The sequence below is a fragment of the Poecile atricapillus genome, chromosome 4, assembly GCF_030490865.1.
Source record: "Poecile atricapillus isolate bPoeAtr1 chromosome 4, bPoeAtr1.hap1, whole genome shotgun sequence".
Lineage (NCBI taxonomy): Eukaryota > Metazoa > Chordata > Aves > Passeriformes > Paridae > Poecile > Poecile atricapillus.
The window spans coordinates 2,984,926-3,125,044 of record NC_081252.1 but is presented as its reverse complement, the minus strand read 5'-3'; the positions used below and the strand labels follow the sequence as shown (position 1 = coordinate 3,125,044).

The 140,119-nt window shown below is 46.1% G+C and overlaps 7 protein-coding genes across 9 annotated transcripts; 3 read left to right on the top strand and 4 right to left on the bottom strand.

Annotated features, from left to right (window-relative positions):
• The first annotated feature begins 39,218 nt into the window (after window positions 1-39,218).
• Window positions 39,219-52,171, top strand: CCDC158 (coiled-coil domain containing 158). The gene is given in 18 exon segments (XM_058837627.1): window positions 39,219-39,259; window positions 39,504-39,816; window positions 40,131-40,204; window positions 41,935-42,055; window positions 42,614-42,633; window positions 42,635-42,773; window positions 42,775-42,810; window positions 43,689-43,801; window positions 44,521-44,601; window positions 44,603-44,695; window positions 45,477-45,550; window positions 45,755-45,810; window positions 46,534-46,555; window positions 46,558-46,688; window positions 49,242-49,381; window positions 50,431-50,435; window positions 51,207-51,308; window positions 52,086-52,171. Coding segments are annotated over 18 exon segments (1,647 nt in total).
• Window positions 52,172-55,291: 3,120 nt separating this feature from the next.
• Window positions 55,292-56,968, bottom strand: STBD1 (starch binding domain 1). The gene is made up of 2 exons (XM_058837769.1): window positions 56,665-56,968; window positions 55,292-56,547 (listed from the first exon to the last, which is right to left on the bottom strand). The coding sequence occupies exons 1-2, from the start codon at window positions 56,906-56,908 to the stop codon at window positions 55,742-55,744; spliced, it is 1,050 nt and encodes a 349-aa protein (XP_058693752.1). The 5' UTR covers window positions 56,909-56,968; the 3' UTR covers window positions 55,292-55,741.
• A 10,793-nt stretch (window positions 56,969-67,761) lies between these two features.
• SCARB2 (scavenger receptor class B member 2) lies at window positions 67,762-84,134 on the top strand. 2 transcript variants are annotated; one of them, XM_058838434.1, is made up of 13 exons: window positions 67,762-67,956; window positions 72,690-72,847; window positions 76,182-76,329; window positions 77,452-77,640; window positions 78,258-78,349; window positions 78,594-78,713; window positions 79,298-79,476; window positions 79,646-79,764; window positions 80,368-80,441; window positions 81,203-81,254; window positions 81,827-81,985; window positions 82,120-82,190; window positions 83,281-84,134. In XM_058838434.1, the coding sequence occupies exons 1-12, from the start codon at window positions 67,840-67,842 to the stop codon at window positions 82,147-82,149; spliced, it is 1,437 nt and encodes a 478-aa protein (XP_058694417.1). In that variant the 5' UTR covers window positions 67,762-67,839; the 3' UTR covers window positions 82,150-82,190; window positions 83,281-84,134. The 2 variants fall into 2 exon arrangements, with proteins under 2 accessions (XP_058694417.1, XP_058694416.1); XM_058838433.1 differs by lacking the exon at window positions 82,120-82,190.
• Window positions 84,135-85,037: 903 nt separating this feature from the next.
• Window positions 85,038-97,240, top strand: NUP54 (nucleoporin 54). Its single transcript, XM_058838669.1, has 12 exons — window positions 85,038-85,218; window positions 89,000-89,083; window positions 89,189-89,338; window positions 89,983-90,212; window positions 92,259-92,446; window positions 92,894-93,090; window positions 93,871-93,925; window positions 94,465-94,558; window positions 95,040-95,147; window positions 95,503-95,622; window positions 95,967-96,077; window positions 96,421-97,240. The coding sequence occupies exons 1-12, from the start codon at window positions 85,167-85,169 to the stop codon at window positions 96,547-96,549; spliced, it is 1,518 nt and encodes a 505-aa protein (XP_058694652.1). The 5' UTR covers window positions 85,038-85,166; the 3' UTR covers window positions 96,550-97,240.
• Window positions 97,241-98,364: 1,124 nt separating this feature from the next.
• PPEF2 (protein phosphatase with EF-hand domain 2) lies at window positions 98,365-112,272 on the bottom strand. The gene is made up of 17 exons (XM_058839070.1): window positions 112,241-112,272; window positions 111,509-111,693; window positions 108,186-108,313; window positions 107,589-107,646; window positions 106,918-107,093; window positions 105,910-106,024; window positions 105,058-105,104; window positions 104,489-104,655; window positions 104,369-104,405; window positions 104,134-104,283; window positions 103,115-103,453; window positions 102,228-102,413; window positions 101,409-101,551; window positions 100,797-100,903; window positions 99,732-99,895; window positions 99,113-99,200; window positions 98,365-98,888 (listed from the first exon to the last, which is right to left on the bottom strand). The coding sequence occupies exons 2-17, from the start codon at window positions 111,567-111,569 to the stop codon at window positions 98,707-98,709; spliced, it is 2,148 nt and encodes a 715-aa protein (XP_058695053.1). The 5' UTR covers window positions 111,570-111,693; window positions 112,241-112,272; the 3' UTR covers window positions 98,365-98,706.
• A 3,849-nt stretch (window positions 112,273-116,121) lies between these two features.
• On the bottom strand, window positions 116,122-126,611 carry NAAA (N-acylethanolamine acid amidase). Of its 2 annotated transcripts, none has more exons than XM_058837952.1 (11): window positions 126,489-126,611; window positions 125,891-126,055; window positions 124,299-124,425; window positions 123,457-123,547; window positions 121,691-121,767; window positions 121,062-121,234; window positions 120,688-120,750; window positions 120,093-120,159; window positions 119,582-119,610; window positions 118,658-118,754; window positions 116,122-117,905 (listed from the first exon to the last, which is right to left on the bottom strand). In XM_058837952.1, exons 2-10 carry the CDS (start codon window positions 125,989-125,991, stop codon window positions 118,679-118,681), a joined length of 804 nt encoding a protein of 267 aa, XP_058693935.1. In that variant the 5' UTR covers window positions 125,992-126,055; window positions 126,489-126,611; the 3' UTR covers window positions 116,122-117,905; window positions 118,658-118,678. The 2 variants fall into 2 exon arrangements, with proteins under 2 accessions (XP_058693935.1, XP_058693934.1); XM_058837951.1 differs by lacking the exon at window positions 126,489-126,611 and adding an exon at window positions 126,186-126,424.
• Window positions 126,612-126,722: 111 nt separating this feature from the next.
• SDAD1 (SDA1 domain containing 1) lies at window positions 126,723-139,220 on the bottom strand. Its single transcript, XM_058837950.1, has 22 exons — window positions 139,039-139,220; window positions 138,847-138,951; window positions 138,586-138,684; window positions 138,364-138,474; window positions 137,803-137,874; window positions 137,613-137,713; window positions 137,278-137,335; window positions 136,699-136,773; window positions 136,217-136,318; window positions 135,853-135,922; window positions 135,350-135,453; window positions 134,625-134,682; window positions 134,158-134,216; window positions 133,742-133,818; window positions 133,335-133,432; window positions 132,863-132,939; window positions 132,375-132,507; window positions 131,395-131,489; window positions 130,723-130,919; window positions 130,141-130,225; window positions 129,608-129,769; window positions 126,723-128,140 (listed from the first exon to the last, which is right to left on the bottom strand). Exons 1-22 carry the CDS (start codon window positions 139,126-139,128, stop codon window positions 128,090-128,092), a joined length of 2,079 nt encoding a protein of 692 aa, XP_058693933.1. The 5' UTR covers window positions 139,129-139,220; the 3' UTR covers window positions 126,723-128,089.
• Window positions 139,221-140,119: the final 899 nt, after the last annotated feature.

Sequence of the window (140,119 nt, the reverse complement as noted above, 5' to 3'; positions counted from 1 at the left end):
CAATAGTTACTCTGACTTCAAAACTTGTCTCCACCAAACCTGCTGTTCAAAGCACCCAGCAGTCCCTGCTCAACAGAGGCTGTGGCCTGTGTTAGCAGGTGTCACAGGACCCACTCTCCTGTGTAGCACCTCCTTGCACAGCAGAAGTATTATTTAATACCTTCCCAGACATCCTGCTGCCACAAAGAGAGGTGTCTGGACTGGATTCCTCCTCGGATCCAGGGAGGAAGGGCAGCTATTTGCAGGGGTGCGATTCTCAGAGCGGTGAAATTGCACGCATACTTCTGGAAGTTGCTTTTATTTCAAGTCAGGCCAAGCAGTGTGTAATTGAGCCGTGCCCCAGACATGTAACTCAGCACATGCAGACACACTGCCCGCATTTTTTACCAGGACATTAGTTTTGGTGTTGAACGGTGATTTCTCACAGGCAAAGGCGGTCTGTTCCTCTAAACCAAGGAATTCCAGCCCAGGTACCTTCTAAAATGTAAAATCTGACTTCCCCAAACATCAGCCAATAAATTCCCCAAACCCCCTACAAAGGGAGGTAAAAATCATTGTCATTCATCTTACCAGGAAGTCATTCCACTGATGAATGAGTTTTTTCTTTTCTTCTTAAGAATGGATAAAACCACAGGAATGAGCCTTCACATAAAGAGCCTTGTATCACAATTACCAGGAAGGGTAAGAGATGAAACATTAGCCCTTGCTGCCAGTATAAATAAATAACAAGTGAAAAATGCAGTATTGCTACAGTTTATTGCTGCTGTAAAGCAGAACAGGTGGGTATCATTTCAATGAAATACAATAGTGGGGTACTAGGGGTTAGATTAACTTGTGATATAGTCAACAGAAAGGATTTTCTGTTTGTTTTTGTTTTATGTTACAGCACATATACTGGAGAAAAGTCCTGCTTGGAAAAATATGTTTTGTAACAAATACCAGCTACTTCAAAGGCTGTGATACTCATCAGAGCATTTGTATTCACTTGTGCCTGGATGAGCCCTACCCTTAAAAAAATCAACAGAATCGTGAGCTGTGATTTATCATCCAACAATTCCAATTGTAATTACATATTTGAGGATTTTCACTTCACAGGAGCACTGTTTTAAGGTTCTCCTTGGGCTACGTGGGCTAGACCTTTCTTTTTCTCCTTTCTCAATGAAAATGGACATTCAGATTCTTCCATATTCACCTTTATAAATAATGTGAAATCAAACACTTTCAGGGAAGACTAAACCCTGCAATACTTCTGATAATGCTGATAACGTTATCACTGCTCTGAAAGAAATCTTTCTTCAAATCCTGATGCATTCCAGCTTCTCCCTACATCAAGGGCTCTTAAACTGCAGCCTGCAAGGCCAAGCAGCCAGCCATGGTATCAGAATAAAGGATGCCTTTAAGAAAAGCTTGTTAGCACGAGTAGAGTCATCTGCAAGATACTGCAGAGGCTGAAAGTGAATTGCTTTGCTCCTGTGCATTTAAACTGTCCATGAGCAAGACCTAAAACCAGACCCACATTCTGCCTTTGGAAGCTTTTGGATGTAAAGACTCACATTGTACTGTTGGCACAGTTCTCTAATCTATTACTAAGCTGTTAGCATTCTCATCTGTCATCTATCCAGCTGGGGTTACCTGCAGACAAATTCCTGAAAGTTCCTGGAAGAAAACGTTCACAACAGGCCTGTGACCTGGTACTATTGCTCAGAGAAGCAAAAAAGGCAAAAAGACTCATAAGGCTCCATCAAAAGTCCAGAAATGAGGCCTTGTCTCCCAAAGCAAAGCTCAGATGCTCCATGTCCATTCTTCCTCTTTGCATGCCTCTGAAAATATTTGTGTTTAAGGAGCGGTGATATTTCATGGGAAGGATTGAGTGATTCAAACAAAACAAGCTGCACTATAAACACCAAGCTCTATCACAGTGAAACAATTATCAACAAAGCAAACAAACTTCAACATGCAGGTAATCCATTTAAATGAACACCTGCTTCACTGCACGAGGGTGCACAGAGTCCGGGATGGGACGTGCCGGAGGCATGGAGTCGAGGATGGGAGATGTGTGCACACCATGCAGGCCACAGCAGCCAAGTAACACCAGGTGGGCACCACTTCTGCCTGTGGTTCCCTGCTCTGTACAGCCTGACTCACCCTGTGCACCAGATCCTGAGTGAGTGGAAATGAGAAGGCGAGTTTTCCGCTCTTCCCTAAATCCCCAGTGCATCCCAGTGCTGTCACTCAGCCAGGGCAGAGCCAGCAATGCACTCTGTTGTTTCCAGCGTGCAAGTGGAGCAGCCACAGCATTGCCAAAATCACTTGTGGCAAAAATGTGATGGCCATAAGCTACAGGACCTAGTGCAAGGGGTCAATCAATAGCCTGCAAGACCTCTTATGGTTTATTTAAGCAGAGAAAAACAAGGTGAAATGCAGCCAGCAAACCTTGTAGCTGTAATGGTTGTCACTCATCCATCAGGAGCAGGAGGAGCCAGAGGGAGCCAGCCAGGGACTGAAGTTGTTTTTCCTTTTGGCTGAATTAGGCCAACTGCTCTGCCAAGTCAAGTTATGAGAGGTGACTCTGGCAAGCATGGGGTGGAAGAATACCTGAAAACCAGTCTGGCTTTGAACCTTTGGGGCCGGATTCAATGGCTGCTCTTACTAGAGGTGCTGTGAACTGAGCCCAGGCAGTGCCAGGAGGGGAGAACAACCCCTTCTCCTTGAAATCAGCAGGAGTATCTGTACAGCAAAACATGTCAACAGCATAAAGACTCTGTTTTCCATGCCTCAGTTTCCCACCTGGAAATGGACACAATTGTTCTACCTTGCTCTGTCCTGTTTAATTAAGCTGTGAGCACTCTGTGATGATCCAGATCTTGGCTCTTATTCCAGATGTCTCTGCAAATGCTTAGCTCCCAGGCCCGGGCCCTGGGGAGAGTCCATGCCAATTAAAAACATGCAACAGCACAGTATCCCTTTCCAGAGGGTGTTCCACCAGCCATGGACAGGGTGGTTCCTACTTCTTGTGAAATCCCATCAAACTTCCGTGATTCCAGCACATCCCACACAGCTCCTTCTTTCTCCTGTTTACCACAAACCCATCTAGCTGAGTCTGTCAGGTTCTTTTGGAAAGAGGGGACAAGGAGCTCCCTGCCAAGCTGGCCTCTCCTAAAACACACCCACTTCAAAAGGCCTCCACAGTCTCCTGGGGCTGACACAAACTCCAGTCCTGCCGTTGTCTTTTCTGCAGTAAAGCCTTCCATGCCCACTGCCCTTTGCTGAGAATTCCAAAGGCCACCCCTGGTCCTGCTTTGCATGAACATTCCAGACCATTTTCTTGCATTAGAGGAGGCTTCTTGTCACTCAATAGATCCTGCAGGAGATTTCAAATCCATGTGTTCCCCCTTTTTTTGGCTTACTGTAAAAGCAAGAAGTTGCTTAAGCAGATCACCAAGGATACATAAGACTTACTACTACTGCCTTTTGTTTGGCTCACTATGGTTACTGTAGGTTTGGAGAACACTGGCTAACTGAGAGCCTTTCTTGATTATTTTAAAGAAGTTTTCTTTATTTATCCCTCTCTTCCCTTTCTTCTAGGAGCTTTTGTAACAACAAATTCTCTGCAGCTCTTAAGATGGATTATTCCATCTTTGTGTCCTTTCTATGATGAATGGTATGTGTGATTCCTAAGCTGCAAACTTTCTGGCTCGAGTTTCTCAGCGAAACAGAGGAGTAATCAGGCAAAGATGTGTGCACGCTGTATGCAGTTGCACAGGTGAGAGCAGAGCCAAGCAGCAGGTCAGGACAATTCCTGGGGGACACCTGGAGATGCCCACGAAAAACCAGCAAGCCAGCGTAGCAGGCTGTTGACAGAAGCAGCAGCAATTGCAGTGACAAACTACTGCCTGTTTCGTGTCAGGTATTATAATGATGCATCACGTATGAGCTGCTGGAGGTGGCTGTTCAGAATACCTGAGCTGCTGAAAAAGATTTTATTGGAGCAAAAACAGGGTGAAAGGGGAAGAAATTTTCCCCTTACGAAGGGATAGAGGGAGCTTTCTCTGATGCAAGGAGTCCCTGACTTTCCCACGAGCAGCATTACAGAAAAACGTTCTCTGCTTTAGACCTCTTGTTTTCAAGTATTTTACTGGAACCATTTCCATTCTTTTCAGTGGAAAGATGAGCTTCTGTTGAATTTGGGGTTCACCTCCTCACAAGGTCACTAGCACCAATGCACTGCGAGGGAAAAGGTTAAACCAGAAAATCTGATTAGATTAATTTCAAATTCATCAGACAAGGTTTTAGTCACTTCTCAGTGCCCAGACTGGAACTTGTAACTGGGAGGACTGGGATGTTTCATTTACCTGTCCACTACAAAGTGTAGCAGAGCCACGGCAGAGCAGTGGTGCATTGCACCCAATGCAGAGCAGGGCACACATATTTTACCTTGCTCAGAAAACTCACTGAGCTGCTGAACTGATGTGGGCTTTGTCTTGGAGGTTTTTAATCCCCTGTGGAAGTTCAGGGATGGTTCTCAAACCTAAAAACAAAGTTGCAGAGATGCTGAATGTCTCCAGAGGATATGCTGCTCCCCTCCTTCAACCTTAATGCCATGTCACAAGTGGGGGAGCAGTGACATGCAGCAGACAGAAATTCCTCCCCATTGTCCCCAGCCTCTGTGTCAGCATGACAGAGCAGTTGAGACAATTCAATCAAGAAACAGTTAAGTCAAAGGTCTCCCCCTGGAGCCATGTCTCTGCTGGATTTCCCCATCCCTGGTGCATGCATGCATCTCGAGAGAATTCAGCTATTGCCATTTACTCCAAGCTATGGAAAGAGTCTCTAAATCAGTTATTGTTTTATGCTGCAGCTAAGCAAGGAAGGATTTTTTTTCTCATGGTGTTCTGCATTGTTCTACAATAACATTTCTGCTCCCAAGTACAAAGCATAGCAGTGTGCAGTCTAATTTATTCCAGGTAATCATACAAGGTTCATATGGAATGAGTTCACCTTGAGAGGCTGAACTTTATTCAGGGGAAGAACAAGTTAAACTCCACAGTTTTGAAGGGTCAGCAGTGCTCTGAAACCTTTCCAATACTTAAAAGTAAATCTGTTCTTTAACACAGGCAAAGGAAGGCATTTTCTCCCACGCTAAGCCTGAACATGTTAATGAACAACTCACAAGGATGTGAGTGCAAGTGGCACAGATGCTACAGGGACTGTGGGCACCAAAGCTGCGATCCAGCTGCAGATATGCCAGTGGGATCCGTGCAGGAGGGATGCGAGGATTCAAGGTCATTTCTGGGACTGCCCTGCAGGCTCTAACACTTCCACACCTTGCCATTTCCTGCGTGATTGTTTCCTGTCCTGGGAGCAAGGTTAATCTCAGCAGCCAGCCCCTCAGCAAAAAGTGGCGAGAAGTGAATGGAAAACAGATTGCTGGCTTCGGCTCCAAGAGATAAGGAGACATGCCTGGATGAGTTTGCATCTGACTCCTCTTGGTCACTAAATTCCTAAGTCAGTGGAGGAAAGAAGGCTTAGCTCTTAAGATAATTTTCCACCTTCTTAAGCACAAAACTGTTAGGCTCCCACAGAGATTTCTACATTTAAAAGAGGAAGGGGCAGGGAAAACCAAGTCTTCTTTCAACTACTGCACTAAGAAAGATGAGCCTGTGATGCAGCTTTGACTCAGGCCTTCAAGAAGCATCCAGGATCTTTTCTGTAACAAGAGGCAAAATTAACAATACATTTTCTCCACCCCTCTTTGTATATACAAAGAACTAATCTCTGTTTGCTGTGGGTAACACCTCGAGCCATATCAGGTCCTGCTTTTAGAGGCTTGGTACAAACACTTCATCATGGACAATTCCTGCCCAAATCCCTCCAGGATCAACGGGCAAGCTTGACAAACAGAGGGATGGAAAACAGATGTGGGAAAGCTGTGACGAGCAAGCAGAGAGGCAGCACCAAAATCGGCTCTCAGCTACACATCGGCAACATATGGACTAACCCTCGGGGCAGGGAGAAGAGCAGCTGCAGGACAGGGCAAAGCCAGCTGGTTCTTAGCCAGCATAAATCCATCACCAGTGCCTCTTCCTGCCTTTCCCTCCTGTCACTTACAGCTCACAGCAACCGGGCAAGGCAAGGGAGGATCAGCTACAGAACAGCGATGCCAGTGCAGGTGCAGAGCAGCGCTTGCCCTTTGAGGGACCACTTTGTCCTGCTCTTCCTCTGCTTCCAATCCCAGCCTGCAGAACACACCCTGCCCGTGCTCCTGGGAATCAGAGAGCCTTACTTCTCTGCTCACTGTTTGGTTTTTGTAAACAATCCATTCCAAGCATGCCACAGAGGGTACAGCACCAGGTGACACAAATACTGGGGCCTGGAGCACGTTAACTTGATCCTGTTTGGTCTGCGGCGATTATCGGCCGATTTCAGCTCAAGGGGCTACAAGAACTCATTCCCTGTTCCTCTGTTGTAGCTGATACAGCTCGCCCCTCTCCAGAGCACACAAAGCCAGTGGCTGCACATGGCTGAGAGTTAATATTTGCTTTGTAAAGGGAGAGTTAAAAATAGCTGTTTGCCAAAGAGTCTGCTGGAAAGGTCTTCTGCTCTGCCCCAAACACACCCAAGGAGTCCTTTTTTTCACCCTGCTTTGCCATCCTGCCTCCAGCCTTACAGTCCTTCCTCACACTCCTCACAAGGTGTCAGTAATTAAAAACCCAGTTCCTACAACATTTTGACAGCGAGCCCATTACAGCCTAGGCAAGGGGCTGTGGCCACCCAGCACAGGAGAGAGCACTGCCTCACAGCTATGGGGTCAGTGGCACTCAGATTCCTCACTCAGTGCCACACATCCCTCAGAAATGGAGATGGGCCTGTGGAAGCAGCTCTAATTACTAAAACTGAGCTAAGCTGCTGTTCAGGGACTGCCTGAACCCCTCAAATCTTAGGATATACAGTCAGTGGCATTAGCTGTTCCTCAGTCCTTCCCACAGGGACTTGTACAGAGCACACACACCATCTCCAAGCAGCCCTTGGTGCTTGCAGTGTATCCCTCAAACCGTGGGATGCTATGGATTACCGTTCCTTCACCAAGAGGTCAAATGTGCAAGAACTGGCCCACCTCAAAAATGCCCCCTTTGGCACTGAGTGCAAATGGATCAGTACAGGAACATGTCATTGCTTTTTGCTGTTGGCAGATTCTTTGGCTGTGCTCTGCACGACCTTCTGTACCTTCCGTCCCCTCCCTCTGGCCACCCTTGCCATCTAGGAAAGCAGATCAGTTGGAGATGTGTCTGCAAAATTGGATTTGTTCCCTACTCCAAGGACAACTTTCCAAGGTTTGGGAAAGCCAGACCCAGAGTCACAGGAACAGCCAAAGAAGGAAATTCAGTCACTGCTTTAATCTCCTGGCTGTTCTAATGTGTCCTTCTCTACAGGATGTTTAACAAGTTTTCCCAGACTTTTGCATTACTTTTTTTATACTTGATTTTATGGCCAATATTGGACCAACTGCCAGGAGACTTTCTTGGGATTGTCTCATTTTGGGGTAACTGGAAAATATTCCCAGGTAAGAAAACATGGCTGAGATCTACACAGCCGGGATCAGTTTGGAGGAGAAAGGAGACAATCAGCAGCTCTCAAAGTACAGCTGGTGAGGGTTTTTATCATCCCATGATTAGGTGGTGAACTTCCTGCCTTGGCATATTGCTCACATGAATTCAAAGCCGAAATGTCAAGAAAATCCACCCTGCAATCAGGTAGCTCCATAAATTAGGTGAATCTAAAGCTATGGGATTTTCTGGCTACTGGAACAGGTAGTATTTATCTTTCCTGTAGACAGATCCTTGGCCCCAGCATGGCCAGTTACTGCTTTTGATGTTTGCCACTTCTCTTTCCCTTATTTCCCTTCCCCAATATTAACACTTCCATTATACCTAGTATAAAGAGCAATAATGATAGTAATGAAAACAGCAGTAATCATCCTCAAAAACTTTCCTTCCATTAGCTAATTTGACCTTTCAACACCATGGGGAGACAGCAGGAAGTATTGTTCCTAAATTAGAGAGGAATAAAATAAAAACAGGAGCCATGTTTATGTAACTTTTCCAGGGTCACAGAAGGCACCACGCAGCAGTTCTGGAGCCGCATTCCCTGCTCTGATTGAGGTTACACTCTGCACTGAGGCCAAACCAGACTCCTCACCTTTAATATTCCATCCACATCCCCAGCACTGGGGCATTTTCTCTCACAGCAATGTTCCCTTTCCTATTACCACGAGGAAGTGCCTTGGATGTCCTTCCATCATTATTCTTGGTCTCACACCTGTCTCCACAGCTTTAATTCTCCTCTGTTTGCTGCAGTTGGCCTCTCCCTCAAGATGCTATCATTTCCCTTTTTAGCTTTTGCCCTTCTTTATCATGCTCTTCTTTCTCCCTGAGCCCAGTAGTACAAAGCATTAACCACTGAACAGTCTGTATCTGAGAGGAAATGAAAACAGATGATGCAGCAGAGTGGTGCTTGATAAACCCACTGGAGCTCTTGCCAGGATTCAATAGCTGAAGGGATTTAGGTGCACTCAGATGCACTTCTCTCTCATTTCAATGAGAATCAGACATCAAAATTTTTAGTCACTCTCTGAAGATCAAAGCTTAGAGCAGCCAACAGCAAATAAAACTCAGTGCAGCATTCAGAGAGGTGTCCTCCAGGGCAGGAGAGTGCCGCTGGCATCCCTAGGGATGAGAAGGAAAAGCTAACGGACTTTCCAGGAGGAGCTGGGCCGGCTCCCCCCAGCATCTTGACTCAGTGCCAGGTCACACACCCTGCACAATGCCACAGCCAGAGCTCCCCTCGGAACACAGAATGGATGGCAACGGCGCGCGGCTCAGAGCGACGGTGCCGGGACAAAAGAGGAATTTCACGGTCCAAGCCATTGTCATCACATCACTCTTGGCAAACCCTTTCTTTATTCCCCCAGCCTTCTGTAATTATTAAAAAGTCTTCTCAAGTGAATTTAGTGCCCATGAAAGATGCCAGACTCACAGCCTGTGAGATTCCTTTTCCTTGCCTACAGATCAGCTCGCCACCCCTCCTCTCCGCCACCTTCTTCCCAGTTCCTTTCGTCTCCAAGGAAAACTCCTCTGAGATTTTCAGGGACGGTCAGCTCCACAAATCCAAGAGCAGCAGCTAGCTTTATAAAATGGGCTTTTTCTGTGTAGCAGGCTATCCAAGTGGAAAAGAGCACGGGAACTGAAGCGCCTGTTCTTGCTCTGGCCGTGTGGATGTTTTGAAGTGTTTCCTGGTCTTCCTCAGGGCAGGAGAGATGAAGCAACACGTAGGATCTCCCCAGGAGGGAGATACCCAGCCCTGCCTGCAGTCACTGTCCCTGTCCTCTGCTGCCACCGTGCGGCTGCTCCACATTCAGGGGACAACTGCTTTTCCATGAAATTCATTTTTCATCAGAAACGATTTTTCAATTTTACTGGTGTTGTGCTGCACTTAAACCACAGAAAATATCTGAAAGGTTCAAAGACAGGTGGTTGGTTACATTTTATTGCGTGGGAAAGCAAGAATAAACTGTTTAAGAAGAAGTGGTATTTACCTTATTCCTCAATTTAAATCCTGAAAACCCAGGCAAGGCTCATGAGGAAATGCTGCAGTTTTCTGTCTACGTACAAAATGAGAGGAAAGGGGTCCTGACCCTTTCAGTTTGGCTGGCTGGTATCTTTTGATGCTTCCTACTCTGCCAGACATGATCTCTGAGGTCTCTTTTTGCTGACAGCACTGTTCACCTTGCGCCTCATTCCCTATGAGTTTGTCCTGAAAGCACCTGATGCTTCAAAAAATTATTTAACATTCACGTTAATAAGCACTGAATTAATTTTGTTCGTGCTCTATGTCAATTCTTTAACTACTGCCCAAAAGCCCCTGTTCACATGTCAGCAAAAATGTGTTTAACCTGCATAGGAGGGGTTTTCAGCAGCTCAAGAGAATACTGGAGCAATTTGGAAACTAAGATGATAAGAGCAGGCTTAGCTAGAGATTAACAAGGCATTTCACAGCATTCCGGGAACTTTCTTGTTAATTTTATGCTGCAGATAGAGATATAATTGTGCAAAAAGTGCCAGGGTGTGAGAAGAAAGACATCTCTTCTCTTCTGTCTTTAAAACAATCCCTTCAGATGTGGGTGACAGGGACAGGCAGCTCCCTTTGCCTGAATCCTCTGAAGCAGCCACATCCTGCTGCTTGGAATTGTCTTAGCCAGACATTTTAGGGAAGTGAATTTATACCTGCATTTCCAAGCTAATTCATTTACCTAGCCAAACACTTTCTGGCACAACTATTTTTAGCTGCAGTAGACACACAGATGAATTCAGCTGCAGTTCAGTTTGAGGCAGGTCCAAGTTTCCAGAGCTGTCAGGTGCCACGGAGATGGATGAGGTAAACAGACCTGTAAAAACAGCAGGCACGCTGCCCACTGTCCTCCTCCTTCCTGTGTGCTTTGGATCTACACCTTGCCCTGCATCTCCAGGATGACATGCAAATGCCTTTCTAGAGGAAGGGTTTCAAATTGTTGTTTTACTGTATTGTGCCAAGGACCAGTCCCACACAAGCACTGCAAACACAAACTGAACACACACGTTCCCTTCCTGCTTTCTCCTCCACTTGGTCCCATTTCCTGGTTTCTCACAGTTCTCTCCTTTTTTAAAAAAAAAATATTAATTTCTTTGCTGCTCTTCTGTTTCCAAAAATGTCACTGAAAATAAACTGATAGGACAAACAGCTCCAAGATTCCCACTATCAAGGGTGATGTGAAATTATGTGTTTGGCTCTCGGCAGCGAAAGGCCCTCGATGTCAGGAAAGAATTGGATTACAAAGATTCCATACTCCAGTTTTCTGTCTGACACAAAATGAGCCCTAACTCCTGCATCACCAGGAGGACATCTGGCTCGCTGGCCTCCTCTCTTCTTGCAGGTAGTGCCAGGTTCTGGAGGTATTGTTACAGACACGTGGTGGTGATGAATCCGGGTACAAGGAGCCCTTCGTACCCAAACAGTGCATGGCCTTTTCCATTTTCACACAGCCTTAAGCATTGAAAAACCATATTCATGCTTTTTACTCAATGCACTGGAAACTTCACCCTTGCATCCCGGGGTGGGAGGAGGAAGGAGAGGAGCAGGAATAACTAGAAAGGAAGGGAATGTGCCTGCTAAAGCCAGCCACTACACAGAGGCTAAACAGCATTTCTTTAATTGCCGTAGCTCCAGGGGATAAGGCAGCAGGCACATGTTTTTATAAGCTGAATTGTACATTAATGAAAATCCCAGGACATTCCTGCAAGAGCAGAGGCATTAGTGGTAGCTGGGACGCTGGCCAAATTCCAGGGAAGGTAACTACACTGTTTCCCTATGCTCTCCCTGCCACTTCAGTGAATGTGGTCAATTGTTTGAGCTCTAAGTGGCTCCACAGCATCCCTGGGATGTACAGCTCTCTGGAATAACATTCCCACTTAAGGAATCTTGGTGGAATTTAAAAATAGGTCCTGTGAATGATGACAAGGTCCTTCCTGGCAAACAATTTTGCAACAACAGCTTTGAGACAAACAAGCTGCAGAAAACTTGAAGACTGCATAAAAGTTCCAAGAGGAAAGAACAAAAAGTACACTGGAAACCTCAAAGCAGAAATACTGAGGCAGACACTGCTCTGTTTGGAATTAGTTTAATTAATATCCTTCCATGAGTTGATGAAAACCAAGCACTGCCTTGTCTGTATCAAAGCAGACTGCACTGAACTTGTGAAAATCTTGGATGAGCTTTGAAGACCAGCTCAAGTTCAAAGGGCCTGGCAGGAGAACAACAAAACCACAGGGAAATGGGACAACAAACCTTAAGGCTCCAAGTGTGAGTTTCCAGCTGTCCCAGCAGAGAATTTGGGGAGCACTAATACTGAACTGCTGCCATTTGCTCTCACCCTTGCCAACGTAGTAATTAAAAATGTACAGCGCTGGTCCTTTGAAAAGCTGCACAGAGCACCAATTCCAGTAAAATCCCAGCATCTGTTCCTCAAGCTGAATTAGGAGCAGAGCCAGCTGACTCTTTTAGTTGAATCTCCCTTTTGCTGACAGGACAGACCCCCAGATTTGCACAAAGCCTGAGCAGTTCGATTCTCTCCTGCATTCTGGCCCTTACTGAGGTCAGGATTAATGCCTTCATTGCATGGAGAGCCAAAATACCGAGTATGAAAACAGCACGGTGATCTTGAACAGCCACTTGACTGTTCCCATTGGATCCTAGAGATCCCCATTAAATTGCAGATGTAACTCTGTGCTGGTGTTTGTCTTCAGAGCTAAACGGTGTGTAAGGCAGGGATGGAGTCCCTGCTCTCTGCTTGCCACGGGCATTTGTCACCATTTGTCACAAGATGTGCCAAGTCTGGATATCCTTCTGTGGGGAAGCTGGTTCCAATCATTGGTAAAACACATAAACCCCAGAAGCCAGCCACGGCTTTCAGAGGAGCCCAGGTGACTGTGGCCAGTGCATGATCTCAGCGATGTTTTCCACCCAGCCATCCCTGTCCTGATTGATTAACTGAGAGGGGACTGAAGGAGCAGCATGCAGTACTTAGCTAATTACACTGCCCGAGGTCTTTTGTCCTGCTGCCGCTGGATCGCCTCAATTGATTCTTTCAGGCCCTAAACAGCTTTGCGGGCTGCATGCCTGGGCAGAATAAGGTCTTTTGTCACACTTTAATGAACGAAAATGTTTTAAATCCTCTCCTTCTCCCTCCACTCCAAGCAGCAGCGAGGGTAACCCTGGTGCAAGGACAGCTGTGCGTGGCTGATGGGTGTCTGTAACCGTGAACGCTCTCCTCCTCCAAGGCTGTGCGAGTTTACAAGCTTCCCAGCATCAACTACCCCATCTATCCAAGGAATCTGTTGCCATCTCCATCCCCCCACGGACTATGGGGATGTAAGTCTTGGAAGATTTCTAGAATACAGCTAAAAACGTGTTAAATGTGTGAACGGTCAGCATGAGAACACAGGTTCGTGAGTAATTAATTCCTGCATAAACCAATCTGAAACTTTTCTTTTTGGGGGGGAAAAATTTAAAAATAAAAATCCCACCTTCAGTTTAACCTTTTCCCTTCAGCTTCCAGCTACTGGTGATGTATTTTTTGTAGTTAAACTGAAAACACTTAATGTTCCATTTAAAACATGGGACTGGCAGCATCCCAGCAAAGATCTCCACAAAATATCTCCTGGCCAGTTAATCTAATAAACTTCTGCATATAATGAACACTTTCTCAGCATTGTCCAGAGTCATTAATCCTGGCACAGCCTCCCAAAGTACAAGCAGTAAAACACGGATGTCATGACCGAGCTATGAGCTGACTGTGTTGTGCTCTACGTGCCCATTCTCCAGAGCTGGTTATTTTTCAGCTGGCTGAGTTTTAGATGTGAATTAAAGTGATTAATAAATGAAAAGGCTCTTATCATCCATTCCTGTGCTCACAGTCCCTGAACAATTTTGCCCTGCCACTTGCCAACGAAGCTGTAATAGCTCACAGCATATGCTTCATCACTTCGTGGTCAAAACTCTTCATCTCAGTAATAAGGGCAAACCCCATGCCTTTTCCCAAAGGAATGGATGTGGGGAAGGAGAGAACACCTTGGGACTAACAAGCAGTCGTTAACCCACCGTGATCAGAAAATAAAGGCGTGCTGCTCTTTTGAGACTGCTGTTTACACTGAATGGGCTCCACGTCAGTTTTGTTCCCTTGGAGTTCAAGTTAAGTTGGTTCCAGTGCCAGCTTGGCGTGTCTGAAACGCTAATTGTCTTGTTTCCATTTCACACATCATCATCACAGTAACATTTCTGGAACTGGGAGACAAATGCCAGTTTGACTGGAAGGCGGACTGAAGCACAGCCAGAGAACCTGCAGGTTTAGTGCAACTCCAAATGTGGCTTCTCCCTAGTCCAATAAAAAACACTGGCAAAACTGCAACCCTATGCTTCGGTTTAAAAATGACTGTTTCAAACAAGGGCTTTAGCTGAAATGCTCACAATATATTTAGGTGTCTGCTTGTACCTCATAGTCCCATAAAAGCATATTTCATTCAGGAAGCACAGAGAAGAAATCAATGTATTGATTTGCCCAGGGCCCCAAATGCACACAGGTGAAATCCATTTGGAGTTAAGTACTGAATCGTGACACGTCAATACAATTCTTTGCAGGTTTTAAAACACTGTTTTTGAAACCAGAATTTGACTACTGGATTGACAATGAATAAATAAATGTATACAGACAACATAATGTGATAGGAAAATAAATTAGAGCATTTAACACAACATTTCCCTTTGTGTCAAAAAACACAGGCCAAGTTATAATATCTAGTGGTCTGGCATTGTCTGGTAACTCCATTACCTCAGCAGAAGGTTTAGAAGCTGGGCACAGGATTCACTAAATGCAGACGGTTCACTGCATGCAGGGAACGAAAGCCATGAAATATTTAGAGTCATGCTCCCCAAAACAACCTTCATTACACAGAATTCCCCTTCATTTTTCTATTGAGGAAACACATCCATAGTGGAGTTGAAGAAACTTTCAGCTTTGAAACCATTTTTCCAACACGGCAACTATCCATCCACCCTGCTGCTTAATCAGACTCTTAAACAGACTCTCCTGTGATCCCTTCCAATCTCACAAGCAAACATGGAAGTGGCTGATCTTGAAGCAAATGTCAGCCAACAGATATTTCTTTCTTCTCTCTCTTTTGGGAGGATGGTGAGAAGTGTTCCTCAGGCTTTCCCAAGGAAAGAGCACGCTCTGAACAAAACCTGTGTGGGCAGCACAGGGACTGAATAATCTGATGCATTTTTAAAAGTTTTTCTGCATTTTTTCCTTGTCTCCTCCTCTTCAAAGGGTCACTTCAGAGGTTGAACATCCTGCTGAAGCAGTGCATGAAATTCTGTTCCAAGATGCTGAACACTGTGCCTGAGCTTTATGCCTACCTGAATTCCTGAGTCTTTTCCTTGGGACAGAGCAATATGCCCAAGTAATTTGTTTTGTACCTTAGGGACACATTATTCACTCCAGTGAAAGAAAAACACAGGGCAATTTCTCAGCTGAGATCCTGGTGTTGTTCCCGTATGACAAACATGTTTATTTACATCAACTAAAGCACTGGCTTCTGGAAATCATTGCTCCATGTGTTATAGCTGGTGATGTTGATGAATCAGGAAGCTTTCTTGGGAACGATAGAGAAAGCAATATTGAACCAGGATCAAAGAAAGAGGTCCCATGGCTCTTCAGCATCATACAAGCTTTTCTTCAGAGCTCCAAGGAAAAAGGCCATCATAATTTACTTCCTAAGGCCTGGCCACTCTGTCCTATGAAAGTTCCCCTCTCCACAGCTCAGGCACAGCACTCACTTCTCTTTCTCCCATCAGTAGCTAATTCCAAGTCCAGTTGTGTCCTGGAAAAAGCAGGGGAGGTGTGAAGCAACGGACTACCAGGGCAGGAGAGAGGTTATTTCCCCTGCTGCTGGGAGAGAAGCAGCCCAGATACAAAATACTGTTCTTTGATGCCATAGAGCAGATTTGGGATATTGGCCAGCTCCCAAGGGCTGTCCTTGGATGACTTTGCCATCGTTTCTCCAGGCAGATAATAATGCTCATCCATCACAGTTAAATAGCCAGAACCAAATTCTGCTTCAGTTATGTCAGGGACCAGCAGAAGAAACACTGCTGACACCTCCCTCACTCTTTCCAGGTTTACCACAAGACAGTTCCAAGAGCAGATTCCCACCCTGACTGTTTATCACGCCCCTCACAGAGGCACTCAGGGGTATTTCTTCAAGGCCCTTGTTGTGCAACACCTGCAAAAGCCCTTTGTGTCCATCTTATTCTCATACCTACAGCTAAGGCTGTGTTATGTGTCTGTTCTTGTCTTGCATCTCCTGTGTGCCAGCAGGAAGACCTCAGACGGCCCCCACACAGAAGTTAGATAAAAGAGGGCACAAGCGAGGGCCCGAGGTATGACTGGATTGTGAGCAGCAGCTCCTTGGTCCTGCTGCAGGGCCACTTCTCTTGAACCTGCTTTCCTCACTGCTCAGGAATTAAACTGCCCAAAGCCACAGCGCAGAAAGGATCAGGCCCTTAAACTGGTTTCACTTTTATTATTTGTCCCTAATCTCCTGTCAGTTCCCACACAGGTTTTGAAGTATCGATCACCCCATAGCAAAAGCTTCCAAAGAACAATGGATCTGTGGTTAATGAGTCCCAGGAAGTCCTCTCACCTCGCTCGAGCCCTCGGGGTGAGAAAGTTAAGTGCCCCTGTGCAAGCTCAAGTGACTGCTCACCATTTCCTTAATATTCCATCTCTTTGTGCTTTGCAGTTTGCCTTCTGCTGAGCTAATGTTTATTCTTCTAGAGAGCAGTTATTGTGGTAAACTGATATCAGACCAGCAGTGTGGGAAATAAGATTTCATCTCCTGTACTTCAACACTTCATCCAGGAAGGCAAAGAGAGCCAGCCTGAGAGCCTTTTTGTCTTTAGCAAGGATGACACCTTGTTGCTAGTGCAGCGGTGATGGCTGTCACTCCTTGCTGCTAACTGGGTTTCTCCCACCAGTGATCTCCCATAATTCAGATTCTGTGTGTTTTTTCTAATGGAGAATATATACCATTTCCCTCATTTCTGTGTGAAAACCCCTCAGGCACATCAGCATCTGCTGCTGTTGTCTGGGTATTGGGACACCAAGACCTCTAGGAACACAATTCTTTCCTGTTTGTTCATCTTAATCACACCATTGAGCGTGTTTTACTTTACCCACACAGGTACTATTAGAGAAAACAATGGGATTTCTGAGCTGAGAATGGACTAGGCCCCATTTGTGTATTTGTAGACCTCTGCTATCCAAAACTGTGGAAGAAAAAAAAATGTCCTTTTACTTTTGCAGTTGTGAAGAGCAGATGATTCTGTATGGAAAATATAACTCTCTAAGAATGTTTTCTATTCTAATCTTGCTGACTAATCTTTCTTCTTCTAAAGTTTTAATCTTGCTGAAGGAATAAATGTGTGATACTGTGTTAGAAAAGCCAATCAACTGCTCAGGCTCTAGCTGGGAAGCAATGCGAGTTCCCCTTTGTACAAGCTCCTCTCAAATGTGATTGTTTCCCCAGTGTCAAATTCCATGGATTTTAGCAGCTGAATGGGTACAGAATTTGACATGGTCAGAAACGTGTGCTTATAAAAACTTATTACCGTTGAATAGGCGGCGCATTCTTGGTGCACTCATGTGCGAAGTGCCCTCGGAGAGGCCGGCCTGGCAGCACCTCTGGGCCTCATTAGCACGCACAGGGAGCCATCCCAGGCTCCCCCCAACACCGTCCCGCCTGTTCCCGAGTGCCGTGGGGCTGTACGGAGCCAGCACCCTCCTGCAGCAGCTGTCCTCAGCTCACCCTGGGGCTGGCCCAGGCGGGGCACGGCCACCACGGCTCCCCGGCCGAGGCAAGCCCCGCGAGCTGCCGTGCTGGGAATTACAGCCAGAGCAAGGCTGAACTCGGAACAGGGCTGGGCACAAACACCCAGCCTTGTGACCTTCCAGCTGATACTGCTGCTCGAGGGCTCTGCTGGGCACCGGCACGCAGGGAGATCCCATCTCCATAGCATCCTCCAGCAGGTCAGTCAAGTACAGCGATGGTTACAGTGACCCCAAACCTATGGCATCCATGCAAATGGAGCCCATGGGGGTGTACCTAACTTAGAAACACCGAGTGATTTGGGTTTGAAAGGACCATAAACCATGTAGTTTCACCCCCCCTGGATGGGCAGGGACATCTTCCACTATCCCAGGTTGCTCCAAGCCCTGTCCAGCCCGGCCTTAGCCACTTCCAGGATGCACAAAGCCGATGGCTCACACTGCACACAAGTACCGGATCGGTGTGCATTCACCAGCTTTAAGAAAAGCTGCTTCACTCTCACAAGTTGCTCCACTGAGGCCTTACACTACCAAAACCTCTTTGCCTGGATTAGTGCTATCCCTAGACTTAGAGACAAATCTTGCAAGTTATTTGGAATAGTTGAAATAACAAGGTTTGGGCAGCTGGGGTTGGGAGAGGAGGTTAAGCAGAGATGCTGAGCACACAGCCTTAGCCAGCTCCACACAAGCTTCTGCTTAGAGCAGAGCTTTTCAGCTGAGGCAGAGGGAACTCCAGCCCCCTGACACCCCTGGGGATGCTGGTCATCACGGGATGGCTTTCCCTGCCTCTCTCTGCACCACAGCATTCACGGGCAAAGGGCCACAGTACCCCCTCTGGGTGGAAAGGCATCACGGGTGAGAGCTCTGGGTGTGAATAAATAAGAGCAGTTGCCAACAGGGAACTTGAGTGAGAAAGACAGATTTTTTTATGAGTGCTCAAATAAGGTCCAGGGAAACTTCCCTGGACACGGAGTCTTCCTGCAAATCCAGTTCTCATCTACTTTGCTTTAAAGACTGCTCAACAACTTTGCTAATGCTTACATGACTTAGGTGATTAAATCCAAGTGGTGTCATGTTCATAGTTAAAACACTTCCCAACACACACTCATTCTGATAAGATATTCATTAAAAAGCAAACAGCCTGAAGGTCACTATTTTTAAAGCAAAAAAGTTACAATTGTTCAATTTAAATTAGCGTGTCATTATTTGATTTGATTTTAGCAGCTGAAGCTATCTCTGGGAATTGTCAAAACAAAAAATGCTATTGAAACAAACCATCTGAAACAACTGCAAATATTTTTTTTTAACATCCAGTGACCTGAAAATCCATTTTGCACTCAGCTCCAGTCACCAATAATAATAAAGCAAGCCAAATATCTTTCTCCATTAGAAATATGACATGCACAGGAATATTATCCAGTGATATCATCACATCCATTCCTTTATGAAAATTCTGTTTCACTACCTAAGTTTCCCTAGGAGCTTAAGATATCAATTGTACTATTAAGAAAAGATCTTAAAGGGGGATTCTCGCAAGGTTCAGCTCCATTTCACCAGAAGACAAAAGGTCAAAATAAGCCCCAAAGGTAATGAGGAATGTCATTCATAGGTGGGATGAGAGCTAAATTACTCCACATTCAAGCAGAGCTTTAGTTTAAAACACAAGAGTGGGGCATCCTTATTTAGCTATAGTGGTTCCAGTGGCAAGAACAAGGCTGCTTCCACATGCAGGTTAAATGCAGTAAGGGGTGTTGATGCCTAAAAGGCATGGAAGAAGGAATAACTTTAAAGGGTTGAAACTTTTAGCTTGGACATTTTTAAAGCAGAATGCTTCAGGTTTGGTCTTGGTGATCATGTTCATTTCAAAGTTCCACTGTATTTATTACACAGGGTCCAACAAAAAAATGTCAGTTCAGCACGAGTCCCTCATTTTTTTCTATTCTTTCCATCCTGCCATGGTTTTCTTTCAGGGTCCACAAGAACCAGTCTCTTTACACCGGCCACTAAACCAAGACTATTAGATAGCTCTATGTTCTTTAAGATTTCCATGTATTAAAAATTAGTATTCATGCCATGCTGTGAGTAAATCCAAGAGAACAACCAAACTCCTGACACTGCCTGCTCCAAATGCACATCTCCTACACTGCCCCCAAGCCAGCAACACACATATATCCAGATACACAGAAAGAGGAAAGGAATTTCATAAGCCCCCAGGCCAAAGAAATTCATCCTCTGTTCTCCTCCTGACCAGGGTCTTTGGGTTTCCAGCATTTTTCTTCCTGGCTGCTGTTAGTTTTGGCAGGAGCAGTAATACCACTAAGGAGTTACAGACCCCCTGTTCCATTCCAAAACCAATTTAGCTAACTTAAACCAGCAAAACCCCCTCCCACACACCTTCTTATCATATAGAACTTCCACTAGTGCCTGAGGGACAGAGGAAATCAGAAAGCACATTACAACCCAGCAGGAAATATTTCTGACCATGATTAATACTTCCTTTAGCAGTGCAACAGAATCTTTGCAGATCTTTGGGGATCCTTGGAAGAATTCCATTTACTACTCTCCAGGCCATATTTTGCTGTGAAAACCTTATTACACAACAGAAGCATTAACGGATTCCGGGAAAAGTAAGAAAAGATGTATTATCCTAAAGATTTGGAGAACAGGGAGAGAAGAAGTTAAGAAAGGCACACAGGGTTTTCCTTTCACTCCATGTGATTATGTTGTGATAATGCCCGCTACAGACCTGTCCATCACTCCCGGACTCAGGTCAGAGAAGCTCTCTGACCCGACCAGCTGGGTGACACAAGCCAAACAATGACAAATTCAGCTTCAGTTGCTCTTGCCAGAGGGATCTCAGGATTGCCTGTTGAGCAGCTATGAGACAACCACACTTTCCTTTTATCCATCTTGGGGGGGATTTTTTTCTCTCTCTCTCTTTTTTTTTTTTAAATTATTATTTTTTAATTTTTATTTTTTTTAGCGAGGGAATTTGCAGGGATAGCTACAGAGCTTGGAAAGGCCCAGTCTCTCATTTCTCCTAAGCAGAAAGGTGTCTGTCTAACTTTGGCTTCCTTATCTAGCTCCCACATTCCCAACTTTAAGCAGAGACAGAGGTAATTGCTTTGAACTACCTTGATAGGAAGTACTTTAAAACCATCCTCTGGCACAATAAACTCACCTTGCACATTTCTAGACATCGCTGTGAGGCTGGCCAGTGGCATCCCACAGGGATTCAGGGAGCTCCAATTGTTGCTGGACTGATTTGCTCCCTCCTAGTTCATTGGGGAATGCCACAGCCACAGGCACCATGGAAGATAATGCTTTTATTGGAAATGGCAGGATACTACCCCCTTTTTCAAGTTACCCTAAAGAGAAGCAGACTCACTGTGGAGTGCTGAAGAGTCAGCAACTAACCAAAGACATTTGACTGAGGATTGTGCTCAGTCTATGACTGGTCACCAAAAGTACAGGGGCAGACTCCAACCCCCTGTGAATGACAAAGAGGGCTTAATGTGACTCAGGAAAAATCAAGATGAAAATGCTGTTGGTGGCATGTGATTTATCCCGACCAGAATTTAGCTTGTGGCATCACATTTTTTCCCTAGTACAATATGCCACCGCCTGAGCTGTAATATCTCATTACCAAAGGCAGAAGGTCTCATGGAGTGGTGCTATCACACCCTCTGCCCCCAAGGGGTCAGCAATTCAGCTCTGACTCAGCAGGGGCAGGACCACAGACTGAGGCACTTGGGGTCATTTCTCTCTGCCTGGCAGTCTCCCATCCAAGGGGTGACACAGCCCAACCTGTTAGGCTAATGAGAGCTGACAAGATCCCAACCTGAGCAGAAAACCTACACAACAAGAGATGCTCACCCTTGTTCTCTTCAGCTCCAACCAGCACAGGAACCTTTTGTTTCAGCAGCTGATGAGATACATAACAAGTTGCAGAGACACTGAGTGACTCAAGTGCACTTACTTTTGTTCCTGCTTACTCCTTCCTCCAAACCTCCAGCATCTCTTGGTGTGTCCAAGGCTCACTCTCCATCAGTCTCCATCAAACATTGATATAAACCAGAAAAGGCCCATGTCCCTGGTGGGCAGGGAAACCTCTAACTGCAGTTCATAATGTCCAACACTTGGTTAAATAACAGCCAGTCTGAAGGAAATCACAGATGAAGGTCGTGCCCAGACATTTTTTTGTACAGCAGCAGTTTCTTAGAAATCTTGGATATTCTCTGGACAGGTTTCTCAGCTCAGACCATACAGAGCAGAGGCTCCCCACTGGCCACAGGAAAAGAAAGACTGAAGCACCTGCACTTCATGTGCCTGAAGTTTACAGGTTGCTATCCCAAAGGACTGGACTACATGGAGGGAAGAGTGATTTTTGGATGTACCCCTTAGTGAAGAGGTGAGGGCACAGCTGCTACTGCAGGTGAACATGTGTTGCTACATTAGAGGCAGACTCAGAAAGAAGCACAAGAACTTTTGTTCCCAAAGCAGAAGGAACTATAAATAAATTAAATAAATTTGAAATAAATTAATAAATTTGAAATCTGGAGTTTTTCCAGGTGTGGAGGTGTATTGCTGAGAGTGGCCCCTGCAGAATGGCACAGAGGAGTGGGGGGACCCCTGGGCCAAAGCCAACTGCCACTGACTAAAGCAGGAGCAGGAGCAGGGCCTCAGGCTGGAAAAAGGGGCTGCTCTGCACCTCTGGGCAAGAAGAAGCAGGGAGTCCCTCCCCTCCCGTGTCTGTGGCTGTGTTTTTGGCCGAGCAGAAAGGGCAAGTTGCCCCCAATGAAGCTGTGATGGAAAACTAATCCTCTCCAACAATAGCCCAGTGCTAAGAAACATCCGTGGTTCTGGGCAGGAAAGAAAGCAAGGACCTCTTCTAAGGGCATTTGTTTCTCCATCAGTCTTTTGTGGTGTCTTTCCCTCACCCACCTCCTCCCCTGCTTGGTTATTCCAGCATTAGTTTGCACGGGCTGTTTGCGGAGACAGAACAACAACAGAGGTCTGCTTGGAAAGCCAGCAGAAACCTCTTAGCTTGAGACCAGAAATGTGCAGAATCCCCAAAGAACAAAAATGTTTGAACTCGCCTCCCCAAAAGTGTTGTATTCATTGACTTGCAAGCAGGGGGAACAGCCATAGTAATTTAACCTAGGGAAGAGTGCCAACAACTTATTTAATTGCAGAGTTTGTGCCAACAACCCCACAATACAACTATTAATACAAGTCTGCAGTACAAGACTAATTCTGCTAACCTTTTGCTGTTGCCTTTTAGTCAGGTCAGCGGCTGCATCCCTTCTGTGCTGACACTATTCAACAAACACTGGCAACTGCTTTTAAGCAAACACCAAACGGAGCAGGGCAGGAGGGAGGGGAGAGGCACCATTGAGAAAATGAAGATTCCCCCCAAGACCCCACCCCTCGCTGTCCAAACATTTTACATTTCTTTCTCTGTTTCAAGCCCCTCTCTTGAAAGTGGGAATGTGTCTTGCCATTTTTTTGCCCCTGGAAAACAGCCAGATCTTTGGTCTGGATTCCATCAGCTCATTTCTCAGTTTCTATGAGACTGCATTTGAAAAAGGTGGGTCTACCTCAGGCCACTGGCAAGATTGGTCATCAATCAATGTAAGAAAACATGAGGTCTGACCCTGGGGACCAATACACTTTTCTAAATGCAGCATTCCTTGAAAGAACACGTATTTTTACAGAAAAGTTTAAAAAGAAAGCAATAATGGATCCGACGCTACTGCAAGTTTTCAAGGGCACAATTATCCCAGCAATTATGCCCCATTGTAAACATCTTAAAATCCAGCATTAAATGATGCATGAATCTCAAGCAACATCATTCTTGTGTGAGGTAGCAAACTCCCTGCTGCATTTGCAGACTCACTCCTGCTTCACTCTTCACCCATCCCCACGCTTGGGGTTTTATACTTACATCTCGTGACTGTATCACAACTGTAAATTCCAACCACCTGTGAGCAGATTTCGTTATTACACTCAAAAAGAGCATTAAAGGGGTTGCAGCTTTTACCTTTATCCTGCTGCCACTACCATAATAGAGAAAATAAATACTGCTCACAAGCTCAGGAGAAAACCGAGGGAGAAACTTCCATACTGCTACAGCGAACGCTCCTTCTCAGGGGGTCAGTAGTTCTCCACAGCTACTGGGGGATTTTCAGACCCTGCTGATCCTACAAACCAATTCCCCGAAGACTCCAGCTCACAAATGGTACCTCTGCACGTCACGTTTGGAAAACGCCCCGCTCCGGAGAGCGGCCGTTAAACCTCAGGATCTGAGGGGCTGGAAATGTGGAAGCGGCGGATGTGGCCAGGCCGGAGCTGCTCACGGCATCACTGCAGAACGTGTGACTGAACCCCGCTACAAGGCCCGGCCACGGCGTCTGGCAGCCAAACTCCTCACCCAGCCGGGCCTCGGCAAATCCCCATTCTTGCCGGAGAATGGGGAATGGCTTTCAGGCTGGCAGATTATCTGGTGAGTCTGTGGGAACTGCAAAACACTGCACCTGCCTGAAAAATGGCACCAGCTCAGCACAAGACGTTTCCAGAGGGGAAAGTTAATATATGGGAGGAATGCACATAAATCCTGTTATTTTCTTAATGGGATTTGGGAGCTTATTTCTCACCCCGTGCTTTGAAATGTATCCCACAGCCTATTCTATTAATGAATTTAAGCACAGTGATTTTCTTATCAGCAGGAATCATTCTTCATTGGGGTTTGATTTTTTTTTTTTTTTTGGTGGGATTTTTTAATGCAAGTGTGAAAAATTAATATTATGCTTGAATACCAGCTAGGATGTTAACAAGCTGTGTCCTGGATAAGCCGCTCCTGTTCTGCTCCTGTTGTTCTTTTCCTAGTTTCAGTTGACCAAGAAACCTGGAACCATTTATTTGTTGGGGGCTTTTTTATGATTTAGGCAGCAGGCCTAAAATAGAAAGATGTGAACTTTATTTCCAGATCAGCTGTGTGAATGAGTGGACACAAACTTTCTCTTACTTAAAACAAGCATTTGGAAAGGCTTTTTCCACCTCTCAGGTGTCCTCAGTTGGTACTGATGGGTACCAACATCTTTCAGGGTTTCCTGGCAATGCCTTGGATGCTCTCTCTGCTGCCGCTGGATCGGGATCCACTCAAGGCTTTGGAAGTACACAAGTGAGTTACAGAAATTTTCTGCCTTAGCAGTCTATGTTCAAAGGTCTCTGGACATTGTTCCTTTGACTACCAGTGTTTGTTGGAAAGCAAATTACAGTTCACCTAATTTTCACTTTCAAAGATCCCTCCCAGTTCTAACTAGTTCAGAGAATATCCTAAGGTGGAAGGGACCCATAAGGATCATCAAATCCAACCCCTGGCTCTGCACAAAACCACCCTAAGAATCCCATCATGTGTCTGAGAGCATCTTCCAAGCACTCCTTGTGCCCTGGCAGGCTTGGGGTCCATGACCACTGCCCTGGGGAGCCTGTTCAGTGCCTGACCACCCTCTGGGGGTGGATCTTTTCCTAATACTCAGCCAAACATCTCCTGACACAGCTCCAGCTGTTCCCTGGGATCCTGTCACTGGTTGAATACTTCCCGTGCAATAGACCTATGCTGGATTCATGCTTCACGGTTTTGAGCTTCCTCAAAAGTTCCTGAAGGTAAACACCAATGAGCTTTGAGATCAGATTAGCTCAGCTCCAGCTCTATTATCAGTGATGGGTTTTCTTCCTCTGCCTTGGGCTCCCAAGTACTGTGGGAAAGGTTCAAAGTAGTGGACCCTTTCACAAGCAAACATCTATTGTGTACAAACACTGAGTTAGAGTGCATTCCCTCGGTCTCATTTTAGGATCAGTTTTTAAACCTCAGCTCTGGCTGTATCTGCTACAGCCAAGGGAATAAGGATATGTGGCATTTTTCTGTCTAATCTTTCATGTAAGCTAAAGCCAGGGCAGGATTTATGAAGGCTTCATTTCTTGACCCTGAGGATTACATGCTACGTTTAATCACATGGGATTTCTCTCTGTCCTGAGAAGAAAATATTTCTTCTCTTATTACTTTTCTGTGACTTTGAAGGACATGACACTCCATAACTCCCGTGGCAGCAGTGAGGAGTGGAGACCTGATCTTTCAGAGCAGCTGTCTCTGGGGATTTAGGCCAAAACTTCACAACTTGGGCTGAGCCCTGCTAAGGAGGAAACTCTAAAGCATGACTGGTCAACGGGACACCAACACCTGGCAGACGCCATCCTCAGCCCTTCTCAGCACAGAGAAATCCTTTTTACATCGTTTCCTTCCCACAGAGTTGTCCATGCCCCTCGGGATCCACAGCTTGGGACAAGCAAGGTATTCCCTGCTCCCTGGGATGGATCACAGCACAGCTGGCACTGTCTCAGCAGTCTGAAAGCTGCCCCTGACCCTGCTGGAGCAGCAGCAGTGCCCACCAGGCCCTGCTCACGTCAGGCACTGGGTTTGCCTGCGGTTGCTAATTCAGCGCTGTGGAAGTGAACAGAAGTCTTTTTGTGCTGGAGAATGCTCAGCAGCCTAATGGAGGGGCTGACAATAGAAGCCTTTTCATGCAGTAGCTCCCTGGCTTTAAGAAAAGGTAGGGATCCTGTCCCTTGTGCTGGCATCAGCAGTCTTTGGAGCGGCCCTAGAGAGAAAGCAGGAAGAGTGGTGAGGAACTGCCTCCTGCTTCCTCGCACAGTTACAGCAGCAGTTGCCAGCCTGCAGCATCCCGAGTTCCTCGGTGTCTGGGATCAGACATCTGCCCTGTGCACTGCCTGCCACAAGAGTCAGATGATTTTGTGATTTTGCACCATGAACCCCTCACCATCACCAGCACACTTGAAGAATATTGCAAGATAAAGGGTGAAAAGGGGTGGGATTTTTTAAAACACTAACACAGGCGCCAAGCTATTCCTCAGCAGCAAGGAGAAAAATAAAATCCATATAGACAGGAACAAGGGGGGAAATGTTCAAAGAAAAAATTAAAATAATTTTTTTTAAAAAAATCACAGAAGATGCTATCATGCCTCTGGCTCAGTTTCATGTCCTAATGCTCAGGCCAACAGGTCTCTCATGACTCTGCCAGCTTCAGAGCAGCCTCCCTAACGTGAGCACGGCTTTTGTGCCTGCAGCCCTACAAAAAGGGTAACAGTTCCTAAACTGCTGCTTGTCACACCCAGGGATACAGGGAACAGATGTAAAGAAACTTTGCCTGTCAGTGCCTAAGATCATTCATTTTGTTTTGTTTATGGGGACTGTGGGCATTCAAGCAGGGAAAGCTATGAGCTTGTGGTACTGTGAGAACACGGATTCCTGGTGTTTGGATCAGAGACAGGGGAAAGTGCCTGTGGACCAGCTGGGTACAGAATGGTGTTTCGAGTTTTGTTTAGTCAAGAATGGCGGAACAAATCTCAGTGCACACCACAAAGTGCTCCGTGAGCTCTCTCAACCAAAAACACCAGAGCAGTAACACAGGCAGGGGAGCCTTGTGAAGGCAGCCGGGTCCAGCTCCTGCATGCACTGACTGATGTTCACTGCATCAGAGTTTGGATCAGGCTCCAGACAAGGTTTAAACACCCTACAAGAATTCCAGATTATTTCTCAGGCTCTGTCCCAAACTATTCCCATTATTATTAAACTTTTATTGCTTCCTACATCCCTGCTGAGAGGTAAACCTCAGAGTTTGTGTCATGCTTTTGGCATGAGGTCCCTGCCCTTTTGAGTGAAGGGAACCCATGAACTCCAGCACAGCATGTGAAAAGTGCTTCCAACACAGCCGGGATCCGAGGGAGAATGCTTTGGATGCTTTAATTCCTAGGCAAGAGAAACAACTCCTTTGTTAGTATCGTCAACACGGAGCTCAAAATAAAAGGGCATTGCAGAGGCCTACAACAGCCAGAACTGTTCCAAAGGTTTGTGTAGCGAGGAGAAACACCACAGAATACCTCTCCTGGCTCCAAAATGGTTGAGTCTGATTAACATTAATTACCTTAGGTTAAGAATTCTTAGAGAAAATTGAGATGGAATGAAACTTTCTGTTACCAGTTGGCCTTTACTGCCTGTAACAGTCAGGGCTTTCATTTTTGCATTTTTGATCTTGCAGCTAAGAGTGAGCCAAAAAAGTAATTTGGAAATAGAAATCTGGGTTTACTTCTGGGTATTATCATGATTTTGAGGCCACAGAATATTGGATTCTAATTAAACACTTGGTATCACCAACAATCACTTTGGCATTTGTCACTGAAGTTCTATTTCCAGATGAAGAAACCACTTGTTTAATGAAATTTCCACCGCAAGCAAATATCCCCAAATCAGGCCAAAATGACAGGGTTCTAAATTACTAACCAGGTAAAATAAGAAATAGAAATTCAACTGTAAGACCCAAGGTCTGGAAACAGAGGAGTGGAGGTCACTTCAGGGAATCTGACTTCTACTCATTTTGAAGCCTTACTGACACACTGAGGACAGTGAGTTACTTTTTAAGCACAAATGTGTTTAAACATTGAAATCAAAACAAGCAACTGTCCTGTTTTTGTTTTTTTTAAAGGGAAGTAATTAAAAACTTGAGAACCTTCTTGCCAAAGGACTATTTGACAACATGTCACTGACTACATGTTTTATACCACAGAATCAATATGAAAGGGAAAATCCACTGTGTTAACTTGCTTCTTCTTGGGCACTGTCCCACTGCTACCCAGAGACAGTTCTGCTGCTCCTTTAGGTACTGGGTTTTGGATATTTCCTTGAGGTGCAGCAGAAAACTCACTACCTTTTACCATCCTTCCTTTCCTTTCCTGCTGGTACAACAAAAACAGATGCAGGGAGGATTCCACAAAGCTTTATTCTGAGGCTTCTCTCAGGGAAAAAAAGTGAGTCAGATGTAGCAAATTTATGGTCTTCTCCCACTTCCAGCAAAATAAATGATGAATAGACCTGCCTGGAGGGCTTGGAATCAGCTGCCATTAATCTGTTTCAGTGTAAGGGCTGTCAGAAATCAGAGCAGCATTAGCATAAAGAATCTGTGTTGCACCATGTGCTGAGCAGCGTGGCTGAGTCAGCAAAGCCTCACTACTGTTTTTAACTGGAAGTTTGCCCATCTGTGCCCATGTGTGCACTCAGCCACCTCCCTCCCTCCCAGTCAGCCTGTCCTGCTGCACAGAGAGCAGCAACAGGTCTGCACAGCAAATAACTTGTTCTTATTTGGAAGGCAATAACTAAAAAAATACACTAAAAACATACCAAAGCTCTGGTAGCTGGGTCTCTAAGCAGGACTTTCTACCACTTGAGAATACAGGCCTGCTTTTTGCACTTTACACTCCCAACTGTTGCTCCCCTCACTTTTGGGTAAATTCTTGGCATCTTACAGGTAGAGAAATGTGTCTTTCCCAAGGGCTGCCCAGGGCTGTGAGAATCAGTTTCTGTGCACGTGGGCCTTTTGTAAATTCACTCCTCTTGGTTTTGAATTTCCATTACAGCCTTTGGTCCGAAGCTGAGACATGTTAGTTCCTGGGGGCCATAAAGTGCTGCTGCATTCACACAGATCTGTTATCTCTCTACTATTCCATAACAATACATCAGTGTTACTTTGTTTTAAGTCATGTTGCAAGCTGTCACAGGCACCAGTTTAGATATTTGCTGAAAAGTCCACTTTTATTTACTCTAAGGCCATTTAACACCACTCTGTCAGTGCAAACAGACAGGTAAGCAGATATAATTATTTGCCAACAGAACAGGGAGCCAAAGCAGAAAATCAAACTTCTTAATTATGAAAAATCAGAAATTAAAACCTGACATCCACATTTTCTGGTATTTATATGTAGTATTATTTAGTACCGTTGTTGGATCACTCCCAGTGCCTGCATCTTTAATGGTCCCTTTCAACCTAAAACTTCCTATGATCCTCCAAGCACTCTTGTACACAATTAAACCTGTAACATAATTCATCATTTCCCCACAGTTCCTCATTACTTCACAGTACACTCAGGCGAGGAATACTGAATTACCTAAATGACTAATATGCAATTAATTCTGAAGAGCACATAGTGAATTGAAGCAGCAGAGGAATTTCTCAGTTGAAACTGGAAACCAGGAAACGGCAGCTGCCTGAATTCCAGAAAGCAGAGCTTTCACATGCAGCCATTCTCCTGCTCTGCATCACCCATGCATGAGCAGAACACTGAAATGCTGACACTGATAGCACAAACCAAGCAGGGACTACAAGGAGAAAAAAGGGAAAACCCAACCGAAAATAAAACCCAGCACATTTTTGCGGTGTTGTTTCAGGAAAGGCAGGCACAAGTCATACAGCTCCCAGTGGCACTATGCACACTCCAGGCGTGTTTGACATTAAGGGGCCTGGTTGTTGTGGAAACCAAATCCCATAGATTAATTAATGTTCAGCAGCCAGAGCCATCTCCCATCCTCTCTGTCTCCCTGCCCCCAATTAAAAAAAAAAAAGGGGGAAAAAGAAAAAAGGGAAAGAAAGGGGGAGTGTGAATTTTACATCACAGAAGAATGTCAGAGCAAAAAGAAACTCTTTCCTCATGACTGCAGAAGACTGCCAGGAACAGTGAACAGCCTGTGTTAGTCCCAAGTGTTTATAAAAGAAAAATTATAACACCATTTCGTGAGGCTACTTTTGCTGTCTGTGCCTATGCCGAACTGCTTCCAAGAAGGTCCTGCAAGAAAGATGATGGTGTGAAATTTCTAAAATCCCTTTATGATGAAAGGACTTCAGTGGGAGCCCCCATTTTTTTTACTTTCATCACATAAATGTAGTAATCACAACTAATTTACTTCAGTGACTGACAGCCTTCATGTGAACATGTTTGCACAGGGAGCTGCAGCGGGATTTGAAAACGCAAAGGGTTTGAACGACGCTGATTCTCAGTATCAGCATTTTGTTTTATCTGCTGCTGGTTCTGATCCATCGAATTCCCCACATACATCCCAGTTTGCAGGAGGGATGCAGACTGGATCTAAGTCCCCCCACGTACTGGTAGCTTGACAGACACACTATAAGCACGGAATGCACCAGATTGATGAGACAGGACAAACATGGCTAGGAACCATTAGATGTGAAATTTCAGAATTACCTATACCCTGTTTTCAGAACGGTTTTAAGGCCATAGGTCAAACATATTTCAGATATCCAAGGATTTAGGGTGATGCTTTTGAAAATCCATGGTCTTCAGCAGCTGCATCTTGAGGTAGCTGGGTAACAGACCAGTTCTGATGAGAACAAGGAATTCCTTCTCCCATTTTTTCCCCCTCAAAATATCCTTGTGAGCTATGCTACTAGCTGCCTGTTGAGGCAATCATTAAATAATAAACATCTTGAAGGCATACCACACTTAACAGACATTTAGAAAGTAGGGTGAGCAAACCACTAGCACTTACCAAACAGGTACAAGTACTTACTGCACTGTTTCACACACACACTCCTAATTAGCCAACATTCCACCTCTCAGTGCGACTGAAAGCACTCAACTCTGTTTTACCTCAGGAGTGGTGGGGATGGCTTACTGACCGTGATCAGATATGCCACGACTTCGTGACACAAGATCACCTCACGAGAGTCCCCTACTCCCTCCCGTTCACAGCAGTGAAAAAAATACAGCCAATTTCGGCCAGCCACGATACTTCCTGTGGGAGCAAACTTGCTCTTGGATAGTTCAACAATGCCGAGAGCTCTCCTGTATTTCTCAGACACGCAGCTCCTGAGCAAACCTGCTGACTCGAACAGGTGCTCAGCACTTAAAACCCAAGCCAAACACAACCTTACTTAGAACATTTCAGTGTTACTTCTACAGCTCTCGCCCTCCGAGTCGGGGACCACTCCCACCTTGCCGGCATGGCATGGAAAAAGAGAAAAGTACCTTTGAGATGATTAATGGCTCTCCGTGCTCCAGCCCGCCCTTCAGCGTGAATCCCCATGGAGCACCTCCGTGCAGCAGCGCCTCCAGGTAGATGTATCTTCCCTTGTGGGTGATGCTGCACTCTGAAGGGGATATGCCGCTGTTAATGTTGTCTAACATCCTCATCTGTCCTAATCACATACTCAGGCAAACACAAAACCCAATCAGGCAGTCACACAGCGACCGGCTTGGAAATCAAAGTCCCCAGGAGCCCGGCACAAGTCATCCCTGAATATGAGAAACAAGAGCTTGAGGTGGAAAGTTCTGCTTCAGAGCCGGAGTCCAAGGTGACGGGTTAAAAACAGCCCCATCAACATTTCACCACGCTGCTTCTCCCGTCAGGATTTTAGTTTCAGCACCGAGCTCTCCCCATTCCCAGCTACTCTGAGCATGAGAGCTTGGAAAAGATTTCTCTTCCTGCCTTCGGCAGACCAAAACCGTGCTTTTAAAGAAGCAAAACAAGGTAAAAAAAAAAATAGAAAAAATGAAAAGTTTATGGATTTAAAAGCCCCTGGCCAGTAAATTGCCAAAATCCGAGCGAATGCTTCATTTGTGATTGATTATCAGTCTTTTCTTCCTTTCTGCATGCGATTTACCATTACAATGGCCTTTTTGCCTCAGCCCACTGCACTAAAAGAATGGAAGCGTCTTCTCCCTCTCAGCTCTCAGTCACTCTCTTCGCTTACTTCACAATTTTCTGACTTGTCAAAAAAAAAAAAAAAAAAAAAGACTGGGGGAGGAGGAGAGAGCAAGTCCATTCCTAAAACCCTTTAGAGGGGTTTAAAATGTGAAATAACTCCGTACTTATTGGATTAAAGAATGAAAAAAAAAAAAAAAAAAGCTATTGGAAAAACTGGAGAAGCAGGTGAAATGAATCCTCTGGGAAAAACGTTAAGGCGATAGCTGAACTCTTTTCATTCTCGGTGCTCTCCCCGATGAGCTGCCAGAGCGGCAGCAGCTACTGCTGCTCTGAGGGAGGGTGAGGAAGTAAGGGGGGAGAGAGAGAGAGAGATGGATTAAGGCAAGTAAGGCAGTGCTGCCCAATTGTGCACATCAAGCACGCAATTATAAAATGCAGTGTGCAAAAGCTGGGGCTCACCCTTTTATTATGCCCCCGGAAACCACCATCTTTCTATTGTCCTTGCCAAGGAATTGTAACAATCCAAACTGCCAGTTGCTGAAAACACAATGGACCTGTTCCAAAACAGCTCAGTGGAGCACTGCTAATAATTCTGCTCTCATAAAGCGCTTTTCCTCTGCATGGAGCCTACCAGCTTCCCTGGACATAGTTCTTTTCCCCATTTACACTGGCAGGAAAGGCCAATGCTTTCCCAATAAATGGAATAAGAAATAACACCAAAAACCCTGGATACTTTTATTAATGTAGGCAGCTGCCTACTGTAGAACATGTGGATGTGGGTGCATCTGCTCTTCCATATGTGCATGCAGACTTAGGGATTTGGCTCATCACTTAACATATATCACAGCAAGCGTCACTGAAGGTGTGCAAAACCTTTCCTGATTTTTAATTGGATCTCCCAAAGGGACAATAGAGAGAGGAGACCAGAGCCCCCTGCCCTTCCTGAGGAAACACACGGTAGTGTCTTTGCCTCTAAGGCACCCTCAGCTTTTGATCTCACCGTGCATGGGTTGTGCATTATTTCTCCTTTGGGTTTTTTGCAAGCTCTCAGAGCCTTGGGTTAACAAAACCTTAATGAATGGTGGGGGAAAAGCTTTGGAGCTCCAAAGCCAGGAATCCTTGCATTTGTCCATGCCACTCCATTCCATTCCCTTTAAGATGTTACAGGTTCCCAGAACCTTCTATTTGCCCTGCATGTCCCAGATCTCATTCCCAACAGCCATGGAGACAAATACAGAAAAGAGGCCCCTTGCTTTATTTTTCATGGTAGATGATTCCTCAATCCTTGCTTATACTGAGCTTTGCCCCCTCAGCTTCCCTCCCAGGGGCTGAGTTTTCATTAGCCTCACATCCTGGCCAGGCTCACGGACTGCTGATATCCAGAATTCACCCTTCAGCCCGATTTCTCAAACCAGATTTCTGAGGTTTTACACTCCTAATGTTTCAGTGTGAAAACCCTCACTCCAAGCCACCACAAAGAGCAATTCATTTCCGTGCCCTGCACAGCCCTTCCCGGGCCAGGGGAAGGCTCTGGGAGCTCTCCTGGGGCCGTGTCTCCTCCCCTGCAGAGCCAGCAGCACTCGGTAAGGCTGTGCAGGAACACACCAGCCTGTTCACAGGCCGAGGCACTGCTCTGCCTTACATCCATTCCCCACACAAAACGTCTGTCACCGCACCTGCCTGCGGACACCAGGTTTCCAGCGAGAGCTCTATTTCCTATGGGGCCTGCTGCATCTGATGAGTAAAAGTTATCAACACATTTCTGAGAGACAGTTTTACTTCTCCTCCTGCACCGTGGTTTGTTTCAAGTGCTGAATCCAACATCACTCTTGCCAAAAAACTCCGTCAGATTTGTCACCAGCACAAGCACAGAATTTTCTCCTCTTACCACCTCCAGATTTGCTATTTTTTCATCCTGTTCACCCAGCTCTAAAAAGGTCACATCCAGGTGCTTCCATGTATCAGGGACTCACAACCAGCTAAGGAAAAAGGGTCAATCAATTACCCAAAATGGGCTCTGCTGAATACTGTGCTACTTCGTCAGCAGACTCTTATTCCACATAGAAGTTCCTCTCAGGACAGAGCTGAGATGCTCCTTGATGGGATGCAACCAAAAGAGACCCGGGCTCAGAAAAGTGCTTTCCACACAGAACAGTATCTTTGAAGTTTTGCACAGTTTCGGTGTAAGGGGAAATAAATTTGGAACAGTCATGTCAGAACCCTTTCCCTCATCGAGCACTACACTGCCACAGCAGGAAAAATTAACACTGATTTCACTTTTCAGAGGTCCCAATCAAACCCTGTATTTATCATCAATCAAGGCAGCCGGCAACTACCCTGTCTTTTCCTAAATTCCTTCAAATATTCCAAGTTTCTCTTGCAAATGAAGTTCACCAGAGCAACAGTGCCCCCGTCTGCTGAAACCAGAAATTGTCACAGTTTAAGCTGACCGATTTACATGCCAACATTTCCTTGGTTAATAGGCGTTTACTACGCTTTTTCCTTTCAAAAATGAAGCAGGATGTGTCCTGAGTGTTCAGAGTGCCTGATATAACCAAAGATAGGAAATTCAGCTCATTTTGTACACACTTGTTACTGCCCTTTTGGCAGGAGAACTAAACACTGGGCTTAGTTTAAATCTACCTGCTGCTTAGTTCTACCCTGTAAGTTCAGAGGAAGGAGATTCACAATTTGCCCCTAAAGAGAAGTTTTGTGAAATAATGTGGGCCCTCCTACCTTTCACAGGGACACAACGGGTGACTTGCTGATGGCCATACAGGAGGCATGAAAAGGCTGAAAAAGAAGCGTCCCTTTTCCTTTGGTCCCCGGTTTTATCACTGAAGAACTTCTCTTTTCCTTCCAGTCAGGGCTCTGTGTAAGCTGAGGAGCGTCAGGAATTTCAAATAATGGACATCCTTCAGGCACCAGTGGGCCCAGCTTCTTCCTCTCCCCAGGAGCCCTGAAGCCATTCACCTAAATCTGCAGTAGGATAGAACAAAACACAAGTGTCAAAAGACACAGCTCTCCTGGATCACCCCAGGAGCCCTTCAGGAAGGAATCATTCCTTCTTGGGGTAGCAATTCCCCTGGAAGTTTATTATATAAAAAAACCAGGAAGAAATAAATCAGAAATATGGCTTTCCTGTACTTACCTCCAATCAGCTGGGGCTGACTGTAACATCTCCTTGGCTCTGGAAAATGTCACTCTGGCATCTAAAAGAAGAAATAACAGGAGGGAAAGCATGTTGAGGCTCTGGATGGTATCAAAGGGATTGCAATCATCAACCAATGTTCAGTGTTTCCAGAGAAAAAATTCCTAGGGCTACACAGGGAACCTCCACTCAGATTCCCAGTTGGATTTGTGTTCATCTTCCTTCCAAACCACAGAACATCCTCATTTGTCTGGATAGGCCTGAGGTAAAAATGTGAAAAATCAGACAGAGAAAGGGGAAAACAGAGACCTGAGAGAGCGAGAAAGGAAAGAACAAAGCTGAGAAACAGAAGTAACCTGTGAAATCAATGAATGCACATCTTTCTGGTGTTGGAAAAGGCACTTGTCTTTGAAGTCTGAAAAGGAAAGAATTTTCTCTGGAGAACAGGAAAGACATTCTCCATTTAATACTGCCTCTGGCACAGAACTGCCGTGGGTCACTCAGTTCCTCAAAGCAAACTGAAAAGCAACAAGCCAAGGTGAGGAATGGATCCATCTCTCTAAGGAGAGCACAAATGCTGTCACAACTGAAGGATGTGAATCTGGGGCATTTGACCTCAGAACTGTAGGTTTTGCCTCTGCATCTGAATTTTCATCTCTCTGATGTCACCACTCTGCTGAAAAGAGAGTTCAAACCAGGATCCAGGAATCAAACCAGAGTCATCCCAGTGCAACATTACAACCCTGCAACATTCCCACCCCAAATAAGATGGTGACTGAACAATTCAAGCCACTGTTAGAACCTTTAACCAACCCTGAAGTGGCTGGTGGCAATGGCCCAGGTATTTGAGTAGTCTCTGCTGGCACAAATCGCTCAGATACCTTCCCTCTGAAGCTCTAGCTCCTCTGCACAGCTCCCCGTCCTCTCTGTGGGAGGAATGGATTGTTTTAAACACAAGCAGTTTATATTTGCATCTTGATACCTCTGCAGAGGTATTCCGAAATAGGAGAAAAGTTACACAGCAATTTGATCCTAAGAGAGTTATTGTGTTTCAGGAATGACAGGGGTTGCTGGGGGCTCCAGACCCAGATTCCCAGGAAACAAGGGATAAAAAAAAGGCACCTGCAGTCATGACAGGTGGTGTTCTGCAAAAAAAAAAAAAAAAAAGCACCTTGCCAGGATCCCGATGGGGAAAACAGATCAAGTTTCCCGCTGAAGCCAGGCTTTGAATGACACTTGTGGGAGAAATCAAATCCTGGATACGGCGTTTATTTGCTCTCCCTTGTGCACATGATAGGCTCCTGAGGGAGAAGCTTGTTCCCAAGGCTACCGAGTCAGGCAGAGGGGCTGGAGTGGGGAGCAGGTGGCTCCCAGCAGGGCTTAGGAAATTAGTTGGATTGCCAGCCCGCAGCAGGGAAAAACCAGGAGCAAAGTGGGGAGTGATGAGTGCCCCCCTTCTTTCCTTCAGTGCCTTCTCCAAAATCCCAGAGAAACAAAGCCCAGAATTGCCTGCCAGAGGTGGGTGCTGGCCCCCTCCCAGCTAAGTTTTCATGCTTTATTAACACCTGCGACTGTTAGAGGATTAAAATCTCGCTTGAGAATATCATAGAGCTTCAGGATATTGCAGGGTATTGTGTTTGCCTGAGTACTCATTTGCTTCTTATCCCTGTGGATAAGAAAAATCATTTTGCTGCTGCCTTTTCTGGGTGGTGCAATAAAAATCGTTTTCCTCGAGCTGTTTTCCACATGGGATTGCAGTGCAGCAAAGAGAATGGAGACTGGAGGTCTGTTTTCAGCTGGTTAATTCTTACTTTTCTGTAGTAGTCCACATAAAACCACTTTTCCCCTTTTGTCTGTCTTTCAGCACTAAGTGGATGGTTTTTTCTCTTGTAAATGAAAATGATGTGGTACCCTTGAGGAAGGGTTATGTGTGTTTTCATCTTAGTCAGATATTTAAATAGATCAACGTACCTGTCTGTCTCTGGAGTTTTCTCAGACTTAATCTCTCCAGCTGAGGATTTTGTTTTGTGCCCAGTACATATACCTGTTCCTGGAAACTTGTATCAAGGTGATCTTTTAAATAACCTGAAAGGATGGACGGCCTACTACGACCTCTGTGTTCTTTCCTGAAATCGAGATCCAAAATGCCACAGTCAAACATGTAATTTCTTTTGATGTGAAATAATCTCCTCTTGACTCTACAGCCTATCCCTCACTTTGAAAATACCACAGAAAACAGAAACTTTTCCTCTCTGACAAGATTGGTGTAAAAATAAAAATATTCCAGTTTTTATTACTGAATTGGATTTAGGGACTGCTGCCTTTGGATCTTTTGCTTTTGACCCTGTGGGCTTTTCTTTGGTGGGAGAAAATCCCCTCACCCCGACTTCTGCCTTCAGTCAGCTCACGGTCACCTCTCCAAAACGTGCCACCTTACTGGCCAAATAACATATGACAAATGATCCAGACCCTTATTTATGCTCGTGAAATGATTTTTTTACCTCCAGCCTCAAGCACGGCATCGCTAAACCACTTGGGCCCCCCGGCCACAAAATGGCGCCCACGCCCTGAGGGGGCAGCGGCTATGTTGGGACCGAGGGGTTCGACGCCTCAATTCCCGATGGAGTCAGCGGGTTTTGCAAGAGGAGCAGGCGGCTCAGAATGGCTCCTTCTCGCGGGGGAGCAGCCGAGAGGAGCTCGGCTTGGTAGGTGGGCAGCAGCGCCCTGCGGAGCTGGGAGCGCGGTGTCATGGAGCGCTGAGGGGACGGAGCTGCGCGGGCCCCGTCCCCTCACGGCCCGCGGCGGGAATGGCGGGAAAGCAACGGGACCCGTCCCGCCTGAGGGAAGGCGGCTCCAGTGCCCGCCATAGAAAGACTGAGGGGGTTTCCCCCTTTGCTCGACTTTCTGGCCCCTCAGGGTTGGGCTCTGGGACGAAGGGCTCCGCTTCTCTGCCCAGTATGCCCACAAGAAGCACAGGGAAGTGTCAGGCAGAGGGGGTTGTTGAAGGTGTTGAATCAGGCAGGTACGGCAAATGCTGCTGGAGCTGCCTCTGGGCTTGCGGTGTGCTCACAAGGGCTCCCGAGGCCGAGTCACACAGGAAAATCCGCGTAAACTGAACAAAGAACCCGTCAATACCATCTGATTTCAAAACTGCAACCGAGTAACAGGTTTTTCTCCTTTCCTCCTCCTTTTTGTGTATCTTTTCTCCTCCTTTTTGTGTCTCTCTTCTTTTTGTGTCTCTTCTCCTCCCTTTTGTCTCTCTTCTCCTTTTTGTGTCTCTCTTCTCCTCCTTTTTGTGTCTTTCCTCCTCCTTTTTGTGTCTCTTTCTTTTCTCCTCTTTTTTTTTTTTCTTCTTTTCTTTTCCTATTTTTTTTCTCTTCTTTTTCTCTTCTGTCTGCATCTGGGTTTGTCCTGATGAAACAAACCAGAAGATTTGGCAAAAGAGGGAGACTTACCTCCCCTTAAGTATCTTTAAGTCCTCCTGCAGTTTTAAAATTCAATGGGCAGAATTAATTTTGTTACAGTAAGTTGACTTGTAATGGATTAAAAAGTAAATATGCATATTTTTTCTTCACAGCTGCTGTTCCAATGAATGAGCATGTCCAGGAATTAAGGTAGTACACAGGATTTGTTTGCTATTAGAAAATCCCTGTCCCTACTATGTGTCTTTCTTCTTTTTTTTTTTTTTTTCCGCAGAACTTAGTGCTTGAATTTACTGATTTTTCTACACAGTCGTATATCCAGTATTTGAAAGTTTCTCCCACAGAAAGGTCATTAACGAGTTTGAAAATTGATGGCAAACTGAGATTTGATTTATTGATTCCCTCAGACTAGTGATTCAAGACACCACCCCCTCAGGAATGGAGCAAATGATCCATTGCCTGATCAATTCCAATAAAAAAAGGCAATGTGAATTGACTCAGGTTTCCTTCCTTTTGTGCTCAAGGTTTTATATAAACAAACTCTGCTGTTCTTCTGCAACAACAGGAAATCTATTTCAGTCTGATTGGCAGAGCAAACGGATGGAAATGCAGTTGGAAAGAGATGCACTTCAGGACAGCAGGTATGAAGAGATTTATCATGGAGAGTGTCTGTATGGGCTTTGAGAGGCACAGCAGGCTTCCTCAGAGAGAAGCTTCCTTCTAAGAATAACACTCTAGCACTCCTGGGTTAGAAAACAACCCATTATTTAGTTGTAAAAACCAGCAGTTAACCAACTGAAGTACTACACCTTGAGGTACACGTGAGGATAGAACTCCAGGTGAATCCTGTTTTCTGAATTACTTTATTTTTGTTTCCAGATTCAGACAGAAGGAATTGCAGAGCCAAGAGAATCTACAAACACAGTTAAAAAATAGTCCTGGAGAGCTGGAAGCTGCCGGCCAGCAGCAGGATGGGGTGCTGAGGGAGGCTGACAGCCAAAATGAGTGTCTGACAAAGGTGGTGCACAGCCTGGAGGAATCACTTCTGGAATGATGTGGCATCCTAATGGACTGCAGAGACAGCAGGGGCAGGAAGCTCAGTGAGCATAGGGACATGACCAACCTGAGCACAGCATTTCGTGGTGTCCTGCAGGACCTGGACTCACAGGTGTCACACCTCAAAGGAAAGCTGGTCCTGGTATGTGAGCCAAGTCCAAATTCTCCTTCCAGTGCTCTGTGTTCTGGCTTTTAGGAAATATATTTGGAGACTCCCTGAGCTCCCTTCTAGTCTGGCCTAGGGAAGGGGTTATGGCATAAAGAGGTGTAAATGCCACCTTGCAGTGAAGGTGGCAGCCTTTTACTCTGGTCACAGTTCGAGGCTGGGTTTAGTGCTGGGTTTTGCCACGTTTCCACAGCTCAAGGTGGAACCAAAAGGGAGGAAATCACACCTCAGAATCGTCTGTTCAGACTGCCTTTTCTTCAGAGGTTTGCTGTGTCCTCTGTTCACAGTAGGCAGAGGTAGAACTTCAGTTGCTGGCAAAAGATTCACAGACCCAAAGATAACTTCTGCTTCAGCAACATCAAATGCATTCTTTTTTTCTTCTTTTTTTTAAATTCATAAGGCATAATTTTTCACGTGCTCCACAGAGAATTCCTTTGTGATGATGATGGTATTTGGCGACTAGCGAGTATCAAGCAATGTTTTTGAGGACTTCAGTAGTTGTTCCATCAAGGTGTTTATTTGCTCATGGCTTTCTGCTGCTTTTTCCTTCCATGCTGATGATCTCTTGGTTTATTTACTGCCACGAAATTTCTATTTTGGAAGAATCTCTGCACCTTACTTTTCTAAGTGTCACTGAAGTGGACAAGTGGAATTTGTTGGGACACCAGTTCCACCATTAAAAGAAAAGACTGAAAGTGATTTTGGTGGTTGAATCAGGTTTTTATTGCTGGTTTCACTGAGAGTTTTGTCCTTTATGGTTTGAGATGTCCTAATTTTTGCCCCGTCATCCACTTGAGTTACACAGTAACCCCTTCAAAGTAAAACTATGCATAGCTTGATACTTAATAACAGAACATCGAAATGTCTCCATTTCTGACAAGTGAAAGAGCTCGGTATTCGCCAAGATGGAATTGTAGCCAGTGTTTTGTTTTGGGAAGGGGATCGAGCAGCTCAGGAACGAGCACGAGGTGGCAGCACTGCCTCGCAAAGCAGACGGTGCCTGCAGCTTGCAAGTAGCATCCAAAGCCGGGTGGAGACAGCTCATTAAGTCTGGGTTTTGATTATAGTGTAGGAAATGTTAAGAGTAACCTGAATTTGAGAGAAAGCTTATGCTGCTCCTACACTCCACTCTCTGCCCTATTTTTTTTTGTTTGTTTCTTGGTGCTTTTGTTGAAGTGGAGCACTGGTTGCACAGACTGTGAACTGAAAAGTGGAAAAAAATCCAGAAACCCCACAAAACCACGCCATACAGAGGAGAGACAAAACATCCATGCAGGCTGAGAATGAGGAGGCCAGGGCTACTTCTCCTTTGCTGGTTCTTACTGTTTCTAATTTCTCCACCTCAAACTTCACATAGAGAACAAGCAAGAACCCCAAATTTGGTGCATCCACATCAAGTCTGTCACCTGGAATCCACAGTTTGTCAGCTCCATTCCCGGTTAGGAGGAGTAAAGAGTATGAGACCAAGGTGTGTATGGATTTGCCTGTTAGCTTTGGTGCCAGTGAAATTCAGTGTGTGGAGATCTGAAACGTTCCTGAGACAGGAGGAAAGCCTTTTAATAAGGGATTGCTTAAAAAAAAACTGTCTGGATAATATTGGATAAATTACATTATCTTAAGTTTTGCATATAAGAAGAACTTTATTAAATAGCCTTGTAGACTGGCTCACCATCTCATAGGCTGGCAGAAGTTGCCTCCTTTCAGAGACAGGTACAAAACATGTTTGAGTGGAGATTTCTGAATACAGCCATGGTGAAGGAGTAGTTCTCTCTGAAAAAAGGTCTTTTTTTTTTTCCCAAAGTGTTGTTTCACCATTCCAATCAGCATTTATAGTGTAGATAGGGGACTTCTGAAGAGGTCTGGATCAGGGTGGAAGCCAAATTACTCTCCAGAACTTCAATTAATTCTGAAATTAAACTGAGCTTAATCACTAAAAGAAGACAACACAATTATGAGCACACTCAGGGAATAACTCTGCTGGGCCAAAAGATAATATTTGTGCTTCTTTTAATGAAGAACCCCATAAGAAATCCAATGTGCTGTTTAAATAGAATGCTTTAAGGCAATTCTTCAGGAGCTTTTGCCTTTTTCTAGGTCAAAAGACCTTGAGAAGCAGTCGCATGTAGCTCATCTTGAGGCAGCAGAAGCTCAGACAGACCAGACACAACGTGGCCAGGAACCTGCAAACCCGAATGACTGGATTCATCAGTTGTTGGTAAAAAACAAGTGATAGTATTGAAAAAACATTTGCTTTCTGAAAGCCTCTCCTTACTTCTGGTGTTCAGATTTGCACCTTGCTTGTTTCCCCTTTTAATTAACTTTGAGGATTATTTATATCTAGAAATTTGAATTAGCTGTGAAAGGCCCAAGGGCATTTGCCATTAGCAGTAAGGGGCATTCAGAATTAAGACTGAACTTATTTTGTCATAAATTCAAAGCCACAGAAACCTATGCAAATCATGTAAAGATGCTGAGCTATCTCCACTTGAACCTCACAGTTTAGATCCCTCTGTTAGGGAACCTTTGTTCCTTAACACATATTTAGCAAGATTAATCTAATATTCAAGCAGTAAACAGCAGCAGAAGTTATGATTATCAGAAATGCCCATTGGTGATTCTGTTTGGGCCACACTTTAAATTCATATTGTTGAAATGAGTAGCTCTGAAATGTTCATGTTAGTGTTTTTAACATTATTTGCATTTTAAAGTATCATTAAGAGAACCAAAAAATCCTAAATTTATTTAGGAGGGAGATGACTTTAATTTCTCATAGACTGAACTCCATAAAAAAGAGAGAACTAAGCCTAGAAAAAGAGCAGAACAAGCGTTTTTGGGATCAGAACACAGAGAACAGCATCACCTTGGAGCAGCTCAGGAGGCAGCTGGACAACAGAAAGATGCAGCTGCAGAGCCTGGGAAAGGCACTGAAGGGAAATGAGGAAGGAGTGTCGCAGACAAATGGAGTGCCAGGTTGGTGCTTTTGACTCTAAAGCTCCAAAGTGACTTTTTGTACATTTCTAGAAAGTTCAGTGCTACCAGATCTACCAAACCAATTGTTGGAAGTGGTATTTTCAGCTGTGAGCATGTCTGTAAGAGTAGTGAGTAAATTAAAGGCTCTCATAATGCCTTACTTTATTCAGTATTTAATGAAAATGTAATGAAGTTTATGTATAAACCAGAATTTATATTCATGTAGTATTTATAAACCAGTGAGAGCTGTGTCAGAATTCCTTCTGACCAAGTAGACACTGCCTTTACATTCCCCTTTTTTCTCAACTTCAGCCCCTCAAAAGTGAGCTGTAATTAGATAACCTTCTATGCATTATGAATAAAGATCCACTTCATTCCTTCATTTTCTAATAAACTAGAAGCTTCACTCACACATAATTCTACATTTTCTCAGTCTGTTATTTTTTTTGTTGAAAATCTCCCACCAGGAAGTTCACTCTTTTCTTCTGTTTATAATTTTCAATATTACCAGTTTCTGAATCACAGCACTTGGTACTTTAAATGGTGCATATTGCTGCTTGCAGGAATTAAATCAGTAATAAATTATTCATGTAATTGTTTTTTTCCCCAACTTCACAGAGCAACCAGTCGAGTTTTATCACTTCAAGTTATTTAGCCTTAAGTGCTCTGAATTTTGTATTAACATTGCCAGTTGATTTCTTTTTTTTAAGATCAGTTGAACATTTTTCATTTCCTGTGTTTAAAAAAAACAATATTCTATTCAGTTATTAAAATGGAGAGAGGAGCCCAGAGCATCCTGACCTAATTTTTCTGTACAACTCTGGTGTTGAAGATGTGCTACAGAAAACCAGAAAGATGCCAGGACATTCAAAAGGTAGAAACAAACAAATATTTTGCTTGACCTGAACTGCAATGGAGCAACGGAAGTGGAGAAATCCCAGCTGGAAAAAGAAATAAATGACTGGAAACTCAAAGCAGAAGAGTTTAAGGTGTGCAAACAATGCTGTATTTGTCTTTTTATGATGGTAAATGTTTTATGGTTTTTAATCTCTGCCTTAATGTGCTGATACTGTGGTTTGGAAGGAGGTCAGGCAATAATGCCCCTGGAATTGTAACAGCACTCAGTTAGTGGGCAGAGCAGGATAATATTATAACATTACCACTTAAAATGAATAATTCTGTGGTGAAAAGCAGCTGCCAAAAGGCTGGTGCAAGCTGGAATGACCTCAGTGAGATGAGTGTCCACACCAGAAGAGAACCAGAAATACCAAGTGTTACTGAGAAGCAGCAGACAGGCAGCAGTCAGAATTCCAAACTGAGGACACTGGTTATTTCTCAGACAAGAAATACAGGATGTGGTAGTCCCATGCAGGTCAGCATCTTCAGAAGAAAAATCACTCCAGACAGGGAATTTCATCCTTTTTTGTGAGAAGGCATTTGAGTGCACATGGGGGAGCTGCTACAAGAGAATGGAAACCATGTTCATATGCTACACCTGGTGAGGTTCATTATTCTTTAAAGCTGTCAGATGCAATTCTGCTGCACCCTCTTTGCCTGGATTAGCTATTTTCACACAAATAATTGGTCTCTTTCACTCCAGTTTTCTTTCTTGCCCCAGACTGGGATTTGTAGTAGTGTTGTCCACACATCTTTGTTGTTATTTTATGTAATTATGTATATTGAACATAATTGTTTCTTATGTATGCAGAGTGCAAAGGATGAGAAAGAAGCCAGAATACGTGAAATGGAGGCCAGGCTGAGCGAGTTGGAGCTGGAAAAAGTTCAGCTGGTTACTGAATGACACAAAACTGGAAAAGGATGAGCTCTTTCAGGAGCTCCAGGCTGGCCAGAGGGAGCTAGCTGGCCTTGCAGGTAGGGAGTCTGAGCTCAGCTCCCACAGCTGCTAATTTGGGCTCATGTTAAAAATAAAAGAGCAGCCTGCTGGCTGAATCCAAATAGGGCTGCTGGTACAGTGTGAGGTTCCTGCCAGCACAGGATGGTCAGATTGTTCCAGGGAGCTGTGTCATGGCGTGGGATTCTGGCACCCCAGCGGGGGTGGAATACAATCTTTATGGCCCATCTCACTAGGAGCAAAAATATTTAAAAATGCCCAAGTCAGGAGAGGAAAAAAGCAAATCCAGTAAATCACAGAACAGCAACCTGACCCTTTTTTTCAGGAGTGGTGTGTAGGAGTTTAACCCATTAACCATCTGTGGTCAAATTATAGTGAAACCTTGCTTGGTTGCAGGTTTGCTACAACAACATTATTAAAAGCTGATGCTTTAACATCAATGCTTTCACAATTAATGTGTGGGAAACCCCATCAAGATAGATGATTAAAATATATATACAGATGTGTAAAATTTTTAAAATACTAATACTTCTGAGATATGTAAATATGAATATATTATTTAAAATTCATAAAAAGCGGGATCTGGACTCAAAGCAACCACCAAAATGGAAGGATATTCTCAGTTAAATCTGCATGGCAGCAGGCTGGATGCTGCTGGTGACATGCTTTGCTCTCTGCATATCCCTGTACCCTCAGGAAGTACCCCTGGGGAGCACTACCTTTATCACAAGTTGGCAGCAGAACAGTAATCTTAGTCTAGAAGAATGAAATTTTTTGTCACTCCAATTTCAATCTTTGCTTTCTCTCCCCAGAGGCATTTGAAGAGGAATTATTAGGGTGAAATCAAGGAAATGGAAAATACTGCAAACAGACTGAAAATGCAGAGCAGTCCAGACTGCTCTAATGACTATTGAAGGATTTGTTTGCAATGGTAACTGTGGATTGAACTTGCCAAAAATCACACACATTTGTCTTATCAACCAGAGAATTTTTCTAAGTATTGTAATCATAATCCTCATTGTTCACTGAGAATTAACCTTGTGTTTTCCAGCTCTGGAAGCTGCAGCGAGAGTGCAGAAGCAGATTAGACAGATGCACTGCAGAGCAAGATTAAATTCTTGGAAGAGGCAATGGCAAACACAGCTAAGGTCACTGGAGCTCCTTTTAGAAGTATTTCACTGCATTTAGAGAGATTTGTCTTGGGAGAAATGCATGGGCAAAAGCACAGTCAGCCCATGAAGGACCAAAAATAGTTTTACTTGGTAGAACTTGGTGTCCATGGAAACCAGCCTTCTACACAGAGACAGGCCTTAATTTATATTTGTTCTTGGAAGGGAGTGATTGCAATGAAAATCAGGCTCTTACATATCAGTTCTTCCTAAAAATGCCAGCTTAGGCATTCTGTGTCCTTCTGACCCTGGTCCTCATTGCTTCCCCTCTGGATCCTGAGGCAGTTCTGGATGTGAACGCTCTCTGTCAGGGTCTGTCCATCACCATGAGTCGTTTTCCCCTTTCTGTGACAAATCACTTAGTTACCAAGAGCTATAGTTCACTGAATGATCACTTATATCTGTTCACTGTAACCTGTCCTGTTTTCTTCACTGGCTTGGGATCCTGTGGATCCTGAAGCTTAAAATTCCAGTTTTGAAATGGATCAAAAATCTGGGATGCTGTCTGAAAGCAGTGCAGTTGCAGTTTTCCTTGTAAGGCCTTTCTTGTTACAGAGCCTCATCTTTGTGTAAGATGCAATATCTAAGCTTCTCAAAGGGCTAGTTCAGATATTTCAAAGATTTAAAAAAAAACCCTGCAGAAGATAAATGTCTATAATTTATAAATTTTTGACTCATACTATGTCCTCCTTTTTAAATCAGGAGAAGCATTACCTCAGAAAAGAGTAAAACTAAGTCAAAAATTGAGCTGTATAAGAGCAGAGAATACCAGTATTGCTGGGGACCTGGAGATCCTGAGATCACAAGACAAACAGCTGAAAGAAAAACTATCAAAAATGGAGACAGCCCTTGATAAGGTAATGTCAGGAAACTTTCAGTTCAGGGAGACTTCTGGATGTTTTCCTCTACAGTCTCCTGGGAAGAGTAGGGTTGGATTTAATATGTTGTTTTCACATGTACTCTAAGATCCTCACCTGAAGAATTTTTTAATAATAAAAGGCTTCAGTTTTCATTAAGAGATTTCTTGTTTTACTCCTTATTAGCTCAGAGAAACCTAAACTGCAGGGAATTTAAAGTAAAAGTGTTGTGCAGGTTGTAGGACCTTCCACTGACTCTGGTCACAGCTGCTTTCTCTGATCTTCCATGTGAGGGAATTCTTACAGAGCATGGTGTTTCATTTGCCTTTTACATTTTTTTAGGTGAGATTTCTGTTGCTGGCATACATACCCTAAGGTTAAGTCTGGTTTGACTGGCACAGAAACCCCAGGTGCTTCTCTTCCAGAAGGAAGTGTCCTTTTAACTTTTTTGGATGAGCATTTCTATGCAAGGAGTTATTCTCAAACTCCTTTAAAAAAAAAAAAAAATCACTACAGAATTGTGATACCTTCTCCCAGGTGTAATATTTCTTATTTTAAATGCTTGTCACTGGAAGCTTACCTTTCTTGTAGGATATGGATATTCTTGGCACTTTCCAGAGTAAAATTTTTTAGGCGGAAAAGGTATAGTTCTGCTTCATTAGCACAGTTGAATTTTCTAGTCCCAGAGGTGTTTCAGGGGGTCTGGGTCTGGCCCTGAAGGATATTGTCCCCTTCTGGGACATTCTGGTGTGTAGGTTATGGCTGCCAGGCTTGTGTAACCAGCTGCTAGCCAAGGCATCCTGCAGAGCATTTCTGTGCTGACAGCAGCAGAAACACAGCATCCCTGTGTGCACCTTGTTTCTTTGTCGGAGAGAGAACAGCAGAGAGAGTGTAGTCCCCAGAAAGTTAGCCCAGCTCATTCTGTGCTGTGTTGTTGCAGGATGTTTTTTACTTTTGCCTTATTTCTAGCCATGGACTCTTGAGGCTGCAGTGGGGCTGCTGCTCTAAATGAAGGGTACCTTGGGAGCAGCAGTTTTATCAGAAGAAATTATCATTAATTTTAGTGACCTACCCCAGAATATGGCTTTGAAAGATGAACAAAGTGGAACAAAATTCAAAATACACCTCTGCATAAGCAGCACAAAAAGCGCTTTAGGGGGTGAATGACCCAAGGTATTTTGCTTCTTCCACAAGTAACGTTTATGAACTATTAAATTTGAAGATACTGATCTGTAACTGGTTTGGTTTTCACTTTTTTTTGTTGTTGTTGTTGTCAATCACATTTGATAGTGAAAATAGATTTGTACCTAGTTCTTGATACATTTAATCATCTGCTTGATATTTGAATCTTCCTCCAAGCTGGCTTTCATTGGTTTTGATCAGTTTTATCCATATCATTGTTCTTCCTTTTGGTTTTGCACATCTATTTTTAGACTTAAATGAAATCCTGGTGTTGCTCTGTTTTTTCATTACAGAAAGCATCAACTCTAATCTCTCATAAAAAAAGAATTCTTCAGCTATTTTCTGTATAGATTTTGTGACCTGATGTATCTCCCAGGTATTTTCATTCATTTCAGCCTCAACATCTGTAGGAGACCATGAGTTAGTGCAGGCATTTTTCAGGAATATTTTCTGGTTTACTTCCTGATGTGGTGGCAAACATTTACATTAAGGAACAAAGGACAGTTCCTTCTGTGAAATCCCTGCAGCATCAGGCACTCCCATTCCCTTTTCCCTGAATTAATCAATTTATACTTCTGAAGATAAAGTAGGAAAAAGGACTGATTTTTAATTTAGTACCACAGCAAGGACCCAACAGGTTGCAGAAGCACTTGAATCAAAGTCTACTTTAATCTTCTTGGTTCCTGCATCATTAGTTATTGTACAAAATGAAGTAGCTCCAGCACTTGAGACAGACTCTACCTGGGTGATAGTGATAGTCTGGTTTCCTAGCTGGAATGTGGGAAAGGAGGATTTGGTCTGGCTCAGTGTCACTTGGACCCATTATGAAGCTGAGGATTTGTTCCCCATAGAAGCCCTGCTGAAACCAGTGTATTCACATTAAAAATTACTTTTTTTTTTTTAAATGAAAATGGGGTAGCCAAGTGTTTCCAACCATTTCCATCCTCAAATGGAGCAAAGGTCAGTGGGAGCAGTGCTTTGAACATGTGAAATGCTGACAAATCCAGTTCTCAGCAGTGAAAAATCCAGTTTTCACTGAAAGAAAGAGTTCTTTGAACCAGGCCTTTGCCTCAGGTCCTGAGCAGTAAAATGAGAATAATATTGCACTTGATTTCCAAGATGGCTGTGGCAACAAAGAATAAAATATCTGCAGGCAGCTCAGCTGCTGCAGGAATGAGAGCCTGGCAAACAGCCCCAGGTGCTCGTCCTGTGCCTGCCTGTGTCTGTGCCCTGTACAGCAATACCTGGGGCCACACATTAAAAAGGACAAAACAAGAGGCAAGGGGAAAAAAAAACCTGTATTTGGGTGAGTTAAGAATTGACAACAGAGTGCCATTTAAAATACTTTTTAACTGAGCTATATTATTTCAGAAGCCTTCCAAGCTGGATGGTTTGAAGGATCTAAAGAGGATTCTTCAAGAATTAACAAGTTCAGACAGTGACATTCCCTCCATGGATCTGAGCAGCCATGGTGGGAGAAAATCCCCTTTAACAGCCATGAGGAATGCAGTGTAAGAATAAGAGATTTATTTCTGTTGTGTGCTCTGTACTTACAGTCCCCTCTGAAACTGGGATCTGGCTCTTGATGTGCCTCAGGAACAATGTGGGATGTGTTTTTGCAAGAAGGTCAGGTTTAGACACAAGCTTGAGATGATCTGGAAGCTTCCAAAGCTTCTGTTGTTTGCCAGGTCACTGGGGTGCTTTGGGTGGTAGGGAAATAGAAGGTGACCACACCATTTGCCTTTGGTATTTTTGTTCAGAATTTCTTCTTTTCTTGCCATATGTAAATATCCAAATGCAGAACTTTTTTTTTTTTTTTTTTAACAAACACATGATAATGACAGCGGTGCATGAAGTTGAAAAATCAATACAGCACAAATTCTGATCTTTCTAATCCAGAACATAAGGATACTTCATAAAAGAAAATGTAATTCCTGAGTTTTGATTAGGATCAAAGCAAAACTGCAGCTGGAGAGGCTGCTACTGCAAGCGTAGTGGGAAAGCACATTTTAGGACAGTGAAAAGTGCTTTGACCTAGCTGAGTAACCTGCTTCTTACAGTACTCATTTGAGGTTCAGTTTCTAAGGCTTTTTTAATGCAGCCCAAATCCTGATCCTGTTTGTGTTGTTTTATTCAGTCCCAGGATGTTCCCTTGCTCCTTGCATCCCTTGGGAAGTTCTCACTGGCAGCATTGATGTCAAACTTGGAACATTACAGAATATTATAAAGAATATAGTCCCAATAGAGTATTTTTTCCTAGGAATTAACTCAAATACCTCTTAGCAGTTGCTGTTACAAGTCTTTGTGGCACTTGCTGCAAAATCTGCATCTTATTGGAAAGCAGCACACCCAAAATTGGTAACTTCCCTGTTACTTGTGTAATTAGCATCAATAGCATTGTCACATTTTTGGAGCCTGAATTTAAGTCCTTGAGTTCTTTATTTGGATATTTAGATATGGATGGGCTTTCTGGAGGAATCAAAAAATGCCGCTGGTTTCCTTCTGAGTACTGGATGGTCAGTACCTTTTAAATTGTGATGACATGAGTTTTGTTATCTAGAGGGAGTATGAGGATGTGGCTTTGAGCAGCAGGGTTTGAAGATGGTAATCTTTACTACCTTTTCTTGCCCATAGATTATCCCTTCTGTGAAAATTACCTGTAGACACTGTTACTGTTTTCTGTTCAGAATTTAAGCCACTGTGTTTCAGAGATAGGGTCTGTTCATTGTGAGGGGTAGATGCTTTGGGTGTTCTTTTTGTACTTCTGAGTATGAAACAAAATTGCCTGGTAGTTACTGTCTGCCTTCTGGCAAACCAACTGCTACATCCAGGGATTTTCCTGGTATCCAAAACAGCTGCAAATAGGGTTTTTTATGTAGAAGACTTGAGAAGGAGTGGAGTTTGTCATGCTCAAGGAGGCATGGTTTGTGAGCAGCCATGATATTCCCTGTTTGGGAAGTAAACAAGGAATAGAGAGCAGAACAAATGCCATTTTGGCATGCTTTTGATGATTTCAACAGAAGCAAGCATGTTTTGTAAGGAGACTTCAGCCTCCTACTTGCATGGGGATCTCTGCTCAGGTCTGTGCTCACTGCTCTTTGCTTGGATATCTCCTAGGAAATGCATCCCTCTGCTCTGCAGCACCTCGGTACACATCCTCCCCCAGTATTTGTAATAGCTGCCTGGTTCCTGTAAGACATGTAGTAAAATTCTGGGGGTTACTGAAAAGTTGGTGTAGATTTTATTTCTTAAGAACTTCAGTTTAAAGGGAATGTTTAGATAATTTATAATGGCCTTTTTTATTATTGTTTATAATATTATTGCTATTTTCCCTAGCTTCTCAGCCCATGGAAACTAGTGAGCCCACACCAAAGAGGCTACAGAACAAGATGGAAAGCCTGCAAAACCTGGTGGAATCATTACAGATCAGAAAACAAGGTGCCAGTGTTTACCAAAAAAATCCCTGTTTCATTGAAAAAACACACACTCTCCAGAAACTGTTCTTGGTACCTGCCTAAGCACTGCCTGTGCTTTTACTAGCTTACACTGGTTTTGCTAGCAGTACCCATTTGTGCATTATCCTGCTCCTGGGAGAGTAATTAGATTAACTCCCCAATGCCCCTTAATGCTAATGAGCTTCAGCATCCTTAACATGTCAAACATGGCAGCTGCTCATGGGTGTCCTCATGTGCTGTCAGGGCAAATTACAGGGAATTTTTGACAAGCTGATGACGCTTTCATGGAAACTGCAGCCTTTCCAAAACTTAGTTGCATGAGCTCCCAGGATGGCAGGATGCCAAATGAGATGGGGTCAATTTTCTCTGCATTTTTTCTTGCTGTGTATTCCAGTCTCTTCTCATTTTCTCACACTAAGTTTCGTTGCATAGTTTTTGGAAATCATTTCCACTCACCAGTGCATTTGTGTCAGGGACATAAAAGTGATCTGATGTAGGTAAAACTACTTAAGTTATTTATATAAATAAGCCAAAGGTAAGTGTTCTCATTTTCGTTCTTTGCCATCCATTACTATCCTCAGTGGTTTTTCTAGATTCACATGAAGAATTGCAAACTGAAGCTGTATTTTTTAAGGGCTTGGTAGGTAGAGCATAACTTGTTAAGGGATGACTTCATGAACTTTCAGGTGGCTGCACCTGAAAGTTCAGCCTTTGGAACATAAGGTGGTGTTCAGCTAATCTGGTCTTCTGCTATTTTCAGCCATATCTCCAATGGTCAGAACTCAGGAGGTGAAGACAAAGAAATCCAAGGAAAAGGAGAGACAGCTCTCCAAGCAAAGGCACTGAATGAATTAGTGATTGCTTTCATGTAGGTACATGGTATTTAAAATAAGTTATGTTTTTAAAGACTAATAATAAAAGCCCTTAGAATTTTTTGACTCGTTTATAGCTCATATTTCAGATGAGCAGAACGTACAGAGTAGAAAGGGATGTTAAAGATAATCTCATTCCAGCCCCTTGCCACGGGCAGGGACACCTTCCACTAGCCCAGGTTGCTCCAGGCCCTGTCCAACCTGGCCTTGGACACCTCCAGGGATCCAGGGGCAGCCACAGCTTCTCTGTGCCAGGGCCTGCCCACCCTCACAGGGAAGAATTCCTCCCTATGGCTAAGCTAAATTCTTCCTCTTGGAGTTTGAATTCCATACTGTACCGTGATTCATTTAAGCAGAATGGACTCATCAAACTTTAGTTTGAGTCTTGCATGGGGAATAAGAAATTACTGAGTTGTTCCTAAACTGTCCTCAGTTATTGCTAACAGTCTTTTAATTTGAGGAATTTTTTTTAGATTTCCTAATAATTTTTTTACACTGTTTCTGATAGGTTTTGCAACCATGTTGCAAGCTCAGTTGAAACATTAGTAAAAGCATCTCCCCTTTCCTAGGAATCAGTTGCACTGAATATGACAGGATTGGTTTAGGTGGTGCATGTATCCCAGTTTGGACTTGCCACACATATTGGACAAATCTACCAATTTTTTCTTAAGAGGAGAGTCAGGTGTAGAGAATAAGAACCCCTGGGAAAAGTCACTGGTGAGTGCACTCCCAGTTGTTTTCAAGGAGCCAAGTTAAAAAGAGTTTCAGAAGCTGCAGCTGTGTGCCAAGGGCAGGGAGCAGCTGGAGGGGTCAGAGAACCAGAGGGAAGGGAGGGACATCTGCCAGTCCAAAACAGCAGCTTAATTTTTAATTAATTAAATAATACATTTTATATTAGTATAATTGAATTAAACCTAATCTGTCATATCATTAAATCATTAATTTAATTAATTCCTTTTGCTGGGATCCAGCAGAGCTGGGGACAGGTCTGGGTTTCCCCCCTGCCACCAGCAGCAGGCAAGGAGCAGGCTGGTAGACAGATGAGCCTTAGAGCAGCTGTCAGGGTATGGAGCAGGTGAACTTTGAAGGTAGCTGTGTGGTTGCAGGCTCTGCCAAACTGTGAGAGAGACAGTTTATTGTTTGCTTGGAGATCTCCTGAGCTTGCTGGCTGTTGGATCCCTGCAGGAATGTCAACAATAAGTTGTTTCTCACAGGCACTACATTGTATTAGGCAGCCATCAGCCATTCCAGCAACACCTTTTTTATGTAGTAAAGCAGCTTTGTTTACATCTACTCTCACCTTTGAGCAAATAGATTGTTCAATAATGAGAACTTGGAGGAAATACTAATAGGTTCCTCCAGAAAAACTGAAATCCAGATTGCTTTCTTTCACCATACCCAAACCATTTATTTTACCTAGCAAGCTGGGGAAGCAGTGATGGGAATGGCATAATAATTTAGCAAAAGCTCAGTGTGGGTCTTTGTAGAAACCGCAGCCGATGATTCAGAAAGGTGATACAATCGTGAAGACTGCAAGTTGTCTGTGGGATCAAAGCACAGGGTGTTTAATTAAAAAAAAATCCATTGTTCTCAATTTGAAAGACTTCTCAGGGTTGGTCTGTTTGACATGTTCACCACTGCATTAGAGAATCTATTCTAGCATAGGTTAAGTAGCTTTCTAGTGAATAACTTAATCTAATAGCACAGTTAATCTCCTCAGACAAGCCTCAAGCGTGTGTATAAATACGCTCAGGCGGCAGCAACAATTGCTTTTTAAGCTGAGAGTGTCTCATTGTTTGAAGAGCCTGCATTAGGGGGAAGAGATTGGTAATCACCTTGAAATGAAATGTTTTGCTTTGACTTGAGGGATTTCTGAAGATCACCTTCTATTGCCGCTGTGTATTAGGTATAGTACCCACTTCAGTTTCTTGTTAGAACAGCCAAGTGCAAAGAGTGCAACTGAGGTTGTTTCACTGGGTAAAAATCACAATTCCAACTTGGCAGTGGACTTGTGCTTTGGCCTTAGTCTATTCTCTCCCTCCTCACCCTCCCCTCAGTGCCCTCCCAGGAGTTCCTGGAGCTATTTTGTGGCCAGGTCTGCAGGAGCAGGCAGCCCAGCCTACTCTCATTGAACAGCTGGTATCAAAGTCCCAGTAAGAACATTTCCAACACATCTTCCTCCCAGCAGCTCTAGCATTGTCCCACCAGCTGGATGCCCATTAACCCACCAGATGCAGGAGGTCAGCCTCTGAACTTCATCTTCCAGTCTTTCACCAAAGCCATTCTATTTCCCACATCCAGACTGCTCCACCACACCGAGCAGGAAGGAATTAGCAGAGGCATTTAGATCAGTGATACACTTTTTGAAGTACATCTCCCAAAGCAAAGTGCTAATTTATATACTTGCAGGTCTCCTACAAAACTCTGCTCTCCCAGACCAAGCTCACTCAAGGGGAAGGGGCTGTTTGCAGGCCAGAGCTTGGTTCAGCATTGTGGGAAGAGAAGCTTGCTCAAGTGGCAGCATTTTTTTTGTACCTAAAAAAAAAAAAAGGCAGGGAAGCAGAGAAGCTTTCTGCATCTATCACATAGATACCAACTAGCTGAAGCTGGAAGTATTGTGCTTCATCTGGCTTACTAGAAGGCCAAAACTTAAAATAAATTCAAGCCGAAAAGCTTAGTCTTAAAAAAACATGTACAAGTTTAAGCCAAGTATTTGCTATCAATAGTGTGGTTTTGTTCCTCAGTATGCCACCTGACTGTTCCAGCCAGAACCCTATTCCCTAGCCATCACAGCATTCCAGGCTTTTTTTTAAAAGCCTGCTCCCACCCTGACAAAGTAACTCATTAAGCCCAGACAGTCCTTTCTGACCTTTGCTCTCCCCTCAGCAGGAGTGGAGCTGCCTGCCAAGCCTTTCATTTGAGCCGAGGTGATTACTGGACAGTAGGGGGGTAGAGAATGAACTATTTTGGGGTTCAGTCTTTTGTTACTTAAACGAGGGAGGGACACTTCTCAGCAATTCCTTAAGATTTCAGGTCAAGTGGCTCCTTTGGATCAAAGTTACCAAAAAGAGTGAGGTCACCGGTCAACTGGTCATGAACTGTCAATCTGAAAATGTTTATTGTTTCCTTAGTACATTACATGAACTAAAACACTTAAGTTGCTGTTACAGTGTTGGTAACCACACCTCCCAGTACTCTTCCCAAGCCCAAGCAGCGGGTACCAAGATGCAGCCCATATCCCCACTCAAAGCAACACTAACTCAAGTCCAGGGTCCAGGTCCACCTGGACAGGCAGGTGCTTGAAATGCTGCTCATGCCTTCTTAGCCTACTCTGTGTCTCTTCAGCACATACTCAAAGTTGATTTTTCAGCTTGCCAAAAGATTTCCTAAGGAGATCTGCTGCTTACGTGGTTCGATACGGGATTTCCAGAGCTCTGCGCTTGAGAGGGTCTCCTAGAGAAGAAGGGGAGCCCCCCTAAGGTTTAGGGGCTCGGTGATTCACCTAGGCAGGTCTGCCATTAGGTCAGCAGCTTCCACCTTCCCATTAATGGTACCCCCACCACTGGTGAACAATTTGATCCTCGTGTTCAGTCACTAGGGTCCTGTTACCGCATTCTTCCCAGCGTCTGACCTTCCCATTCTCCACCAAGATAAATTTCCACTCTATTCTGGTGTCTACGGGCAGGCTGATGGATTCGGACCAGAAGCCATCCTTGTCGCACTTGAGGGGGACGTAGCTGTGCCACTGTCCCAGACACTCGTGGTCCCCCGTGACACCGATGAGCTGCGCCTCGGAGTGGGTGATGTAGTGCACGCGGAAAGCCACGTGGATGTTCTGGAACATGGGGGGCACGGCTGCCACTCTCTTTGCTTTCGAGTCCCCATCGCAGCAATCTCCTTGTTCCCATTCCTTGCTGTCTGAGTCTTCCACGCTGCCGTCCTTGCCCTCCTCCCCTTCGACCAGGTGCTCAGAAACAACTTCCCATTCTTCGTGGTCCAAGTCCCTCCTCTCGGCTGGCTCACACGGCCGCTCCTCACTTCTGTCCTTACAGTCATCGTCAGAGGCTCCTGCCAAGTTCATCACGAACCATCCGTCACTTGCCTGTCCCACCTGGGCTCCCAGTTCCCCTGCCTGGCTGCCGGCCACATCAGCTGGATGCTCCCCCGGCTCCGTGACACCGTGCTTCGGGATCAGCTGCTCCAGCTCCACAGGTTCGCCCGAAACTGCCCCGCTCGGGACGTGGTTAAGCTCTTCCCTCGAAGCAGCCGCCAGATCCTCTCCTGGCTTGGCAGGGCCGCCCGGGGCCGCGGCCTCCCGCCGCAGCGGCTCCCCTCCCGCCGCAGCATCCTCTGCAAAGTGACAGGGAGGGAGAAGGGCAGCGGGTTAAGCCGAGCGCCGGCCATCCCACGCCCTCGCAGGCTCGGCCAGCCCGACGCACCCCGAGCATCGCCTCCCCATCCCGGTACCTGTGGCCGCCGCCCCCGCGCTCGCCCGTCGGGGCCCCTCTCTGCCGCCCTCCGCCTCTTCGCCGCCCGCCTCGGCTCGCCCGTCGCTGTCGCCGTACCAGAGCCAGGCGACGATGGCGGCCAACAGCCCCACGAGCAGCGCCGGCCAGAGCCCCGTGGCCAGCCAGCCCCAGCCGCGGGGCTCGGCGGGCAGCGCGGCGGCGCCGGGCGGCCGCAGCACGGGCGGGCCGCGGTCGCGGGCCATGGCCGGGCGCTGCAGCAGCGGGACCCCGCCGGGGCCGCCCCCCCGGCGCCGCTTTAAGCCGGGCTCCTGCCCCGGGGAGGAGCCGAGCCGGGCCGGGCGGGGCTGGGCTGAGCCGCGCCGCGGAGGCGGTGGAAATGCGTAAACTCCCCCAAAGTCAGGGCGGAGAAAGTTTCCTCTCTTCGCGTGTCCGCAGCTCTTTTCTGCTTCCTTTGAGAATCGTTAGGGTTGCAAGGGATTTCTGGAGATCACCTGAGCCCAAGCGCCCTGCCACGGCATGGTCACCCAGGACAAGTTTAATTCTGGCAGTGTTGGTAGGCTTAGGTGCCCCAACAGGGGTGTGCTGAGGGGGACCGATTTGCTGGTAATTTTAATGTTTGTGCTGGTCAGAATCCTGTCCTGCTCTGGTATCTCTGAGAAGTGAAGTGATTTCGCTACTGCTTTTGTAACCTCTTCATCATACTCTAATGACTACAGCTGGATTCCTAAACATAGCCCTGCTCTCCTGGCTTCTGCATTATGCTCAGGAATCTTATCGGACTACCCAGAGTTCAGAGTCTGTAAATACAAAGGATATTTGATGTTTACTTACTTTTACTTTCATTTTACTACTCTTGAAGTGATGATGTCAAACCTTATTTCAAAATAGAGATGTTTCTTACGAGAAACCTGAGAAATTTCGTGAATGCGCCTTGTATTTTGAATTGGCAGTTCTGGAGTGACAAAGTGTGAAAATGTTTGTAACACCGAAGATTGACACGGGAGGCAGTTCCACTCAGTTCTTTTTGCTGCCTTTTTTTAATCCGTTCTCTTTATCTGACCAAAGGTGTGGTCATGACTGGATCTCTAAAGCCCACTGATGAGATTTTGCCCACTATCTCATTAGACAAGAGAATGGCTAAGTGGATGTCCCAGTAAGTCTATTTCCAGTGTGTGAACTTCATAATCTTTCAGTGTCAGTTCGAGCAGCACTCCCTCAGCTTAGCGGGACAGTAAATGTCAATCGAATTTATAGAAGCACAAGTGTGCAGCCTCCGTGGGGCAGCTCCTTGGCTGACATGGAGGAGGGTGGCTGTGCAGAGATACAGAATTCATGTTCTAAATATCTTCCCTTTCTTTGCTTACCACAGTAGCTGAGGAACCATCTCTTCCAGCAAAGCGCTGAGCTGGTGCTTAAGTCAAAATATCTATTTTGGTACTTGGCTGGGCTGTGTCCTGGCATGGGCTGAAAGTGCACTGCTCACAACTCCCGCTCTGTGACACAGAGGAAGGAAAGAGCTGTGGAGCTAGGATGTGCCTGGGCACCTTCTCAGTGACTGAGGTCTTGGGTGCACTCTCTTTTACCACTGTCGGTGCTTCGAGGTGCACCTCAGGCTTGCTGCTTAAAACAGACCCTTGGCTGTAATGGGCTGTGCTAGCTACTGAAACTTAGTGGAACAGGTGATATTTTTGCAGTTCCCTTACCTTCCTTTTTTCCTAGCATTCAAAACAGCCAGTTCCCTGCTCTGTGTCTGGGCACCACCTCACTGAGCTGGGATTGCCAGTTGGGGCACCTACTGTTCTGTAAGTACCATGTGTGCACTGCAATTTAGGCTTCCCAGTCACCTCCCTGCAGCCAAGGAGACACAACCCATTAATTATTGCAGCATGACACAGAAAGAGCATCCTCCTGCCAGCCCTCAGTGGTGTTTGGGGCTGCTAACCTCACATTTTTTTTTTTTTTTTCTTTAAGCACATTTGATAAAACAGCGTAGCAAAGAAGAGACATCCAGCAAGCCTAGAAAAGACTACTGCAGGAATCCTTAGGGAAAGGTTTATTTTGAAGAAATTCACAGGATGAAAGGCAGGGTGCTGCTTTAATGAGTAGACCAGAGGTCTCCTCTGCTTGTATTCATCTCCTCGCTCATTCAGGCCTCTTCTGGTGCCAGACTTTCTCACCCAGTACCTGCAGAAGAAACTAAAGCAAAGCACCCCGACCTCTTTGAGTACTCAGGGTAATTGCTGATAGCACAGATCCATTTGGAGGGAGTCACCAAGCTCGGGACAAAGAGACAAGCTTGCTGCACAGCCAGGCAGGGCAGGCAACTCCCATTCAGGAACTCCCGTTCCCAGCATGATCTCCAGAGGACCTTTCCCTTTGAGGGGCAGCATGGATTTATGTGGATGGAACAGGTTTTCCTCCTGCCTGTAACAGTGACCGCCCGCACGGGCAGCTGCTGAGTTGTTTGCATTGCACCTCCTCTTAGGGTGCCTACAATTCATTTGCTGTCTCCTGGGTTTTTTTTAAACAAGGATCTCTGCCAATGCTAAGGGTGGAACTCCTGAACTGCTGATCAGTTATGGAGTTATGGACAGGGGAGACCTGAGAAGGTTCACTGAGGTTCCTCTTCTGAAGCAACTTGCATGGACCATAGCAGACAGTAACTTATCCTTTTGAAGCCTTTGGTCCCTTCCCCTCTAGGAATTCTTGAAGTGCTCATATCCTGTAGAACTTGCAGACTTCTGTCTCCTTAGAGGATTTCCAAAGCAGATAAACAGAAATTCTCCAAAATGCAAGTGAGATTTTTTTAAAAAAAAAAAGTTTTCCTCAGAACTGAATGTGGTGTCTGTACAACAGAGGAACAAGGAAACAAATTCTTCAAGTCTCAGCAATGTAATTCTGTTTCTAACTAATTCAAGACAGTCATTCCTGATGTAGCATTACTTTGGAGAGCAGTGTTCTGTGAACGAGGCTCCGTTGCATCACTGTTTGCTCAGTAAGTGAGAGAGCACTGGGAAAGCAGGAGAGTATTTGGAAAAGCCACACGTGACTTTGTGGAATTCCCAGCTGGCTGGCCCGAGATCAGGAGCCTCAAGCCTGACGCCTTCCCACAGTTTGAGAGCCAAAACCAAAACAGGAGGGCAGATATTTCCTCCCCCAGCTCTGTGACCAAGGCAGCAGCCAGAGGTGTTGTTAGGAAGGGCTGGCCCACGGGCGGTGTCACAGGAACTGTTATTCTGTCAGCTCTGCCACCTAGTGTGGTGACAGGGAATCTCCCGTGAGAAACGAGCCGTGTGCTCAGCACCTCTGATTCCTTCAGTGTGAAGAATTCCTCTTCGAGTTTAACTGGGAACAGTCAGGTGTTAAAAGGAGATGGGAAAAAGAGCAGTGTCACATCTCCTTTTCCCATCTTAACCATAACCCGCAGAGCTTAGGGGGAGCCTAAGGTTAAAATCCTGGGAGCCAGGTTAAAATCTAAAAATCAAGACTGGTGCCATGGAGGGTTTCCAGGCATTTGCTTGACACTTTCTGTGTTGGATCCCCACCTGAGCAGGTATAAAAATGGGGAGGGCCAAGTGTTCATGCACTTTGGAGGAAACCATGACCCTGACTGGCTTTTCTGCCCCATCCCTTTCCCATACTGTTTGGAGTAGCTCAGCTGTGAGCACCGGACACTCTTGTGCAGCACTGCCCAGCAGTCAGCAGGTGGCACAGGAGGAGTGTGGCTGACAGAAAAGCTCTTCCCACCCAAACAGAGAGGAGATGCTTTCTCTCAGTTGCTGTTAACTTCTCGAAGAGTGGTTGGTTAGTAATGAGGACACCGCAGATCCAGACCTGCTTTCCCTTATGAGCCGTGAAAATCTGGAAGACAGCTAAAAGGGACCTCAGGAGTCCACTTTAGGCTTGGTGTCCTTCTTCTTTAAGTACAGTGACCCAACCTGGACACAGATGTCTCCCACATAGGTCTTACCCAGGCTGAGAAGCACGGAGCACACAGGTTTTCCATCTACTTTTAAGGACACAGGTTGTGATTCTGAGTTTGCTCTGCTGTTTTTCCATGTTGGAATGCACTTCATCCTTCCTTAGCTGACTCAAAACATCTAAGAGGTCTAATACCATTCTTTCCTACTTACCCATGGTAAATCTGACTTGGAATTCCTTCTTGGGTTTGAGGTAGAGCTTACTGCTTGCCCTGCCAGTCTCTTACTGCATTTCCTGTGCTTTCTCTGTACTGTGACAGTAGTGTCACTGACAGCTTTCTCTACATCCCTTTTCCTCTGAGGTTTGTTTCCCATGAGCCGTTTTTTGCCAGCTTTTTCAGTTTATTAGTCACTCTGTGCAAGTCACACTTGTGCTGTTTTTCATTCTCCATTTCCCCAGCTTGTGCAGCTGCATTCCAGGTGCCCTTTCACAGTTGGTGCCTGTTGCTTTTACCTCCTCCTAGGCATAGACAAATATATTTGGCTAAATTATTTCAAGTTCATCTCAGACTTCACTGAAGTTGTGGCACTCAGCAGCTCTTAGAAACTGAATCACAAGTGAGATTTCCCAGTGAAACCTGCTGACAGCCTCTCATGGTTGTCTCACATCCTGGAGACTTCAGGCTTTGACTTCCATGCGGATTCTTTACCTTGTCACGACCATAGGAAAATGCAGCTTGAAAGAGGGGTGAGGTGTGGTATTATTTCACATTCTTTCTTTGACTTAGGCCAAACGTTTTCAGAAATTCTGAATGCGGATGTTGAAACTCCCATATTTTAACTGCTGCTTTCCTGAAAGCTGCAAGAAAGTTGTATTGTTTTATAAATCACACAATTTCATTCAAAATGAGGGATTCTTTTTGTTGCTTTCCAGTGTTGCCTGGCTGCTTACCACATGGGGATCCTTGGGAAAGGATTTTACCAAACACCCTGATGGTAATGCTTATCTTCATGACCTGAGTAAGTTTGATTCCAGCTCTGGCCTCACAGAATTGCAGGGATGTGCCTTCACTGGTGGTACATATTTTTCCTCCCTGAAATAAAAAAAAACCAAAAAACTATATAATGGGATATAAAGTAAGGCAGCAGCAAGGATCTTTGGTGTGCCTTGAAGCGCCGTCATCGAGTCCACGTGTCCTGTTCTGGATTCCTCCCTGCAAGTTCCTCTTGGCCGGGTTCAGTGTGTGAAGGGGGATGTCACAGCTCGCTGAGTCATGTGCTGCTTGGGTCTGGTGACAGGGAGAAGCAACAAGTCCTTTCCCACACAGTCTTGTCAGAGGGCAGGGTGGGCTCTGAGCTAGCACCTGATGCAGTGGCGCCGTGTCACATGCTAGAACCATGGCAGGGGCGCTTTTTTGCTTCCCCAAAGTGGTCCCTTTGGTGCCAAGGGACACAGCTGACCTAGACGAGGTATGGCAGCCTCTGCTGAAGCCTAGTGGCTTCCATCCTAGGGCCCAGCTCTGCTTTTGGCTCATATTTAAGGTATTAAATACTCAGAATTGAGGCTGGCAGGCACCCAAGTGCAACAGGGCACCGGGGCTGGAGCCTGGGATCTGACAAGGAATGGGGACAGAGGAGCTGGCTTCTGGAAGAGGCACAGACCTAGAAATAGCCCAAGGGTGCTGGTTTCTTGGCTTTGCTCTCAAGGCACTGTTTGCCTTCCCCTTCCCCCTCAGTGTTTCTTCCTCAGCACCTCTTGTGTGTTGAGCAGATGATACAAACAGTTGAAGGCAGCATTGCTGGCAGCAGCTGTGAGCAGTTGTCCTGCAGGGAGCCTGGCATCCTGCCCATCCAGCAGTCCTGGGATCTTGTTTACTGCACTGGGGTAAAGCCCTGCTCCACACTGGGGCCGGCACATCCTGGGGCCAGAGCTGTGCCTTTGAAAGGGATTCAGAGCCCAGCTCTGCACTGCCCTCAGGGAAAACAGATCCTAAGTAAGAGATTGCCTAGCCTCCCTAGCAGGATTAGCCCCCTACGATGCCCTTGTTCCTTTAACCCTTTGCACAACATTTCCCTCATCCTCCTCCTGACCTGTCACTTGTCCACCTCTGGCCCATTTCCAGGGAAGCTGGTGGCTGTCATGCCCTCGGGCAGTGCTGCCCTGGGCCGGGATGGGAGCTGAGGGCTGTCCCACACACAGCCCCGTTGTCTGAGCTGGCAGACAGGAGCTGTTTGTATCCAGGCTGACATACAAAGCATTTGTTTTCCAGTGGCTGCCAGCGGCCAGCCCCAGCCGGGGATAAGGGATGACTCATTCCAGGCTTACCAAGTGTGCATTTAATTGCAGTGGACACTGGGAATCAGGGAGAGACTTCTAACGTGAGTTTTTGGGTTTTCCTCATCTGTGGCAGCGAGTTTGGTGCATTTTGAGGACAGACATCCCAGGTTTTGTGTGTGGGAAAGCTCCAGAGAGCTCGGCTGTGCTGCTCTGGAGCCACTGGTGCTGCCTGCTAGAAGATACTTAGACTGCAGAATTTTAATTAGTTAGTTGATCGTCCTAGTAAATCACAATGTGATGCAGGCTGGCAAGATCATCTAATTGCAGCCTTCAATCCCTGTGTTTACTTCAGGACCTGGGGAAGATCTCAGGCTGTGATATGAGACAGGCTCTAAACAAAGCAGACTCTGATTGTAGGTTTGCAGCCTCTCTCAAATGCAGTCAGCAGAGACCGTGAAAATCCCTGGCTCTCTGTGCAAGACCTCCATTTTTCCTCAGTAAAATTGTGTGGGGAGGTGGTGTGCATCCAGGCTGTAATGCAGCAGCAGATGTTCCAAGGGCCAGAGTCTGCTCTTGAACTCTTTCAAATCCAGAAGCAGTTGAGAATAGCCTACAAAAAAAGATGAAAATGAGACTCCTAGAGTTTCTGCTATGGAGCATCCCTCGCTTTTGTATGCCTGAGTGGCATTTATGTGGGACAGGACTCTCAGGTGAGGGAACCTTTGGTTTGCTCATTGTAAATGTGGCCTCCCCAGTGCAGTCTGTTGTCTGCAAATAAATGTCCCAAATGGAGCAAATAAATGGAACAGGTCTGTCTCTCTGCCCCCTCCCTTCAGAAAGGTCTGGGCCAGGGGCTGGAGTGTTCATCCACTGCTGTGGGATTTGGGCCCTGAAGTCCCACTGGGAGTTGTAGACTGTAATCCTCCCCTTTTTAGGAGGCATGCATGCCATACTATAGGAGGAAAAGTGTACAATCGCCATGGATTCTGTTTGAATGAGAGATTCTATATAACATCTCTCATGTCCAGGGTTACCAGGAGAGCTTTTCAAGGCTGGAGGGTAAAGTCTCTGCTCTGCAGCGTCAGATGTTGATGAGGAAGTGTGTGACTGATAAAGTACCTGGCCTGCATGACTAACCTGACTCTGTCAGCCACGAGCCAGAAACCTTGCCCACTCCTTATAGCTCTCCCTAGAATAAAAACAGAGACACATTTTTATGGTGATTCGGGCTTTGTTGTCTGCTTGTTTGTAAGGCGAGAGTGAACACAATCCTGGTCTGGTTTTGCATTTCTCCAGACTTTTTTTGCCAGGTCCTCCTTTGCTCTGCTGCTGGGAACAGCATGGGCTCATATCAGCTGTGGTTTTGGTTCCTCCCTGTGCTTCCACACCTAATGTGCTTATCCCTCAGTGTGCAGGGGATGTTCCCAGTAGTCCAGGGCAGTTTGCAGCGCTCAGCAGCAGCAGAACAAGTAAACCTGGTTCATCCTGGAGCTGCCTCAAGGGCTGGATAGAAAACTGAGGGCTTGGAAAACTGTGTCAGTCTCTGTGGGCAATGCTCAAGAGTATCAGATCAAGCACTTGAGAAGACAGCGTCCTTCCTGTTGCAATCTGCATTGCAGAAGCTAAAATCTGAATTAAGGTAGGAAAACTCTGACAGGAAGAGATGGGCTTGGCAACTGCAAGCCAGGCCCTCAGCAAACCTGGGTGAGTTACCCAGACTGTGCCACTTGCCAGAGCCTCCCGTCCATCCCAGTGCACCCCAGAGTCACCAGGCTCTTGCTGCACAAGTCAGGGGAGCAGCAAACCCAGCCAGAAGGATCTGATGGGTGTGAGTGGCTGCACTTGCTGGTTTTGGTATGGCTGAGGTTACGAGGAATGTGTCTGTGTGTGTGTGTGTGATGATAGAATATACCACACGGCCCACATCACAATTACAGCGCATGTGTGAGGGGCTTGCAATCCACGAGGGCTGCAGGTGTGTCAAAAATACGTATAAATAAAATAAATAAAAATGTATGTGCTGGGAAGTGTCAAAAAGATAAGGGTTAGGCCCAAATTTCAGAAGGAAAACTGGTTTTGCTGCTAATCTCGTAACAGTTAAAAGAAATAATTTCCTCAGAAGCAAAATTAAGTGCTTTTGCTGGCAAATGTGTCATTTCCTGGGATGTCACTGTCCCAAATCTGGAAGTCCAGCAATGTTCTAACCCAAGAGCAAAGGCTGCTCTTACAAAAGCACCAGTTTTACTCCCAGCCTTTTCCAAGGACCCAGTAATTGCAGCATAGTTCTGCCCTACAGTGAACTGCTTTCCTGCCAGCAATTAATTTGCCTCTGTGGGATGAATAAATTGAAGCTTGAGCCAGTGAAATGTGATCACTACCCACTTACAAACCTTTCAGAAATGTCTCAACTCTCAGCTGAAATCAGGATGTCATAATTAGGTTATTATTTTATTAATTAAGCCTAGAGTACGAGGTACCCACAGTGTGTGTGAGTTCTCTGGTGGCAAGGACAGGTGTGAGCTATGCAGGGAAAGCAGAAGGGCAAAGCCTCTGGAAAAATTTTCCTTGTGTGTTACTGATTCATTTTGGTGTTTCCCAAGAGCTGCTCCTCCAGGAAACTGGGAGTGGGAAGGAGCTGCAGGTTCCCTGTAATGTGTTTTATGTCATGTGGGTGAGCTGGTGCCACAGATCCATAGAGGGAAGCAGACTGCAAACATCATGCAGCAGCAGGAGACAAGTGGTCGAGACTGGCCAGAGTGGAGATAAGAGAGATGCTGGTGGAGCGTTTATTAGATCAAGCAGTTTTCTAGTTCCAGCTGCATTTTCAGCGTTGGGATGAAGCTACACTTGGTCCTGGAGAGGCTGTTTGATGTGTCTGCGTGCCCTGAGGCCACAGCTCCTGAAGGAAGCAGTGCAGGGCCTGGGTCCGGTCAGACCCTGTGGTGTGAGCAGGTCTGTCAGCAGTGGCAGATGGTTGAGTAAGGGCAGGCACCATTCCTGTCTCAGGTGTCCAGAGATCCATGAGGTGCTGTGGGTGCACACAAAGAGACAGGGAACAGAACCCCACCCTCCTGTGTGCTGTTCCAGCCCTGCTGTGGGTGGCATTAAACATCCACGGGAGAAATGGCTGATAGTTACTAAACCACAGGGGTAGGATTGAGGATTTCTGTTCTGATCTGGTTGATGCTGTGCTGTGGGATTTCCTAATTCCTTCCCTTACAAGCTTTTCCTGCCTTGCATAGACTCCAAGGAGCCGAGCACCTGGTGTTGCACAAACTGAGGGAGCCACATCACAACCTCAGTAAGTCTGGCTTTTTATGTTTATTAAAGATATTCCCAGTGCATGGGACAGGACAATTTAACCATGTCCATGCTTTCCAGAGTGTGGGCCTTGTCTGTCTCCTCTCAGACACATCATCATGGTGCTGGAAAGGGAAGATGTGCCTCTGCTTGTTTCAGGGATCTGTAATTTTGGCACACAATTGTGCCTTGAGCCAGCAGCGCACCCACTGCATTCCCAGGCTGCACCCTGGAGGTGGAGCCACTCCTCAGGGGAGTGTGTGCAGTTTATCATGGCTGGTGAGCACTTCATTGGCTTCCAAAGGTAAAATAATTTGCCAAAATAAAGAAAAGCATTCACTGAGAATCTGGAAAATCTGTATGGAGAAATGATGTGGTTCCCTGCATGGCACGGGTAGATTTTAATGGAAAAATAAACAAAAAAAGCTGAATTTACCAGTCCCAAAAGTCTGGAGGAATCTTTGCTTGTTCTATAAATATTTGTGCCAGGGTTCAGCAGCTAAAATATTTTACAGTGGAAGGAAAGGTTGATGGTTTCAGAGAAAGAATTCCCATGGAAGAGTCTTTCTAAGGGGAGGGTTTTATTGCTGTAGTTAAATTAGCCTTCAAAACCAGATTCTAATTATGTACTCTGGTTCTTGGTTTTTGGAGAAATGGTGATGAAACAGGGCTAAGAGCACCACTCTGGAATGAAAATCTAAATTAAAGAAAGCTGCCAGAACAACCTTTTTTCCCCCTTTTAATTTTTTTTATTACTCTTTCTTTAACTGCAGCGGCTGGAACCACGAAACTTCTGTTTTTCCAAACAACTGTGACACGTGACCTCAGAACCCTTCATAAGCAAAAATATCCGAAAGGGCACATAACAACATAACACAGTTGCTGCAATCACAATTACAGGAAGAAGTATTTATAAAGGAAGACGCTTCAGTCCATCTCAGCAGGAAATCCACCTGATGGGCCACTTGCCCTCTTGCTCAGGAAGGCATTACATGGATCAGGCTGCAGCCGGCAAGCTGCCAGCCTCGTGGTTTGGAGAGGGAACTGACTCGGGAAACGCTGCTGCTGCTGGGATGTAGGATGGGAGCACAGGGCTTTCCTTCCTTCCTTTTGTGCCACGGGGCAGGCCGTGGGGGAAAGGGGCTGGCATGGGCCCCTGTGGCAGGTGTTTTTCCCTGCTGCTGGCAGTGATGGGTGGGAAAGTGGAGCGGCACATCCCACTGGCTTCTGAAAAAGCAGGTGCATTGATTTGACTTTTTTTTTTTTCTGTGTTAGTGGCAGCTAAACTGCATTGAACTGGGGCAGAATCCACTCCCTGCGATGTTTAATTCATTCTTAGAGGCGCTTCACACTCCCTGCAAGTTTTCCCCCCAATAATCCAGCTGTAGAATTCCCCAGCTTGTTGGAGCGAGGGCCAGGAGGCTTCGGGCTGCGCCGGCCATCCTTTCGGGCAGGAACCACCCTCCGCTACTTTGGGATACCTTGTCCCGGCTGGGGTGAGCCGGGAGAGCATCCATCCCTCCATCCATCCGTCCCTCCATCCCTCCCTCCCCCGGGGGAGCGGCGGCTCCTCCCGGCGCTGGCGGGCGGGGCCCGGGGAGCGCCCGCCCCCGGAGCCCGAGCCCGGCGGAGCCTCGGCGGTCCCTGCTCGGCGGCAGCAGCAGCAGCCATAGCCATGAAGTCTCTGTGTCTCGTCACCGTGGGCGTCCTGGCCATGACGCTGCTCATCGCCAGCATCTCCTTGCTGGTGGCGCACGTCTTCCAGACGGTGGTGGATCTGCAGGTGAAGCAGGTAAAAGCGTTACCGCCTTCCCGTCTCGCTCCGTGTTTACAGGTTTATTCCTTCTGAAAATAGCCGAGGGAGGGAGGGAGGCGGCTGGCTCACTCCTTGTGGCAGCTGTGGGTGAGTGGGAAGGAGCATCCCTGGGCCGTGAACCCCCCCCGCCCAGCACCGCCCGGCTCAGAATGCAGCTCAGGCTGTGGTGGTCCCTGGGCTGGGTAAAAATTGGGTGAGGGTGGGTAAAAATGCCTCTGCTTGAGGCAGCTCTGCTGGCTGTGGGGCAGCAGCTGTAGCGAGGAGCCCTCTCCAGGGCAGCAGCACCTGAGGGGAGCAGGGGGCACCTTTTTGTCATCTCTGCCATCAATTGCTTGCAGCTTTCATACTTGTTCTGCTGCTCCATTTACTGGTGCCTCTGGAGCGGGGCCAGAGGTGCTGTGGGCTGGAACACGTGGTGTCTCCCAGTTCCCTGGGCTGGGTGATGGCAGCCAGGCATTTCACCGTGCTGTTCCACACCTGGGGACACCCATCATGGCACTGCTGTGGATGCAGAGGCCTGCACTGTTCCTGCTCTGCCCAAGCTTTTGTTTCTCTGCCAGAGTGCCTCTGTGCATTTATCCAGTGGTCCAGTGAGAAGGACCAGCTGTGTTAGTAATTCTCTTGGAATCCTTTTGTAAATAAACAATTATTTATCTATCTGAGGAATGTCATCTTAATTCCTTTTCTGACAGAGAAACCAGGAATGCTGACCAGTGAAGGGATTTGACCAGTGCTGTTGTCTAACTGGTGACCAGATCATCTGTGATCTCCTAACCTGCTGTTCTTTCCTCTGGGCTGTTGACAGGGAGCATTTCCTACCGTGGAAACTGCATTGTCTAAACTTAAATCAGTTTGGTTTAACAAGAGTAATTTAAAGTTGGCAGTGAGCTTACAGCAGGTTGTGGCAGCGCCGTCCCCCAGATCTTGGCTCTCCTTGGGAAGGAGTCTGCCCTCCTTCCCTTCTGCATCCCAGAAGTTCTACTTGCAAGTATTCTCCATGCTGTTATTGGCAGAGCAGTGGGGTGAAAGCAGTGGTTTGGAGCAGGGCTGTCAGGAATTAGGCGTGATCCTCCTTACGAGTATTATCTCCTGGCTGCCTGCTCCTTCCCTGGAACGGAGCCTTACGTAAGAGCAAGTTGGTATTCACTCAGCAGGGCTTGCAGTAATGCAGGATAAAGTTTCCAGAGCTCAGTCTTTTCCTGCCTGCTGCTCTCCAGCTCGTGCTGGCACACATCTGGATTGCAGGGAATGAGGTGTCCGGCTCCCTGCCAGAGCTGCCAGCTCTCCAAAGGCCTTCTTCAGGAGCCACACCCCCCCAGAGAGGGGAAGCACAGCTTTCAGCCCCAAAGCAGGGTGCTCCCAGTCACTCTGCTGATCTGGCTTCTTTCTACATTTGCTTTATCCCATGTGAGCTTCCCCTCGTTTGTGTGTAGCCTAGAAAGCTGCTGTTGCTTGTGTAACCGTGTGTGTAGCTTAGAAAATCTTGTGCAAATAGACAAATCTCAATTTGCCTTTGAAATGGGGCAAGACCCAAGCTTTTGCAAGGAGTTCCTGTTCTTTTGAGGGCTTTCCAGCCATCCTGAAATGGAGCTGCCTCACAGAGAGGGCCTGTCTTGGCAGTCTCGAGTGCAGCTGGAGTGCAAAGCTGTATTTTGGAACAGCTGAAGCACCTGTGTCTCCAAGCCCAGCACCTGTGGACTGCTGAGGATGGCTCTGCTTTCACTGCTGTGTGCAGCAGCCTTCCCAGCCAAAGGCAGGATCTGGGATACTGAGAGGGTGTGGGAGGAGTGGGAATCCCCTTGAAAATCAGAGGGCAGATGTGTTGTGACAACAGCACTTTTCCCACAAGGCATTCAGATCTTGTCAACTTATTCTTTATTTGCTGTTTTACTATATTTTTGTGAACTAAACATGCCATCCCAATCAGATGGCCAAAACCTGTTTGTTATCAGGGCCTAGCACCTGAAACTCTGGAAAGCAGTGGAAAAAAAAGCTATAATGAACAAGGATGAATCTTCCCCAGGAGAAAGGCGTTCCCAGCTGCCAGTGGTGTTGCCTTGTGCTCCCTGATGGGTAGATGCTGGTGTATTTATTGACACAGGAGTGCAGGTTATGAATACAACCTAGTGTTATATACATATTTATATGTGCACACACACACAGTCAGTCTTGGGGACATGTTCCTAATTTCAAACTTGGAAGTCAGTCAGTCTTTTGGCCCAGGTGTTTCCTTCAGGCCACATCCCTTACACTGAGAATTTTAGAAAACACTTCAAACCCCTTGAGATTCCTCTGCACTTGTCACCAGCCATCTCTTGAGCTGAGTTTTCAGGCCCTCAAGGACAAGGAAGATATTTTCTCCTTGGATTTAGTTGATGCATTGATCATTTTTTTGCTGTTGTTATTTAATGCAAAATACTGGAGGCTCTCAGGAGAGTTTAGGATGAAGGCCTAGCTGAAGAATCCACTGGGATGCTCCTTTGGGGCAGGGCATTCCCAAGGTGCAGGAATAGAGAGGTCTGTTCATGCTGGTCTGAACACTTAGCCCATCACCTTAACAAATTGCAGTTAAACTCTGTCGCAGATGAACACATAAAAGTGCCTCTGAATTAAAATGTTGAGGGGTTCCAGGAAATCTGGGGGAAAAAAAAAAGGAATTAAATGTTCTGTGTAGGTTTTTTCAGAAATGTTCAGTAGCATTTCCCACTCCCACCATCACTGCCAGTAGCAGTTATATTTGGGAGGGAAAGCTCCATTTTTATCTCCTGTGTGTAAAGCACAGTCAAGGCAAGGAAACAGCAGCAAATGAGAGAGCTGTGAGTTCAGGGCTGGCTGATAAATACAGTCCTCAGGAAGGATGCTTTGGAACACTGGAAATGAGCGTGGATTCCACATGGGAAGGAGAAGCACTGATGTCCTTGTAAATATCATGTGATAGACTGAAATATCCTGGAAACATTTGGTGAAAATCAGAAATGCTTACCATGTTCCATGATTTGACAGGTTTTGGGAGTCTCTCTGAATGCAGCTCAGAAGTTTGTGAATCTGGGTTTGCTCTCACTGTACAGAGCTATAAGTAGACACTTAATTCCTGTGGGAGATGCAAACTGTGCCACGCAGATCCAAGAAATAAATCTGGAATGAATATGACCACTCGTGTATACAGAGATGAGTCTCCTTGGCATAAATCTTAAGAAAACAGGACCAAAAGCATCAGGCTGTGTAGGAAATGGTTGGGCTCGGTAGTTGCAGAGAAATGCTCCAAGCTCCTCAAGCGTGTCTGAAACACATTAATTTTTGAGGTGTGCACAGAATACGTGGGGTTTAATGCTTTGGGGAAAGCAGTGCTGCAAGGGCAAAGTGCCACCAGCTGGGCTGGCTCTCACGGCCATTCAGCATTACTCCTGCCATGCCAAGCTCCTGCCAATAAGCTTGTCTTTGGAACAGTCTTCCCTTTATCCCATCCTTCAAAATTCAAGTCTGCATGGAGAGAAAGCAGCTCCTTAAGTGGGAAGGCCAAGAATGAGTCCTGAGGCAACTGTGGCTGATAAGACCCCATGAACATTGACCATGAGCTGGCAGCTGTCCAGCCTGCCCTGCTTCTGAGCTTCCACTCACAATATTCCAGTTGTTTTCTCAGAAGAATAAAAAGAATGAGTGTTGATGAGATCCATTTAATTGCAAATCATTCTCCTCCTCCCTTTCTTCCGCCTACAGGTGATGTGCTTTTCAAAGACAGAGTTTTCTTTGTGTTTATTCCTGAAAATGCACCCTTTGAGCCAGATTGCTCTGTGTGACCACTGAAGCAGTTCTAGAGTTAGAACTACATGAAAAGCCTTGATTTTTTTTTTTTTTTTTTTTTTTTTTTTGGTGCTGGGCGTGGTTTCTTGTGGGGGGTGAATTTTATCCAAAAGGAGATAGTTATAAAGTGAGAGATGGAGGCCTACATGACAGGTGTGGTTGTGACTTTCCATATGACATGTACATACTGATAAGGGCTATCACTGAGGTAAGGCAATCAGTGTTTCATTTCTTAAGTGCTTCTGTTATAAAATCATGGTTTATAGCTTGGTTACAAAATAGACTCACAGATCATGGGTCTGGAGATGCACGTGCTGTAGGGAAGAAATTAAAGACAGAGGGCAATCTCCCCTGTTCCAAGACCTTGGAAAGGCACAAATCCTAGAGTGCCTATGTGAAAGAAATTTGTCACTCACAGTTTTTCTCACAGGCCACTGAAAAACAAAGTCTAATTGCACTGGAGACAGAATCTCACAGCTGTGTTGGAATCTGACTTTCTTGGGCAAAGAAATCATTGAGGCTGAGCTTGTTTTGGCCTCCCAACATGGAGTTGTACTTTTATCTGTAATGTTGGCACATTTTGTGATGTCTTGCACCAGGTGGGGTTTTTTTACTGATGCAGGAAAGGAGACAGGATTGCTGAGTAATAGCTGATCAGTCTCCATTCTGAAAAATGTCAGGCAGACTTGCCTGTGGGGAGAAGCAGAACTACAAACCAACAATGCTGCCCCTGGCCTGTGGCCAGGAGAGCAGCTGCCTGGGCTGGTTGATACTGGGTGAGCTGCTTCAAGGTAAAGCAGATCTAGAACTGGGGTCTCCAGTCTTACTGCCCGTGCTTGTTCCCAAGGCACGGAATTCCTCTCTCTGCTGTCTGCATTAGCAGCTGATCTGCCTTTCTCTTGTTTCAGGGAACAGTCCTGAAGAACGGCACGGAAACCTTTGAGGCCTGGGAGGACCCTCCCCCCCCAGTCTACATGCAGTTCTACTTCTTTAATGTGACAAATCCTTTGGAAGTGCTCCAAGGCGCTACTCCTCTCGTGGAGGAAATAGGACCCTACACCTACAGGTAGGCAGGACCCTTTCAGGAGTTCCACACTTGACAGAATCCACGATGTGTGAGGCACCCAGAAGGCTTGGGCTGCTGTTCTAGGAGAAAACCTTGGTGTTGATGTGTGAGAGGGAAGGTTTATCCAGGGGAGCATGGATAACAGCCCACACAGACAGCGCTGACACTTGCAGCTGCTTTCAGATGAAGCCAGTGACTTCTGTCAGATTTGGGGTGAAGTTCTGCTGGTGTGCTGCTGTTGTTCACTGCTGAACACAGAGGAAGCTGATGCATCCTGGCCTGCTGTCTTGTGAGCTGGGTGATGTTTGGGAGGCTGGGGAGAGGAGTGTTGCACAAAAGTGTGACTCGTGCTCACTCAGGAACTGGTAAAACACGTGGCCAGAAAAACAGAGTGGTTCTAAAAGGGTTTTCCTGAGCCAACTCTCACTGAGAAACCTGCTTGGGTTTTAAACCTATCATTTTTACTGACAGATTTCCTAAGGCCACATGCAGAGTTAGATGTTGTCCAGCTCCTGGAGCTGTCCTGTGTGGCGTGCAGGGATTTTCCAGTCACCTTCCAGATGAGTTTTCCTTTAGAGCCGTGTTCTGCTCAGCTGCCTGCAGCCGTGTAAACCAGGAGCAGGGCTGTGGCAGGAAGGGCTGTGGTCCTGGGAGTCCCAGCCATATGAGGAACTCTATCACCACGGCAAAGAGGTGGATGCCTGTCTGTCAGCCTCACTTCTGGTCACACAGGCTCATCCAGGCTGGGTGCTGGCTCAGTGCCAGAAGGAGCTGTCTTTACTTAATCAGAATCTCTTGGTATGTGAAAAAATGCTGGAATGAAAGCAGGAGCCTTTGTGGGAGCCTCGGTTTCTGCATTATCTTTTGCTTTTCAGTTTCCTTTTCAGTGTTCTGTGTCAGGAAGATTAGCAGGACCAGCTCCAGGGTTCATAGAGCTGCAGGGAGCCACACAGGCTGACATTCAGTTCTCTTTGCCAGCTCCTTATTTCCCTTTCCTTAGCTCCAAGTCTCTCCTGGGTGTCACACGCAGCCCAGTTTGGGAAGCTGCACCTTGTCCATGAAGGAGCTGGGTGGATGGGGCTGGTGCTGCAGTGCCTGAGCTGGTCCCTGCCCCAGGGGAGGCCCAGCCTGAGCTGCTGGTTTGCTGGGAGAGCCTTTCCCTGCATCCCACGCCACGGGCTGGCTGTGAGTGGGTCCCCAACGCCCGCCCTCCCTGCGGTGTTCTCGGCAGGGACAGGGAGGGAAGGAAAGAAGCTGCACATTCCAGTTGTTTCTGGCTTGTTTGCTTAGCCTGATTCTGGCATGTCTGAACAGGATTCCCCTGTGCTCTGCTCTGCCTGACAGAGGAAGAAGGAAAAGTTAGGAAGTGGAGAGCTCTCTTCCAGCAGATTGCATAACCCTCGGCTGGCCGTGGCTGCAGCAGGCTGTCAGCGGTGGGTGGGGAGGAGAGGAGGCCTGTGGGAGCACAGGGAGCAGAGAGGGATGTTCAGCCACACTGCACGCTCCAGCCAGGGAAGAAACCTCTAGCTGGTTTCACAGGCCCTGTGGAGCAAAGCACTGAGGACTCTTTTGGGTTTAGCACATGGCAAAACAGCCAAAATTCCCCAAAGTTGAAGCGTGTTCTCATAGAACAAGGTGTTTGGGGAATAGCTGGGAGTGAACTGGGCCGGACAAGCAGAGGGAAAAAATGCAGTCAGTGGCAGGGAGGAGGTAGGAGGGCTCAAGAGAGTCTCTTGCTGCAGCTCAGAGTTTTCACCAGCATACACTGCAAAGCACTTGAGGCAGATTCCGTAACAAAAACATAGTAGTGCCAGTGGTTTTGAATCTGGGAAGTTGAACTGGCAGCATGTGAAATAAGTAATTACAAAGAGCAAGCTTCTTACCTGCCCAAGCCTGCTGAGTCCCAAAGAACACTGGAATATTGTCTGGTCTTGCAGGCATTTACTGCAATTCCTACTCATACCCCTCATCAGGGAGTATTATTTTCCTCTCCAGAGCTTGAGAGGTGTCTCAGGTTACTCCTGGCCTATTTTAGGAAGGCATTTCACAGCTGTCCATTTCCATCCCTTCAGTTCCAGCCCTGGGGTATAAAATAGACTGCTGTCCAGGAGGCTCTTTCCAAGTCAAGCTGGAAGTGTTGCCAGACCAAAATGTTCCTGGGTGGCAGGGCTGCTGCTGAGGGGTAGAGACACCGTTTGGGTAAGGAAGGTGGGAAGTGGCTGGTTTCTCATAACAGTAGCTTCACAGGCCTGGATTTAAATGTGAAAGCTGAGCCAGAGTAATGCAGCCTGTTGTGAAGCTGCCCAGATGGATGCAGTGCAGCCAGGACAGAATCTCGATCTGAACGGAATGCAGATCCTCAGAGCACGACACCTAGCAGAACAGTTCTCCCTCACGTCTTGTGACTTGAAATTTGCCCAGGCAAATGTGAAAGTCAACAGCCTCCTGAATCACTGCAGGCTGAGGAAACAGGGGGAATGTCTCCTCCTGTGTGTGCCAGGTGGTCAGCAGCCCTTTCCCTTTTGGGAGAGACACAGGTGTCAGCCTGTTCTGCACGACCGCAGAATCCAGGTTGGTCAAGTGCTAATGGCAATGGAAATGGAGTCATGTTCCTGAGATGTGTTTCAGGGTAATGAGCATCTGACTTTCTCGTGGGGCCAGCAGGTAGCATTTGATGTTCCTTGCCAATTGAACTGGTTTGTCAGCAATCCTGAGTTTTATCCTGTTGTCTGAATGCCTGGACAGGAACAGCAGCAACCTCCCTGGCCATGGGTAGTGAACAGCAAAAATTCAGTTGAATTTCTGTCATGACCAGGATTCCTGCTTGAGAATTAAAGGACAAGAACTAAATTGAGGCTTGTTCTGTGGTTGTGCCACACGTAAGCCCTAGTGCCAAGTGCTCTGAAGCCAGCAGAAGGATTCTGTTGGGTCTTTAGGTCAGGTCCATGACAAACATGCAGCCTGCATCTTTCTGGGAGTGAATTTTGCCTGCAGCAGAGGCAAAAGTTTCATTTTCAAACTAGACTTCAAGGGCAATCTCATTCATATACAGTCCCTCTGAATCCTTCTGAGCCATCTGAAATTGCTGAACTTCCTTTGAGGTTTTTTAAGGCAAGGCAAAAATACGAAGTGAAACTAAAGCGCAGGGTGGCATTTTTGGAAATGCCCCATAAGGTCTGACTCAGCTCACACTGACACAGAGGGAAGTTTGTGTCAGTGCGAGAATCTACTTCCAAAGAACTGAAAATGCCACCCTTTATGTGCTTGAGTTAATTGCAATGAATGCACTGTCTACTTGTCTAACTTGATTAGAGAACAAACTCTTGCCTTTCAGGGAATACAGGCCAAGAGTGCACGTCCAGTTTTTGGACAACGGAACCAAAGTGTCTGCTCTAAACCCAAAGACTTACGTATTTGAACCTCAGAAGTCAGTGGGAGACCCTGAAGTGGACCTGATCAGGACAGTAAATATTCCTGCAGTGGTGAGTTCTCTTTCATTCCTGCTTGGAATTGTTCCTGGCACACTTGAGAAGGAGCAGTGTGTTGCTTCATCCTGACTCTCCCTTTGTGGCAGATAAATGTGATGGAAGAACAAGAAAGGCAGCTCATGTCCTGGGCAGATGCTGGTCTCAGTTTGGGGCTGGACTGCTGTGGGGGGCTTATTTTGTTCCTCCCTCTCCTCACAGCTCTGCAGGGTTAGTGCCTTCCTCTGGTGCTACGAGATCACCCACTCTCCAGGGACAAGGGGAAATCAGGCTTGCTGAGCTTCCATGAGTCAGTGAAACCAGGGAATTGGTGATGTCAAATGCCTAGGAGGAACTCCAGCTTCTGCCTGACAGAGTTAGGAATGCTTGAGGCTATTTTGTTCAAGTTGGAGAAGCTGCCTCCAAGTCTGCTTCTCAAACCAGAAACAAACGACAGTAGAGCAGTTCCAGACAGAGCTGGATGAAAAGGACCTCACCCCCAGACTGTGCTAGGTGAACGAGAGTCTCGTGGTGATGACAGGCAGACCATTATTTTGGTCTCATACAGAGATAGCATGAGAAGAAGCAGATCCAAAGCTGTCACAGCTTCCAGAGGCAGCCAGGCTGTACTCAAATACTTGAGGGTGTGATTCAGCCTTTACTGTCCATCCTGGTTTAGTTGCAGTTGCAGGGCACCTTCATTTCAACTTTTTCCCCAGCATTTCCAAAAATGCCTGATTTTATGAACAAGTACAGAAGTGCCCTGTCTGTAGGAGTAGATAGGACTCAGGTTCCTGGAAGTTGCAGACAATACAGACACTGTGTTTTCAATTCCTCCCAGGCATCTCGTGGTGGTAAGGATTATCTCTCCTTCAGATTTTTGGCTGTGATGTACTGTGACAGGGAGTATGAGAAGAAGCACAGGTTGGTTAGCCCAAAGAAATGCCCTTCTTTTGTTATGACCTCTTGAAAGTCCTGTTGTAAGCCCACTTGTCAGCTGGAAAGGAAACAAACATTATTAGTGTTTGAACTGTGGGGAAATGAACGTGCAGTGGTGGAAAGTGTCTGTGTCTGGGTGCAGCTGATCATTTATTCCCCAGTAACTCTGACCATTGCTCCCTCATTCCAATGCCCTGGCAGACTGCCATGGAGTGGACCAGGTCAACCCCTATGCAGTTTGCCACAGAGGTGCTGCTGCTCCTGTACCAGGAGTCCCTGTTCACCGTCCGCAGCGTCCACGAGCTGCTGTGGGGCTACAGGGACAGGCTGCTGGCCACCATCCACGTCCTGCATCCCGAGATCGATCCCGTCTTTGGCCTCTTCAACAAGGTAACTGCAAAAGGGGTGCTTCTTCTTCAGCTCAGCAGCATCTAGGCCCTGAATGGGAGGTATGGATAAGCTCTCCAAGGATAACCCCCTCCGCTCTTGCCCGTGCTCGCTTGAATGATGTGGGCTTTGTGGAGGCAATTGTGCAAAGCATTGGGAAAATGTCCTGATTTCCTCAGTAATTGACTGAAATTGGATGTTAGTTCTGTGCTGGAGCCATTCCTGGCTTGCACAGTGTTTCTGGTCGTTGCATGTCATTTTGGTCTGGGGGGAATCCTTGCTTCTTGGAGATGTCTGCAGTGCTGAGGTTATTTCTGTGGGGTTATTTTCCTCCTGAGGGCTCTTTATTGAGGAGCAGCTCTGAAAGGGAGAAAAGGCTCATCTGGTGTTGTGTTTCCTGCCTTTGGGAGGTGTAAGGATCCTGCCTGGTCACTTCCACCTCCCGTGTTCCTGTTCAAGGTGGAGTAGTTCAATGAGCTGCACAGATCTCAGGGGCAGTCCCTCACTCCTGGGGTGGATTTGGAGTGGTGACAGCTTCAACTCCTGCCACCCCATTGCAGTGACCAGCCAGGTGCCACAGGGTGAGCGGAGCCACTGAAAGCTCCCGCATCTCTTTGCAGATGAACGGAACCGACGATGGAGAGTACGTTTTCCTGAGCGGGGAAACGAACTACCTGAACTTCTCCAGGATTGTGGAGTGGAAAGGAAAAGAGTAAGTTTTTCAGTGTACTGTCACCTCTGTCAGAATCTGCCCCTTGCTTGCCTGGTGCCAGCTCAAGGAGAATGCAGGTGCAACTTCAACCCATTTCAGTGCCTTTCCTTGTTAGCAGAGCTGAGGTAGGAGAAACTGGCACTGTGCAGGTCTGATTCCAGTTTGCTTAGGCCAGGAGCTGCCATTGCCTGACTGCTGCTCAGAGGTCTTTTAGCCCTTGCTCTCTTTGCTTCCCTTTCTTCAGGTCCTTGAGCTGGTGGACAACAGAGGCATGTAACATGATCAATGGCACAGATGGGACATCCTTTCACCCGCTGATCAGCAAAGATGAGAACATTTACATCTTTTCTTCCGATTTCTGCAGGTAAGGAGAAGACAGAGGCACTCGAACTTCAGAGCAGAGCATTTATGTCCATCCCTCTCGAGGTGTAGTGTTAGGCTGGTGGTTCTTCTCCTGTGATTTCATGTAACAGTCGCAGTGTTCTGCCTTTTTTCGTGGTGGGAAGCATGAGAGTTACTCAAAAAAACCCTCCCAATCTGCAGTTAAGGATGTGTTATTTGGAAATGAAGATTTGTGAGGTGAAAATCTGGAAGAGAACTGCAAGGACAGGCTGGACAGCAAGGCTAGTAACGAGGGGAATGGAAAGATTTATATGAACTTTGCTTAAGCTTCTTTCCTCCAAAGTCTGCCCCAGTGCTGTGCTGTTTTAGAGAGCCCAGGTTGTCCTCTTCAGAGATCCATGACTTTACATGATGCTGTCTGAAATGTACCAAGGAAATCTTGGCATTTCCTTCCTTACACAACACCTTGTCTCCCCTCTCACTGATTTCTCGGTGTGTGAAGAACAAAACCGATATGAAATCATGGAAATCAACACAGACGTGTGTTGGGCTACCTTCAGATCATTCCGTCTTCCACCACCCTGTTCCCTCCCTGCTTCCCTGCAGGTCCCTGTTCCTGGTGTACGACAGCTCGGGAGCCGTGGCCGGGGTGCCCACGTTCCGCTTCGTGCCCTCCTCCATGGTGTTTGCCAACACCTCGGTGAACCCGGCCAACGCCGGCTTCTGCGTGCCCGCCGGCAACTGCCCCGGCACCGGCGTGCTCAACGTCAGCGTCTGCAAGCAGGGTAGGGCCCGCCATGGGGGTCAGGGGCTCGGCCCAGGGACACTGGGGCTTTGTGGCTCCACAGGGGCCTCTTCCCTTCTCTGCTCAGAGCTCTCAGGTCCTCCAGGGCTTCCCCAGGTCCTGCTCGGCCTTTTTTGTTTTGCTGACGGCTCGGTGTTTTCGCATTCCAGGTGCTCCGATATTTCTGTCAGCTCCACATTTTTACCAGGCAGATCCAAAGTTTGTAGAGGACATAGAGGGCATGCATCCCAGAAAAGAATACCATGAGACATTTCTAGACATCAATCCTGTAAGTGCAGCCTTTCCTCAAGGGTTCTGTGGGTGAATGGATCCAAGCACCTGGGTTTAGGTCACCTCCCCGGAATCCGTAGTGGTTCCATGATGCTGGATGGAATGGGAGATCCCTTTGGGCACTAGGGGTCAGCTGTCCTGTCCCTGTCTCCCCTCCCAGTGTCTCTCACTGGCAGGGCAGTGTGAGAAACAGAAAAGTCCTGCAGCTGTGCAGGCACTGCTCAGCAAGCACTGGAGCATCCCTGTGCTACCCACACTGTTTTTGTCACAGTTCTAAAACACAGCCTGATACCAGCTCCTGTGGAGAAAATTACTTCTCTCCCAGCTAAAACCAGTACAGCAGTGATCTCTCCACCCCCACAGACAAATGTGGGTCGAGGAAAAGAGCACAGTCACCAGCTGCCTGGTTTACAGAAACACTGCTCTGACTCATCGGGCTGTTATGTGCAGCTAAAGCGGGAGCAAATTCCACAGCTCCTCTCCTAAGGTCCAGTGCAGATCCTGCTGTGTGGTGTGTACCAGGCTCTTCCTGCATTCCCACAGTTCTCATTCTTTCACCTTTACTGGTTTTTTTTTAACACTGATCTCTTTTATTCCCCAGCTGACAGGGCTCGTCTTGCAGGCAGCCAAGCGGATGCAGGTCAATGTTCACGTCCGAAAATTACCTGAATTTTTGTGAGTGTTCTTTGCTGCTGGGTGGAGTCTGATATCTATGCTCACATTCAGCATGATTTTTCCTGCAGTGTTCTATAGGTTGGAGAGAGCCAAGTGTGAAAGAGAGAAGTCCAATGGAATCTCAGTTCTAAGGGGCAGTATGCTCCCCTCTCACAGACCAAGCCAATTTGGTGGTTCCACCTGCAGAATAAAGAATGCTGTATGGTAGCTACTCCTCCTGATGTTTATTGGCACAGCTTGGCTGTAATAACTACAACAGAAGTAATTTATCTGCCCAGTCCCCTTGGGAGACCCAGTATTGTTCTTCAGGCTTGTTTCCCAGTGCTCAGGAGCTGTCACAGTAACACAACTCCTGCCTGAGCTGGGATTCCACATGTGCCAACTGTTGGGGGATTTTGGCTGCTGTGCCCATGTTGCTTGGACAATAGTTCCTGTGTTTTACAAACAGGAGTTACCTTCAACACCAGCTTAGCTCAGTTCCTGCTGCCTGGCACAAATCTGTCACTCATTTACTAATGAGCCCTGGATGGATCCCTGTCTTTCACTGCCCACCAAGTCCCAAAATAAGCCCTGCTCCAAATTTATCTGTCCGTGAGATCGAGATTGTCCTACTTCAGCAGGGAGCTGAAAATCCACAGCAAAAAGGAACATCCCAGAGGTTTTTTAGGGACACTTTCCTCATGCATTGTTCTTGTATAATCTGTCTTCACAACCCTCAGGTGGAAGAGTTCCAAACCCTTTTTTTTTTTTTTTCCACGCAGTGAAACCGGCAACATCCGAACGCTGATTTTCCCAGTGATGTATATAAATGAGGTAAATAGTTTTGCTATGTCTTTCCAGTACTGTGGCATGTTAATGCTTGCAAAAAATACCCTCTGAGCTAGCCAGAAAAGAAAATGCTGATTTTCTTGTTGTTTGTACAGTTAGGTAGGAAGCTGTTGCTGTTTCTTAACACCCTCCTGCTGCTTGTTGCAGTGTTAAGTTCAGCCCTGCCAAACACTCTCAGTCAGACACTCCTTTTAAACTCAGAGGAGCTGGCCATGAGGAAAAGGGGTGCTCAGACAGAGGCAGGACTTCAGGAGATCACACCTTCTTTTGAGTCATCTCTTGTGAATATTCCCATGCTGTAGCTGGATCACTGAATCAATTGGTATTAGTCCACTCCTAAATCAAAAGTTAAAAATCCCTGTTTTCCTTTGAAATACAGACTAGGTGATCCTTCTGCCCTCTGGAAGAATTCTAAGGGGGAAATTATGTCAGGAAGCAGTGGGGGAGTGTTGTGGGACTGTTGTTTCCCTCCCCTTCACAGAAGTGATCTTATGGAAAGCAGAGAAATAAACTTTTAATTTTTCTTTTTTTTTTCTTTCTTCCTCTCTCTCTTCCAGAGTGTTCTGATTGATGAAGCATCTGCCAGCAAACTCAGGCATGTCCTGCTGGAAGCCAGTGTTGTGACTGGGATCCCCTTTGTAATCATGGCTCTGGGAATTGTGTTTGGGATTGTTTTCATTGTGATGGTGTGCAGGTCCCAGGGGACAAGTGAAGAGGTAAGCAGCACCTGGATTTGGCTTTGCTTGCTGTCCATCTGCCTGCATTTGATTTTTTTTGATTTTTTTTTGTGGTTGATTTTACCTTTCTGCACATGTTTTTATATTGTTTTTGTTGGGAATGACCTTTCTAGGGAGGGGAAGTTTTAATAGACTCAGAATAAACGCGCCAAAGCAAAGGAGCGGAGTTAATCGCAGAAGCCTGGTAAGGCAGGTCCTGTCTATGTGCCCCATTCCCTTGCCAACAGTAGTGAAATAAATCAGCCTGTCTAGAGGACCCTGAAGGATAAGATGCAAAAACTCCACCATATTTGAGGACAGATTTAGTTGGTGTCAGTGCTCTCAGCAGAAGATCTGCATTGTGCCAGTGGATTATTTTCCAGAATCATCATGCAAATTTTGTGGCCAGAGAACAGATGAACTGCAGAGACAGCAGCAGCAGGAAGTATTCTCCAGTACTGCCCATTTACCAGACAGCCTGGAAATCTGCTCATGAGAAGTTCTGTCCCCAGATGACATGCTGGCACTAAGGTGCCTGTCAGGATGAAAGCTGATGCCAGCATTTCACCATAACAGGGTTCAGATGACACCAAATGTGGAGCCTTTGGTTAGGGGAATAGCCTGGGTTCTCTAGGAGGCTGTTTTCTCCTCATAGTTGCTGTGGGCTTAGTGTGGTCTAGTGTGTTTGGTGTTCCCTAAATGCTGTCTTAGAACTTCCCTCTGTGCCTGGGGGATCCCTGTGGATCAATGGATCCTGTTGCCATCCCATGCCCATGGCACTGTACTTCGGTCTCCTTTTTCCTTTCCTTCTGAGCCTGCCTCTGTTGTCAGCAGCTCAGCTTGGGCGTCAACCCATCCCACTGCCCGAGGCCTGTCCTGGGAATTCCTGCCCCACCCTACCTGCACAGCTTCAAACCAGCTCTCTTGGATGTGCTGAACACTCTACAGGGGTCCAAATGACAAAGGGACACCTGCATTCCGTGCTTTTCCTACTTTGCTTTTTGTTGCTTTTCCTGCCCAACAGAGGTAATCGGGCAGCTTGCGGCTCTTGTTGTGACCCCTGGGTGGTTCTGGCCTTCCCTCCCGTGTCAGGGGCTACAGCAGGTCCCTGCCCAAGCTGCCACCCACCCTCTGGTGCTTGCTTAGTGCAGCCCTGGCTCCCTTAGAGGGAATTGTCCTTACAAGTAGGAGCTTTTCCTTTCCCTGCTTGCAGTCTGGGCAGCACAGCTTCCTGCAGTGCAAGGTCTCTTGTCTCTGGTGGCCACCTTTAACTTGCCATGGTTTTGTTCTTCCAGAGCACGGAAGAAGAGAGGTCCCCACTCATCAGGACGTCTTAGTAGATTTTCTTTACCCTGTGAGCTTGGAGAATAAACCATTAGAGCTGACCTAACACCAACTTGTCCCCAGTGGAGACACAGTCGTGTCCAGCGTCACTTTTGGTGGGACAGAAGTGGAAGGGAATCTGCACTGTCAGCCAGAGGAGGAGACTTTTTTCTCACCGGCTACGTTACAACTTTCAAACTCCATTTTAAAACTGCTCCAGATCCTGCTTTTCTCAACCCTGCCCTCTGCACCCACACTGGCAGCCACAGAGGATCGTAACCACTGGATGGGCGACCACAAGCCGGCCCCATTCCCTACGGGAGCGACACGGGTGGGCTTTACAGGCTGCCCTGGGAGCGTGGACGGCCTCCTGGGAACACTGGGCTCCTGGACAGCCCCGGGAGCAGGACAGATGTGCCGTGGGCCGGGTGTGCCCCATCCCTGGCGTGTTGCGTGTCCGAGCTCCAGGCGGACCCGAGCCGGCGGCTGGAAGCGCTGTTCCATGCGGATCACCTAACTGTTCCCGCTCTGCTTGTTAGCCAGGCTTTCATCCTTCAGGTGTGGGGTTTGTTCTGCAGCTTCAGGCACCTGAGCTCAGCGTTGTTCTCGGGGTGCAGGGGACAAAGCCCCGGCGGGTGTTGTTGTGGGGGTTTGCACGTTTGGGATGAGAGCACACTCCCTCTGTGTTACGGACAGGGTCCTGTGAAGCCCTGACACTTTTTTACTTGTCAAGCAGAAACTTGTGTTCAAAGTCACAAAGGTTCCTCCCCCGCTTCCCGATTAAAAGAATATTCTCATCGAGGAATGTTTCCACGAGACACTGAAATGTGTTTTTAACGTGTGTAATTGTCTTCTAAAGTGGGGCATTGGGGTTGGCATTGCTTGGGCTTGGTTTGGGGAGGCTTTTCCCCAGCTGCTGCTTTGGTTTCTTCCCTGTGAGGGTGGGGAGGCCCCTGAACGATTCCCCAGAGAAGCTGTGGCTGCTCCTGGATCCCTGGAACTGTCCAAGGCCCGGCTGGACAGGGCTTGGAGCAGCCTGGGACAATGGAAGGTGTCCCTGGGATGTCCTGGGATGGAGCAAGATGTGCCTTAAGGTGCCTTCCCAACCAAACCCTCCTGGGATTCCGTGCTAGCACTGTCGCCCTTTCTCCCTGTTCCCCCCAGATGTTGTTTTCCGGGCAGCTTTCTGGGAACAGCCCTGGGAGAACGCTGCGGGGCCTGGCTTTGCTCTGCTTTCCCCAGCCAGCACCGTGGGACACTGAGGGGAGAGGTGCCACAGGAATGCGGCCAGAGAGGGACAGGTCCCCGGGCTGCTGCACCCTCATGGGAGGCGGCTCTTCCTCGTGGATGTGGGCTGTCTGGCAAGAAGCTGTGTTGTGTCCCTCGCTGGGACACCCAGAGGGACGGGGGCACTGCGATCCCAGCTCTGGGGAATCCAGGGAATGCCCCCCGAGCGGCCGCTGGAAGAGGACACCCCCTGCTGGGGTGAGCGCCCAGCGACCTGGAGCGGAGACTGTTTTCCTTCGCTCGAGCCTTTATAATCGCTGTTTGGCGCCAAGCAGGACATTTTTCCCTGTCGACACTCGGGGAAGAGCAGTTTGGCTTTATTCTCCTTTATTGCCCTGCGTCTCACGGGACATGAACCCTTCCCCGCTCCGCCCCCGCCGCAGCCCGCAGTGGTACAGCCCGCCGGCGCGCGCCAATTGCGTCACCGCGTGTCGCCGCCGCCACCCGGAAGCGCTTTGGCGGCGGCGGAAAAGCGGCGCGTGCGGCCGGTTTTGTTTGCGGCTGGCCTCGCCGCCGGCGCTCGTACGCGCCTCCGGCGGGGGCCTCCGCTCGCCGTCCCGCGATCGGCCCCATGGCCTTCAACTTCAGCGCCACGGCAGGAGCCGGGGCCGCCAACCCGACCGGTGAGCGCGGAGGGGTGGGCCGGGGGGAATCGAGCAGCGGGCAGCGCGTGCACATCTCCCCCCCCGGCCTTCTCCTGGCCAATGAGAGTCGCGGCGGCCGGCAGCGCGTGCCCCCCCGCCAATGAGAACAGCCGCCGCCTCAGAGGGCCGCGCGTGCCCCCCGGCCAATGGGGTCGCGGCCCCCTCAGGGACCCGCGCGTGCCCCCCGGCCAGTGAGAACCGCGGCCCCCTCAGGGACCCGCGCGTGCCCCCCCGCCAATGAGAACCGCGGCGGCCCGCAGCGCGTGCCCCTCCGCCAATGGGGGTCGCGCTCCCCTCAGGGACCCGCGCGTGCCCCCCCGCCAATGAGAACGGCGGCGGCGGCCCGCGCGTGCCCTTCGGCCAATGGGAGCGGCGGTGGCCGGCAGCGCGTGCCCTCCGGCCAATGGGAGCCGCGGCCGCCTCAGAGGTGCTGTCCCGCGCCCCGCCCGGCCCCCGGCGGGCCCGGGAGATGCTCTTGAGGCGCTCGGGATGAGGTGGTACAGGTCCCTCGCATCAGTATTTTGCTTGCATTAAAGTCGTCGCATTTTGGACGAGATGCCCTTGGAAGTTCACTTTTGAGCAAGGTAAAAGACGGGGGTTAACTTATAAGGGAAGTCCTTTTCCCTTCTTCTTTTTCACTGCCAGTCATGGTGAGGCATAAGAAGAGCTTTCCTTACCCTCATTTAGTAAAATGATTAATTGTTGGCTCCTAGAAAGTCCTTTGGACAGGACTCGTCTTTACTGTCGTTAACCTGAATTTTACTGTCTCTTCCTCTCTGGGACTTTGACACACACTTTTTCTGGCCCCATCTGAAAGTAAAAAAATCACCTTGTGCTGCCTGTACACAAGTTGCAAGGTTTATCACACTCACAGACCAATATCAAAGGGAAGTCTGGAATCACACCTCAGGACTTCCCATTGTCTGTCCAGCGTGAACCTGTTTCGACTGCATCCCAGGGGTGCTGGACACATCAGTAAATCCACCAAGGCTGAGGTGGGAAGATTTTGGCAATAGAACTTGGATGAGTCCGCCCTGGAGTAGCTGAGGCTTGTGTGGTGCCTCAGCTGCTGGAGCTGAGTTTGGTGGTTATTCTCCTGTCATTTATCTGAGTGTATTATTTGTATGAAAATTATTTACTCTTGCCTTCCTGATAGCTTATGAATTAATTTTGCTATTATCTGTTACACTTAACACAGATGCAGCTGTATCGAGCAGTCTTAGGCTGTTAAAAATTACTCTTAATGTGAATATTGAATCACAGAGATGGTTTCATGTACGGCTTTGAAATAAGGTGGGGAAATGCTGCTGCTTCATGCGCAGTATAATTGAAAAATAACATCCTTACAGCAGCAGTGTGTGGCGCTTTTAACTGTCCTCCTTGTGTCCAATAAATAATGTTTAATGCCAGTTAATACCTTTTACTCTTGTTTCTAACTGTGCCTGTCTTACCTGTGGGGATGGAAAAATGCTTCAGCTTGTCTTTCCTGGGACCTGCCTTTCACTCAGAACTAATGTTGCCTTGCTCTTTTTCTGCTTCCCGCTCGTCAGGATTTGGTGGGCTTGAAACTGCAAACTCCACTGCCAGTGGGTTTAATTTTGGGGGTTTCGGATTAACTGCTAATCCCGCGGTGAATTTTAATATTGGGAATTTCGGTGTTTCCACTACCTCAACTCCACCATTCAATTTTGGTAACAGTCTGGCAAGCGCAGGTAGATAATGCATAAGTACGTGTTCTGTGGTAAATGTTACCAGCAGGGGTCCAAGAATTACATCCCTCACTGGGAATCTGTGTCCACTACTAATCCTCATATCCGGTGAAGACTGACCATAAAAGCTCTGGAAATGGAACGGGTTGGAGAGCCATAGGCTTGGAGGGGTTTTGCCTGTTAAATTCTCAAGGAATAGCTTTTGAGGAAAAGTATCCCTGTAGCCAAAAGTCTCTGAAATGGGAATGAATCCAGGTGATCCCGAGCAATCCCAGAGCCGGTCCCTACACCACATTTCCTGACATGAGATTCTTGGACTACTGCAGTCATGTTTTCATCTTCCCCCGTGTCTCCTCATTGGCCTTGCACTGGCTGTCATGAATGCACCACACCTCAGTAGTTTCTGTGGAGAAACAAATTGTATACGACCGGCACCAAGTCAGAGCCCAGCTGTGCCCTGTTCCCAAAAGCCGCTGTGCATCCCAAAGCCGCCCTGCATCCCAAAACAGCCCTGCATCCCAAAACAGCCCTGCCCCAGCTCTCCGGAGGCACCCGTGCTCCAGGGAGGCCCTGCACGGGATGGGTGCACTGGGTGGTGGCTGAGGAAGCCCTTCGTGGTCCCGTGGAGATCCATCAGATCAGCTGATGTCATTTCACCTTAAATATTTCCCATTCCCTATAAAAACACTGGGCTGGATGGATTTCTAATGGTTTTGTTGGTGTGGAAATAGCCCGGGGTGTCCCGTTGCTGCTGCTCGTATAGGAATTCCATCCATCCCACAGTGTCATCGCTCTCTGTGTTAGCTCCTCTCATCTGTTCTGTGCACTCCAGGGGTCTCATTGGGGTTTATTTGCTGTGAACACTCTTGGGCTGGATTTCTTTGGCTTCAATTGAGCTGCTCCAGAAGACACCATGGATAGTCCGTTTGATATTTAATTTGATGCTTTGATGTTTAATTTGTACTCTCAGGTGCCTTTTCAAGAAAGGATGACTAAATTTGCCATGAGTACAAAGGTGCCTAAAAACGGTGTCATCTGCTGGTGCTCCTGCCAGGGTGTCCCGCTCATTGGCAGGACTGAAACATGGGTTTTATGAGGAGCAATTTCTTGTGCCCACTCACATTAAGATGTTTGCTGAATGGAAGTAAAATGCAATTGCACATCAGCTTTGATTTATACTTTTCATTTTGTTTGTGGACAGGAGGACTGTGAGTGTAATAGATCTAAAGAACCGTTTGTTGTTTTTTTTTGCTATTGACATTTGAGTTAAGAGAGGCAGCATCTTTGTGACAAATCCTTTGTAGCAGAGTGTCTCTTCTCATTTGAACACGTGTAAGAGCAGCGTGAGACACAGACCTTGGTTTCCCAGGCAGGTCCACAGGCTGCACCGTGGGCCAGCGCTGTTGGCACCACTGGGGCTCAGGTGTTCACTTAGCTCCCCTCCTGCTGGCCAGTGACTGCTTGTCCTGAAAATCTGTGGAAGGCTGATTGCTTTTGCATCCATTTTCCTGTACTAGTAGTGGTTGAACCTCCAAATGAAATGTAACGGGGAGGATCACTGGGAAACAAGGCTTTAAAAAAAAAGGAGCCTGCAGAATTTTTTCTGTGTGTACCTGGCCTGAGGCTTTGATGTGTTTCCCGAGGTTGGGAGTGTTTGTAAATTTCACAAAACATCAGGCTGCTTGTTAAACACTTAGCAGTGACATTGGCCAGAAGTATTCCTGAGAAGAATTCTAAGAAATAGTACTGTTAGTTGTGTCTGTCACTAGGGAAAGCACATCCCTCTGGTAAAGGAACAAGGTGTCAGCTGACCGCTGCCTTTTTGTTTGCTTTCTTGACGCACCATACAAGTTCTGGCTTTGTGGTCCGTGTTTTCTCCCCCATTTCCTTGGGCCATGACCTCGATCCCCATGCTCGGTGTGATCTACATGCTTGTGCCACGTGCCATCCGTCTGTCAGCACCTGTTCCCATAACACTCGCTCGGTTGTCACGTTGTGCCCGGCTCCGGGGGGCCGTGTGCCGCTGCCTGACCGCAGTCTGTGTTTGGCAGGTGCCTTCGGAGGCTTTGGCACGACCACCACCACCGCAGCACCGGCGTTCAGCTTCTCTGCACCCACCAACACCGGCACCAGCGGTAAGGGACTGAAGGACCGACTGCCTTTAGAGCAAATCCAGGAGTGCTTTGGGTTACGTGGCTGCTGTGCTCTTTTTCTCAGTCATCCTTTACTTGTTTCCCCAGGGCTCTTTGGTGCTACCCAGAACAAAGGCTTTGGATTTGGTACCAGTTTTGGCACAGGAACTGGAACCGGCTTGGGTAGTGGGTTGGGAACCGGGCTGGGCTTCGGAGGCTTTGGAACCCAGCAGCAGCAGCAGCAGCAGCAACAGACCAGTGAGTATGGCCTTTGCATTTACCCATCCCTTAGCAGTGAAAGCACAAGACTGCCGCCTGCTGTTCCTCGGGTAGTGGGACAGAAGTGACTTGTAACAGGAGGCTGCTGCACTTAAAACTCTTCAACTGGAGCACAAGCAAGTCCCTGAGCTTCACCCTTGAGCTTCCAGCAGTATTTACCCCTTTGGTCTAACACTGGTAGAAATTGTAGTTAGAGAATTGATGTTGCAGTGACAGCATTAGAAGAAAGGGGAGGAAAAAGGCATTGAGGTTAATTTAAAGGGGAGTTGGATAATAAGCAGCTTCAGGCTCAGAGTCCACTGAATTTGTAACAGCCAGCCTGCCTCTCAGATTTAGATATTGAGGGTGCCAGGTGGTGACATGGATCGATACAGGTGTCTCTTAAAAAAAAAATAAAAAAATTTCTTCTAATGTAGCATTCAGGAACTTCTGTTGTAGATGAGGAGCGGCTGTAAAAAGACATTTAAGAAACATGATCTGATTTTAATTAATTTATTCATTGGGTGTTTCTATATTGCTTCTGAGAATATGACAGGAAGTGATGCCAGTGATGGGCAGGTGGTAGGTGATAGCACGGTCATGGCTGGTCAAGCAGTTCCTTTGTTTCTCTTCATCCCACCCAGCGTTAGGCAGCGGGTTGTTCAACCAGCCTGCCCAGACACCCGCTCAGTCCAACCAGCTCATCAACACAGCCAGCGCCCTCTCGGCCCCGACGCTGCTGGGAGATGAGAGGGACGCCATTCTGGCCAAATGGAACCAGCTGCAGGCCTTCTGGGGCACGGGCAAAGGGTACTTCAACAACAACATCGCGCCGGTGGAGTTCACGCAGGAAAACCCCTTCTGCAGGTTTAAGGTACGGCGTTGTTCAGCTGCCCACAGAGGGTGCTCATGCCCTTACTCTGCCGAGTCTCCCGGGTGTTAAAGCAGATTGTAGCGCTGGTGAGAGCCTTCTGGAACAGTGTTTGTCCAGCTGTTCTGCACAGTTCTGAGGCATACTCCTTAAAAGGTTTGAAGATGCTGGAGGTCTGGGTGGTGTGGAGGGGCTAGATAATGAGCCCAGGTGTGGATCACGAAGGTAACATTTTCATGTGATAGTGTTCAGGTTAGTGTGAGGGTGTACTTGGAACAGATCTATGGAAATTAGTTTGAATGTGTATCTGTGTGTGTTCAAATAAGCCAGAAACAATTAAAAATAACTTTCTTGTCTGAAAGAAACTGTGAACATTTGGAACAAGAACTTCAGAGTCTTTCTTCGTTGCTTTGTCTACATTAAAATAACCCGTTATGAGCCTGGCCTGTGCCATGTTTAAAACCCACCAGCCTTCAGCCTTCTTGTGCTTTTATCCTTGCCAGTGTTCATGCTGACCCCATTCCCTGTATGGAGCTGTCAGCAGTTCCAGATCTCGCTTCTCATGTCAACAGAGAATTTGTGGCTCTCCATCCTCCGCAAATCCCGCACCTGCTGACTGTCTTGCTAAGCCTCAGGCTTGTAAGGGGATTTGGGGCAGGCGTGGTGATACTCTCCTTCCCTGAGCTGATCCTTTGGAGTGCGAGCTTTGTGACCTGAATGTAGGTTAATACTTCATTAAGTCTCGTGTTGATTGTGCACATTACGAGACTTCTGTAAAACTTGTGCAGTGACTGTGCCTGCCTAACAAACGTTTGGTTTTGTTGCATCACCTTGCTCAGTGTTACCCTGAACATTTTGTTGGTAATGCATTTGAAAGCTTATTTTCTTGTAAGTTGTTGTCTGAAATTGCTGTCATGTTTTCTGAGCTTTGAAAAATTGCTCAGTGTAAGTTGTGTGATGCAAAACCAGTTATTTTAGAGTTTCATTTAGTAAAAAGAAGAGTTTTCAGGTTAGACAGTGCCAGATACTAGGTGTGCTCTTGTCCTTGCGACTGGAGTATTTCTAATGCCATGAACTCACGTGCCTTAAGTGAAATACTGACAAGTTCCATCTGTGCCACCAGTGGAAGATGCCTGCAAAGAGTAGGGGAGAAGGTGGCACAGGGATAGGAGCAAGGTGTCATAAGCTAGTTCAGTTATTGCCTCTGGAAACATCCAGCATCAGATAAGAAAGAAGCATTACATGAAGGGTCCCACAGGAATCCACTTGTACACAATTCCAGCTCTAGGGCACATGAGAAGCGTGCAGCTCCAGACCAAGAAACACACACTACTAAGGTACCTGTTACAGACCGCTGTTTGAAAGCACAGTGAAGTAAAAAATATCTGTTCTAGTTTGAAAATACTGTGTTGTGTAAAGAGATTGTGGAAGAGTTATATGTTTTAAACAGAAACTCTTCCTGTCATGCACTTAAAATTCTTCCTTAGCTATTACTGCTGTGCTCCATGACAGGATGGCTGGTTCCTCAAGGCTCACCATGGCAGGGGATTACCCTCTGCTGACAAAACCGGCCTCCTGGGCACGTCCTCAGCTCACTTCTCTTGAGCTGAGCTGAAAGGTGCAGGTCACCCACGCACCTGCAGTGTCAGGGCCTCACAAAGCCCCTGCTGTCCACCCTGTCACCAGTGCTTGTAATAAAGTCTGATCCCCTGGTTCCATTTGCAATTTGTAAAAAGGGTCAGTTTGTAAAATGTTCCTGATTGCTGTCAGCTCTGCTGTGTTGGCAACTCCCCTGATAGGAAAAGCATACTTAGGAACTTTCTGTAAAAATCCAGACTCTTTCAAAAGCTGCTCTACTGATGGCTGTGTGAGAGAATGATTTAAAAGGGGATTGATTTTATGTTTCTGCAGCTCTGAATACACTGTGAGTTAAATTTTGAACCAGTTGCTCTAAAAAATGGAGGGATTTAGTCCCTCTCCTTCATGCCACAAGGATATGCTTTTGTTAATTAACTATCATACCTTCATTTTTCATTTGTTCCTTGGCAGGCTGTGGGTTACAGTTTAATGCCCAACAACAAAGATGAAGATGGCCTCGTGGTCTTGGTGTTTAACAGAAAAGAAGCAGATATTCGAAGCCAGCAGCAGCAGCTCGTAGAATCACTACACAAAATTTTGGGAGGAAACCAGACCCTCGCTGTCAATGTTGAAGGTGTTAGAACAATGCCAGATGACCAGTACGTGAACTCCCCACAGGGTTGCTCATTTCTATTGCATGTTAGAAAGGGTTGGTGCCCAGGTCTACTGTCTCCCTCTCCCCGTGATTTTACATCTGTTCATCCCCAGTTTGATTTGTATCTCTTATTCCTTCTTATAGCTATTCTTACAGTGTTAAGTCCAGTACCTTTCCAGAGATTTAAGGTTATTCTTAATGAGTATCACCATAGAATATGGCTGTTAAAATTGGAGAGAGCGGACAATGTAATGCTATTTACAGCTTTTCTCTCTTTCTCTCCCTTGCTGTGTTAAACCCTGCAGCTACTGGTACTTTGCATCTCACTTAGCTGAAGGAAGTTAAAAGTCAGCTGTGAGAAGTGATAGCTTGGATTTCAGGTGGTTCTGTACTGTGTTAGCTCCTGGTGTTGCCAGCCTTTTGCTGACGTTCCGCACTTTGCCTCGCTCAGGACAGAAGTGATCATTTACGTTGTGGAGCGCTCGCCCAACGGCACCTCGAGGAGAGTTCCAGCAACGACCCTCTACGCCCACTTTGAGCAAGCCAACATCAAATCTTCCCTGCAGCAGCTGGGGGTCAGCCTGTCCATGGCCAGGACAGAGCTGTCCCCAGCACAAGTCAAGCAGCTCCTGCAGAACCCTCCTGCTGGTGCGTGGGCTGGGCCTTTTGGGCTCTCTGGGAAAAAAACAGCTGTCAGCCTGCTGGAAAACACCTGTGAAAAGAATAAGAAAAAGTTAAAGATCAGAATAATCATTTCCTGCACGCACTTGCTAGTTTTCAGATGGGTCTCTTAGCTTGCCTGTGTGACCACAGACAGTGCACATATAGCTTTGCTTTAGAGTAGTTAAGGGCTGTTCGTGTAATTTGATTAGATGACTTACTTTTGTGTCTGTAGCTTTTATATAAGTCTATGTTTAGGATATGAAAGGTTATGAAATCTGGATTGGAAAAGGAACCAGGCCTAGTCTTGCAGAAAAGTCAGAGCTAGCTCCTACTGGGATTATTTTGCCAACTGATTTGGTACTTTGATCACTTAAATTACTGATCTTTTAAATATTTGTTTGTTTCACACAATAAGCAACTTGAAAGGACAGATGATCCAAGTGCAGCACATAGTGGGAGCAGTAGGACTTTCTCCCTTTAAAATATGGATTGTCCAATGGGAGCACCTATGGGTTATTCCTTTCCCCTGCTTTCAAACCTGCAGGAGCACTTGACAGCCTCTGGGTCAGAATTTACTGCCACTGCTCAGGATCAGGACTTTTAAAGAACTACCCTAGTTTAATTTACCTTAATTTGTGTAACAGGCATTTGGGTTAGCATAGTTCATAGGGTTTGTGTATTTCACAGTATCTTTTCCTGGTTAGCAGCTGTAACATCTTTCTATTCAGATATCTATGCTAAAAATCCCATTTTTTTTTCTTTTAGGTGTTGATCCTATTATATGGGAACAAGCCAAAGTTGATAATCCTGATCCTGATAAGTAAGTTCAATAGTCTGTCCAAGTATTGAAGTATTGCAACAAGGCTTGGAAAGGGGAGAAAGAGATAATTATTGCATAGTACCCTTCAGATAACTTGCACCAAAGTTACTCAAGTACAACTTGGCCAAGTGCTGATCCCCTTGAAAGCAGTGAAGATTACTGGAAGTGCCTGTCTTAATCCCTTTACCCATTAGGCGCTTAGGAGCTGTCAGGATAAAGAGTCTTACTCGGTTTCCTTGGAGGTGTGGTGTCCTCCATTACATGGATTAGTTATTGTGACTTATTTTTTGCAACCCTTACGGTTTTTTCTCTTTATGGCTGAAGGTGATGCCGTCAGTGGTTACAGATAAATAGGGCTGGCTTCTTTATGAAAAAGGAACAGAGGACTCTAGAGCTTAGCAAAAAAAGCTATGGTTATGTATTAATTTATAAAAGACCAGCATAAACTGTAACTTTATAGTGACAGACTTCATAATTATTAGTCCTTACCATGTGTTCAGTATAAAAACATGTTGTAAGAAGTATTTGTGTTCTCACAGGCTTATTCCCGTGCCAATGGTGGGTTTCAAGGAACTGCTGAGAAGATTGAAGGTCCAGGATCAGATGACCAAACAGCATCAAACTCGATTAGATGTAAGGTTGACCTTACCATCTTGATCATGACTTGTTGTTGACAAAGGACACGCTATGAAATGCACCTCCCCCTGTGTGTTCAAAACTGCAACAGGAACCATGCTCTTAATATATTCCTTAAATAGACCTTTTGCCCAAAAACTGAGCAGTGTGGTTTAGCTTCCGTCTGTTTCAGGTTCAAGCTTACTGTTTTGTTACAGACTAATTCACACCAGCTCCATTAAGTTGTATTGGCATGGACTTCCAAATTTGGGCAACCAATTTTCCAATGCCTTCTGAAAATCCCGGTTGCATATGAAAGTAAACACAAACCAGAACAGCAGAGGTAGAAGAAAGCAGCAGAGGTAAAAGCATCTGGGTCAAGGACACCAAGTTGCTGGGCAGTGTAGTGTCACGAAACTCCAAGTTTTAAATCAAGCCTAACGTGTTCTGTTATCAAAAACCTTCTCTGACATCCAGTTGACTCCTATCTCCTCTGCAGATAATATCAGAAGATATCAGTGAGCTGCAGAAAAACCAAACGACAACTATGGCAAAAATTGCACAGTACAAAAGGAAATTGATGGCGCTTTCACACAGAACATTGCAGGTAACAGGGGTAATCTCAGTAACTCCTTTGACACAGTCTAGTGCCACAAGCAGTCTCACAGGGAAGGAGAACCTGTTGTCTTGTGCAGGCCAATGCTGAAAATTATTCTGACTTCAGCTAGCAAGTGTTCATTTAAGTACCAGGCAGAGCTGTCAGGGAAAGCTTCAGATCTGCAGTACTTGGGAACCTTCTCTCGCACTTAGCACAGGGATGTCCTGAGGTCTTAGAGCAGCAGACTAAAGAAACAAATCCAGTGAGAAGCAGGCAGAAGGAAGGGCAAAGAGATGTAAATGGGCTGGTGGGGAGAGGGATGGGCCAAGTGTTCTCTAATGAACGTCAAAGGTTTCTTTTGCAGGTGCTAATAAAGCAGGAGATCCAAAGGAAAAGCGGTTATGCCATTCAAGCAGATGAGGAGCAGCTTCGTGTGCAGTTGGATACAATTCAGTGTGAACTTAACGCACCCACACAGTTCAAGGTGAGAGGCTGACAGAGTTTGGCTAACAGCTCTGGGGGTTCCTCACTAAAAACACATCAGTTTTCCAGACCATGTGTGTATATTGGTTGTGGAAGGCTTTCAGTCTGGCAGTGTGAGTAAGTTGTAGCATCGTGCTCTTTACCGAATAGCCAAGAGGTATTTCAGCAGTTTTGAGTTCTTGGAAATAATTGGATTCGATTACCCTTTGCATGTCACCCAGAACATCTAAAAATCGAGTGAGCAGCAATGCTTCCAGCCCTAGAGACTCAAGGGATGGGAGGTGCTGCAGCTCTGCCAGCTGTAAATGAGTTGTGTTTGATTTAAGGCTGCTTCTCTCTTGCCAGGGCAGACTGAATGAGCTCATGTCCCAGATCAGGATGCAGAACCACTTTGGAACAGTGCGGGCAGAGGAGCGCTATTACATAGATGCAGACCTCTTAAGGGAAATCAAGCAAGTAAGTGTCACTGGGTAGAATCCTGGCCTACTCTTTGAACTTGATCATTTAAGCCAGACACTGGATCTAGAGTGTCACCTTGCCTTGCTTGATGAAGTCATCCTTTTAATTGGTCTCAGCACCAGGGCACCAAGCTATTGTACAAAACCACTCTGTGGAGATAGGCTCTTAGTACAGAAAATGTTGTTACTCTTTCCTCAAAGAAATGATGCCAGGCTTATCAATGTGCCAATGCCACCAGTCATGACATTTTTGAGAAATATTACAAATATTTCTCACTGTTGAGAAGTATTAAGTCACTGAAGCTGAACAATACTCACACTGGTTTCTGAACTATCTGCAGCACCTGAAGCAGCAGCAAGAAGGGCTGGGTCACCTAATCAGCATCATCAAGGATGACTTAGAGGACATCAAGCTAATAGAACACGGGCTGAACGAGAGCATTCCCATCCGAGGGGGAGTCTTCAGTTGACTGGTGGAGGTTTACACAGAACACGGTAGTCGAGTTCATGGCTCACCTTCCAAGGCTAAAACTGTTGAGGTAAAATAAAACATGCATCTTGTAGGAGCAAAATGGTATTTTGTCTGTTACTTTTAGAATTAGCAAAGCCTCTTCCAAGCTTTTCAAATTGACCTTTGGAAGGTTTATATTTTATAAAGCTGTATATGCTTTACCAAAAAAAGGAAAACTGAATCTGTTCAGATACCATTTACTATAAAACTATATGTACTATTGTACATTTTTCCTTTTTTTTGTTCTTTTTTACAACAGCATTGTCCTAAAAATGCAGTGCTGAGGGGATTGTTTCACTAATGATTCGGTCTGTGGAAAGCTTAGCCCGCTTCCGTGTTTCTGTCACAACAATCAAGTAGCACCATTGTGTAAACAGCTAATTTAAATCCTGACAGAGATGTTTGTTGCTGTAACTATGTTGTTCTCTGCAATACCAGTCGATTACTGGGGCAAGCTGCAGAAAGTTCACGTTTCCAGTTTCTGTCCTTCCTTTGGACTGTAAGGATCTGAAGGTTATGTTTTGATCACTTAACATGTGTGAATTATACAAAGTTTTGCTGCCCATTTAAGTAACAGAATGTCTGGATGTTGTCTTCTGCCTTTTTTTAAATTGCCCAAGGGTAATAAATTCAATCTGACTTTGTAATAAGTGGTGTGTGGTGTTGGCTCTCGGTGACATCAGCAAAGCAGTGACCCTGCTCACAACTCCAGGTAAGAGAACTTCACTCTGCTCCAGGCACTGCAGGTAACAGGCTGTCAAACCCAGTGCCACAGCCCTTGGCAGCCTCAGTCCCCCAGCCAAAATGGAAATTAGATCTCACCTGGTAGCAAGCGCTGCAAAGCAGCTACCTACTCACTCCATGCCGTGGAGAGAGACCTTCTTTTCTCCTCACTACAAAAGTCACCAAAAAAAAACTGAAACAAATAACCAGTGCTCCCTGCAGTACGAGTTTGTATGGCAGAAACAAACATGGAAGAGGCAAAACAATTCTTTTCTTTAGCTATCAAAATGAATTCCATTCATTCAATTTGAAGGACAGAAAAGTAGAAACACAGCTGCAATGTACTGGGACCTGTATTGTGCACTTTGAGTGTGTTTGTGGAAGCATGTTTCCATTACAATTGGAAAAGCATATGTAGAACTCTAGTTAAGGGGGAACAGGATTAGTTTCCTTTTGGAAGCATAGCTCCAGTTAGTAAGCTGTCTGCACTGGGCAACGAGCTCGGTAAGAAATTCAGTGAGACTGGAATTCTCTCTTGGGGGCCAGGCTAGCAATCTTAAGTCTTCTGCCTGCTGGACTGTGATGCTTCTATTTGAGAAACACTTTGTTTCTTGTTTTGCCAACTCTTCACACTACTCCACTTCACAAGCTGCAGTCTTTTATGCAGTCTGGATATGCTTTGAAAGTAACTTGAATGTGCATCATAGGCTCCCTAGCAGGGTGCTACTTGATCTATTGCCCTGGGCTTTGAAAATGAAATCTGCCTCAGCAGATGTCTGATTTTCTAGTCCCCCTGCTAGAGACAGTGTTGCACATTTGAGGTATTTTTCCCAAGATCCTGCTCTACTGCACATACTTAGTAGCTCCAAACTTCCAGAACAAGCTTACCACCGCACAGGAACACGAGCAGGGAAGTAGGTATCATGACTGGAGCAGCACTGCTGCTCCCAGAATTAACTAGAGAAGAAATGAACAGCCAAACAACAGCAATCTAGAAAAAGTGGTTTATTGAAAGGAAAGCTGTGATCAAAGAGGTGCTACCTCCTTAAAACACTGCCTACAAGCAATACTTCAACTTCCACTTCACTGCTTTTGAAAATATCTGTAACCTTTCCTCACACTGCCAAGAGAAGCTAAGTTGCATCTTCTCTTTGAGCAGGAAACTACTTAAAACGCAGCTTCTTTTAAGAACAGCCCGAACTGAAGCGCAGCTCATCTGTTTCACCTGTTACCTTCCCCAGATGGGTCACGGCTGTTGCCTACAGTGATGTCTGTTCTGAGCACCTGCCTTCCCTTTCCCTGCTTGCCATCTGCAGGCACCCTCTATGTTAGGTCAGGCAGTCCTGGCTTTGTGGAAATCAAGGCATGGGACGTGGTAACCCTGGGCAGGTTCTCACGCCGGGCACTGTTTGACGAGGCGGAAGGCTTCCAGGAACTCGTTGAAGTCAATGTTCCCATCCTTGTTAAAATCAATGCTGCGAACCAAGTCATTAATGCCATCATCCGTGAGTTCAATGTTCATGTGGGAGCTGAACAGCTTCCAGGTTTGCTGGAATTCCTCAAAGGAGATGAGACCTGTGGAGGAGCATTTCACATGCTGCAGCTGCGTCTCCTGATGTGGAGATCACTGGCTAAAACACAACTTCCAGCAGCAGAGAGGCAAATGGACATTTTCAGAATCATGGGAGGGAGGAGGAGGATCCAAGCCTAAACAAAAACACCTCTAGACATACTAAAGGGAGCTCCAAAGCACAAGGGAACAGAAGGCAGCGATCAACACCCCCTGCACACCTGCTTACCTGAATGGTCTCTGTCTATGATCCTGAATATGGTCTCTAAGTTGGATCTGTTTCGATAAATGACTTCCAGCATGCTTGACTGGATGTGCTGAAAGACATGAAGACAGTTTTCACCCACCTGACACCTCTGCTCTCTGAGTTGTTGCCGCAGATGTCTCCACAAATATTTTCTGCTCTCCAGAACTTGCCAGCAGTGCCTTATCAACCAGGTGTGTGGATGCAAAGCTGCAGAACAGACCATGGGCAACTTGTCCCTTCCCAACAGCCCTCTCCTGGGCTAACAGCAAGCCAGGCTGCATTTTATAACCACTACAGAGTTGTGTTTGCTGGGCATAATTAACAAACTGCTACTTGGGGAGTGGAATAGTCCTCCTACTCACAAGCCTGCGTCCAAAACTACCTCAAAATTTTGCTTTTGCATTCATTGTCTATTTGTAAAATGGGCTGAGTGCCTCAGGACTATCTGAGCTCCGGCAAGACTTCCTATCAACTCTAGTGTGGCTTTGGATTATGCAGGAACCGTCCACTGTCCTTTTGCACCATAATTGGTGTGCACATGCAGGGGATCTGGTGAGCAGTTGCTCGCATTGTGCTTTGATGGAAGGGGGTGAGTGCTTACCTCTTGGCTCCTCTGCTCCATGGCCAGGTCATCCAGCCAGGATTTGTATTCCAGCATGCTATCCTCGGTGCTGCGCACCAGCTGCGGCCTCAGCATTCGCCAGGGCAGCCCCAGCCGCAGCACCGACTCCACTGCTGTCGCCCAGTTGCTCAGAGTGATCTTTCCTGCAGGGAAAAGGGAGACACCTCTGGGACACAGGTAGGGGAAAGCAGGTGAAGGCAAAGAAAAAGCCTGAAACAGCAACACATACACAAAGTAGGTGCTGCTGACAGCACAACGTTAATTTGTTAATTTGCAGTGCAGGCACACACACACCGCCCCCAAGCCTCAGCATGCTTTTCATCATTGCAACAAATCCAGGCTATGAGGCTGCCAACATCTGAACAAAGGCAAGACACTGACTTTGGGTATTTGATTAGAAATTTGCAGCCCACTGCCCATTTTAGCAGCTGCTCTAACAACTGAGCTGGATTCCTCTGAACAGTTTTGCTGCCCACAAAGAACACAATTCTCCCCATGAGCGGCTCTGCCAGCCACTTTTTCTCCCCCAGCCCACCAATGGACAGCAACACCTCTCAGTCACTGCACCAACACAGCACTCCTGTCTGCCAGAGAAGTAAGAACTCTCCACTCCTTCCTTCAGGCTCTGACAAGAAACAACTGCCACAGAAGACATCGCTTGCTTTGCTCTTCCCAGTGATCCCCCTCCAGGGATGAGGGGGCTCTACAGACCACGCAACACTTCTCAAGTGACACGACAGACATGTTCCAGGTCCTCTTTTCCAATGCTTCATCAGTATTTCAGCTGCAAGGAGCTCTTCTAGGACCGGCCTCAATTGCTACGCATTAGGCTCATGATGTCCTGCTTTTCCAGCACCCCAACTTTATGGTGTCACTCAGAGGCATCCACAGAGACTGAGTAACAGCAAATGACCTCTGGCAAGGTCTGATAGAGCCTCCCCGTGACAACTGTCCATGAGCAGTCTCCCAGCCAGCCACAAACTCAGTCACTTCAGCCCTATACAACCAGGCAAGGAACCCACACGCCCCTCAGCTCTGAGTTACCTGTATTGTCCCCGTCGTAGGCCTTGAAGGCACTGATGAGGGCTGAGGTGTGAGCAAAGAGCTTTTCCCGCAAGGCTCGAAAGGCTGACTCCTCTACTCTGCTTATTCTGGGGGATGCAGAACAGAGAGAAGCACTTGAAGGTCTTGCCATGAATCACAAGGAAAACTGCACCTTCCCTCCCAGTGTTCTACCTGGTTTGTCCATGGATTGCCCAGACCCTCACACAACTGCTCTGCTCAGCTACATCTCAGTGCTTGTGACAAGGCACTGTGTGCCCAGGGCATTTCCCTGCAGCTGATGCCAGGAGACCCTGCATTCATTTGTGAAGCAACAAAGCTAAAAAGAACCTCAGAAAAAGGTCAAAAGCTAAAACCTGGCATAAAAAAGCTGAAAAACCAGCAACCTTTAGAAAAATACCCTTGGAATTTTGTTAACATTCCCTTCTCAAGCCTTGAGCAACTTCAAGTACAAAGCTTGATCCCTCCTTTAGAGCTATTCTTCAGAAAATCAAGCTGTGAAAGTTCATCTTCAGAGTCAAACTTCGTAAAAGCACATGAAGTATCCCCTTTGGAAATTTTGACTTGGCAAAGAGAGCAACTGGAAAGCCTTGCCTTTGGGTCATATTGAGCATATGGGCTGTCTTGTTTGCTTGGTACTGAACAAAGTGGGGGATGAGGTCTGGTCCCAGCTTCACATAGGCTCCCCTGTTGCTGCCAATCTCGTAGTAGTTTGAGGCTGAAAAGATGGTCAACACCTAATCCCAGAAGAAGAGGCATTTGCAGTCAGTACATACATCCCGTAATATTTATATATGTGACAACAACTCACTTGATCCCCTCCAGAAGGAACAGATTGTGAATACACCATTTTTTACATCTTTACAGAGAAGAGGGAGAGTCAGGTGGCAGCCAGCCTGGAAGCCTCGCAGGTGTGAGTTCCTCATGGGTGGCACCAGTCCGACGTGGATCTGGCCACATGCTGGGCTGCTGCAATTCTCCTGCGCTCTCGCCCATCAGTTCCTCTCTCCAGAGTCTGAGTGCCCTGACAAAGCCACTGACTGACCTGACTGTGAATCTTCTGAAAACAGAACTCACCTGCAGCAAGCTCAGTAACACCCTTCTGTAGCACATCTGCAACAGCAGCTGCGCTAAGTGGGGCCATGGCACAAGTGGGTTCTCAAGCACCACACACAAGGACACTGCCTCCCTGCACAGCCATGTCCTCAGCAGAGCAGGTGGCTCCAGATTGCCCTGAACTAAGACTTCAGATGGAAACACACTTCAGTTAACTCCCACTAAGCCTGTTCAAGGATTTTACATGTGCTTAGAGCCCCACTGGAAGAAATACAGAACTGAGACAAGCCGCTTCCCCAGAAACCCTGTCCTGGGAGGATGGAAACCCAAGTGTCCTTCACACCACCCCCAGCTGACCTTGCGGTTGTGGCAGAACTCGTAGCCCTCCTGCTTGCACTCGTGAGAGCGGATCAGGAACTGCAAGCTGTACTTCTCAAGGAACTTCTCCGTCACATCAGGCCCAAAGTAGCATCCACCACCTCGCACCTTATTTTCTCTGCAGCCCTCCTGAGGCATGGGGTCGCTCCAGAGGATGTCTAAAACCTGAAAGGATTGGCAAGTTCACTGAATCACTGAATCCCTCCCTAGACTGCTGCTATGACCATAGTGCAGGGGAACAGACGTGTTTCCTGCTTTCCAGCCAAAGACTGTCACAGACCTGGGCCACCTCACAAGTGGCAATATTGTTGGCCAGGAGCTACACACACATCCAAAGTGTCTGGGGAAAGAGAGATGCATAGGTTAGGCCTGATACAGGCTGCCTTTGCTAGCATTAATATGCCTTGCCTGTCTTTCTCCATCCCAAAACACAAGTCCCAGGGCAAGAACAACCAGCAGATCCTGTGGCCGTTAGCAGGCTTAGTATTAAACGCCTTTGTTCTCTAGCCAGGACATTCTGCAGCCTCTAGACATACAAGTGCTGACCCAGTAACCACTGTTTGGATTAAAGCTTAATTTCTTTAACCCTGACATCAATATATAGCGCTAGGGTGAAAAGGTGTGCAGTGCTGGAAGGTCACATTTAATGTCAACTAAGTAACCGTGGTTTCAGAGCACACAGAAGAGACTCTCAGGCTGGAAAGGAAGTCCCCAGCTGCTCCTCTCAGAAAGTAACAAAGGGACCCAACAAAACATCCCCCCAGCCACACAGAGCAGCCCTTCCCGGCCACCTCCCACTGAAGGGCCAGCTGCTGCAGGAGGCACCCACAGCACACCCAGCTCAGGACCCTGCTCAGACTCCTCACCTGCTTCCACTCCTCCTGGTGACTCCAGCACGGCTCATCATCCACACCCTTCAAGGAGACCATACTGGAATAGGTGAGCTCCTCTGGCTCTGACTCACTGATGTCCACCAGCCGCCGGCACGTGTCGATTTGCTCCTGCACCGTCTGCCGGAGCCACCTGGAGAACTCCAGCCTGTTGGCTGTGCTGGGAGCCTGGGCTGACTGGGGCTGCAGGGATAGCCTGGGAGCTGCCTCATTCCCTGCTGCATCAGTGCCTGATTCCCTCTCACCATTTATGGCCTGTATTTCTGCTTTTCTGCTCGACTCCTTTCTTTTCTTCAGCCTTAACACAGAAGTAAACTGAAAGAGGTGAGAGAAATGGAGCTGGTAACACAGCATGAAAACCCAGATCTCCAGCTCTAACACCTTCTAACACTGGGAGACTTGAAGTGATCCAAGCCCCCAAGCCCCACTCCCTTCTGCCATCAACTGCTGCTTGACTGTGGGGAACTACTAGTGCCATCCTCTCATACAAGCCATCCTGGGTTTACAGCTGGGCCCTACATCCATCACATCTCACCCTCCCTCATTGACTTCATGCACACAGATTTCATCTGCAATGGCAACTGTGCAGCAGAGCAAAGGAAATGTTAGTGACTAGTACAAGAGTTGTCATTATATTTGGAGAAGGAAAGTGATATTGCCCAACTAGAGAGTGAGGCAGAGACAAGTTAAATGACTTATCAAAATCCTTCTGGAAATCTAGGGGGTAAAAGCAGGCTAAGGAGCTGCAGGACAATGTCTCATCATCACTGTGTTTTTACTTCAGCACCAGCATATATTCCAGAAACCAACAGTGCTTCATCCTGTCACAGCTCATGCACACACACACTAACAAACCAAAGCCTACACCTAAACAAAAGTTTGTCTAGGAAGACCATCTCTTAGATTTGTCTCGTCAAGATGACATGCAGAAACGAGCTCCCCACCACAAATCAGCAACACTGCTATCTTTTCAATAACTGGGAAATAAAACCTACTTTGTCCCTTTGAATTTTCTCAAGCATGTCCAGGTCAGTGGTGTCAGAGATGCCCCCGTGAATAATGAGGACTTTCTGATCAATCAGGGTGGCCAGGGGCAGCCAACAGAATACATTCTGAAACATCTTCAAGATTTTCTTCCCATGCACCTGAGCGAAAGTAAAAAAGAGATAAAGCATCAAGTCTTTTAAACGCACATCTCACATGATGAAGGAGACACAAACATAGGCCTACCTTGTATTTCTGCATCACTTCCTTGGTGAAACCATAGCTAAAGGAACAGGAGAAAGGAAGCTCAGCGGGATTTTGCACAACGCCCTCGACGTCGTGCTCAGCCCTGCACAGAAGCCGTACCGTAAGTTCACCATGTGGTCCTCGTGGTTCCCGCGGTTAAGATGAACCTCCTTGGGATAGATCAGGAGGAAGGTAAAGAGGATAACAAGGATCTCAAGGGACTGCTTGCCTCTGTCTACAAAGTCCCCATTGAACACGTAGGACTTGGAAGGGGAAGGAAGGCCGTTCTGTAAGAGCAAGAAACAGGCAGATATCACCAGAGAGGCCTCCCCAAGGTGCCCATATGCACTCCCCCCAGCTGCAGTGACTCGCTCCTGGTCCCAGCTTATCACAGATCCCTGCTCATCTTTATCCTGTGGGCCCCAGCAGCGAAACCGCCAGTCACAAAGGTTTCTCATTGGTATCAGCAGTAGAAAAATACCCATTGGCAGTAACAAAACTGACATGGATATCAGATTTCTGAGTCAGCAAGGGAGTAAGCTACTGATTTGTGAAGCCATTTAAAACAAATCAAATTGACTTGGGGAACTGTACGTGAATGACCCAATTTTGCAAACGCTTCTCAACACGACCCATGGGATACCCATTGCAATGCCTGGACAGCCTCCCTCTCCAAATTTGGTGCTTACCTTGTAAAAGATGAGGAACAAGTCATCCAGCTGGCCGTGCAAATCTCCTAGCAGGCACAAAGAGACAAGTCACAGCATATTTACCTTGAACTCAAAAAAAACCACCCATACATCCTTTATAAGTTAATCCCCACTGAAATATTTCGAGAATGTGATACATTCCACTACAGGGAATTGCAAGCCTAGAGGAAAAGGACACGATGTAAGGCTTGAGCTGAAGTCTGAGAAGTGCAGTAAAAAATCCTACACCATTTGCTGAAGACTGATTTAGAAACTTTTTTCATTTATCTCCTGTGATGGCACAGCACAAGATTGGTATTACATGGGAGAAAGCTTTGCATTCAAAATAACAATCTAATTCTCTTTTAACATAATATTACAGAGAGAGGTTTTCCAGAGGCTGATAACATGCAAAAGTCTGGGCTATGTATTTTGCAGAAATATCTCAATATTTTAACATTAGTCAGAGTACAAAAAAAGTAAAAATATTTGTCTCAAATTTACTTATAGGATGCAAAGATGCGTTAACATTCCGGATCTGCTTGCATTTGCTGGTGCTCACCCAGAACAGCTCCAGGATTTTGCTGTTTAAATAATCCCAGACCACTACCAAGTTCTGTGAGCAGTCCTCAGCTGGGTGTGGTTTCTGTGGTTTAGTAAAACAGCTCCAAGTTTGGGGTGAGAGAAAAAAGGTCACCTCGGTATTTCAGACAGACCCAGCTGCCTCTCAAGGCATCACCCTTAGCTTATAGAGAGCATTTGTATTCCAAGTTCAGTACAGAGGGAGGCATTGTGCTCTCACTATCATTTTCTCTCTGTCCCACCCTCCCATAGGAGCTGCAAGGGACCCACCACACACGGTGACCTCTTCGCTGTAGCAGGTGGAGACGTGGCTGATGTTTGGCAACTGCTTGAGGTGCTTCCTGGTCTCATGCAGGAGGTTTAAGACATAGCGAGCATGGAGCTGCTACTGGGAGAAAGTGAAGGGATTAAAGCAGGAAATCAGTGGCCTCTGAGCAGCACTACTGTGGCTGCAAAGACTCTACTAGGATAGCCTGGGTGGCAGAAACTCTCTCTGGGATGGCAGTCTGTGCTGATCTATGGGCTTGCAAACAAGATGAGGGAAATATTGAGAAACTGCAAGATGGCAGACACTTGCCCAGTGCAGCTCAGCCTCAGCAAAGCAAACTGAGGGCTGGCAAAGCAACCCTAAAGGCCCAGCACACCTTGTGGACAAGGCTATACCCACTAGGCCACATCACCTCCAGGAGCAGCTGAACTTCCAGCCCAATATCACAGGTAAGAAGTTGCTCCTCTAGAGCCTTCTTAGCTTTTCCACATTTAACCAGACTGTGAGTTTCCACATATCCTGCAGTGCTAGAGATGCTCAAAGCCAGGGTGTAGGCATTTAATACAGTTGGGATATGAAACACCTTTGGTTTATAAGTTCTCTTTGGAGAAGGAGTGTTTTGGCCTATTTTGGAGTTCAAGCACATCAGCTGAGGGATGGCAGCAGAACACTGCAGTTGGATCAAGACTTGTCTTGTTAGTGCAGGAGTGGTACCCCCTCATCAAAAAAACCTCACAATTTACATTTTAATTCAGAGTCCAAGTTGAATAGCACAAAACATTGTAATTGGCTGTTGCTCTCTGGGCCATCCTATACTTATTTACAAAATGAGAAATTCAAACATAATTCAAAAATAAGAACATTTCTATGGCATTAGGAAATACCATATAGTTTCCAGCTCCATATTAACAACCAGTCAGCTGAGCTTGGTAAGAAAGCTAAGACCGAATCATTTATCCTACAGCCTTGTTCAGAGAAGGGAAAAGCATGGTACCTTTTAGGATCCTTACTTGTTTCTGTTGGAAAGCTTCCAGCAAGGCCGTGGCATGGTCAGGGAGGAGAGGGAAAGAGAGATGGGGTCCGGTGTAGGAGTCTGGCACCTCTATGGATTCATAGTCACAGTACTTTTCCAACTCTGCCTCTTTGTAACTTTCCCCACTTATGAACATGCGACTGATAAAATCCCCTGCAAATTAGCAGGGGTTGTTTTTAAAAAAAAATAAATTAAAAATAGAGAAACAAACAAAAAAGTGGTTAATTTGCTCCAGGTATCATTCTACCTGTATCAGTAATTTGCTACAGAAGAGCTGTTTGCTTAGGCTGGCACTCGGGAGCAGTTGCAGCCATGGATGCTGGGTGCTGCTCGGCACTGCTACAAATCTTGTAGCAGGGGAAAGGCTGCAGAGACAAATCTCCATGTGCACTGTGCACCATTCTGTGATTCTGTGAAAAGATACTCAACTTTTATGCCTCCTTCCAGCTCCTATGAGCAGGAATTACCCCCCATCCCTTGCACAGCTTGTAGTCTTCAGGCAATTCACTCTATTCCTGATGCCATCGCTCTTGAGACTCTTGGCCACATGTGCCATCCTGAAGATTGCCCAGCACTGGGCAAGGAATAATACAAGGTGCAGCCTTTGGAACTGCTGGTGCCACATCTAACAATAGCACACACACTTACTCTCTTTGCTGCTGCTTGGTGTGAACTGGTCCATGAGGTAACTGAAGAAGTTGTGAAGCTGCAGGAAGAGGGAGAGCCCATCATTCACCCCAGAATTAAATTCAACTGAGTAGCAACCTATCATCATTATCTTTCTGTAAGTATTATCTCTGCCCTTCTCATGCTCTCTGCTATGTACAGACTCATTGTACCAAATTAAGTTTTGACTATCTTGAGATGAATTCAAAACAGTGGCTTTACCTTCAGCCACAGGCACAAGGACACTATGAGCCCCTCCTCTCCCTGAGAGGAGTCAGCCATGTAGGAGAACTTCAATCCAAGTTAAAACATAGCAAACCAAATAGACTTGCCTGTTGTGTTCAGACTCCAGAAAAGCCCTGTTAAATGGCTCTTATGGCTCGCTTTTGAGGTTCATTACTTTGTGTTTTATGCAACATAAGCAGGCAGGGAATCCATAGGTTAAAAAGAGGCAGGAAACCCAGACCCTGCCCACTGAAGCACTTAGAGGGTTACCAGCCAGAGCCAGAAAGCCAGAGTCTGGCACAGAAACCACCTTCCCACGTGTTTTCCTACCTGCTCTTTTCCTTGGCACCATACCTTGATCTGATCCTGCTCACAGGCATACTCAATGGATTGAAAGATTCTCCAGGTGCAGCGGCGGCGCATTTCCAGCCGAGCCACGTGGCGCCGATACCATTGCTGGATCAAGACAGCTGCCTTGAAAGCTGGGGGACAACAACAGAACCAAGCTGCTGAGCAGCACTGCCTGCAGCTGAGGCACCTGCAACAGCTCCTTCCCCACCCCTGAACATGGAAGAAAACCTGTCCTTTCCAGGAAAAAGTTTCCAGGAATTGTACTTTTGTGCCTAAGGGCAAAAAGACCCTCTTCTTTTTGCCTTCTTTTTTGCAAGAGGTTGACCCGACCAGAGACCTCTGAAGCACTTGCAACCATTGCTGCTGGTTCCTCAGCACCAGCGTAAACCACAAAGTATTAGGGCCTAAAAGCCCTAACATATTCTTCAGTATTATTAGATAATATCCTCACTTTCTACCTACCATGATAATTTTTATGTCCATGTTACCATCTCTAGGTGCTGGGGCTTCAGGAAACCAGAAGTCTAACTGAGGCCTAACTCCTTAGTTGGGGGAAGACAGGATACAAAGTTTCCTTCTAGAGCCTTAAAAATATGGGGATTTTCTACCTCTCTTTATGACAAATAATTACCTCAGCTTTTGCAACTGTGCAAGAAGGATCCCATTGCAGCATTAATATCAACATACCATTACCTTAAAATAAAATAAAGACAAAGCTACACCCACTGTGAAAAAGGGGAGGCAGAACTTTGGCCATTTAATGGCACAGAATGAAGGAGATGCCAGAATTTTCAGGTGCCTGTTTGAGGTTCAAACCACAGCCAGGGCTGACACCAAGTACTTCCCACCAAATTATGGCTATCTGCCCTTTGATCTTTAAAACACAACCTCTGTATTATCCCAATTCCAGTGTGTTCCCTTCAAAGATGATTTCAGATGGGATGTGCGCACATTTTAATTGAAGTACATTGGTGCAGTTAAACATTTCCTTTTTCAAGTTCTGCCACAGAATTTTACGTACCTCTAGGATCTCTCATCCTCCTTAGCTGGCCTTGATCCCACTTGGACCAGCTCTGCTACTGGGCATCTCTCTTTGGATTACACTGCGTGCCTTCCTGTTCCTTTCTGGAGCCCCACCCGTGAGCCCTATACTTAAAACACCTTCTAACACTGCTTCTCCATCACCCTTAGCCGAGGGGGGGAAAGGGATGAGGGCTGTATCCACAGGGTGGCTTCAAAATCCAAGGAAAACAACAGAGGTAGGGAACTAGGCCTGCTGCAGAAGGTATATTCCCTTGTCACGTTCACCAAAGCAGCGAGAGCAATGGCAGGTGTGTGGGAAAACCTTCATTCAAAAGAAGAAAATCCCTCACTCTACCCAAAGGCTGCTATACACTGGCAAGAGACAAAGACACAAAGACACCATATTAATTCCATCAGTTTGCATTAATTACACAACAAATGGCCCATTAATTACACAACAAATGGCCCTCCAGGTACTTCAGCACGAAACAGTGACCTTTCCCTAAAGAAGGTATCTCTATGGATTATATACTGAAAATAATCTTTTAAATTATGATTCTCTTTCAGCCCTGGGAATTGCAGAGCACAAAAAATGAAGATCTACAGCTGCTGTTCAGCAGGGGTCTGAGACACCCTGAAGCTGTGGGCAAGAAGGTAAGATTTGGCAAGCCTTAACTCAGGAGTAACTTCAGTATTCTTTGCCTTCTGTCTTGGTGAGAAAACACTTACTGATCTGCTGGGCTTTGAAAAAATTCCTTGTGATGACTCCACACATACCAATGAAAACCACAACTTTTGAAACAGTAAAAATTAAACCCATCAAAGACATGTTGTCAAGTGCACAGTTAACAAATACCACCATCCACAGCATTTAAGCCCCAGAGAGGCAAGGCACAGGTTTTTACTCTGGTTTTACAGACACTAGCTCTGCAACTGAAAAAGCCAGGTATTGTAATTTAGCAGCTTACCTGGGGGAGTTATACCTGGCAGTGTTAGTATCAGTTTGGGAAAAAAAAAAACCAACAAAACAAAAACAAAGAGAAAGACTTGGCCACATTTTATGATGAGCCAAACCATCTATCATATAAGCTGCTGCAAGCATATGAAAGTGGCAGCACTCAAACCAGACTTCACTCCAAGGCAGGGCCAGTTGAACAGCATTTCCCATTGCAAACAGCCTGCATATCTCATGCAGGGAGGACAGGGATGACATCTGGCACACTGCATTTGGGCAGAAAGTCCTAAGCAGCTACCCTGCTGCAGATGGCCAGATCTGAAGGGTGTTGAGAACCAAAGGCTAGAAATCCCCAGAGGCTTTACTGCAGTGGGCAACTGTTGCTGAGGTACCAGATGTAATACAAGGTTTCAAACAAGTAACTAGTGTTGTGTTACACTTGAGCATCTTAAAATAACCATGAACTTGTTGGAAAAGGCCATGGACTTCTGGTGCTACGGGTGACAGGTAAGTCTAACTTAAATAAAGAGTTTTTCAACAGTAACAAGCACAAGTCTGAGTCACAAACTTGTTCCCACTTTCAATCCTTATTTGATTTTCCAACTGCTTGCAAACGGTTTGTCGCAGCATGCTGTTCTGCCAGTGCCCAGGACTACATGATTCAAACAAAGTAAAGACCATTTATTTACTTTTGAACTCTTCCTTATATCTAAGGTCTTCCTCATCAACTCCCTCTGTTCCACAGCAGACACAGGCACACACCCACAAAACTGACACCGTTACAGAGGGCTTCATAAAAGTAAATCACCCCAGCTTTGAGAGCCATAAACAAGTTAGATTATTAGCAGAGGTGAGGAGCACTGTGCTGATGTAGTTAGACAAAATGCACACTTTTTGTTTTACAGCTTTTCCTAGCCACACTGTTCCACCATCTTTACAACCAGATTTATTTTGGCTTTGCTAATGCATCTGCTCAATCAGTCCTGCACCAGTAAGAGCCTTGGAAAATAATCCAGGAAAAGTAGCAGGATAACAACTGTCTCACTGTCAGTAGAAACAACACCTGCATTATGCAGCAAGTGTTTAATCCAGCAGGTTGGTTCTAACTGCTGCTTCATTTCTGGTTAGATTTTAACCTACTCCTCGCCTAATTGCTGTTATTTCCTCAACCCTGTTGTATTCTGCCTGACACCTGAGAAGTCTTTTCACAAGATACTGAAAGACAGATGCTCACTTCAATGCTATTAAGAAAACCAGGTAACTGAGAGGAGAAACACATTCACTGCAACCTCCCCACAGCACATGCAGGAGATAACAAGAAAAGATCGCTTTTCTATAAGTCACTCACCACTTTCAGACTTCTGCAGGGAGTACTTGTACTGGATATTTACAGAAGTACCAGATCCCATGTTCTCCAACCAATGCTCCGACGTTGTAGACTGGCCCAGTGTCACCAAAACCACAAATGAGATGCAGGGAAGACCATTTGGTCAGAATCAAAACAGCTGCAACACGTCCCACAGCACCAAGAATCTACAATTAAATATATTAACACTTAATATTAATGATCAGATGGCTTCTCTTGTGTCCAAGTACATTTTCCACTACCAGGTTTCTCCAGCTAATCCCAGACAAGCAGATGAAGACTTCTGTCTCACTGCTTCACATTTCAAGTGAGCTTTATAAACAGGAATCAGTTCAGCACCTTTAGCTACTTGCATAACAATAGGTACTGTGATTGTTTGGCAAACATATTAAAAGCTTTTTAATACTGTTTCATTTTTAATACTGTTAATTCATTAAAAAGTCATTAAGAAGCAGTATGTGCAGACAAATATTCTGTAGTGAAGGCAGATATTCACCCTGTAAAGGATGACTAATTTTGAGGGATGAACACACACCTGATATTTAATCTGACCACAGCTAGCAGGAAGCTGAGTCTAAAATAACAATTAGCTACCAGAAGAAAATAACCAGCTTTGTTAAACACTGCTTGCCTTCATCTCATGTATCTGCTAAAGTGTGGGAGCTTATTATGCCATCAATTGCCAGTATAAAAGGACAGACATGCAGACTTAACCTCACTGCTGTGGAAGCTCCGGTCAGAGTAAACAGATCCTAATGCAAGATTAGGTCAAACTCGGAAGGAGTTGAGGATAACCAAATTGTCATTCACAGTCAGACATATTTCCTCTGGAAAATAAACAGTCACATAATGCTGCCAAAGCAGCCCCAGGCTGTATCACTGAAGATTTCAACAGATTTTTATCTTCTTCTGAAATTCAGGGGGGAGAAAGCTGCAAAATGGAGGGAAGGAAATAAACACCTGTAAAAATGTTCGGACTGGTGCTGGCAGGAGAACACAGCTGAAAGTGTTTTGAGAGGTCAGGACAGATGAACTACAGAGGCACTTGTACCCAGGAGAAGAAAAACTCCTCCTCCTTTCCTTACTTCCTGCAATCCTTTTGCCTCCTATCTCTCTCCACCTAACCCTCTCAAAATAGCTCAGATCCACACAAACACTAACTGAAGGAGCACGTCCGGTGTTGTGTAAGGTGAGCAATCCATGTTTGCTCAGGAAGGTGAGCCCTGCTCAGCCACACCGCAGCACAGGGAGCTTTTAAAGCACAGCCAAGGCTGGAACTCTCTGTCCCTCACCCAGGATGCCCAACTGTACAACAGCATCCTCACAATGCTGTGAGCGGGCGACAACAGGGTGCACTGCAACGCTCTCAGCGGAATATCTACACCCTTGTTTTATTCTGACAATATTGTTTCTTACCAATGTCACAAAATGCCTGAAATAGCTGCCAAATTACACCCAGTTTTACCTAGTGCTTCACCTTCTTTGTGCTCAAATAATGCAGGTACTCCGACAGCTTTCCACATTATTAACTGCTCCAAGGGACAACTGCAGACAAAATGCACCAGTTATAGCTCGTTTGTAACCTCCTGTACCAGGGAAATTGGAACTCAGGAAAAAGTTGACAACTTTTGAGCGTAGGCCCATCTGGCATATCCAAACCAAAATTTCACTTAATAACACAGATCCGAGGATTCAGCAAGTTTCCACTTTCCGGAGAAGCAAAGATATTAATTATTCATTCTGCATTGGCCCCTCTCCCAGGAACTAGAACGCTTCTAGATTACTTCTAAAACAATGTAGAACAAATCTGAAGCAAACATTCAAATATGGTGTGCAGTACTTTGCCTGCTGAAGGTGTGTTCAGGGGTACCACCTGCCTGCTTAGATAAAATGTGACCTTCATACTCCTTGCCTGCTTTGATAAAGGCAGGTGGTACCCCTGACCTTGGATTTGATGGCACCTTTGACAATAATTTTTTTCTTATCTCCTTCTCTCTCTGCAAAGTAAACAGGCATTTTTTATTAGGGCAGCCCTACTTCAAGCACATTTCAGCCATCCATAGAGAGGTATCACCTAATGTTAGTCTGCCCTAATTATCATATTATGGAAAGGCTTATCAACAGGTTCCTTCCAAGCAGTTCCTGGAGCCATGAACTTTTACATTTGTTGCCCTCAGATTTTTTGTCAGTGGCACAACCTGAGCAAAGGAGTGCACAGGAGTAAATCAGGCTCCAATGGAATCAAACCTGTTCCAAGGCTGGAAAGACTGAGGAAGAAACAGAACCAGCACCTTGGATCCTTCCTCATCCATCTAACACTTCCCTTCCTAAATTCCTGTACCTGAAAAATGGAAGAGGAACAAAGACCCATCAAGGCACAGCCCCCAATACAGGATGAACTAAGCAGCAGCAGCATCACTTCAGGTACAGGTTGTATTAAACCTCCAGGTGAGAAACATGATCCAGCCACAAAACAGCCAGCTACCAACCACCCCTTCCTCATCTTACTCTTGTCTGCCAGTCCTCTCCCACAGAGATATTTCCTTCTCTCTGGAACAGGCTTTCCTCACACCTCCTTCCCACAGGGCAGTCCCTGGTATGCACCACAGCACAGTGCCTGCCAGCAGACACCCACGCACAGTAAAGGCATGTGACAAAAGCCACTGCACACGTTTAAACCACCACAAAAAAGTCACGGACTCGAGAGCCCCACACGGACACTGACAATCTGTGGAACACCAAGTTCAGGGCCTCAGGGGAAGGCCATGCACACACAGAGAAGATGCACATTGCCTGACAACCAGAGGTAATGTTTCACAGGCAGGAGAGAGACACAGCAGCCAGAATAATCCATGCGCTTCCAAGCCATTGGGTAACAGTTCTTGAAACTCCTCAAACACAAGCAGAAGTTCAGTAACACCACCTAGTACCCCAGGAAATTCAGGAAAGGAAACCTTACACCAATCCACTTGAGTCAATCACCCCAAAACACAAACAACAAAAGCCTAGGTAAATTTCCTGGCTTAACCTACTTAACTTCTCCAAAACCAAAGCAAAGGACAGCACACTGAACTAAATCCTACACACAGGGAACTTGTGCACATCACAGACATTTGCAGGATGTGGTCCTCAACCCACAGGACCCACAGGAAACAGCTCAGCTCACGTGAAAGTCTGCTCCTAGCAAAGGTGACACTTCTTGTATCATGGATGGGATGCCCACTAACCTGACAGTTTTATAAGCATTCCAGCTATGGAGGGAACAGGTGAGCAGAACATGGAAGGCAACAGGAGGACGTAACAGACTAGAAAGTTTACTAGGGAAAAACCTAAAAGAGATGTTGGAGGGAAAAAGTTCTGCTAAAAGGAAAAACATCAAGAGTTTAAGAGCTACACATTAATTAAAAACCAATGAAATACTTCTTCCAAGGGAAAAAATGCTAGCAGGCACTAGGGAAAGCAACGATCCTACCTTACCTCTAAGAGTAAATACCTAGAGGTATGGCCCACGTGCACATCAGACCTGGCACCACTCTTAGCTGCAAACAAGATGGTGAAGCGTGTTGTATTTCAAACACACACCCACAACACAGCTACTGCAATGCCAAAAAGGGGAATTACAGATACAGAACTCCCAAATGCAGTTTTCTACACCTTGGCATACAAAAAAGGATATTTTACTTCAAACTTGAAGCTCTTTCTGAAGACAAAACCCTGCTGCAAAGAATTTAAAAGGAAAATGCAACTTACCTTGCCAAGTCCTAATTTATGGATTTGTTGAGATAAACACAACTGAAGCTCTCCACTTGATAAATTTTGGTTGTATTCAGTACCCAAATGACCGATGATTTCTGATGCTATTTGTTTAATTACAGATGCAAAATCTCCTCCTCAGAATCCAAAAAACAAAGTAAGGTGTTCCCTTGGGCAGGCAGCACAACAGGCCATGTCTCTGTGCACGTGCAACCCAGAACTGGTGCAGACACTTTGATTTATTTATTGCCCAGTTATGAGCAGCCTTAAGAATCCTCTACCATGTGATGCTTAATAAAGGCTACAGATCTCAACTGGATTAGGATTACTCAAGGGATTATGAATGAGAAATGCAGCACGTTGGCCTCTCTCATCCTAGGAGTCAGCTCTTACACACTTCCAAGCCACCCTCTGCTAAATGCAAACTTCTGGAGGAAAAATAATGCAAGGTTTCACCCCTTATCTGTGTTGGGTGAGAAAGTATCTAGGGATTTGTAGCTGTGTAATCTCTACTGCAGAAAGGAAGGGATGTGAAAAACGCAATTTAATTTAACTTGTTTTATTATTTCACAATTCCAGGGCTTGAGAAAGCAAGAAAATGACCGTTCTTTCCAGTCTTTAAAAACTGTACACACAAAGCAGATGAAATCTCAAAAGAAATACGATCAGCAACCTATTCAAATAACTATAAATGATCCTCCCTTTCCAAAAAAAGCAATGATGATGAAGTGATAGAATACCAGGCTAGAGAAATACCCTCAGGAAGTTTTGGTCCAGTCTTTCTTGGAAAAAATTCCCACAAACCATCCAAACCTACCAAAAAAAAAGCAATCATTGCTACATTTTAATGTTTCCAGCATTAAGATGATTTTATTGACAGTATTAACAACCACATCACTGCATTTTTATCAAACTTCAGTACTTATGATAAGTACCTTAGCTACTAACAGGTTTAATTATCTAAGTTGTAAGATATATCACTATAACCAGTTCATCAGTATTTATATTTTTAGCTTGTCATTACACTAAGACCAGGAAGTTATGTATCCTTTGGGTTAGCAAAAAAGCATTCAAGGTGGCAGAAAGACTTTATTTTGTTGGCAGTCAGCATCTTGCAAGATTTTTAAGGAAGTAGTTTATTAAGACAAATTTATTTATCTATAAATAAAAAAATCTGCATTCTGCACTTGTTCCAACCTCATAACCCCAAACAGCTGCCAAGCCACAAACAACAGTGAAAGCAAATTGTTTCTTGATTATTCATAGATACTAACAATTTATACCTTGCAGATTGTTTGCACCCATTGAAACAAATACATTTGGCCAAATTAATGTACCAGAGCATCTGGGCACACCCCTGCTAGAGGATAATCAGCCTAATGCTGCAGAGGTCAGGATGACCACACAAAGCCACACCTGTAAGGATCCTGTTGCTGTGGGTGGCTGTTATTTAAAGAAAAACCGGTGGGATCACAAATCAGTGCCTACTCTGTGAATTAAAAAAAACAATGGCATTCTGCAATCTCCAAGGTAGTGAGCATTTTAAAACCTTCCTCCAGGAACTCTTCACATTTATCATCTGGCTGCTGTACATCGCTGCCTAAACTGGGTCAAGGCAAAGCTCACAGCACTTGGATCCAGGCAGGAGGAGAGGATGCAGGTAAGCAGGTTATGAGACTCCTCACAAGGAGATAAAGGCCTGCAGCTCCCCAGGGTGCTCTCAGAGCAGTTTGCATAACCAGGCCACACTCACCACGGTCAGCACGGCATGGATCTGCAAGCTGCTCTGTCACCTTCACACAGGGGACATTTCACCCACTGAAGGAGGGCACTTGCCAGCTTTCCTTGAAGGTCTCCATCAATTGGCTCTTCAAATCCCTCAGTATTTCAGGAGTATATCTAAGTCTCTAAACTCAATATACAGTCACAGCACAACCTGACAAAAACCCCACTGCTCTACACTGTAAAACAAGATGTTAGCTTTTACTGCAGGTAACTTGATCTGAATGCAAAAACACCAACACAACCGTTTTTTAACTTCACTGCTACTCAACACAACCTCCTCTCATCTACCAAGGAGAAAAGTGCATTACCACAGTTCCTGAAACAGCTCCTGATTTCTTATAAATACCTATATAGTCTACAGCTCTGCATGCTGCTGACTGCTGCATCTGCTCCTGCTAGGCCCAGGATCAACAGCTCCTCATAGATGAGTGAAAATGATGATGACATAGAAGTAACCCCAAAAGCTTTCATACAAAACCACACAATACATAAAAAATAGTTTTATTTAATTATTTCAGACCTACAGGCTATATAAATTACAAAATGCGTCTATTAGTCAGCACAGAAGTACATTGCAGTTGCACAACTCTTATCAAAAATAATACAAGCCATTTTTACCCATCAACATCTATTAGAGTATCAATTTAATTACAAGAAATTTCAAACTTGCATTACAGTTCATTAACAGGATCACCTGCAACACTGCAAAGAGTTAACAAATCACTGTGTCCTGAATGGTTCACATCATTCACGAACCAAAGCCACTGTGCTGCTCCCAGGAGTGATTTTAAAAGCATATGTTAGTCTTACACAGCTTCAGCTTCTCACTCCATGTGTTGAACTAGAAAAATAGGCAAGAGAACACAGGTTTGTCCAGAGTTAAGTGAAAAACAAGTTCTACACAACCTCTACAAAGAATTAACCTTGCTAAAATCAAATCTGACTAAACTGCTACAAATATAATAGCACTAACATTTTTTTAAAAACTCCTTTAACTGGAACACAGATTCTTGTGCTCTTGCCAAGGCCAAGCAACCAGTTTCTCAGCATAGAAATTCACATAACATCTCTTTGAAGCTATCCCATGAGGCACCTTGTGAGCTCAAGAGCTTGGACTTACTCTGCACATTGACAGGACAAGGCCCCCAAAGGAAACCGCTCACACATGCAGTCACTGGTGAGCAGCCTTTACCAACAAAGTTTGATCTTTCTTGGTGCAGATGCACTATCCCCTCCTCATGGGATTCCATTTGGCCTGGCAGGGCTTTCTGCTGTCATCCACCTGGAGACAAGCAAGTGCCATAGCGGGGAGTGGTAAAAATAGCCAAAACATCCCCAGAGGGAACCTCTACCTTTAGGTTGCAACATCCATCCCTTCCTCTCTGATCAAAACTCTAAGATCATCTCCAAGAGTTTCACTAGGAGAGTCAGTATTTAACTCCCTCTAAAGCATCAAGGGAAGGTATTGATCCAAGGACAATAAACAAGCAGAATCAGGAATTCAGACTGGGTCACCAGAGTGCCACTACAATGCATTTTTCCCCTCAGTGACTCTGCAGCTGAAATGGTTGTTTAAGTACAGATGCCACTTACACCTCTGCCACTTCCATCTCTTTACTCCTCAGTTCTCATCCAGGTCTGGTACCGATCGGGGAGCGCGGCACTCATGACTGTGGTGTACACCGTGTTACTGGCAGGGAAAGAGCAACAGAGCAAGTGAGTGACATCCCCAAGGCAGGAAGGGGAACTGATCTAGCTAGCAAAGCAGCAGGACAAATTTTGGTGAAAACAAATATTCTACTTAGGTACAAAAGGATTAGGAAAGGAGACTGATCAAATTCAAGACTGTTGGCACTAATTTTTAGTGTTCTTTCCCCCGTGCAGCACAACAGAGGACCTGTATTAAATAATTGGTACTGGATCTATGTCACAGCTGAGATGAACCTTTTCCTTTCCCCATTTCCTCACAGTGATAAGGCAGAGGAGAGGCAGAGGAAGCCATTGCCAAGTTCCAATGACTGATGCAGAGAAGATACTGAGCTCCATGTAAAAGTAAACCTTAACATGATAACCTGCAAAAGTACAACTTCTGGAACAGCACAGAAGAACTGTGTACTGAAATACATCTCTCATAACCCAGTAAACGGTATCCAAAACCTTTACCCACTTTATTACACATTAATCACAGCAGAAAAAGCTACTGTCAGTGTTAACACCAACCCAAAAGTGGGCAAAGGAGTCAGTGTGACCTCCAGCTGCTCCTCCAAAGGAGTCATTTGTTTCACTACTCCAAAGCCATGTCCCAGTACCAGACTGAGCCCAAACAAGTGCAGTTCCCTAACTGAAGTGGTAGACCCAAGAAGTGGAAATAGAGGGTCATGAGCACAAGCCAAAAGCTGGGAAACCACAAGACTCAGACACATAAGGAAGATCCTAACCAAGTTTGTGGTGTACTTTCAACTGGCCTGAGGCACAGCAGGAGGCACAGATAAACATCTCTCTCCATCTAATACTTACTTGTTTAAGACTGGCTTCACTGACAACACCTGCACAGAAAGTTTGAAGAGTTGTCATTTGGGTAAATAAAGAGGGAAATAAATGGCTATTTAGAAACAGCAGTAGGATGAAGTTACAAAAGCAATAATATAGAATCAAAGCCTTCTCGCCTTTTTTAAACATCAGACCATTTTACAGAAGTACTTTCAAAAAAGCCCTCTGAAAGACACACAGATTCCGAAAGCTCACCATGTCTAACACTAAGTGCCTGTGCTTGAAATAAGAAACTGCACAAAGATGATGGGATTCACCCCCTGCACTCTCCACCTGAATTGGTCAACTTTAACAAATTGCCTAAATTGGAGTCCAGAAGCATTTTGAACAATTTTCATTCTTCAAACCCCTAGAGACACCTGTGCAGTAAACTTGGCTCCCCACAGTAAAGCAAAGCTTTTACATCCCTGATAAATAAACACTTCTGCTTTGTCAAAGAACTTGAAGAGCAGCCCACAACACAGAATTTGAGAAATACCTTAAAGAGAGTATCCAAGTTGATGTTGTGCTGTCCAGTAGCATTGAGAGCTTTGATGGCTGCAGTTCTGTGGGAAAGCAACTCATTAGCAATTAAACACACTTGTTGGTTCCAAGGGCTACAAAGCACCAACACAAGCGACTTCTTCCTAAAGGCCTTGGCATTGAAATGCCTGCTTTGGACTAAAATAACCCCAAGTTGTGTGACTGGATCTCATTTCACAGTGCTTCAGTTCCTACTCCGTTGAGTACATAGCAAGAAGGAACCTGCCAATCCCTTTCAGCACACTACACAGCCTAAAAATCCCACAGAAGCACCTTCCTAGTGCCATCCAATACTTGGGCACTGTCAATCTAAATCATTCCCCTTCTACTATATTTTGCTTCCTGAGAAAGTTTTTGGCCTATGCATTATGTTCACAATTTTTCATTATTTATGCTTATCACTGTCTCTGCCCTGTGTGTATTCCTTTCAGAGTGGCATTACAAGAACTGAATAAGCTGCCTGCTCAAGGAGAAAATACCTGCCCATACCTCTAATCACTTTCAAAAGTTATATATATGTTCTCTCCCTGCAGAGCTTCCAAACAATTTACCTGCGATCATCAAAAGGAGGAGGAGTAGTCCAATGATCATAGTTCGTCTCCACACGAAACCACCTGTAATAAGTATATAAGCAAACAAAAGGTGAATCAGTAGGTAATGCATCAAGTCCAACAATCATTATCCCTATATTGCCAGAAGGAAAAAAATTCCCTCTGCTTGCTACGAGCCCAAGCACCCCACGCTGGTTGGTCTAAGAGCCTTTACCATCAACTATGGAACACAGGAACAGGGTGAGTGACCCCTGATCTCCTGCTATAACCATGACCAAGAGGTGCCCCAGATCTCTCAAGGAAGTTGTGCTACTAAGCCAGTCGCTCAGAAGGGAATTTGAAAAGCAAGAACTAAGTGTTTTTTTCCTACTTACGCTCCACCTAAGGGATCAAGAGGCCAGAGATCTGCTGGCCCTCTTCTGTTCCTCGTTATGACCATGCCTTCTTTGGGTGAGACGCCTCCCACAATATAATAAACTTCAGCAATGATGGGAATGCCAGCCAGCCTCACAACAGCAGACTGGAAATCCTCTGCTTCACTCAGGGTCTAACACAAAAAGGAGATGCCAGTGAGGTTAACCACAAAAACAGGCACTGAGACATCTTCAGAAGAACAAAGGTCCAGCTTCTCTGAAAACGCTAATTGAGTCTGAAGTGCTACTTTAAAGTATTATTAATACAGCAACATAAATAGTAGAAAATAACCCCTGGCACAGGTGTTCACCATCCACGAGTACAGCTGTATTAAATCGTTATGACACAAGTCACAGCTAGCTGAAACACTTCCTAGGAAGCAAGTCCGGGCACAGCTTCTCCAGGACCTTTGGCACTGTGGACTAATTGCCTCATTACTGAATACAGGGTCCACACTTAATTTCTCCTGAGAAATCCAACTGCTTATCAAGTTGCCAAGTCTTCTGTGCCACTGAGTGGGGTTTTCTAGACGTTTAAGGACAAACACGGCATGACAGTGAAATGTAAGAACAACTCAGTACACGCTTACATGTCGCACAAGCCAGCTGACAGGGTAATTCCTATTGAGGAAAGCAGCTATAGCATTTTCCCACCATCTACCACCATCTGGGGAGAAAAAAATAAATTACTACACATGTAATCTATATACAGTGAGACAGAGTAAGTGCCCATCAGCACAAAGTATTAACATTCCATGGGAGAAACGCCAACGAGGAACGCAACCCTCAGGAGAAATATCTATAGACAACATGATTCCAACTGACAACCACAGCAGCTGGATTAGCACCCCTGCTTTCCAGAAAGCATCTCAGACCTGTGATAATAATAATCACCTCATTACTCATTTTACTGAAATACTAAAACAGGAATAATTCCACAAAAATAATAAAACATCTAAAAAAGAGATAGTGATATCATTTTTGTTACTGAGAAAATTAAGCCAAGTGCAAAAACCACAAGGTCAAGTTTGTTACTATTTAAACACTCACATTTTGCAAAGAAAACAAAAAAATCAGTCTGCTTGTCACTTGATAGACCCTTAACCCTGATTTAGTCATCCTGCTTCCCATCCATAGCTCCTCCCATGCTCATTTCCCTCAGCTTGTAGCTCAGCTAAAATGAACTGAAAACAGCTTTTTCTTCAGGGAAACCAGCAAGCAGTCAGCAGCAGCCCACGGACAGGACTGCAGCATGTGTGGAGTGAACACAGGATGTGGAGAGACACAGGACTTTGGTAAACACTTAACACTTGCCTTTAAGCTGAACTAAAAGCAGTTTGCCCAGTACCAGCCCAGGACACTCCAGTTTGGAAAGGATAAAGTGACTACTCTGGAATCAGAATGCGTGTAAACTATGGAAAGAATTCAGTGAATCCAAAAAGGCCACGTTAATAAAGCCTACAGGAAACAAAAAGTGCAAGTGCTCCATAGCAGAATGCGACTCAGAGATAGTGTACAGAACACATACAAGTGAATATTGTTTGCACAGCTAAAGAGTCAAACAATAGATTGTTCAAGATAAAAAAGAAAAATGCTTATCACAATCCCAAAGGAAAAATAAACATTTTAAATGTTGGTTCTGAGAACATGTTATTGCCAGTTCTAACAGTCACCTAATAAAGAAAAACACACTATCAGCTTCTTAAAGGGAATAAAGGGGAAAGAAATGGAAGAGACATCTTCCCAAGCTTTGAGCTGGACATAACTGTTATTACTTGTGAGACTGCAGCCCTGATGAACCAGGCAGTGACCTTCCCCTGCCATCCCCACTGCTACAAGTTTTAGTTCCCTGTAGTGCTATCTCTCAACTCTGCTACTCTTCTTGCTCAACTGTCTTTGCTGTGTCTCCAGGCATACCCTCAAGCCTTGCTGCCTTTCCCCTAAATCTTTTCCCCTCCTCTCTTTCCAACTGCCTTATGGGGACAGACAAGCACAGAATACAGCAGAACCAGGAAAGGAGCCTTTTCTTTGCTATCCAAACTGCATCTTGTTATCTCAGCCCCATCTCTGCCACCTTCAATGGTGTCTCTCAGCCAGATGACATTTGTTACAGCATTCCCAAGGTTTTCCTCATCCTTTGACACTTGGAGCTCAGGTGACACCGCTGACAAATACCTTCTCCTACACAGCAGCCAAAACCAGGCATGTATGCTTTCACTCCCTGAGGGCAAGGCAAGGCATTCCACTTCAGATCCTTCTGGCAACCTTAACCTCATTATTCCCTCTGAGAGAAAAAGGCCAGGGCAGGCAACCATCAACAGAAATAACACACAACATCTACTGTGGAAGATATTACCTCGTTCATCTCCAGAGATGGTGAACTTGTGTGGACTTTGCCCTGTCCATAAGCCTACATAACCAAGAAACGTGGTGCCTTGGTACGCAACCTGAAACCAGGAAAGGGAGCAGTTGAGCATTCCAGAATGGAACACAGTCAGAACCTGCAGCCTGTACTTCTTTCTAAGGCTTTCATATCTACATGGCTCTAACACACCATGCATTCAGTTAGAGAAAAACATGCCAAGTAAATCATAAAGGGACTCTGAGGCCTCCAACTCGCAGCATTTCAACTGTTTGTGATCACCGACAGCTACAAGACTTCTGCTCAGGTTAAACCACCAAGCAACAAACAGCAACTTTCCCATTCACAAAATGGACTAATGACCTTAAAAAAAAAGTAAAATCAGACTCACAAAACTACACTAGCAACTAACTGTTTTTTTAGAAATCTTTGTCTAAAAACACACTTACTGGTCACAGAAATTCACAAGACCTAAAGAGGGAAAAAAAGCCTTAGAATTGGTTCCTACCAAAACTGATCTCTGTAATGTTCACAAATATTTCTTTTCTTTTTTAGCATCTTGGCATTTCCTTCTTTCAGCATCTCTTAGAAATAAGATCATCAATACTAGATTAACTTGTTCTACTTTTTCCAGTCTATCACCATAAACTGGATGTCCAGAAAGGAAAGAAAATCAGCAAATCCCACACTCCTGGGGCATAACTGTGCTGCTCTAACAACCCAGTATATTTGGGAAGGGAACCCCATTCCTACATTAAATCCCCCATGTGAGCAGCTATAGGGGCTGTCCCATTCTTCACAGAACACCACCCAGCCACACCAACCCCAGACTGTACCTGCCCGCCCTTTATGAACTGCACATCCAGCGTGATCTTGCTCAGGATATCGACAAAATCGTAATCCAGGTTCCGACCGTGGTAAATGTTCCCTCTGTCATCCTGAGCGACAATGCTGGTACAGAACCTGCCAACAGAACAAGCCAAGAAAGACTGAAGGCACAGCTCTGGCACTGCTTGCAATATTCTAGCTGCAAGAACTCAAACTTGCAGCACTAATTGACTTGATGCTTGCTAAGTGTTTCATTATTGCTACTTTATTAACACAAACAGGACTTGAGTACCACACCACAGTTCACAGCAGGTCAGAAATTACAGGGCAAGCAGAAAGCAGCACTTCCACTCAGGAAAAACAATAATTTCATTTCACTTTTCTAAGACATAATGAAAAGCATCCATAAAGTGTCGCATTTTCTGCATTTAATTCTGATGATTTCATTTCCATTTGGACTCTTTATAACTTTAACCACAAGTAGATAAATTCAAATTAAGTTACATCAACGAAACCAAAAAACATTGGTTCAAGTAACAGACTATTCTCTAGGACAGGAAGAATGCTCAAACTCCTCGTGTAACAAGTTCAGTTTCATTAAAACAGTTTTTTGATGGAGTATATTACATTAGCAGGGAATTAACTTATTTTCTCCATAGTTCTGAGTTGGTCATGTCAGTGATACGTAACCCTGCCCCTCAAGAATATAAAGGTGAAAAATTGTTCATGTAAGTAGGTTTATTCCATCAACTACTCCCAGCTGATGGGGGTTTTCTAGTATCTGAGCTGAAAAACTGAATATCAGGGGCCTCACCAGGGTGAATATTATGCCAAGTATCCTCTGTGAAACACTAACAGAGCCAGCATTTAAGTGTATCATGTTCAGTATTAGTCCTTACTGAAAAAACTATGAGTTTACACATTAAGGGAAAAAAAATCCAAATGCAAACAAGGGGCACATGCCTTGATATCTGCTAAAATGTATATGGAGAAGTACTATAGGCTCTCCACAGAGTCAACACCAAATGTTGGTTATTCTCCACCATGTTTCTAGGGCAAAAAGAGACAATGAAACTGAGTATTTCCCACTGAGGTTTTGTTTATTGCCATAAATAAACTACAGGCATTTTCCACTCTTCTAATTGGGAAGTGATATTATGCAGCCGTTGTGAACCTTCATCCAGAAAATAGTTTAGCATTAACTTTATCTCAGACAAATAAGAAAGCATCTAATTACTCCAGCCTCCTTTTTGGCAATTTTTAAGTGACAGAGAACATTACACCATCTTCAAACATAAATGATCTCTACTTTTGGATGGATGTACCTTACCAGCAAAAACGTTTTTTTGGATTTTAATACATTTATATCTATATGTACGTACACAAAACCATGACAAATAGATATTATTTATACTTCCCGATAGAAAACATCACCGTTTCTCCTTCCTTTCAGCAGTCAATCCGCCAAAAGAGAAGGAAACTTTCCAGCTGAAGAGGTCTCAGAAGGAACAGCGCAAGTCACCCACCACGTGCCTTCTCCCGCTCTGAACTAAAGCTCTGTGCCCACCTGGACGAGACCCGGTAAGTACTGGACACTTACGCCGTGGATTCGTAGGCGAAGTTCAGCAGGATTCCATCTCCGAGACTTATCCCCAGTGCTTTGCACATCCCCGCAATCTCTCCCGCGAAGGGCTGCGGCATGAAAAGCTCCAGTTCGGCCGCTATGGGCTGGATGATCTGGTGAACCCATTTGGGTACGCTCTCGCTGCAACACACACAGCCGAGGGGTCAGCCGAGAGCGGCCCGGCTGCTCAGCCCCCGCAGCCCTGCCCCGCTCCATCGGGCCGGCCCCGCTCCCGCTCCCAACCCCGCGCCGCCCGCCCGGCCGCACGCACTCGATGATCCGCCGGACTGCGGAGCGCAGGAAGGCGGGCTGGAAGTGCCGCAGCACGGGCAGCCAGCGCAGCTCGGCCGGGCTGTCCAGGCTCACGTTACAGCGCAGAGGGGCCGCCGCTCCCGCCGCCCCGCAGAGCAGCGCCAGCAGCGCCCACGGCCCCCAGCCCATGGCGCAGGATGGAGCGGCAGCGGCGCCCCGGGGCCGGCCCACCCGGCAGGGCCCGCCCCGAGGCGTCACCGGCAGCCCGCTGCAAGCCGCTGGGGCCCGGGAGACACCGGGCAGAGCGGCAGGGAAACGGTACCGGGTAACGCGGGCATTGCCCCGCCGCTGCTGCTGCTGGGCCGGGTTGGTGCAAAGCGCTCCAACACCGCCGCTTCCACAGCGAGGAAGGGGGACAAAGCCACGCTTGGCTGAGCTGTCAGCATTCTGGCTGACACAGCGCGGATGTAAACCAGAGCCAAACAAGAGACGCTTGTTCTCAACCGCGGGGGCAAAAAAATGACCACTCCCTATCAGTGCCAGAGGTTACTAGTTTCTGGACACATGCACAAGAAGGGAAACTGCTTAGCTGTTCAGCAGAAAAAACGCCACCACCAGTACAACTGTAGTTTACAGATTGTACTTGGCTTCTCCTCCCTCTACCCTTCGGCTCCAGCCCCTGCTCCACACTCCATCCCCACAGCTACACGTGCTCCTCCACTTGAGAGCTCACTGCTCTCCTTGCCGAGCACCCATCCCTGCCCTTCCCTCAGCAGGAACACACCATTTGAATAAAACACTGAAAGCTGTAAAAAAGAAATCCTACTTTGTCCTTCTCTCCCTCAAGCTTCTCTAAGTTTTTTTTGCTCTAGGAAGCAGAGTGACAGCAAAACCAACAAAAAAAATCCATACAAGAGAGAATTAAAGTTATTACAAATACATATTCAACAAATAGCTAAACCAATTCAATTCCCATATGAGATATCAACATTAATTTGTCTTGCTAAAAAGAAAGGAAAAAATCACCCCTCCAAATGCATTTCCACTATATTGTGCATGTGGCACCTGTTCCTGCACCACAAAGAAATGCATTTCTAGCAGACTTTGAAAAAGCAAGGTATAAATAACTCCCTCAAGTTATAAATACTTTATCAACTCCATTAAAACAGGTGGCTGGGGAAGGTACAAAGAACCCATTAACAGTCCCAACAGAGGTCAAGGCAAAAGCACAAGTTCAACCTTAGACAAAGAATTCAGACATCCACATGATTCTTTTGTGTACTTGCCAAGACACACCAGCAAGTCCCACCAGAAGGCACATCACTACAGGAAAATGTTCCTTTTTTCTCTGGCATGTGATATTGTTTTTGTATTTAAATGGCACCAAAAAACCCTATCTCCCAATACAACTCTTAAATGAATTTTACCTGCATCACAGATGAATTTGGTATTATTAAAATGGTCAAAGCCAGCTGCTCAGACAACAGCTCACTCTGTCTGTACACTCATTCCCCTAAGATAGGCACAGACACCATATCCACATGCTTTATAGACAGACCAGAAGATTATTTTTCCTTCCTGTTGTTTAGTCATTAATTGCCTCAAGTAGAATTTTAACCATACAGTTGTGTATTTTAATACTTACATATACAAAACCCAATGTAAGTAAATTACATGAAATAAAAATATAATTGTCTTCTTCCCTAAAATGCTTTAAAAACAAACTCCAATTCTCCAAGGATTAAGGCCTCTGTCCCATTGATGCAGTATCCACCAGCGTGCAAGAGTTCCATTTGCATTTCTGAACAGATCAGAGCTAAATCCGTAAGGCACCACTCTCCTCCTTTCCCTCAGGCCAATGGTGGGTGGAAATAAGCACCTCCAGTGTGAATTCTTCAAGGGTGATGAAGTTCTGTCCAGCATTTATTTTAGCAGCTGTTTTCTTTTTTTCAGAAGTGCATCTCTAAGAGCCAGCTAACCACAAAACAAGAGGGGAAGATTCAGGTAAGGAGCATAATAACTGAGAAAACATCACAACTCTTTTCAAATTCTTTAACCTCCGATACAAACACTAAAAGCTCATCAGCTCAAACTGGGAGCAGCAATGCAAATGCTAACAAATACAGTGGCAGGAACACCGGGGTTATTTTCCTCAACTCCACAGTACAATTAAAGAGCTGAGCATTACCAAATACTATACAATAAAGATTAGAACAAACCATTTTACTGACTCACTTCAAACACAAGAGATCAAAAAAGTTACAGTCCAGCTGAGAAGTAAGTAAAATTGGTATTTTGTAAAGGAGTATTACAAAACTACTTTCCAAGGGGGAAGGAAGAATTTTTAAGAGTGCCACTATCACCCTAAAGAAATATTATTGTGCTTCAAACATGCTTTAAGCTAGTAAAGGAGCTAGCTTTGGACTACAGCAAGCAGGCCATTTGACCTTACCACTAAAAAGTGCAGCAGAAGGCAGCACTATACAACTATGATCCTGCAACCCACCCAAAACACTTATGGGTAATGGACTGGTGCTGAAGACTAACTTTCACGGCAAATAAGTATGAATAAATACTATTTAGCCATTACATTTGAATTTACAACATTATTAAGGGCAAAATCCTTCAAGACTTGTTTTAGAACAATTGAGCCAAGTGTAACTGTAAACAGCAGCTTCCTTAAAGTGCCTTGATTGTTCATTTGTAGCCTATTTTGTGTGTTCTGAGAGCTGATTTCCATCTTGTTGGCCTTACTTGAGGTGAGGCAGAATGATGCCACATAAACATGTACAGAGGATACTAGCCCACATCCTCCTGCTCAACAAAAAAACTTCAGACATTCTCTACTGATGCTAATAATAGTTCCTGTCTTGCCCTTCCCTAAGGCAAGAAATTGCAGACAAATATCATTTGGGTAGCATGTATGATCCTGGAAACAACTCAAAGTTCAAGCAGCATGTAAACACTTCCACAAAACACAATCTGGGAAGAAAAAACAACTGAACCACTGGATTATTCTACCAGTTTCTTTAACACATTTGGATGAGTTAATAACACCTTGTAAAACCCCAGACTGGCAGGGGCTTCACCATTGAGAGCAGCACTAGAGTGAAACCACTGTTTAACTGATTTTTTTCTAAAAGCAGCTACAGGCAGTTAATAAACAGCATTTGCATCTCTTCCTCAGGGACATTTATGACAAGCTATTAGATGACCCCTAGGCTGGGACAGATGAGTCTGTGATAGAAAAGTAACAAGAGAAAGGTCAGAGACTACAGAGAGTGAACCATTATCTGCAAAGTAGCTCTTCCTCTGGGGAAGCCACAGGCTTTCTCCGAGTTCCAGCAGCAACACCTCAGGCCAGAGAGTAGGCAGCACCACACCTGTATCACAAATTCCTGCTCACACTGCCCCCCATCCCTCTCCAACAAGAAACATTACCTGTTTCTCCCTAAAGGAACGCTTGTTCTTGGTCCGGACGCTATGGCTGTATCTCATCATCATGAAGTTCTTGTTCTTTTGCTTTTCTTTATTGGAAGAGCTGGCAAATGGGTTAATTCTGGTCTTCTTTCTCACAAACTCCTTTCTGTCTGTTTTTCCAGCCTGGAATAGACAGTGCAATAGAGCATCAGGGGGTCATTTTCCCTCACCTACCGTCACCATCACCTGCCTGATGGTAACAGGTTCTGCAGCAGTGACAACAAATCTGCATTCAGGATGACTGTGCTCACACATGCCTTCTCCCACACTGGCTGTATTTAATATGTCACAGTGAAAATTTGGTCTGTTTACATTTTCAGTCACATGTTTATTTGTTACAGCCAAGACGCAACAGCAAAGAACCAAACAAACCACCTCTCAAAACCCACATGGCAGCTGGGCACCCATCTCAGATAGGCAGTCTCAGCATATCCTCCACACAAGAGAAACCCCAAGCCAGAAGGACAGGGATACAGGACATGCCACTTCCTCACCTTTGCAGTTGCCAGTCTGGTCTCCTTGTCCGACTTGGGCTTCTTATGCAGATGTTCAATATCTCTGAGTGACAGCAACTCCCCCCTACACACAAATCAAATAAATGTCACCACACAAAACTTCATCTGCCAAGGAAAACAAGACACTCGCTTCATCCTTTGTCTCTCACCCATCCTAGGCCACTGCCTCACAGCCAATTTAGACACAGGCACTTCTTGTTCCCTCCAGGCTGTTCCTCATGTGTGGAATATCCATTATAAAAGTCACCCTCTTATTTTTCAAGTCCTAGTTTTTCACCAAGTTAAAAAACAGTGGAGCTATAACCAGGCAACTACTGCTACAAAGGTCCCCCTCTCCTGCCTCTTGGCCTCAACAAGTCAAACAAATAGTCTCAGACCTCTCACAAGCTCCTCATGTCTTTTTTCCCCAGGTATAAGCAAACCCCCAGCCCAGGATCCATTCCAGGCTCTGGCTGCCACCAGTGAACACTGACCAACAGCAGAGCTCAGTACCCTGCTGCAATGAAGAGTTGCATCAGTAGGGGATAGGCAAGAAAAAGCACTCAGCAGCCCATATCCTACCTGCCCTCCTCCTCCTCTTCATCATCTATTTCAATATATTTCCGCTTCGCAGCTTTGCCAGGTGCAGAATTAAGTTCTCTGGAAAGCTGGGCAAGACGTATTTTCTTGAAGTCTTCCTGAGTCAGCAGCCTGCTCGTACTGATTGCTGCAGCTTTGGCTTTCCGTTCCTCTAAGGGCATGCTTTTTACTTTTTCTGCCTTTGGAAAAGTAAAAGGTACAAAAAAAGCAGAGCTTTGCAAACCACTCTGGTGCCACAAACCAAGATCCCTGCCTCCCAAATATACATCACGGACTAAGTTTCCCAAGTATTGTTGGGAAATACTACAACCAGACATCAGGATTTTTCCTTGTCTCATATCCAACATCTACTGTCTGAATTGAGTACATGTACAGCAGATTTTGGGAATGCAAGCTCTCACCTGACTATCACAGCTCTGAAAGCATTGAGTCCTGAGAGGTAACTAACTCCTCCTTCTCCCCTCCCACCCTAACAACATGTGTACCTCAGCAGCACTGCTGAACAGCACTTCAGCCCCACTGCTGCAGGACAGCTCACTCTGAAGGCCAGGGGAGGGATTTAAGAGCAGCTACATGAAAGTGAAGAGCAAGAGGATCTGGTGTGTCATTAACGAGACCCATTTGTATTTGGCACAGAAGAGACTTGGAACTCACTACTTGTTGCTGCTCCTCATCTGAGGAGTGATGCACATCAATCCATTCTCCATCGTCGTTGTCCTCCTCACTCAGGCTAGCACTTTCCCAGCCATCTGCTCATGGAACAAGGACAGAGCTGTTAACACAAATTCATCTTCACTACCCAGAGCAGCAACAATTGATGCTTGGATCCCCTGCTCTGGCCATCTTTCCCTTATTTCACTCATCTCCTAATTGCATTTTTCCCAGGGGCACAACCCCACGCTATGCTCTGCAAAGCTCAATTCTCATCTCCAGGGCAAGATCCTGAAAACCAGGTGCATTTGGGATAGCCTGAAGCACCAGAGGAGTAAACAGACATTGATTATGCTCCTCAGTAAGAGTGCTCCCCACTCCCAGGCACCAAAACCCACAGAAGTACTGAGATTTATAGCTGGGTTAGGTAAGACAGTCTAAGCATGCCATGCTGGCTGATGTCTGAAGTTAGCAGCTTCAGCAACCAAGCCCAGCTGTACAGTGATCACTCCTGTCCCAGCAGGGCCTGCATTCGTCCACCAGCTCCTGCAGCATCTTCGAGGCACTCAGACTTCATCTGCCAAACTCTGTCTTGCTTTCACAGACTCTTCCATCTCTTTTCCCCTAACTCAGGCAGGGGTTCCAGGGTGTGTACAGCATTTACACAAGAACTGAATTGCAAAAGCCAAATATGCTATCAAACTGCTGCTTTGGTGTTCTATAATACTCAAAAGGTTTTATTTAGGAGAAGCTAAACACAAAGTTCACAGCTGTACTCTCTGTCCCTCTGCTTCCCCATCTCAGTGTGTATCATAAAAAGCAACAGTACCAAACCCACTGACACACTGCACTTACTCAAGGACACTCATGTGCAAGCCAAGGAACAGCAGGAAATGAAATGCACAAACACCAGGTTCCACATCCACATACAACCTTAGTGACTGTGATGCCCAAACCAGAATTTTTAAAGAAAAAAAGCCAACCTTCCTCTCGGGTTCCTCCCTTTTCCTTTTCATCCTCAACCTCCAGTACTTCTGCTCCTGGAATGTAATCTTTGGCATCCAGTTCTCCATATTCATGAATCCTGGCTTCCACCGAGGCCTCAGTAGGCTTACCCTGTACATTAACAAAACACACATTAAGCAGGTTACTGCTGTAATATCCACCAATCCACAGAAGTACCTGGAGGAACAGGAGGGGGTGGGTCCAAAGCCCTTTCCTTGTTTCACGTGGCAGGGTTCCATTACTCAGGTTGAATGCGTCTCAGAAAACAGTTGAATTTCAGAAGCATGAGCTAACGGTGAGTTAGATGAATGTGAACTAACAAAATGTGGAGAGCACACCATGTCCAAGGGCAGCAGGCAGAGGAAGAATACAGACTTGACTCCACCTTCTCAAGAGGATACTGAGACCAACTCTCATTTTTGAGCACATCAGTTTTTAGTGAGCACAAAACACATGAGACACTTACCCTGAACTTTTTCTGCAGCATCTCTGGATTCAGAGAGCGGAACAGGTGTATCAAAGTTCTTGCAGACATCATCACATCTGCCCAGACAATGAGAGAGTCAGGAACAAACAGAACTCTGAGCAAACCAAAAGCCCACAAAGATCACCAACATTTACAACTGACTCGCGTCTTCTCTGAGGTTACGGCTCCCTCCCTCTGATTTCTCTGGTACAGAAAACAGCTTTTCCTCAGGGATAATTCCTCTTAACAATCCCTTCCCTTGCTTTATTTTTGTCAATTATTTCCCCTGCCATAACTACCCTTGACTGTGTCCCATGGCTACACATTCCATATAGAGAGATGTAACCCGAACACTGAAAACGGTCTCAGCCCTTAAAAACCAATTAGGACAGCACTGCCATGAAGGTTGGAACTGAAGACCACACAGTTCAGGAAAAAAAGCAGTTTAAAGCCATATCCATCTCATGCTTACTTTTATTTTTATGTGTCTTGTACTGAACAAGGTCTTGGAGTAGATCTTCAGTCATGGCTAAGGGACACCTCGCAGTGATTTCTTTTATTGCGTTGATTCTAAGAAAAAGCCAAATCAATTATTTTCTCAACATCAGTTAGGAGAAAGTGCCACTTACAGACTGAATTACCTGAAACTTGAACAATCTTACACAGCATTTATACAACATTCAGTGTAAGAAGAGAAAACCATCATAAAATACTCCCAACTAAAACACAGAAAGTTGGAGCTAACCTACTTTTAACTCAAGCACCTTCTTGAAAGCATAGCACAAGTAACAGGAATAAATTGCAGGCTGTCTTTAAAAAAAAAGACATTTTACCACATTTGGAGTTGAACATGATTCATACAATTCTATGTGTACCCACCCTACAGTCATGACCTCCCCAGAATTCTTGTCTGTGACAAAGTTATTGGCAATGGTCATCAACACTGACTGGATAATCTGAAATTAAGAAAAAAATGCACATTTAATAGAAACTTAACACACTTAGCTGTTATTTACAGACAGATGCATTTTCACAGAAAGACATGCCAGGACATGCCAGTACATCCCAAAAATATTATCTAAACACTAATTTTCTTGCAGAAAATAAAGCAAACATCTTCTCCCACCCCCTCCCTTTATGAAACAACGCCTCAGAACTTGCAAAAATCGTTGCAATTGCCATAAGCTTCTCCAAACAATCTGACCAATTCCCCTCCCCGCTCCTCACACACACTCAGTTGCATTTCCATGCTGGCCTGCTGCCCATTTCACATCCAGCACAGGTGGAACACTGACCTCAGGTGGTACCAGCTGATGTGAAGCCTGTGCAGCAAACAGAAGAATCTTTGTCACTTCTGGAAAAAAAGCAGGAAGAAGATGCCAAAACATATTGCTGCAGCTTGTTCCAGCCAATAAACACATCCCTTAAAACTCAACAGGCTGCTCAGTCAGTCCCAAAACCATTCAGCCTGAACTTCTTTGGGACAACTGTTTCACCTCTCCCACCAAACATTAGGAACTCCTCTGGCCACAATAGCAAATGCTCCAGAACTGGAGTCAAACACCAGTAAAAGGAAGCAGCATTAAGGCAATCATGCTTAGCTTAGCTAGTCAGCATTAGGGACTCAGATTCCTTTTATTCCTGTGCTGGAGCTTCTCAAATCCTCAGGTTACCCTTCTGTCCACACTAGACTATTCCCCCTTCCATCAAACACCTGTACATGAGCCATGAGGGATCAGCAGCACCTCAAGCAGCTACTTACCCCTCTGATGGGGCTGGAGGAACCTCTGAACAAAGGGGTAGAAATTAAACAGGAAAAGCTGCAAGGCAAATTGTAACATATTATCTTCTTGTCTTTGAACTTGAGATCACCTTCATAAGCTGATACGTGGTAAATCCATCTCATTCTAGTGTGCTTCCCAAATGCCTCAGATTTTCAGCAATATGTTGTCTCCTAAATTGAGTTTGGTATTTGTGGGACAAGGAAATAAATTGTACCAAGACCAATACAGCTGCAGTCTCTCTGCCCTTAGTCCTTCCCACTGAAATCCTTATATGCTCTGAAACTGCCCAACTTGGACTGGATTACTCTTTACTTAATCCAGTGCAAACATTTTATTACTGTAATAATTGTCTGCACAAAACCCTACAAGTGCAGGAGCTGCCAGTTTCTCTCTTGTTCAGCACCACCTGACTGACAACTCTGTGGTCAGCATGAGCAGCTTTGCAGAAGGTCTTGGAAGCACCAAATTCTCTGTTCTTTAGATTCAGGCTCAGCTATTCCAGACCAATATCTTGCTCTAGGAGAGTACCACAAAGGCTGTACCACTGTGCCAGTCCATGAGGCCTCCTGGCAACTCCCTGACTGTCCCTTCTGGACATACAGAAATATTACACCTTATTTTACAGAGGCACAAGGCCAGAATACAGCCACATCCAAACCAGGCTTCCTTCCACAGACCACCATAAAATTATCCAAGTACATACCTCATGTATTCCAACAAGCCTGGATATGAGGTCCATGAGCATCATTTTCACTTCAAATCGCTCCTTGCAGTTCTCCAGCTGCTTCAGCAGTTTCTCAGCAAAGTCTGGGAAAAGCAGAAATGGATTTGCAGTAGCCCTTAAGAGCACAACACAGAACTCAAATGGGATTATGGTCACAAGAGGCAGTTTGATTTGTTCTTACTCCCAAGCCCCAGTGCCCTTTCACAGAAGAAATTCAAGATGACCAAAGCACTTATCCAATAGGTTTTTGCACTTCCCATATGCCCAAAAGGCCTGATTGTGCACAGGTTCAGCACAGGGAGCCAGCACGTGTTCCCCAACACCATAAGCGCTGGGTAAGCACTGGAAACTAAATGTTTGTATACATTTAGGGTCCATCTGAGAAAATGACATCCCCAGAGGTTCAGAGGAAAAGATGAAGACCAACTCAAGTGCTGTTAGATTAACACAAATTGCACTAAGAGAATTCCCTGCACACTCACCTTGGGGATCATGAATCAAGTGAATGGCAGAGAAGTTGAACACCTCTGGCTTGCTCTTCTTTTTCTGTTTCTGCATGGAAACAAGAGCAAAACACACTCTTGCTGTGAGTGAAGGGCTTCAGTTTCAAGGCTGCTGTCAAAACATCTCTGCCTCTTCAAGAAGACTTTAAAAACTATACCTGGGTTTTAAAAACTACCCCTGTTCTCAACCACACAGCATCTTCTGCCATCTGCAGCTAAACTAGCAAGGCAAGAACAGGCCTCGTTCTAACAAGAAGCTTCTTTTTCTAGAAGAAGCCTTCTAGACTTCTGTACTAGAAGAATTAAGCCAAGATGATGCAACATCAGACAGTGCTCTCCTCACCTTGAGGACCTTCATGGCTTTCTCCAGTTTCTTCTTGCGCTTGGTGGTTTTCTTGTTGGTCGCATAGCGCATCATCAGATCTCTGGCCGTGGGGCCATCATCCTTGGGGAAAGAACACAAAACACAAGTAACCCAGGCTTCAAATGGCAACCACAGAAACAAGCTACCAGTATTTTTCAATACCACATACTCTGAAAACTATCCCCCTTCCGAAGCGTCAGAACACACAGGTACCAGCATCTAAAAACAAAAGAGCTCTTAGCATTTCTCTTTTAATAGGCAACAAAGACATCCTGCCATCACTTGGGGCCAGCTGTAGGACACTGAAGTTGTTTGTGAACCACAGGAACATCTGGAGACAGCTAGAAAGGACAGTGAGTAGCACTGAGGCAGACAGACCAGCAAAGCCAGAGTCACCAAGATGACAAAACCAATAACAAGTCTGAAGAACAGAGAAGGGAATATTTGGTCACAACACCCACCTCAGACTCCGACTCGCTGTCCTGTTTCTCATCCTCATCTTTCCCAAGGAAGAACTTCAAACTAGCAACTAACACCTGAAAAGTAAAGTGAGTTCATGTGGGACAAGCTGACAGAATTTACAGCAACTCTCAACTCACATGAATTCAGATCATTTTGCTGATTAGGTTTTTAGTTTTGCTTGCCTGGCTTTTATTGAATAGAACAATCTTTGGACCTTCACAGGATAAAAACTTGTCCCAAGCCATAGCACAAGTTTTTAAAGGCCACAGAGCCAATGCAGAAGGCCCAATATTCAGTCAGGCTCCAAGCAGGACAGCTGCTCAGCTCAGTTAGCCCAAGTGCTGGTATTAAGGAGAAGATCTCCTGACAGTCTTATTCTGAAGACCAGCAAAAAGAACATCCACACTTGTTACAAGATGCCAAGTTCCCCCTCATCCCATGAGTGTTATTCTGAGAAGTAAACAAGCAACTTTCTGACCCCTCAGTGTAGTTTGTTTGCTGTAACATATATTAAGTTCCATCCACGTGAGAAAGGTAGCCCAGGTAACATCCAGTCTATCAGTGATTTCTCTTCTCACCTTGGTCACTTTGGAAAAGCAGGCAGTTGTGATGACATTGACTGTTTTGGCATCATTCCTGGAAAAAAAAATCAAACTATACCATTTATTTCAACTCTGACAATTTCACATTATTCTCCAAAAATTACTTCTCAGCAAATATTTAAGTAACTCATTTCACACACAACATTATTTCCTCTCAGCTAAATTCCTTGGCACGAGTTCCAGCTACAATTACTGGGCTACAATCAGGAAATCTGTTTCAGCCACTATCCCCTGCATTACATTTTGTGCTAGAAATGATGCCCGTGTGCCCCACAAAAAATGGCAAATAGACACAAGCCTGCCAGACCCACCAAATATTCCTTCTGTAAAGCTCTATCATCACATCCAGAGATATCTTGGCAGCAGTGGGATTGCTGTCTCTCAGCATGGTGTACATAAAGTTCTGCAGCGCCTAAAAAAGAAGTTGAAAACACATTTTTAGAGGTCTTCCACCACAGCAGGAGATCAGTTCAAGGTACACACAAAAACCAAAGCACCTACCGTGTTCACTTTATTGTTCTTGTGTTTAGCATTGACGTTCTTGATGTCTGTCACAATGTGAGTGTACAGGGTCTGCAAGCAGAGACACGACAGGGAGTAACACACACAGAGGAAACCTCGTGCCCAAGCACCGACGTGGGACCCAGCTGATCACCTCTGAGAGCATCACTGAGCTCCAGCAGGAAAAAAAACAGGAAAACATCCTGTGAAGACTCACACATTTGTAAACCATACTGAATTTACAGCACAGCAAGGCAGGACCATGAACAGCATCAAATCCTGCTTCAAATCCTGCCCCTGTCTCATTCAGACCTGTTCTGACAGCCAGGCTTTTCACCTGCACACACAACCAAACTGCTCAGTGCCAGACAGGACAAGCCTACAACCTGCAACAACAAGCACAACTCACTTACCAGGCCAACACAGAGCTGGAGCCCTGCCTGCTGAAACACCTGAGCCATTTTAAACTCTGTTTTCCCAACCAAGCAGAGAATGCCTGTTCTGGCACCACCTCTAGAGAGTTGGTCAAAAGCCACTGGAGATGCAGATTTCTGTCATTACCTTTCGGAGCAGCTTATCGTGACACCGCAGCAGTTGAAAGAAGAGCTCCAGCAAACTCGTGGGATGTATTAGATTCTTGTTTCTCAGCAGGATCAAAGCCTTACAGAAGGTCTGCAAGAGAAGCCAAATTTCACCTTCCTCTCCAGCTTCTCTTTGTTGACAAGCAAAGCGCAAGCTCTCAGCTCGCACCAAGGGCGGGGTGAGCCCAAGGCGGGGTCTCACCATGCGCAGCTCGGGGTCCAGCACCGTGTGGTGGTAGGAGAGCAGCTCCTTCAGCTGCTGCGGGAAGCTGGCCATGTGCTCGGGGTAGCAGTGGGCGACCTGCAAGGGACGGGGCGAGTGAGCTCTCTAGAGCACACCCGGGCTTACCTCCGAGGTTTGGCGAGCAAGATTAATTGTTTATAAATCAGTAATGGTCACTGAAGCCGCTACCGAGCACGGGCTGCCGCAGCCGCTAACGCAGGGCTGGGCCCGGGGGCTCACCTGCGCCAAGAACATGAGCAGTTCGGCCAGCTCCTTACTGGGCTTGTCCGGCTGGAAGGTGAAGATCTCCACATGGGACTGGTAGTGGTGGTACTGCTGCAGGAACTGCGCACACACAGGGAACAGCGACAGCTGAGCAACACCACCCGCCCGCACCCCCGTGCCCGTCCCCACCACTCCCCCGGTCCGCACCTCCTCGGTGTAGGAAGTGGGGTCGCGCTTGATGAGATTCTGCAGCTGGGGTAAGTTGCTGGGCAGTTTGTTGCCCTGGCGGCCCGACATGGCTGCGGGCACCGGCACCGGGAGCGCACCACGTGAACGCTCAGCTGGCCGCCGCCATCTTGGCCCGCCCCCGACGGCCGCCGCCGAGGGACAAACCTGTGCGGGAGGCGCGCTCCGACACCGCGCCCCCTGGCGGCGGGAGCGAGCAGCAGGGACAAGCGGCTCCTCACAGCCCCGGCTGCCCTCGGGACAAGCGGCTCCTCACAGCCCCGGCGGTCTTTGGGACAGAGACCGGGACAAGCGGCTCCTCACAGCCCCGGCTGCCCTCGGGACAGAGCCCGGGACAAGCGGCTCCTCACAGCCCCGGCTGCCCTCGGGACAGAGACCGGGACAAGCGGCTCCTCACAGCCCCGGCTGCCCTCGGGACAGAGCCCGGGACAAGCGGCTCCTCACAGCCCCGGCTGCCCTCGGGACAGAGACCGGGACAAGCGGCTCCTCACAGCCCCGGCTGCCCCAGGGACAGAGACCGGGACAAGCGGCTCCTCACAGCCCCGGCTGCCCTCGGGACAGAGCCCGGGACAAGCGGCTCCTCACAGCCCCGGCTGCCCTCGGGACAGAGCCCGGGACAAGCGGCTCCTCACAGCCCCGGCTGCTCTCGGGACAGAGCCCGGGACAAGCGGCTCCTCACAGCCCCGGCTGGCTTTGGGACAGAGACCGGGACAAGCGGCTCCTCACAGCCCCGGCTGCTCTCGGGACAGAGACCGGGACAAGCGGCTCCTCACAGCCCCGGCTGCTCTCGGGACAGAGACCGGGACAAGCGGCTCCTCACAGCCCCGGCTGCCCTCGGGACAGAGACCGGGACAAGCGGCTCCTCACAGCCCCGGCTGCCCCAGGGACAGAGATTGGGACAAGCGGCTCCTCACAGCCCCGGCTGCTCTCGGGACAGAGACCGGGAATTCTTACAAGCGGCTCCTCACAGCCCCGGCTGCCCTCGGGACAGAGACCGGGACAAGCGGCTCCTCACAGCCCCGGCTGCTCTCGGGACAGAGAC

Coding starts and splice junctions, on each gene's coding strand:
- NUP54 (XM_058838669.1), top strand. CDS start 85,167: ATGGCCTTCAACTTCAGCGCCACGGCAGGAGCCGGGGCCGCCAACCCG. Junction 92,447..92,893: donor AGAACAATGCCAGATGACCA/GTACGTGAACTC, acceptor TGCCTCGCTCAG/GACAGAAGTGATCATTTACG. Junction 94,559..95,039: donor AGCATCAAACTCGATTAGAT/GTAAGGTTGACC, acceptor TCTCCTCTGCAG/ATAATATCAGAAGATATCAG.
- SDAD1 (XM_058837950.1), bottom strand. CDS start 139,128: ATGTCGGGCCGCCAGGGCAACAAACTGCCCAGCAACTTACCCCAGCTG. Junction 136,774..137,277: donor GCTTTTCCAAAGTGACCAAG/GTGAGAAGAGAA, acceptor TTTACTTTTCAG/GTGTTAGTTGCTAGTTTGAA. Junction 128,141..129,607: donor GTTCCTTTAGGGAGAAACAG/GTAATGTTTCTT, acceptor TTTTGTGGTTAG/CTGGCTCTTAGAGATGCACT.
- SCARB2 (XM_058838433.1), top strand. CDS start 67,840: ATGAAGTCTCTGTGTCTCGTCACCGTGGGCGTCCTGGCCATGACGCTG. Junction 67,957..72,689: donor TGGATCTGCAGGTGAAGCAG/GTAAAAGCGTTA, acceptor CTCTTGTTTCAG/GGAACAGTCCTGAAGAACGG. Junction 79,477..79,645: donor CGTCAGCGTCTGCAAGCAGG/GTAGGGCCCGCC, acceptor TTCGCATTCCAG/GTGCTCCGATATTTCTGTCA.
- STBD1 (XM_058837769.1), bottom strand. CDS start 56,908: ATGGCCCGCGACCGCGGCCCGCCCGTGCTGCGGCCGCCCGGCGCCGCC. Junction 56,548..56,664: donor CGCGGGGGCGGCGGCCACAG/GTACCGGGATGG, acceptor GTCACTTTGCAG/AGGATGCTGCGGCGGGAGGG.
- NAAA (XM_058837951.1), bottom strand. CDS start 126,355: ATGGGCTGGGGGCCGTGGGCGCTGCTGGCGCTGCTCTGCGGGGCGGCG. Junction 121,235..121,690: donor TCAGCTGGCTTGTGCGACAT/GTAAGCGTGTAC, acceptor TTTTTGTGTTAG/ACCCTGAGTGAAGCAGAGGA. Junction 119,611..120,092: donor ACTTGGATACTCTCTTTAAG/GTATTTCTCAAA, acceptor CTTTCTGTGCAG/GTGTTGTCAGTGAAGCCAGT.
- PPEF2 (XM_058839070.1), bottom strand. CDS start 111,569: ATGGGATCTGGTACTTCTGTAAATATCCAGTACAAGTACTCCCTGCAG. Junction 104,284..104,368: donor AAGTGATGCAGAAATACAAG/GTAGGCCTATGT, acceptor ACTTTCGCTCAG/GTGCATGGGAAGAAAATCTT. Junction 102,414..103,114: donor ACCAGGAGGAGTGGAAGCAG/GTGAGGAGTCTG, acceptor CAATCCTTTCAG/GTTTTAGACATCCTCTGGAG.